Source organism: Sebastes umbrosus, chromosome 21, assembly GCF_015220745.1.
Source record: "Sebastes umbrosus isolate fSebUmb1 chromosome 21, fSebUmb1.pri, whole genome shotgun sequence".
Taxonomy (NCBI): Eukaryota; Metazoa; Chordata; class Actinopteri; order Perciformes; family Sebastidae; genus Sebastes; species Sebastes umbrosus.
In genome coordinates, this window is record NC_051289.1 from 22,950,335 (window position 1) to 23,072,230 (window position 121,896).

Sequence of the window (121,896 nt, forward strand, 5' to 3'; positions counted from 1 at the left end):
TAGAAACCGTAGAAAAAAAACAACTCCAGAACTTCCTTGAGAATCATTACATTTTTATGTTTTTTTTCTCCTATCAAAGTAATCCAGTGATAGTTGTCTATACGCCCATGGGTACACTGAAACAGTAACTGCTAATAACTAATTCGGCATACTTTTAATGGTGCTAATTTTCCTAAATTGTAAATAAATATAGGCTAAATACACGGGGCTCGAGTTGTAGCCAACAGCTAACTAGCTGAATCCATGGCAACATTATAATTCTTGTGTAGAGCCCCCAAGTTATGGGAGCATAATTATCCCCAAAAAGAATAACAACAATAGGAGCGACAAAATCCATTAATATGGATATAAATATAATAATAGGGGGGTTGCAGTTGTTTCGATTTTGTCTTAGAGGTGTCAGACTTTGAAAATGCAATAGTCATGCCAGGACTTGCACAATTCAGTTCACTTGACAATAAATAAATGCAACTAAATTGAATGATAAACTAACTGCATTTATAATATACATTCTGGTTTCTTAGGAAATGAGACAATACGTTGTAACAGTCTGAAGTTGCAGCACTGTTGCGTTAGTTTCTATACTGTTTTTCTCTCGCTTAGTCCAAGTTTTCAGGTTTCTCCCTCTTGACAAAACGGAGGAAAGCATTCCAGCACTTCTACCGTGCAGCTGTAGTCCAACATTAACAAAGCCTTCCGAAGCATATATCACCCTGCCATGGAATTCAATCTTTCCCAGAGGTTCAAAAAACAAACCGTGTTCCCCCAACCAAGGCTGGAAGTAGCATCTGTCAATAAAGTAGAAATGAAGGGCTTGATTATACAGCTGGCTGGCCGGGAGCCATCTCTCCGAAGACAGGAGAGGAGAAAGAGTGAAAGGAAAGAAGACCAAGAAGAAAAGTAAGAATTTGGTTGTTTTACTTCGGCCGGGCCCTTCCTCGCCCATATGCAGCAGCTGTAAACGCACCAGTCAAAACAAATCTGGGATGCCAAGGGCTATTCTGCTTTCTGCACACACCCCGGCTCCACCTATACACACAAACACAAACCTGGTGCGGTGTTTCTTTACTGACTTCTGCGCTCCTGTGTGTGCGCTTCGTGAGATATATCTCTCCATAATGGTCTTTCTCAGCGTTGCGAGGCCTGTGGCAGAGTCTAACCTTGCTGGCTCAGTGAGCGTTCATCCACTTGTGTGCGCTGCACATTGAACTTTCTCATGTGGATTCAAACACAAATAATCCGTTCGTGAAGAGTCATGTTTGGTTTAAGAGTCGATGGATACAGCAGAAGGCTCTGGAATTTGAACATAAGGAGGGGGGAGGTGGTGGTGGGCCTCCATTCAGATATATGTGCTCTGCGTTAAATAATGACCTGTCTTCTGTGTGTATTAGAGCCACTTCGGGTCAGTCGCACACTTCAGAGCTGCCTGATGATGAAGTTTGAGAGCAAAACCGCAACTAAAGATGATGCACAAAGCAGAGCCTGGCTGTAAAAAATATCTGAGTACATAAATACACATAAACAGCTTTAGAGGAGACAAGACAGGTATGGTTTTATGCTGAAATGGCTCTTTTTGTCTCTCATGGGTGCGACTTGAAGACAGGCCAAGCGGGCCGCTCAAAGGCTGTGTGTGTGTGTGTGTGTGTGTGTGTTTGTTTGTGTGCAGGATCCACAGCTCCTCACCCAGTGGAGCCAACTGCGCAAGCTGCATGGAGCGCTCCAATATCCCACCTAGCAAAATAAACCGGACGATTGAAAAACAACACACAGGCCCAGTTCCACTCAGGACCTACACCTAAACTTTTCCAGTGCTGCTTTTCACCCCCCCACCACCCTCCTTTTCCCCCTCCTCTTCCTCCTCCTCCTCCTCCTCTCCCCTCCTTTCTTCTTTTTCACATGCTTTTACAGTGAGGTACGCTGAAAGCTCTCTTTGTTGCCACGGTCTGTGGCGTTTGAATGGTACCAAACAAGCGCCCAAGTGCACCGAGCCCCCAAGACGGGCCACTGAATAGAATTCTTCCCCTGACTTCTCCCTGGCCGAGCGACAATGAGTGGGACCACTCCTTTCTAGTCAAGCCCGCACTAATGGCTAAGACAATATTTGCAGGAATGAGGGGGATTTAATTTGCATTCAGGCTGTCTCCATTTCTTTTCACAGGACTTGGGCCTGCTCAGTTCAACTGTGCCGCAGCCTCTGAAAGTACGCATTCTGCCGATTTCGCTTTGATTTTTTTTTTTTTGTGTACCCCCCTCCACTTTCACCACCACCACCACCAAACCCCCAACCCTGTCTTTTTTTATTTGGTCTTTCAAACACCATTTGCTGCCCTGTGCTTGGTTTCTCTAATTCAAAACGGAAAAAGAAGAGCGGAGGGGGTGCTAGGAAAGGACCAGGTGTGGGTCAGAAAAAGGAGAGGACTGTTAGGGATATTTTCTCAAAAATAATCTAACATTACGGCTACTGTTTTCTTCAATATTATCCTTGCTTTGTGCACAGTCACACTAATTGCATTGGTTTTTCAGATTATCCTCAGGTGCAATACACCCCATATCAGAGTCCTCGTGATCTCGAAGGGTCCACATGAAAGCACGACTCGAAATGTGTAGATATAACAGCCTCCAGGATTAACTATAAAAGCTTTTTATCTTAAACTGATATTCCAAAAGCTATTGTTACAGGTTCAAAATTAGCTCCAGGCTACGAAAATAATTCCTCGGCCGGTGCCCGATTAAATAAAGTAATTAGCAGAGTCGCTTTAAAAGGACGGTGCTTTAGATTACAAAAGAAAATACAACCGTCAAAAACAGCCCGTAATGCTGACTGACAGCAGAGAGAGCGGTGAGATGTCGTAAAACACCAAACTGTGTTTTTCCTCCAGGCTTTTTGAAGTCCTTTAAAGCAGGCTCCACACACACACACACACACATATGAAGCTACACACACAGTGCTAATTATCACGGCTGCGTTTTTACCCATTTGATGCTGGAAATGAAAATGTTCCTGAGGATTGTTACCATAGAAATCACCTCACTAAATGCCTGTCGCATCAATTGCCGCCGTATAGCTGACTTTTTTGTTTTCTTGGCCGGCGAGAGGCTCAGCGCGGCGCGGCAACAAAAGGACGGCGGAGCGCGACGTCAATTTGGGTATTAAAATGAGAAAAGCCTGGAATGCAGCCGTGAGCCGTCCATCTACCGACACAGGCGGATCGTTTGCATACTTAAAGATGACAGTGAAATCTATATTTGGGATGCCGGGCTATGAAGCAGTGATCTGCCGTGTGTTTACTTTGCTCACTAGGAGTGGGACCAACAAATAAGCCGGGCATCTGAGCCAAGAATACAGTCACTTATAAATCCCTTTTACCTGCATCCATGTATCTGCAGTATGTAGAACACCTTTAATCTGTTCACTGTCTTTAATTTGACCTTAAAGGAGTGATTTGACATTTTTGGGGAATGCTCTTAGCATTGTTGCTGAGAGTTAGATGAGAAGATCATTACCAGTCTCATACCTGTGTGTTAAATATGGAGCTTAGCATAGCATAAAGACTGGGAGCAGCTATCCTGGCTCTGTCCACATATTAAGAGGATGAAGAGAGGCTGTAGGCTACTGAACTACAGTGGTGCTTTGAGCTTAATGCTAACATGCACACAATGACAATGGGGGTTATGTGCGGGACTGTGCCCGGGCAAGTGTTAGTTACGCACATAAAGGTCTTTGCACACCAAGACCATATTTTTCGTCTGAAATTGTCACACATTCAAAAATAAATACGACCTCATGTTGTGTCAATCACGTTTACACACGGGCTCAAAAACTTTCGTCCATCATTAAAGTTTTCAGAAAAGGTTTGATTTTCTGTTTTTTTGCATCCCTCAAAGGGCAAAAGAGGGTTGTTTGACCACTCAGAGCCACCGTCCATGCAAACGTCAACATCCAAAATGGCATCTTATAAACCTTCACTTTGTCTCCCAGAACGAAGCACTTTACGATAAATAAATAATCAAATATAGAGATGCGGAATTAAAAGACAAATTGTGGCAGGTGATTTCAGAACAGCTTGGAATCGTGGCGCAAAAACAATGGATGTAGGAAAGATTAGACAGTAGTGATTGTGCGCTAGTTAGCTTAACGATAGCCTCTTGCTAGTGCCATTAATCATTAGCTCTGTATGGGACTAGCGCTATATATAGCACCCACGTAATGAATTCAGTTTTGTCTCATATTGCGAATTTTCGCAATAAATACAATAATAAAACGCATCAGACTAAGTGTGCAAGGTTTCTGTGCATAACGTTTTTTATTGGATTACAGAGTTTTTTAAAAAACGCAAAAATACGGACTTGGTAACTCTGCGCAAAACCCCAGCTTATGGTTTCTACACATTGTTTTTTGTACAAATTAAACCACATACTATAATATGTTAATTCATAAGCTTTAGAGGTGGTGGCAGGTGAATTTCTTTTATCTTTGGACAGAGCCAGCTCGCTGTTCCCCCTCTTGTTTCCAGTATTTATGCTAAGCCAAGCTAACAGTCTCCTGGCTGCATGTTCATATTCAACAGACAGACATGAGAGTAGTATCAATCTTCTCATCTAACTCTTGGCAAAAAAAAGGAAATAAATTTCCCAAAATGTCAAACTATTCCTTTAACATGAAATCTACAATCCCACAATGGGGAAATATAGAAACATGTAAAGCTAGACGCTGCCACCCTACTGTGTGATGTGGTGTTTTGTTTAGCAGAGAAACACATATGGAGTCTCTTCCAAGGCGATGTTACTTTGACTCTAATTTGTCCTCTGAGGTTGTAACACTGACATCGATCGTGCCTTTAAAGCTGAAACTGCAAAACGCTGTTGTTTTAAAGACGTCTTTCAGCAGGAAAAATAGACGTAGCCTCTGTCGAGAGGTTTGTGCCTCTGGGAACGTGAGATGGTAAACAGACGTTTGACAGGGCTGTTCACACACACCGCAATAAAGCAGTTTGTGTTCGCGTATTCTCTTTGAGATGTCTAAGCAGGGCCTGACGTGGGGAGCTTTTGCATACACACAGTTTTGCCGAAAATGTGTGTTTTAGTCATAAATATTCAGTTGATAAAATGAATAATAATAGGGGTGGATCCATGAAACAAGATGGGATTCTGTTTGACCCTGTGGATGACCTCTTCAAAATAAGGACTGATACTATTTAATTATTGACTATCAGTTATTGTTTTTTTTTTTATTCAGGTTTTGTTTTATTTAGCTTTTCAATTATTTCACCTATGAGTCACCTGCTCACTGGAATTCTCAAGCATTAGACGCTGATTGTGTTTTTTTCTTGCTTCACCGAGTAAAAAAGAGGTGTGTGTCTGCATAATGAGTGGTGGATGTTAAGCTGAAACACAAGGCGCTTCCTCTCTGACTCCGCAATTTACTCCCTAATCATTATTCCTCTCCAAATGGCCACGATTGAATTTTGATCAGCTCTCAAAAGAAAGACAAAGAGAGGCGGAGAATGTTGGGTGAACTTTGGGAGTCGAGGAGCAGCGAGGGTCCATAACAACCACCAAACTCCAGTAAATAAAAAAGGCACTTTTAGCCCGAATCCAACCCTTTCCACATTCTGGTCTGCAGGGTCAGCAGAGAGGGGAACAAGAGAGAGGCTGTCAAATCAAATCTGGTTGTCAGAATGTTGTACCACACACACACACACATACCATCACCTTCACATAATAATGAATGTACATCTTACAATAAAAACAAGGAAAGGTTGAGTGAGAGTTGGGTTTGGTGAAGTGGGATAGAGGAGCTGGTGGTGGGGGGGGTTGACACGGGTTGAGTGAGAGCAAGTTTTGAAATGTGCATTGGTGTGTATGGGGGGGGGGATGGAGGTGAGGACGAGCTCACTCATATTGAATGAGCGCCTCGCTAGCTGTTTGCTGCCCGAGCCAGGTCTCAGATTGAGGGGGACCAGCTCCACCACAATCTTTTCGCCCGCGGTCATATTGACTCCAGCCAGGCTGTTGGGTCTGATATGACTGCAGGCTATGTGTGGGCCTGGCTGCCTCGCTGCTTGGCTGGTTTCTCCGTGGACAGAAAGACGGGGGAGGGGGGGAGGGGTTAGAGAAACCCTGCGAGTGTGTTTAGTTTTCCACAGGGCAAATACTCGCGCTCCCATCTAGCAAATTAACGAGATGAAGTCCCGACGATAACGATTCTGACAGCTTGTCTGTCTGCTATCTGCCTTGCCGAAGTGAGAAGTCTGTACGGCAGGAATTCCAATGAGCCCGAGTCCGAGGACTGTTTGCATTGGTAATTGCATTCCCAGAAGCCATTTTAATGAATCTAAATTGCTAAAACCTCTATTCCTGTTCCACTAATCATGATAATTTGATGTGCTAGCTGGGCACTGGTTCATTTTACTCGTACATCCGTGAAACCCCAAAAAAAAAAAAAGTTTACCCATAAATCTGTTATAGTAAAAAAAAAAAACACTTTTCACATTCCTATCCACCCTTATATCATTGTGTAGGGGGCTTTGCCACAGGTGAAGTACTCCTGTGTTAGAGCTATACTTAGAGAATGACAGGTGTCCACCCTCAGTGTTGTAAAAATTCTGCAAGAACTCACTCCAACAGCTCTTTTGATTCATGGTTCTAGCTCCGAGAACGGCGCTTTACAGCTTCCCGTCAATTCAAATTCGGAGGTGAATTATGATGACAGTTTTTTAAACACAAAGATCCTGTGTCTTCTCTCACGTTTCCGTCTTTTCTCGACAAGACAGGTCTGTTTTAAAGGCCGCGTGTTCCTGATTTTTAACCGCAAGCTTTAGTTTAACTGATTTGACTCCACAGAAAACACACACACACACACACGTCTGGGTTGCAATGAGTAAATGTAAACCGAGATGTTTAGAATTGCAAATGGTGCGTTAGGTATTTCAAAGGGAGCTGGTGTTTACTTGCATCACGTTCCAAACCCAGCCAGTGGCCAATCAGATAGGGGAATACCCCCACTCATTTGCTTCTTGATCTCACACACCCATATACACACCGGATTCCCCTAAAGAGGGAACATTAGCTGGCTCAAATGAGCCGCTGCTGGTGTGTATTTCCCCGGGTACCACCTGACGCTATATTCTCATACAGAAGGCGGCTTTCATCTGCTTTTGTTCCTGCTATATATGGATCCGTGGAACCTCTCAGTGTGTCCTTATGATCTTAGTTGTTCCGGAGCGGATCATCAAAGTGAGGATATGTCAACAAATGGGAACGCTCCCCCATCTCTGCTAGGGTCGAAAGTGAAAGTAGTATTAGTAGTAGTAATATAATTAATTCAGTATGTGCATGCAGCCATCCTTTAAAGGAACTATGCCCATTTTCAAAATTCATACATGTTATTCCTATGTTTAAAAAACTATTAGTAAACATAAACAACTCTCTCCCGAATCCAAAAAGTAGAGTGCTAAAACTCAAACTTGTGATGTCATCGGGTATAAAGTGTGGAATGCTCCATAGACAATGTATTGGGAAAGATGTTCTAGATTACACTGAAAGCATCCAGGGGAATGATCTGAAAATAAGGGAACATTTTCTGTTTCACAATTGACAACACTACAATAGAATAAAGCTCATTCCGGTATAAAAAAAAGGAAACAAACATCTCCCATTCACTGTCTATGGAGCAGCTCCAGACTACAAATATACCCTATGACATCACAAGTTTTTGACTTACTTCTCTGTTTTTTCTTGAGAGAGAGTAGCTCATGTTCACGACCATTGATTGAACTTTCCGAGGCTATGGAAATAACATATTGGAATTCTTAATTTGGGTGGTGTTCCCCTTTAATTTCTTGTTTTGTATGTGTTCTATTTTGGTATTTTTTCAGGAATTAAGCCATCTTATTTGGTAGTGACAGTAGAGAGATGACAGGAAATGAAGGGAGAGTTAAGAAGCATGACATGTAACAAAGGTCATAGATTTTGCCCAGTTGTCATGGAATTTTATATAAATGTTCAAATTTCCAGGACTTATCGTCAGTGTTGGCTTAAAAATTAAGATAAAAAAAGATTCTGAGAAAGATTGTGTAATTGAAAGCTCTAGAGCAGCTACTAAATGGACCTTGTGTTGAGATTATTTTGTCAACTTTTAAGATGAATGTAAAGTCCATAAAGTGCTCAGTAAAAGGGAAATTTGAACATCTATGTACAATTCTTTGACAACTGGGCAAGCACAATCTTCTAAGAAATATCATGTGATATGATCGAAACCTTCCAGCTGGCTAATAAATGCACTTTGTGGTGAAATTGTTTTGATAAATATTTAATAAAAAAAACATCTTGCTCCATACCTACAACGAAGTATATCTTTATTCAACAAAATATCATACTCCTTAAGATAAAACGTCAATGATCTGAATGAAACAGATGAGTGAATTACCTTTGAAAACTGCTTCAGGGGATAAAATGAGTACACATTACACTAGAATACACACTCTACCTGAACTGTGCAAGAGTCAAGATATGTCACTTTTCATATGTCCAAATTTCAGGTGATGCACGAAATTCTTAAGACTGCATGTACGTCCTGAGATATGCCTGTGAAATGCAGTTATCACTCTGCCAAGCTCTGGAAGAATGACAGTTTACTCATGTCTACAACTGAAAGCATTTCTCCAGAGTCTCCATGTCGGTTGATTTAGCCAATAATGCCGGTCTGCTGATGGCCACTGAAGCCACTCCAGCATGCTTAGCTTTGGCTAAATAGTATAAAGTCTTAAAGCTAAAGTAGGCGAGATTGGAGCAAATATGATTAAAAAAAGTTATTTTTATAATATCGTGACAGTAGTACATGAAACAGGTAACATAACAAAAATGATCTGATCTGAGGTCCGCTGTCCAGCTGCCGTCTATGAGAGTCGGTTGTCAATCACTCGCGAACTCCGACCAAACGGTCAAACTAGGCAGCGCTGATCAAATATGAATCAACATTATGTTATGTTAATGCCTACTTCTCACCTTAAATGTTTTCAGAATCATCTTGTAGTGCACGGTTTAGCTGTAAAATGATAAAGTTTGTGAAGGAACGCCAAGTTCTGGTCACATGACCGGAGCACAGCCAATAGGAACGCTCTCGCAATGAAATGACCTGTGATTGGTCAAAGTCTCCAGTCAAGGGCTAGATTTTCTAATGCCTGAAAATAGAGCCATGATAAAGTCTAGTTATCTCTCAGAACACTTGAATTACAATATGCTGAAAGGTTATTATGGAATTTTTGTCCAATAATGCCAAAAATATACTGCCTATTGCCACTTTAAGAGATCATCCTTGCCTGATGATCAACCTTTTCTCAAGTATCTGTCAAAGATCTGTTGAAATCTGTGAACAGTGAAACAGACAGATGGAAGTGGAGTTCTTCCCCCTTCCAACAGGCACAAAGGCTATAAAGCTGTACAACGCACCGCTGTACAGTCCAACAGAAATAAATCACACGATGAAGATTAACGTCTTTGGCGTTTATTTAAACCATGTCAGAAGAGTTGATTTAACCGGGGTTTTCAGCTCATTTTACTTGAGTTTGAGAATGCCATTTTTTTAAAGCAGCACAGAGCTCCAAGAGCCGTATAACAGAAACACAATGTGTGTTTGTTCACCAGTCAAAACCAGACTTAACTCTTGGTATGGCTTAGATTATTAATTTGGGATTTTTCTTAATTTATACAATATCATAAGCAAGTTAACAAGCTGACACAGTTAACATGTGGGTCATTCAGAACAACAGTGTGTTGCTGCAGCATTGAACTGTTAGCAAGTGAGTTTTAAAGAGGACCTATTGTGCTTTTTATCTTTCCTTTAGAGTGATATTATAGTTTTTGTGTGCATGCAAAAAGTCTGCAAAGTTACAAAGCCCACAGTCCCCGCCAAAGGGAGTTACTCTACCCCACAGAAACACTGCACCTGAACTGCCTGAAAAGCCTCACTTGAAGTCCCGCCTTTTCTTCCATAACATGGTGATGTCACCAAGTAACACATTTGCATAACACCTGCCTAGCAGCTAGTTGGTCACGCCCTCAAACAAAGCTAGTTAGAGCGGAGCTGGAACGGAGTCCAAAGAGTTTGGTTCGGTTGACCAATCACAACAGAGTGGGCCTGCTGACCAATCAGAGCAAACTGAGCTTTTTGGGAGGGAGGACGGAGCTCAAACAGAGCGTTTCAGACAGAGGGTGAAAAGAAGTGCTGCATCAAAGCCGGGAAAAGTAAAGCGTTTTGTTTTTTTTACACTAAAGCATGTAAAGATGTTCTAGTAGAAACCCCAAATAAAAGTATGCACCTAAAAATAAGCATAATAGATCCTCTTTAAAAGTTCAAAGTGGTTCACACACTCGCAAAAAAAGTGTGCAGAGTACATAAAACGCACTAATAGACGAGCGCACATCATTATATTGCAGTAGGGGAGGCAAACTAGAAGAATGTTTGTCCAATTTGCATGTGAAGAGTATTATGGGGTATATGTTGATTGTGAAATGAAGCAGTTTGTACAAAGTAATCTTCTCACATCATGATGGATTCACAGAGCAGCTCTTGAAGAGACAGAAGAAACAGAAACTCTGAAGCTCCACTTACATTATTTTTAAGACATGTGTTTAACACTTTCTATTATGTGAATGTCTTTCTTTTACAGGTCATGTTTCTAAAGTGTCGACCAAGAGGCCACCAGTGTCCATTGTGTGTGAGTGAGTGAAGGTTTGCAGGGGTGGTCTCGGCCCTGAGACAACAGCTCTATACCCGGGACATTGTCGCGGTCTTTGTGAGAAGGCCTCGCTGAATTAGCCCCTGCCACCTCTCACAGCCCCCTCTGCTCCGCCGCATCACCATGAATAGATTTCCATTGTTGCGGCGTATAATGTAACAATTTCATTACTACGCGATTGCAGAAGTTTGACTCGCGACCCAGACCTCGGCGAGGCGGCAGCGGTGTTCACGCAGGGAGGAAGGAGGCGTCTAGGGGTGTGAGGATGCAGCGGTGGCCGGAGTCGGCGCAGGTTACCTCTGAAGGCTGTTCTATCAGCCTCCAATTAGACCTAATTGGATTGCTAGTCGCCCCTTAAATTAGCTCGGCTAATAGGGTTTCCTGCTGTCAGACGACTGTGTGCAAAATAATGAATAAATACTGTATTTGAGGTGTGAGGCTCTGTTGTTTCACACTCGGAAAAGCTCAACAAAAATACCAATTAAGCGGAAGCCTGGGCATCAGAGTCAACAGGAGAGAAAGAGAACAAGAGAGAAAGGAAGAAAAGAGGGAAGCAATAAGGCAAAGACACAACTAAAGGTAAAGGAATGTAATATTTGCCTTCCTGAGATTGAATATTTAACGAAGCGCATGGTTAAAAGGTAACACAATGCTCAGGCATTGACATTCCTATTAATTTTTAACCAGCTGCGCAGGGTATTCAGCGGTGTGTTCCCTGGAATCGGTTTTGCATATAGAATTAGGATGCAACATGAAAGCAAGGAATTTAAAAATTAATCACACATCCAAATGGACACCATTCAGCTAATGTGTGCTGCAGTTACATTACAGCGTTTATTAATGAGCACAGTCAGTTGTTGTTTTGTGGGATGTCAGCTCCTGGTGTATAGGCTATGTGTGTGACCCCAGCGACCGGTGAACCGGAACACATCCCAGTGACCTCCAGTGTGACACCGTCCCTCCCTTGGATACATGTTTTGTTTTTGCACAGGTTTGTGTTCTGACGTGGCGAAGGGAAATGCCTCAAGCAGATGCAATGAGATACCTCAGTATGCTGTCACGGGAAGCTGCAACTGACAAGCAGGTAACCCAGAGATGGTTCAAAATAGAAAGCTCCACAATGTTAGAGTTATTCCTTTTTAAAAAAATTCAATACACATTTAATTTTATAGGATATTTTTCAGGACACATCTGCGGCAATTGTATGAAACTTTCTCTCCACTTCCTCTCCGAATTCTATGCAGCAGTGATTCAGAGAAAGAGGAAATAGTCATGCATTTATCAGCTATTGTATGTGGACATGGGGGCTTAATGCATGAGGTGCAGGAGCCCCGGAGCCCGTCAGGACGGAGCATGCAGCACAGCCTTTTCAATCAAATCAAATCTCCACGCACCGTGGCAGGAAACTTTGGCCTTCGCCACCGAGGGAGAATGTCTTATCCTGATAATTACATTGGGATATAGAGATTGCGTTGCCTGCAGGGTTGAAACACTCCCATCGCTAAAACTTCTCAGCGCCGCAGCAGGCTCAATGAGCCGGGCTACAGTCAGACTGTGTTTGATCCTCGTAAAATGGGAGAAAATCAAGCACATCCATGAAGTGCTGAAATCCTATTCAAGCTTTCATCGCTTGAGAACATGTGAGCTCAGCTGGACGGAACATGTGGACATACCAATGCATAAGAAGACGCTGCTTTAATTTAGCTAAAGGCGTATGTAAAACTAGTGAGAATGAAGGAGATTGTTAGCTTCTGGAAATGTGAAGAAACTGCTGATCAACTGTTTTTTTTTAAAAAACATTTTAAAAAACTGCGAGGCTATAATAGCTGCAAATGATGTTTGTACTCTGGAATCAGGAGGTGTTGTGCAAAATGTCTCTACGTAGCTGACTAGTAATACAAATTGTGTACCCTGTGTTAATTGAGTGTTAGACAGTTCTCTGTGTGATCTGTTCATACTGGGCAGCAACATTAGCAAGACAATGTCTGCGGTGTCAAATGAAGCACTTCGTTAACACTCCAGCTAATCATTTGTTTGCACTGACAGTCAAACAATCAGCGAGGAATGATAAGGCAAAGGTGCTCCTCTCAGAGTAAAGACAATTATTGAAATCTACTTATCCTGATCTTGTTATTTAAAACAAAGAGGAAATCCACCCATTTTATGCATCACAGTCTGTTGCAGGTCTTACTACTGTATGCTATATGTGAAACGTTGCATAAAGCCTGTACTTTATGAGTGTAATGCTAAATCAGTGGAGTATTCTTTTAAAAAAGCATGCTCACCATCTTAGTTTAGCTTGTTAGCATCATATAAGTTGTGGATGTAGTCACCGTGACGTCACCCATTGGTTTGTGGACAGCCGTTTTGAAGCCAAGAGGTCAGCATTTTGGCCGTTGCCATCTTGGTTTTTGCAACCAGAAATGACACGAGAGGATGGAGCTAAGTACAAATAAGACATTTTTAGGGGCCCAAAATGTTAAAATCAACTTTGATGAACTGAAAACACACTGTGAAAGGGTTAAAGTTCTAAGACGATAACACGGAAAACTCCCAAACCGGACAACGCCGTGGTAGCAACCTGTCAATCACAAGGTAGCCACGCCCTAAAGCATCCCCTGCTGTATGGTCTATTTGACTCTAAATGGGGCCATAATTTACTAAATGAACATCATGCTGTATTGAAGAAGACTTGAAACTAGCAATTGAGACCATAAACTCATGTTTACAATGTTTACTGAGGTAATAAATCAAGTGAGGAGTAGGCTCATTTTCTCATAGACTTCTTCACAATCAGATTTCTTTTTGCAACCAGAGGAGTCGCCCCCTGCTGGCAACTAGAAACTAGAAAGAATGCAATTAAAGGTCCCATATCGTACACATTTTCAGGTTCATACTTGTATTTTGTGTGTGTACTAGAACATGTTTACATGCTGTAATGTTTAAAAAACATTACATTTTCCTCAAACTGTCTCCCTGAATATACCTGTATTTACCCTCTGTCTGAAACGCTCCGTTTTAGTGCATTTCAACGGAATTGCAACGGAATTGCGTTGCTAGTTAACAGTTTGGGTCCATGTTTACTTCCTGTCAGCTGATGTTATTTACATACACTGCAACAAGAAATGAACTGGGATACATTTATAATGTTTATGTTTAAAACCGTGTAATGATCTATATATTTTATATTTGTGACATCACAAATGGACAGAAATCCTAACGGCTTGTTTCAAACGCACAATTTCTGAACACGGCTGTGTGTATTTCTCCGTATATTGAGAGTTTTGATAGTTTAACAGTATTTATAAAGCACTTAAACCTGCTTTGTAATATAAAAGACATGAAAATCTCACTTTTTACAATATGGCTTTAAGGTACTTCCGCGTTGGCTTCACTTTTCATACATGGAGGATGCCCACTGGTTAGCATACTAACATTTGCTAATTAGCACTAAACACAACTACACAAGTTCAGCTGAGGCTGACAGGAATGTCATTAGTTTTAAAGGTATTTGGTCATCAACCCAAGTAATGGACAGAATACAAATTTGACCTGATTATAGTGCTAGATGGAAAACAAACCGATCATCAATTCATAATGGAGACAAGAATGTCCGAACCAAATTTCATGGCAATCAATCCAATATAGTTTTTGAGATATTTCAGTCAGGACCAAAGTGTTGGACCAACTGACCGACCAACATTGCCATCTCTTCAAATTAAAGTGTTAAAAAATTGAAGCTTGTTTCCTCATACTGTCCATTTTCGAGCATGTAAACCTTTAAACGTTTAATTTTAGGTTTTCCTGGTTTAATATTATCCACTATTTGACATAAATGGGATACTGAAAGCAATATATTATGATGTCCAGTTTGGTGTTTCATTAGGCCGCAGTGTAAACGCAGCATCTGTTTGCCACCCAGGCCAGTGTTCACCTGTGACGCGGCTGCCTAATGAGGCGCGGAGGCCAGGTTGTAGGTTATGGGAACCTGGGCCGTGGTCAGACCCTGGAACTGTGGACAAACAGGAGGACGTTTACACCAGGTGAGATCTGATACTGGCCCCATTCACTCTGAAAGAGAAGACACCACAGAGGCATGGAAACCTGACCATCTTTGACCCTGATGTCACTTCCTCCTTACTTAACAGTTCAAATTACCCTTACATCCTATGTAAACCCTGAGTATAGCTAAACTGCTGTGGAATGATCTAACCCAAACCATTACTTCCTACTGTGTATCTTTTGGTTTCCTGAGAGGGAGACTTGCTATTTCCCTTCCTGTCATGCCTCACTTTCCCCCGTATAAACACCCGAGAGGAGGGAAAGAAAATATTACAGCTTAAAAGCAGTTAATATCTCCATTCACTTAAGCAAAAACTACATCTTCTGTCAGTTTATACTCTCGGCTGCAGCTCTGCGTGCTCCGGATCCCTGCCTCGGTGTCAGATTAGAAGCGAGCTGTTCATGAATATACAGCTGGTTACCCTCATTTCGTAACATTAGTCCCTGTTTGGCTCGGAGCCAGTACAGTAGGGGTAAATAGAGTAAATACAGACAGGCCTTGCAGATGCTAATGTACTTAGCGTTAGCGGTAAACAAAATGAGATTACTGGGGAGGGAAGGCAAACTCTGAATTTGATTTACTCAGGCTTAGCGTAAACAGCTTGTCAAACTCCTGCTCTACCGCTATGAAAAGGCTGCAGAATGTGTATTTGACTAACAAGCACAGTAAGTGTTTCTCGCTATTCATAAAATTACCGAGGCAATTGTCACTGTAATTGGAAGTGGCTGTGAAAAGAGAGAAATGTAGGCGCATCTCCCCGAGATATTGTTTACTTTTTTTGCTCCTTCAAGTTGTTGTTTTTGAGTGATGGAGGATTACGAGTTAGGGATCAATCTGTTTGGTTATTATAATAATGGAATATGAATCTGCATAATGCTAAATGAAAAGAGATAAACAAGTTCAGCACATAGGGAGGTGCAGCGGGGAGAGATCACCTCAATGTTAGTTAGTGCGTCCACGTGTCTCTGCAACATTAGCATAATCCACAGCATAATCCAGAGGCGGCCTCTCCATAACGAAGCAGATAACGAGCGCGAGACACCACTTCCTTATGGGAATAGAACTCCGCTAAATGAGATGGAACCGGGCTTAGTGCTCTTATTATGTGATAAATAGGATTTTCCAAGTTCGAATTTTCTGGCATGTTTTTTTCCACTTTTTTTTTTTTTTTTTTAGTTCTGATGACTACAGCAGTCATATTATTTCTTTCCTCGCCGCAGGGAGAAAGTTTTCAGTGTCTCCCCACAAAAAAAAAAAAAAAAGCCAGGCTAATTGCATGTCAATAATTCAATGCTTAATTTTAATGACCAGGAGAGTTCATTTATTCTCCGTCTGGGCTGCCTGACGATGTGATTAATAGGGATGAAAGATAAAGCTCGCAGAGGGGAGAGAGGAGGAGAAGGAGGAGAAAAAAAAGGCAAGGGGATAGATAATGTTAGGATCTTCTATTCTCTTCCGTCCTCCAATCCTTCCCAGATGGCAGAAAGGTCTCGCAGACTCCTGAGTCGACAGTTTGGAGGGAGGCGTGCGGGCTGCTGGGGCACATACCGAGCAGGAGGAAGGAGGAGGAGGAGGAGGAGGAGGAAGTGGAGGTGGAGGAGTGACGGCGGGGGAGACGGTGGGTGCACTTGACGTGTCTGAGAGCAGCCAGTCAGGGTATTCTCAGAAAAAGGTGCATTTTAGCACTTTATCTGGCTCCTAACTGGCTACTTCTGATTTCGACACACCCATAAAGAGTCCAGAAGGCCCAACAAGGTGTGGGAAAAAAAATCAGTTAAAGTTGTGTTCAGCTACGGTCAGGAAATCTGTTGATCTTGCATAATCCTGAGCAGGATGCTACCTTTGTTTGTGCTAAAAGCTGAAGGTATTCCAGGCTTTATTATGAATTGAGTAGTAGAGGTTTAGAAGTGGAAGAACCCCCCCTCAGGTTTCTTCCCTACCCAGATTGGAAGAAGATGAAGGCATCACAGACCACTCCTTACAATGGAAGCACTTCCTCCAGGCCTAATGGCCTCTGAGCTGCAGCTTTTGTCCCCTGATTAGCCGGCCCATTCAGGGCTCAGCCCCCTAATTGCGTAGCCTGTTTAGCTACCCGGCATTACAGTAAGAATTAATGAGACACAATTACTGCACCCAGGAAATCTCCCGTCCCAGCGACCACTCCGATCCGCAGAAGGACCTCGCTGAATAAAACCTCCTTGAGTCTAGAATTCAACCTACTGTCAAAAAAAAAAAAAAAGTGGAGCAAGGTTTTTTTCCCCCTTGCAGGAGAAAAAATACATGTATTTATTCGAAGCTATCTCATAATTAGGCCCTAGAGTGAATGAGTGAGTGAGGGAGAGCAGGGGGAGGAAGAGAGGAGAGGGATGGGGGGGTGGGAGAGAAAGCGGCATTCAATAGCAAAAAGGCCCACAGATACAAAAGGCAGAAGAATGACAGGCACAAGAGTGAAACCTGCTCGGAGAAATGAGGAGGAGGAGGGAGGCGGAAAAGATGGATGAGGGGGGGAGGGGAGAGAGGGAGAGAGTCAGATTCAAACCTACAGTTTAGCTACAGATAACATTTCATCACTGTGGATTTGTGGGAAGGCTGAAGCAGCCCGGGGTGAGCAGCAGCCCGGTCTATGTTAATGGTCCATGGTGACACTTTAAAGAACCTTTGAGACGGGACAGTGCGGGCTCTGGAGTCCCGTCCACGTGGGAGCCAAGTGGTATTGCTCGGAGCAGAAACGGGATGTGCAAGGAAGAGAACTTTCTAGAGTCCTCTCACATTTTATACACTTCTGACACACACATGCACACACTGCAGCAATTCTGAAGCAGTCAAAGTATTTGCTTTTGCTATTTTAGTTTAACTGGATGGGTTAGGGAGTGGAAATAATCTGAATGAGTGTCACCACTAAAAAGTTTTCTCAAAACTGAAGCTGACTACTAGGAGTTTTCAGTCCTAGTAGTTTACTAGTCATTGGAGAAACACCTTGGACATGCTGCCAGTCCATCACATGGCTAACACAAACAGACAGATGCACATTTACACTCACGTTCAGTGGCAATTTAAAGAGTTTCTGATGATCTACTTGAGTATGAGAGAAAATAGAAGAAATTGGTTTTCCCAGCATAAAAGAGGACAAGAGGCCAAACAGGTAACATTCTGACATCTAAAGTGAAGGAGTGGAAGTTGGAGTTGTTGGGGATTTACATTCAGTTTAACTTAGCATAAAGACTGGAAACCAGGGGAAACAGTTTGCCTGGCTCTGTCCAAAGGTAACAAAAATAACCTAATAGGCACTATGTGTCCAGAGCAAGTAATCTGCATTTAGGAGTTTATGATGCCTCAGATAATGTTGAAGATATCGTACCGCCTTGTACAATCTTGCCAAAGGTTAAAAAAAGCTACACTTTTTGAACACAGGGAAATGTGTACACGGCATCTGACCCATCCTAACTACCAGCCCATTCTCATTCCCAGGGCGTCAAATACCGGCGCTTTGTCATGTCAGCGGTCGATACTGACGCAGTGTCAGTATGAGACTCACCGGGCTTTCCATTAACTACAATGTAAACCTAGTAAATGCTCAGGGAAAGTGCTGTGGTGACGTATTATAAAGAGTGAAAGAGACACACAGGGCGGGCAGGAGGGGAGGTGGATGGGTCCAACAAACACAACCGTCTTTCAACCAGGAGACTGCTATTTGCGTCCCATGCATTCAGTGTCACTTTCCCTTCACAATCAGCTGTTTGTTCGTGTCCCTTGTTCACAACGTTCAATGTCATTTTTACTGTACAAAGTTAGGTTTAGGAAAGAACCACATGGTTGGGCTTAAAACTAACTAAACTAAACCAGCTATAGCGGTTTTGTTGCCGAATCCTAAACAAGTGTTTTTGTTTAATTCACAACATTAAGCACGTGTTTAGTGCGACCGAAAAGTGACACCAAGAGGTCTGACAAAGCATCAGTAGATGATGACGAGTTGGGATGGGAATGCACTGTAACTACTTAAGAGGAACGGACCAACTCAAGTTCTGAGGTCTTTAATCAAGAGCACTGGCCAGTAGGGCTATCCTCAACCAAAGACATTGTTAGTTGACTAACACTCACGATTTTGTCGACTAATCGATTAGTTGAATTAATCGACAGATCTGTAAATCTGAGTTTCTCCACAAAATATACAAAAGCACCACTTTAAATCTTGTGTTTACCAGAGATGTGCTCATAATTTCTTAGAAATAAGCATGAAAAGGTGTTCAAGGCACGAGCAGCTGGGAGGAGGCCACGGGGAAGACCCAGGACTAGGTGGAGAGATTAATCTCCACATTGGCCTGGGAACGCCTCGGGATCCCCCAGTCAGAGCTGGTTAATGTGGCCCGGGAAAGGGAAGTTTGGGGTCCCTTGCTGGAGCTGTTGCCCCCGCGACCCGACACCGGATAAGCGGTTGAGGATGAGTGAGTGAGTGAACATGAAAAAAGTATGAAAAATGACTAATTGACTCAAGAAATCTTTAACTGCGACCAAAACGACAGATTAGTCGGCCAATTAACTAAGAGGGGGCAGCCCTACTGGCAGGAGTTTTCCCATTACCTGACATTCATGTCTTTTGGGATGGGAGGGAACCAGAAATACCAGTAAAAAGCACACAAATACAGGGAGAATATGCTAACGGAAGACCAAAAGGCCTCAGTTGTGAGACAGCAGTGCTAACCACTGTCATCAGCTCTGTAAATATGACTCTATCTGCTGTAGCTATTTAGTCCCTGAACAAGAGTGGACCAGTTAGGTAGATGAGATAAGGTTGAGAGGTTGAAATTTTCCTGCTGCAATTAACGTGGACGTCTCAGTCACTCATCAACATTCCGGCGTCTGCAGCACTTTGCTGAAGAGGTGCTAATCAAACACAAAGCATATTGATTCCTCGCAGAGAGCCGTGTGGTCCGCAAATGCAGTTTGGAGTGAGCGAGTGTGCCGAGAGCTTTTCAAGTCCTCTTATGTGGTTTGTAAGTTCTGAATTTGCCCAAGATTAGCCTCCATAAAGAGGATTACCACTTTTCTATGGAATATTTTCAACACTGCCGTAGTCATTTCAGGAATGTTCAGCGGGGCTTTCAGAGCATTGTGTTTACTCACCTGTCAGTCTGTTTTCTCTTTTCTTTCACTGATTGAAACAACCCACACATCTCACCCACCCTGAGCACTCACTGCGGCTGAGTGTGGTGGCGTTGACTGTGCAAACGCGAGTACATTAGCCTCAGTGTTATCTGCACTGGGAGCCTGTCTGTCTCAGGCCTGCTCAGAGCGCTTTACCTGAATGGCCTTTGTTTCCCGGTGACCCCCCTTAGAGCAGGTCGCAGCCCGAAGCCATTCCACCCTGGATCTGGCCCTCCTCGGGTTTCCCCGCTCTCAGAGAAATAGAAAAAAAAGAAGAGAAGGAGGGAGGAGAAGAGTGACAGAGAGATGTAAAAAGAGAGGTCAGAGGCTCAGGTGAGCTTAGCGTGTAGCCTGTCAATCAGACATCATACGGCATAGCTCAGGGGAGAATCTCCCTTCCACTGCACTGCCCCCTCTCCTCAACCTCTGCTGCTCCGCTCACCTTTAGACGTCTTTCACGGCACATTAAAAAGTACTCAAGATTCATCCAGAGATCCACTTTCTTACATTTTCCTTTTTGCAATTTGCAGATCATTTTGACAGAGGGAATCTATTACAGTTTTCATGCAGCTGTTATTTTGACTCCAGGGTTATGCTACGTGGCCTCAAACTACCCTTAAAGCTGCACTGGGTAGAAATGGAGCAAATATAATTGAAAAAAGTTATACGTTTTATAAAACGGTCACTATATACTGACAGTAGTGCATGAGACCGGTAATCTGAAAAAAAATCATGCGCCTCTCTGTCCTCCGCTGTCCTCCAGTGCTCCTAACGACATCTGCAAGATTTCAAAGACCGGAGGAAAACAACCAATCAGAGCCGCGCTGGAGTCTGCCGTCCAGCTTCCGTCTATGAGAGCCGTCTGTCAATCACTCACAAACTCTGATCAAACGGTCAAACTAGGCAGCGCTGATCAAATATCAATCAATATTCTGTTACTGTAATGCCTATTTCTCACCTCAAATGTTCTCAGAAACATCTTATAGTGTACTGTTTAGCTGTAAAATGAGAACGTTTGTGACCCGTCAGCCACGTTGAGAACTCTTGAGGAAATACCAGGCATCGCACATCAGCTGGAGCACAGCCAATAGTAACGCTCTCTCTCTAAAATGACCTGTGATTGGTCAAAGTCTCCCATCACGGGTTAGATTTTTAAAGCCTGAAAACAGAGCCATGAGGAGGTATAGAAGTCTAGTTCTCTCAGAACACTTGAATTACAATATGCTGAAAGGTTATTATGGCATTTTTTTCCCAATGATGCCAAAACATTGTTGCCTACTGAAGCTTTAAAACACATCTGAAGTGTTATACCAGACTTTCAGTATATATTTTTAGTCCTATGACAATATCAGAGCGTGCTGTGTTGATTTTGACACTGGTTGTATGTCAAATATAAGACTCTACAAAATGACAGATTAAACAAAACTCATTAGCAAAAACAGCAGGAAATGCTAACAAGCAGGTCACACAGACCAAGCTGTGAGGCAATGCTATTACAAGTGTAAAAGCTCAACAAGAATGCAGTCACAACCCTCATGTTTATCCTCCCTGATTGCACAATTAGTTTAGCAGCCTACTAAGCACACTTGCATTGTCTGGAGATGCCAATCTTAATGGTGTCATTGGGTGATAAAGACGCCCTCCTCAGTCTACACGAGGGGAGATAACATCAGCAGCATTATTACGCCGTGCTCTACCTGCCTGATGCAATCAGGGAAAATAAAACAAAGTGCCCTCAAAGGAGCTCAGTCAAGCCCGCTAACCTCATTCCAGCAACAAGGTGATTTCAATTGATCCAATTACTGTTTGCTGGAGTGGAGGCCGCATGATGTTAGAGGTGGAAGAGAGTGTCACAAGTGTGCTTTTATCTTGCCGTGTTGTTGCACATTGCACACTTAGATTGGGAGCGCATGGAAAGGTACGGCTGTTAAATCAGGTAGAAACAACACAGCATTAATTGTGTGGATGCGTTTCCTGTGGTGAGAGGTAATCAAAATGCCATTTCTTCTTTCTGAGGTACAGAAGGAAATGGACACAGAGAACGAAGGTTAGCATACTGTGGGATCGATACAAGTTTACATCACAAATGACTCTATATTCAACGTATCTCGTATGATTTCTTACGAAAAGTTATTACTCATATTTTGTGCGTTTTCCTATAAATATACAGCAACACATGACGCACGTGTCAATTTCCACTCCAGGCTTTTCAAAATAAAACTACTTAGGTTTAGGAAAATATTAACTTGGTTAGGTTTAGGCCACAAAACTACTTAGTTAGGTTTAGGAAAAGGTCACGGTTTGGGTTGAAATAATTCCGAAAGTGGCGTAACTTAAGTACGGAAGTTACGTGACAAATAAATCAACGTTGACTTCTGGTTTCACACGGGACACCAACACCGGATTCCTGGGCAGAGGTCTTGTGTTTTTTGACCCCATCCTGACCTCCTCCCTGCGTGGCAATTGTCGCTCTTTATACTTCCTGGTTCAGAATTACATGGATTACATACAAATTGATTTTGAGGGATATACTGTATACGAATTACAGTGCATTACTATTTGTAGGTAAAGCTACAAACGGCGTAAAAAAAACCCTGCTATATTGCACAATTGACCATCTGTGATGGTATACAGTAGAGCAGCCTTTTAGACGGAGTACCACAGGAGTCCGGTGGCTCCAATCTACAAATAACCTAACCATCAATGCAGACATGCAGGTGTCCACATTCATTATATTTTCCTTGCTACATTTCTTCACATGGAACATAAGAAAAAGCCCAGGCACCCCCACTATTTTCTTTCCTGCCTCCAATATTCAGTGTACAGATGACATAAGGCAATGTATGAGCACATCATATGTCGGTAACGATGATGTTCATTATCCATTCCTATTAATTATTTAGCTAGAAACGACATGGCTGTAGGTGTTTCCATGAAGGGGATGAGTAAAGCTTGACGAGATATGGAGGCGTTCCAGTCCGTGGAGAGATGTGGGGGGGGAGGGTAGAAAGCATGTAGCAGATAAGGTCATCAGTGTCCCACTATCTGGCCTTGGGGAGCCTCAGTTTTCCCTGTTACACACAAATTTACACAAACATCCCCCCACCCACGAGTCTTCTTATGCACCCACCTCATCGCAGATGTTTGCCAAAGAGGTTCAAATAATAACCTGTAGTCCTGGAACTGCTCCCCAAGACAAGTCTGTCATTGTAAAGAAGAATTCGTTCTTAATGACTTGCCTGGTTAAATAAAGGTTGAATAAAATATAAATAAGAATGTAAACAGTGTGAAGGCTAGATTAATACTGCAAATAATGCTTGTGTTTACATGAATAAACACGTCTTAATGGGACCGCTAATGAGCAGTATAGGATGCCCAGGGTAGCTCACTAGGGGCGTCGCTCAGCCTCTGATGTGCACAGTGAGAGCGATCAGGGGTTTGATCGGAGTCCGCCAAGAAACGAGACGCAAACTCCACGAAGGTCGTTCGTGTTTTACACATCTGCTACCTCTCCGCTTCTCTGTCTCTCGCCCTCTGGATATGGTTTCCCACTTCCCTTCCATGTCGTTTTCTGCCTCTCGCTCTCTCCCTCCTTCTGTCTGGCGGTCATCCTTGCCCTCGCCATCTGTTTCACAGTACGCCACACACAGAGATGGTGGGAGGTAAGGAGGGAGACGGCGCTAAAGAGAGGATAAGTGAAGAAGGAAAACATGAAGGATATACAGTAGCTACATGATTCCATTGACATTTCCGAAAATCTCCGGGGTCATGTTCTAGGGCTGCTTACAGAAATATCTATCACTTCTGATAGACATCGAAGTTCGTCTGTAGCACAAAGATGTGTAACTCTTGACCATTTTAGACTATTTTTGGACTAATTCGCTATTCATTCTGGACAAATTAAGGGAATAGTGTGACATTTTGGAAAATGTACTTTTTCTCTGTCTTGCAGAGAGTTGGATGACGAGATCAATGCTGCTCTCATATCTGTTGCTGGATTTACCATGGAAACAGGAAGGCTATGAAGCAAATTTTACATAGTGGCCAAACAGTGGATATTTTTTTGTGAGGTAAATCAACCTCTGACCTTATTTAAATCATTAGGTCCTAAAAGTTGTAAAATGCACTAACAGCCAAATCCAGAGTTATTTCCCTTTCTCCGTTAATGTGAATGAGACCCAGACCGAGGCTGGAGCGAGGGCTGGAAGGCGGAGTTAAAGGAAACGCTACTGTGCCTGCTCTATGGGCCCAATGACTGCGGAAGATCCCCGGCAGATCCGGGTAGTTTTATAATCGGAAGTCAAACTTTTTTTGCCTCATGTGCTGCTGCACAACTTTCATAGGAAATAACGTGGCCCCGCCTCCAATGCTGTATCCAGTTCTCTTTATACAGTCATTGGTTTTACGCGGTAGGTACATCTTATGTCTCATTTGTTTAATCCATAAAAAAATAATGTAAAAATGACCATTTGTGGTTTTATTCATCTGTTATGTGCCCTATGTAACTGCTGGATTTTTTTTTACCTTTGGACATAGGTGCAGTTAGAACTTTAAGATTGGGGGTTCACCAAAAAGATCTAGAGGGAATGTAACGTTAACGCTATAGGCCAGTGATGGCAAAAATGGGAATAATTCATTTTCACTGTAATTCCATCCATAAGTAACACAATGACTATTTTGGTGGTGGGTTTAATACACTCTCTGTAAAAGAAAATCTTATCAGATGGGGAACCCTGGGACAAAATCTTATCAGATGGGGGTCCGTGGTTTAATTTGTGTCACTTTAGGGGTCCTTGACATGAAAAAGTTTGAGAACCACTGCTATAGACTAGTCTTACACATACAGTCTTACCTGTTGACCGCATCTCAAGATTAGCTATTCCAGCTGACTGCAAAGGGATCTACCTCCAGGGTAACATTCTGGCTAACAATACTAGCTGTTTGTTCATCTGTACACGCCGGTTTTGGAGGGTTTGCTTCCTCTTCCCTCCCTGTAGTAATGACTGCAGAGACCTTGTGACCCCTCTGCAGGCTGGTCAGAACCAGCACCAAAGCAACCAGGCCGACCCCCTCCGCAATATCCCACCGCTGTGTGCTGCTACAATAACGACAGGCAGCAGAGCAAGAAAATGAAAGTACCACCTTCAGGATCCAAAGACAAGTGTTCCACCCCATGTGTTGGAACCAGATGGCAAGTCTACCTGCTTAAGCGCCGTCCATGTGTCGTTCCAGGCACGCAGGCCTCATCTCCGGTTACACGGAGGGGTTAAAAAAATCAGCTCCCGCTATTATATGGGCCAGTGTGTCTGTGTGTGTGTGTGTGTGTGTGTGTGTGTGTGTGCGTGTGTGTGTGTGTGTGTGTGTGTTTCCTGAGTAGGAGAAATCTCTGTGGGCTCGCTTACCTTTCTGGACGGAGAGAACAAGTCGCATGCTGTTTTACAAGAGGGGAGATAAATCTGACGGGAGTGTCAAGTAGCAGGCGTCATAGCAGCCAAAAGCAGACCTCTGCTGGCTGGCCAGATTCTTGTGGCATCGGATGGCTGAAAACTCCAAACAATCACACGATAACACGCACACACACTTTACTCGGCTCAGGGATGGCAGCCAACAACAGTCAGTTCTTTGGCTGCAGGAGAGCGGTACAGATTCTCCTCATGGAGGCAATGTTGTTTTTTAATTAGTTCTGTGAGCGAAAAGTGAGTGGATCTGCTTTTCTCAAGATTTTAGGTGTACTAACCCATCTTACAGATGTTGGTGTCATGTAACAGGTTTGCATTGCTGCTTAGTAACTTATATTCAGTTTCACTGTTTGTATGAAAATACATTTAAACTGAATATATTCTCACAGGATTAAAACTGCACTAAGCATGGATCTTACATAAACAATGCAGTGTTTAATCAGCACTAAATTACAAAATGTCCTCACTCACGGTTACTTATCTAGGCATGCAGATAGTTTGGATTTGTAGTAACAATTAGTGGGATCTATTGGCAGAAATGGAATACTATATTAATAATTAAGTATGTTTTCTTTAGTGTACAATCACCTGATAATAAGAATCATGTTTTCTTGACCTTAGAATGAGCCGTTTATATCTACATAGGGAGCGGGTCCTCTTCAAGGAGTCCGCCATGTTGCACCACCATGTTTCTACAGTAGCCCAGAATGGACAAACCAAACGCTGTTAACTTTTCCTGCTTGGGCCGGTGTCAATTACACTCCTGTCGCCACCGCTCTCTCTCTCTTGCTTCTCCACTCACTTCCCACGTACGCACACAATACGCACTCTACTCTTACAACAAATGGCTCTAGAGAGGGCCGTTCGCATTTTCACGTCGGCCACCGTAGCTCTCCAACACGCTTTGCACACGGGAGAGGCTTCAGTTGGTTGCAATCTCCTCACCTCAGCGCTAGATACCACCAGATCCTACACACTGGACCTGTTTTAGATTAGCCTGCCCATTTACCTATATATACCTAATGAGAATAGACTGGTGTGAACGTGATTCATCCAGCTATTAATTGTCTTCTTCTTAAAGCCTTCATCACTGCCTTCTCACCAGCACCTTTAGTAGCTTGAGCTTAAAGATACTATGTGAAATTACTTCAGTTAACAACAGCTCCCTTCTATAATAGCAACAGTTGTTATAGTTTCTGTAAACTATTTAAGCTGCAAGTATAATTTTGCTGCTATGGAAATGTCACTTTTAGAGTCTGGACCAACAACATGTTCTTGTCACATACTAAAGCCTAAACTATGTCACAGAATACAGAGAAACTGGGGCAGCAGTAAATCAGTCCGTAGGGATTTGGCTTGGGAACCGGAGGGTCGCAGGTTCAAGTACCCGCTTGGACCAAGTACTGAGTGTGAACTGGTTGCTGGTGAGATGCCAGTTTGCCTCTTGGGCACTGCCGAGGTGCCCTTGAGCAAGGCACCAAACCCCCAACTGCTCGGGGCGCCTGTCGGGCCCTCGCTCTGACATCTCTCCATTAATGCATGTTTATAGGACCTGTTTATTCATGTGTGTGTGTATTTCGGCCCTGTGTGTACTATGTACTGTGTAGAATAACAGAATGCAAATATACAATTTCCCCTCGGGGATCAATAAAAGTGCCTTTCTTCTTCTGTAAAGGACCAGTGTGTAGGATTTAGTAGCATCTAGTGGTGAGGTTTATCCCTATTTGATTTATGGTAATATTGTTTGGGCAAATACATACCCCTCCAATCTTCATAAACTTTATTTGTTGCAAAAACGATTTGTAAGATTGGCAACTTTGTCAAACTCTAAGGAGGCTTCTGCTCCACTGTTCAGGAAACTGGACATTCTTTCAGTTTATGACATAAATATTCATCAGATATGTGTGTTTATATATATAAATATATGTTCTTGCCTTCTTCTTTACCATCATCGTTTAGCAACTTCTTTAAATCTAATTCTCAAATTCATTCACATAATACTAGACAGGTTAATCATCTTCACCTGCCTTTTTACAAAACAAAACATGGCCAGTACTCACTCAGATATCGTGGTGTACAAATATGGAACACCAAAATACATGTCATCAAGAGCTCGTTATCCTTAGAACATTTTAAAAGGAAATTATCATCACATTTAATTAATGATGTCTAATTATCTTTTGATATGTTTAGATATATTTTATTTTATTTTGTACTGTTTTTTGTATTTATTTCATTGTTTTTATTGGATTGTTTTCCACTGTTTGGTTAGGTTTTCTGCACATTTTGTGTACTTCTTGTTGCTGTTTAACTTTTGTTGTATTTTTTAAATTATGTTAATTTAGATCTTTCTTCCTTTTTTGTTATTGTTTTTTTTTTTTCTCCGGGAGGTTCTTTATATAAGCCTGTTGGCTTCTTGACCTCTCCTGACACATTTCTTGTTTGTTTTTTTCATTGACTGGATTTTGTGCAGTTTTATATATGTGCAATGTGGGTTACTTTAGTTTAGTTCTGGATAACCTTACAGCGATTAAACAGTAATATTATCAATCCAATGTTATAAATGCAATCAATACAGAATTTTTCAGACAATCTCAATTCTATCCCTGTCCTGTTTTCACTATTTATGTTCTGCTCACAACCTCCCTGGGTTCTGAAAAATAAAGGCTGGAAGAAAGAATGCAAAGAGTCCAAAAATCTCCAAAAATAGGCAACAGCATCTCTCAGAGGATTGAGAGCCAACATTCGCTGAACCCCAATCTCATTCTGTGCCAGCTGTTTCAAGCCAGAGGAGAAGGGCTCCTCAAGGCAGCGAGGCTTCGGGGTCGAGAGAGTTGTGTTGTCTTCACATGGAAAAACTCAATCTTCAGTCGGAGCGACGCAGTGTCCCTAGGCGACTGCTTACTTCTCTAAAGTCTTGGGTTTTATATATTTTTGACTATTCTTGTATGGACATCGTCCGTTAGATGGTGATTTAACGGATCATCATCTAACGGCTGCAGATGATCATGCCATCTGTAGCTCCTTCCGGTCGGCCTCATGCTTACTCACCAGTAGGCATGAGGCCGACCGGAAGGAGCTACAGATGGCATGATCATCTTTGCCCAAAATTGCTGCGTTGACAAAAAAGCCCATTCTTCTTAAGGTCTATGTTTTAGGTCATACCAGGTGAACCTCATTGAACCCATGTTTTGCTGATTTGTTAATCAAACCGTCTTTTGTAATTCAGATCCTTCCCATTTCCTCGGCCACCCACATCCGCTCGGCCTCCTCTGTACTTTCATTTCCCTATACATTCAATACGTACACTCTTTCATAAGGTCAGAGTGATTATTAGGCATTATAATTGTTCTTAGTTAGCCATTATAATCAGTTAATTCTTATCCTTGATTATTTCTTCATAAAAATCATTAATAGTTCAACTTTATCAAACTTGGTTCTACACATTCAATTTGTTATCGTGATACAATCACAGGATACAGAACAGGATACAGAACAGCCATGTTTTCAGCTTTGGGACAATGCATTTTTCAGATGATCCAATGGGTTTTTTAATGGTTTATCAATGCCTAGTTCATACTACAAGACTTTAGCCTTGGTTTCCCACTCGCCGACAGTTTTTGGAGCTCCCCGACAAAAGCCTTATTTCAGAGGCAAAGTGACACTGGCTCGGCGCTCGAAAATCAGCGCCAACTGTTCAAAGACGTGATCCGCGAGGCTCACCGATGCATCGCAGACATATTGCAGATAATTATCTGTTGGGGGAGTCTGTTGGGTAGCTACAGCCAACGATAGTGTGAAACACGGGTTGAGGGGAAACCTGGCGGAGGGGTCGCCTAGCTGTAACAATAGGAACTCTACTGTATGTGTTGCATTTGTAACACGGACCAAAGTTGCACATACAATGTTGGATTTTTGCATTAATAAACACAACACATAACAAAGTGACTGATCTATCAGGGGGAAATAGTAAAAGACGTGTGGAAACTATTATGTGAAGATGTGTAACAACGACAACATCAACAAGCATGACTACGCCTGTGTCACTTCTTGCGTGTGGTTTCGTGAGAAAAGGTAGTTTGGACACCTGACGTACTCTTTGGGGATTCCTCCCAGAGAAAGATGTTGACCCCCTGTCACCGGTCAGTCATGTAGTGTGAAAACCACTTTAAGATAGCAAGTTGTGTAGTGTGAACAGTACAGCGAACTGATTACTTTGAAATCTTTGCTTTAGCTAAAGAAGAAAGGGAATCGTCTGTTCACTTAATCCTTCAGTTATTTTGTTTTTGTTTATTCAAAATCGTCAATATTTGGAGGTGCCAAAATGTTGTCAATCTATTAGTAAATGCTCATGAGTTTCTCGCTTTCTAATAAGCGATCTAGTCTGCAGTTATGATAACATGTCATCAATCGTGCAGTTGTACATGTTAATACTGTACATGGAGTGGTGAAACTGTCCAATCACTCACAGGAATTAACAACCTGGCAACCCAAATGTTATTATTAATGGCTTAAAAACAGTAAAACCGTACCAAATTTAGTTTGGCTTTCACAGCACTCAAGATTTTTATGTTTTTAAAAAGCCACAACATGTCTCATCCCTTTTGTCTCCTTGAGTATGAAGCATCAGAGACTGGTCGGGTGTGTAAACATGAGTGCAATGTGTGCAGGTTGCTGATGCTGAGTCCTATGATCTCTGGGTAGTGAAGTGAATTTAACTCTTGCTATCATTAAAGCTGCCTTGAGCTGCTGCTTCAAGACTTGATTGTCTCACTCGGGTTTATAGTTCTTTCTCTACATGCAAACACACACACACGAGTCCTCCCTGGCCTCACGGAGAGGGACGGTGGCTGTAAGGAAGGATTTACAGGGGCCGCCTGTCCTCCCAGCAGTAGGCTGATTGGAGGGGCTGGCTGTATTTGTTAAGGTAATGGGCCCTAGGTGAGCTAATTCACAGGGTACACGCTCCACGCTCTGTCACCTCAGGAGTACCACACAGTGGAGAAGGAGGTTGCTGGCGGGGGCTGGGGATATAGAGGGGGGGGGAAGGTTTCCAGCTCTCCCCAAAATCCCCTCAGCCTTACTCCGTCTCCTCCAGCTCCACCTGAAAGTGATTACCAGGCCAGCCGTGAGCAAACAAGCCCCATATGGAGTGTCTATAGTGGGGCTGAGGCTGGAGCCCGGGGAGCCCTCCTCCACCTCTTTGGAGAGAAGAGGCCTGAGCAAACACAGCTAATGAAGTCTTAACAAGCAGCCCCGGGTTAGCGCGAGCCCGCTAAATGCCACCGAGGCTCTTGGAATTGTGTCCAGCAGATTGGCTAAATCTCCTCGAAGCTTTCCTTTACAAGATAAAGTTGCATTAGCATATCTCCGTCTCGCCATCTCTGAGGTAAGTCCAGGATCTGGCACGCAGTCACACTTGATGGGGCTTCCTTTTTCTTTAGCTGGGAGCACTCGATTCTGACGGACAGAATGGGGCTTTAAATTGAACACATTGACTCGGAGATCTGGATGTGATTCTGGATTTTATTCATTGGTCACAGAGTGTTTCTGTAAGGCTTTTGGTTCTGGGGAGATATTTTCTCACAGCTCTGCGTTGCAAACAGGAGATGAGTGGATTTCCTCAGAGTAAATCATTATCTCAGCACAGACTCGACGGCCTCTCTTGCCCTCGTCTTACCCTCCCTTCATCACTCTCCCACACCGTGACCACCACCTTACCCTCACTCCTTACTTATTACGCGTCCTCTTTCAGGGTTTATTATTAAGAAAATGTCACGCCATCCATCGTGTGCACAAACATACACTCCGTCAACTCTGTGGCAGTGGCTAGCCGAACTCTTGTTTCTCTAATCAAAAGCAAACAGCCATTAACAGAGCTCCTTCCTTGTTATCTCACGCCGGCGAGTCACTTAATCAATCTGGGTTTCTCCTGATGCTCTGCGGGGTTAGTTCATTCGTTCTCTGGGTCGAGGCTGTAAAAAAAAATAGGGCTGCCTCACATGATAAAGAACCTGGCTCCACTCCAAACACAATATCACTAAAGTTAAAACTCCAAACTCCAGCACACAATGTTGCATTATGCTTGGATGGGAAACTGGGAGGAAGATGCTTTTTATAACACTCTGCTCGCACTGTGAAGACCACACACTGGCCTCCTAGCACCCAAACTATGTGTGTGTGTGTGTGTGCGTGCAAAGGGTGAGCACGGACAAAATGCCTGTTCAAAAAAACACATCCCTCTTGTTGCTGAAATGAATATCGAGTTTCGAGCAGATGTGCCGATCACATGGTCGGCGTCTCGTGCCTCGCTTTAGCAGAAGCTGCGTGATTTTGCGTCCTTGAACAGTCCGTGAGAATGACAATGCTGATTCTCACGACAATAAGATATCAATTATACATCCTTTGTGAGTTTATTGGGTGTTTTTAGGTCTGTAAAAACAACTGTAAGTTCACCCTCTAAATAATGAGCATTATTATTATTATTATTATGTGCAATATTTCAAGCAGTCCAATAGGTGTAAGTTCTGCTCATGTATGAAAGCACTTTAGTACTTGTGGAACATGTGTTAGAGGGACATTAGATACATATTCAGTGATGGAAGAAGTATTCAGATCATTATACCGTAGTCGGGGGTATATAGCGCTCAGCATGTCCGTCTGTCCATCCGTCCTTCTGTCCACGTGTCACACTTTTGTTTCCAGCGTAGAACTCAAAAACTATTTCACTTAGGAACTTCAAATTTGGAACGATGGTTGACAGTGTGGTCTAGTTGTGCCTTTTGGGGGATAGAAGTCCAGGGTGCCCAAAATTTTGGCCAAAAACTGTTTTTTTTCGACTTCAATTTCGTTTCCGGAGCAGAACTCGGGAACGAAATTGAAACGAAAGAAACAAAAGTTCAACACACTTTTGTGTGAATAACCAGTAGTATGTATCTTTTCAGACGCACTGAGCAGTAATTTACGTTGTCACTTTCTGAGAGCCTCCTTGCCGGTTGGAGACGTGTAACCATGGTAACCGTTGCCAACCTCAAACGACGGTTTGTGAGAATCAAAGTCTGAATTAATTTAAAATATATATTACGCCTAGCAAAGTGAAATCTTACACTTACAGTTAAACTGAGCTGTCCGTCAACGTCTGTTATGAACGTTGTCGTTACTACGGCATTGCATTGTGGGATATTTATGCCGCTGTAGTGTCCAGTGTTACATACTGTAATATTTCACCGGAAATAGTATGCAATTCACGTGCTATTTGTTTCATACCTTTAGGACGTACTAATATTTCTCAGTTTTGGCGTACTAAATAGCATGTTAGTGTGGAACACATTTAGAATGTTTACGTTTAGACCTACATATTGTAGATTTGTGACATCACAAAATTACAGAAATCCTGACAGCTTGCTTCAAAGGCGCAGTTTCTGAACACGGGCTTTGTGTATCTCTAAATGGACTTAGCGTTTTTATATAACACAAGACATGAAAACCTCACTTTTTACAATATGGGACCTTTAAAGTTTCAAAAGTAAAAGTGCTCGTTATGCATTATATTCTCATGTATTATTACATTTTTTTACTGATTCATTGATATGGAAGAAGTATTTTAATTTTGTAGCTGGTTGAGGTAAATTTAAGTTTAACTACCTGGAATTTTGGGCACTTTAATGTGTAGCAATGCATCATTTTTTGTTTTGTGACATTTAATCTGTAGCTGTTGGATAAAGTTAGAGGAGAAAACAGCACAATATGTCCTTCTGAAATATAATGGAAGTATAAAGTACCAGAAATTTGAAAAGTAAAGTACCTCACAATTGCACTTAAGTAGTACTTGAGTAAATGTACTTATTTATTTTCTGCCACTGCAAAAGTATACACACATCCATAACTTATATATACTTATCATTACATCATCACATAAGATCAGTACAAGAGATAAGAATGCCATCAAGTGAAAGACACCGTCTTCATCCGGAGACCTTATAGAACAATATGAGACATGAGAAACTACAATGAGATGACTGTCTGTAATAAGTGGTGAGATCCCCAGACACCCAGTCTAAGCATGTTAACAGTGATATGAGCCAGTGCGCCTCTGTCTCCCAAAGTGCTGCGCTGCGCTGCTCTTCGCCTCGCGCAATTACGCCTCCCGCGGAGCTCTGTGCGAGCGTTAAACGAAACATTAGCACCTCATTTAAAAAATAAAACAGCTTTTCACAAGGACAGACAGCTCCCTGGGTAGTCTTATCATGCGCAAATTAGCCAATTTACCAAACCCTTCTCTCTCTCACACACACACACACACACACACACACACACAGACACACAGAGTAACAACAATGGAAACATGCAGGCAGAGCGAGCATGTGTGTCTATAGCTCCAGATGATTGAGTGTTAAAGGAAGTTACAAGAAAAGTTCAGTCACCGAGCACGATTATGAAAATAGTAGGTTATTATTCCCAAACAGCGCGTCTGGAGCACTTCTTTATAATTACTTTATATTAGTATGATTATAATGTTTAAAATGATAGTTCTGCTATTTGAAATTTAGGTTTGGGGGGGGAATTCATTACAGGGCTATTATAGATGATTTTAGACCAGCTCATGGCTCTGGGCTTGACATATTTCCATAAACACATCGCCTATAATAATAATCTGCGCTTTTTACGCACAAAAATGCGTAAAAGTACTTATTCTGTACACTGGCACACTGGCAGAACTAGTTATAATAATAATAATAATACATTTATTTATATAGCACTTCTCAAAACAGATGTTACAAAGTGCTTCACAAGACAATAAAAGTAGATAAATAACGTAAAAGATATGGAAACTGTTAAAACAGAACATCACAGAACATATCAATAATAATAGAAGTGGTTTAAAAATGATAGGACAAGTTGATAAAACAAATATACAGTGTATATACTGTATATACATAAATGTGTATAAATGTAAACATGCGTCCAGAAACGGATGTATACATACATATATTTATACCCAGTCTTCTACTTATAGGAATGCTATCCTAAAAAAAAAAATTGTTTTCAAAAGTTTTTTTTAAAAAGTGGATACAGAGATAGATGATCGTATCTCTATAGATTCAAGATTCAAGATGTTTATTGTCACGCAGGTTATACAGGTACAAACGTGTGAAAATAATAAGTTATATTACATTTACATTACAATTATAAAAGGAAATACTTTGTACAAGGACATATTAAGAACATATACAAGCATATTAAGAACATTTACAGTATAAGATATATTTTTATGTGAGAAGGTGTATGAATTATGAATTTAAAAGCCTGGGGGAAAAAATATATAGGAAGTGCAGTCCAGAGTTTGGGAGCCCTGACAGCAAAAGCCTGATCGCCTCTTGTCAGAAAATTGCACCTGCGAACAACAAGAAGTATAGCTGATCAGATGATCTCAGACTAGTGTGATCATACACACTTTAACAAAATATCTGGAGGTGAAAACAAATTGATTGACAGCCTTGAAAGCCCCGCCTTTGTCGCTCTGTGATTGGAGGAGCCGCTCTAGTGGGCGTATCCAGCCAACCCTCTGGTATATAATGGCACCGCTTCGTCTCGTAAGCCGTTGATTTGTATGGGAACCAGGACTAAGGTGGGACTAGCCGACTGAATGTAGCCTGCTGTGTGTGTTTTGAAGAAAGAAACCCACATTTTATCCGTTTTTTACAGCGATCGGACAGCAGCTACTTGGTGTTTTTTTTTTATTTTTTATTCTAAGGATACTGAGGAGCGCTCTCCAGGAGAAGGTGGATTCTCCTCTCAGCCATCTTGACTGCTGCTCGAAGGCTGCTTTCCTCTCCTCCTCCTCCTCCTCCTCCTCCTCCTCCTCCTCCTCTTCAGCTGAAAGTAAACACGGATTGCACATTTTGCTTGCAACTCCGTGCAAGATCCAGAGAGAGAAGCGAGATGGGCGCGCTGCTGATCGACATCTAACCGGACCGAGAGAGAGAGAGGATCTGTCGCCACAAGAGGTCTGATGGACATGGACCTGTTCGGGATCTACCTGCTCCTCTCACTCGCCCTCCTCCTGCCCAGATCCAGCTGCACCACCGCCAAGGAGATCACCTGCCAGGAGATCGCCGTGCCTCTGTGCAAAGGCATCGGCTACAACTACACCTACATGCCCAACCAGTTCAACCACGACACGCAGGACGAAGCCGGACTGGAGGTGCACCAGTTCTGGCCCTTAGTCGAGATCCAGTGTTCCCCGGACCTCAAGTTCTTCCTGTGCAGCATGTACACCCCGATCTGTCTGGAGGACTACAAGAAACCCTTACCTCCGTGCCGGAGCGTGTGTGAGAGAGCCCGGGCCGGCTGCGCGCCTCTCATGCGGCAGTACGGCTTCCCGTGGCCGGATCGGATGAAGTGCGACCTGCTGCCGGTGCAGGGCAACCCGGAGACCTTATGCATGGACTACAACAGAACAGACTCCACTACGGTGTCGCCAATCCTCTCCAAACCCACCAACCACCCCTCCTCTAAGGGTTACAACCCGCCGCCGAGAAAGAAGCCCGTCGCGCCGCCTGGGAGACACCATCCGCCCGCTGGAGGAGCAGCTCCTCCTCCGTGTGAGCCGGGCTGCCGGTGTCTGGAGCCGATGGTGCCGCTGAACACGGACCGACACCCGCTCTACAACCGGGTGAAAACAGGTCAGATCCTGAACTGCGCCATGCCGTGCCACAACCCGTACTTTACGCACGACGAGAGAGCGTTCACCGCGTTTTGGATCGGCCTCTGGTCCGTGTTGTGCTTCGTGTCCACTTTCGCCACCGTGGCCACTTTCCTCATCGACATGGAGAGATTCAAGTACCCGGAGAGACCCATCATCTTCCTCTCAGCCTGCTACATGTTCGTGTCAGTGGGATACATTGTTAGATTAATCGCTGGACACGAGAAAGTGGCGTGTAACCGGGAGTTTGACGTGGAGCACATCCACTACGAGACCACCGGTCCTGCGCTGTGCACCGTGGTGTTCCTCCTCGTCTACTTCTTCGGCATGGCCAGCTCCATCTGGTGGGTGATTCTGTCGCTCACCTGGTTCCTCGCAGCCGGGATGAAGTGGGGTAACGAGGCGATCGCCGGTTACTCGCAGTACTTCCACCTGGCCGCCTGGCTCGTCCCCAGCATCAAGTCCATCGCGGTGCTGGCTCTCAGCTCCGTGGATGGAGACTCCGTGGCTGGGATCTGCTATGTGGGCAACCAGAACCTGGACAACCTGCGAGGCTTCGTCCTGGCTCCTTTAGTGATCTATTTATTCATCGGGACTATGTTCCTCCTGGCCGGATTCGTGTCTTTATTCAGAATCCGGAGCGTCATCAAGCAAGGTGGCACCAAAACGGACAAACTGGAGAAGCTGATGATCCGGATCGGAGTCTTCACGGTGCTCTACACGGTACCGGCCACGGTTATAGTGGCGTGTTACTTCTACGAGCAGCACAACAGGCAGAGCTGGGAGATCACGCACAACTGCTCCAGCTGTTTGCTGGAGAGAGACCGCAGGAGTCCGGACTACGCGGTGTTTATGTTGAAGTACTTTATGTGCCTTCTGGTGGGCATCACGTCGGGAGTTTGGATCTGGTCTGGGAAGACTTTGGACTCGTGGAGGACTTTTTGCACCAGGTGCTGCTGGGGGAGCAAAGGCACCAGTGGATCCATGTACAGTGATGTGAGCACCGGACTGACGTGGAGGTCTGGCACGGCCAGCTCCGTGTCTTGTCCCAAGCAGATGCCATTGTCCCAGGTTTGAATGAGACAAAAAAAAGAAAGAAAAAGCAGCTTAAATGAGGACTGCTAATTGTTTGGGAGATAACCCATCAACTCCCTTGTCTTAAAGCAATTTGCATAGTAATGAACTGCTGCTGAGGTGTTCCTCCTCTTCCTCAAACATCCACACACCTCTGTGAGTGAAACAATGTATCTGGCATTCACACAGGTTAATTCCTCCCTGTTTATATGTGTTAGAGGTACAGATTGAGGCTATTTAAGCAGCCCTGGGCATTACTTGTTGTAGGCAGAGAGACAGGTTTTGTTCCTAACTAGCTTCATACAAAGAGGTTTTTTATTATTGCCATTTTATTATCTACACAGTGCCAGACTACATTCAATCACATCAAAGATGGTTTAAATTAAGCCTTAATAGTGCCCATTTTTTTACGGGTTCATTTTTGTTATTTCAAATGTATTTATATAAAAAGTATGTAAAAAAAACAACTTGTACATTTGTGTATAAAAAGATTTCTTTATAAGCTTATATTGTAAATTTGTACAAAGTGTAGATGTCTCTTTTTGTGAGAAAAAAAAGAAGCAAAACCTTTATTTTGACAATAAAACATTTGATAAATCTTCAAAAACTTCCTGTGTTTAAACTTTTCCCAGCATGCAAAAGGAAGGAAGTGTTTTTTTTTGTCAGAGCCAGCCTGTGCAGCAGGCATATTTTGTGGTTCCTCCAGTGGTCACCCTGTGTTCGAGGACGGCAGCGAGCAATAGCAGCTTTTTTGGAGAGAAGGAAGCCCTTTTAACCATCAGAGACCGGTAATTAGAGGCAGGGGTTGAGTTGGAGCATCTCCATAATTGTTGAAGTCCTCTTCACATGCCTGCCGAAGCCCGCTTTCTTAATTTAGCAAAAGAGGGAGTGGGTGAATGGGTGGTGGGGGTATAAATGCAGGGAACGGGGCCCTTTTCATCTGCAGAAACTTTGATCTTTCTTTTTTAACAGCCTTAGAATAAAGGTGGTGTGTATTAGGAGTGTCTGTCTGATGTGCCAAGGTTCCCCCTAAATGTCCCCATTTGGACTCTTTGATGGACGTCCTACAATTGAAAGAGCATTTTGGAACCCAACCCCCTCTTCTCCTTTCTGGGTTTGTCAGAGCTGAAACCTGCCAGAGCCCCTGCGTCTTGTGTTTGGATTTTTTTTCACGAGAGCCTGAATTGAAACATCTTCTTCCCTCGGCTCAAGCTGTGTCAGCGAGTGCAGGGGCCTTGACATGAATGATATTGAAATAGCAATGAAAGCCCCACAGGTGGTCTGTTCACATGATCTCACATCTTAGGGCCCCCTAATCGAGGCATTTTTCTGCTACAAATGTATCTGGTTTGGTCCCAATTAACCCGATGTGCTGGCATAAGATGATACACTGTAACCCAGCGTAGAAATGCCTTTGATTTTGCTGGTCAATGGTGACAGTGGGCTTTGTAGTGACTGCTTTATTCCTGCTTTATTCCTTCACACTCACACTGGAGATGTGAACCCCCAAAAAAGCTTCTTTTCACTGTAGTGCAGACATGCATCTGTTGGGGAGTGTATATAAATCTTGCATCAGTGCTGTCAGCGGAGACAGCAGGCAGTAAAGATGGAAGTCATAACAAAGATTTCTGAAGATCAAAAGAGCGGCTTCTTTATTGCGTTTTGCTTTCACGTTAGTCAGTGAAGTTATAGCTCCCAAGTTAGTAAAGTTAACTCAAGTTTGGGAGTTTAAATCTTCATAAAAAAGATGTAAACATTGCAGCTCTCTCTGTTTGGTGAAGATCTAGCACACAAGTTCATGTCGCTGAATCATTTGCGGTTATATTTCCATCAAATAAGTCACGGTTGCTTTCACTGTCCAAGCTTGTTTTTTCTGGTGTTTACCTCAAAAACCTCAGTGAGTGTGCAGCTCCAGCTCTCACTGGCCAGCCTCTCTGCAGGGACGTTAATGTGCAGCCCCACCAAGTGGTAGAAGCAGAGCTGCACACCTCCAACACACCTCACTTTCTGGAGAATGATGTCATTTTGCTCTTAATCTCAGAGAGGTTAATGTTTGGAACTTATTCTTAATTGTTAGTGTTTAGTCTCGGTCTCAGCTCCCAAATTATGCAAGCAGAGGCAGCAGCTACACACTTTCTATAGATGGCTGGCTGCCATGTTGGATTTTAACCTCATAAAACACAGCAACTGCCGGCACGACTGAGGTCAGAGGTCAACAGTCTGCTCACAAACAAGACATTGAGTTCTGAAATCACCAATTATCCCCCCAAACAAAATTTTTCAGTTTTTTAAAGCCCCAAAACTACAAGAATTCTGCCTGTATCATGATAAATTGAAGTTCCAGTACTCATATAACATGGAAAAGTGCATGACATGATGGATTCCGCCTGAAAACAATCAAAAGTCACTTGTTGGTGCGATTCTTCCTAATGCTCACATTAAATACACTCATATGAAGCTGAGCTGTGAAATGCAACAATTTTCATGAGTTAGGAAGAAAGACATGTAACAACCAAACATAGAAATAGCCCATCTAATAGTCAGAATATTTTAATGATTAATTGTTTCAGCTATTTGTCAAGCAAAAATGGTGAAAAAAATGACATATTCCCTGGTTTCAGCGTCTCAGATGTGAGCACTTGTTTGTTTTATTGTAGTAAACAGAATATTTTGGGGGGTTTTAGAATTTTGGTCGGACAAAACCAGACATTTGAAAACGCCGACTGGAGTTGTGGGAAGTTGTGACACGCATTGTTTCACTATTTTTTATCAATTAGTCGTGAACTTTTAAATTAATCGCTAACTATTTTGATAATCGATTAATCGGGTTGAGTGATTTTTAAGAAAAAAAAGTCTAAATCCTCTGATTCCAGCTTCTTAAATGTGATTATTTTTTGGTTTCTTTACTCCTCTATGACAGTAAACTGAATATCTTTGAGTCGTGGACAAAACAAGACATCTGAGGACGTCATTGGGCTTTGGGAAACACTGATATGATCACTGATCTGATCACTGATTTCTGACATTTTTAGACCAAAAAACTAATGGATTGATCAAGAAAATAATCAGCAGATTAATCAACAATGAAAATTATCATTAGTTGCAGCCCTGCTATTTTTGACATTTCATAGACAAAACAATTAATCTGATAAATAACCAGAAGATTAAAAACAGAATCAATTAAACTTGTATTTGATTCGCATAAGATAAATAATTATAGGGCTTCCAGAGATGAGTAGAACTTCAAATCACAAATCTACGAATAATATCCCAAATTACAGTAAGGGGAATATATTATCTAAACTGCTGGCTGATTCAGTGCTTTTTGAGTAGACATACCTATAGTCATTATTTCCCACATAAACCTCACTAAAAGTTACTATTAGCTTCCTGACAAAGAGCTGCTCAAAGCGTCCTACATTTAATGACAATTTTATGACACATAATTCAAAGTTTAGGACCACTCCTAAAACAATTTATGAGACATTTTAAAATGGTCATTCCCTGCTAAACGCATCACCCTGACCCATCCCCAACTACCTGACTCCACAAACCACCTGTCCAGCCACTTAGAGCAGCATGTCCTGGCGGGCCGTTATGCACACATTGTAATTAACAGGTAACGGCCCGTTTCCTCCACAGAGGTCACCGACCCAACTCGGTGCACTTTGCAGGAGAAAGTCTGAGAGTGCCATTAAGAGAGCCTTCACACAGACGGGGCCGGGCTCTCACAATGGCCGGGTATTAACTGGTAATAGTCTAGGTCAACTCGGACTTTATGGACTCGCCACTTATCAGATCTTGTCAGGGCTTGTTGTCGACTGTTGACTGATGCAGAGGTGTAACCGTGGTAAACAAATCTGGTGACAAATAAATCCATCAACCAGGAGAAGATCTCCCACCCGGCTGATTGAATTGTCTTCTCTTGTCTGTATACAGATGTTAAAGCCTCATTTGTGGGGTCAGGAGGAACGCTCTGACATGGATGCCCATCAAATATTAATGGCGGCGTTTGATGGGAGGCAGACACAGAGGGGAGGATGATAGGCAGGTCATGCCTTTTAATATTGATCCTTATGATACATCTGGGAGAAGGTTTCTATCTCTTAATGCAGCTGTGGACAGCATCCTGCTATCTGCATTTTTCTATTAAAGATTACGACAGACATTTATTACTTACTATTTTTAATGTGGGTGACAACATCATTTACAAAAACATGATTTAATAATGATATTAAGAATAAAATGTGCTAAAAAAGTCAAATTATTTGCTGCTTTTACAGTTTTTTTTATAGATTTGGACTCCCACCAATACGTCAGAAGCACCTACACATTAGGTTTCCTATATATGCTATCATTTCTCTTTATTCCAGATTACATCAGTGGAAGATGATGGACAATAGCACTATAGTTTTCATGAGGGTATTCTTCCATGCATAAAGCATAGCAGCGACCTCGGGTTTCTGTGACCTGTTTCGGTTCAAGTTGAAGCTCCTGACCTCCGGCTCGGCCACATTATTCCCAGCTGGCCATTTGAGACGGCAGATGTTGGAAAATAGAGGGGCTCGCCGCTCAGGCTCCACGGTTATAGTCTCTAAGGGACGTGGACGTCATCGAAGCTGTTGCAGTTTGGTTAAAAAATAAAATGTATGTCGTGTCAGTGATGCAGTTTTTTAACCAATAAATGGTTTACTATAGCACTATGACTGCAGCCTCACAAAGATATCAGCACAAGTGGCTGGCGGCTCCCCGTTGGCACGGTAACAATGCCCCTGTGGTTTAGTAGTCCTTACAGTGCACCCCTGCTGCCTCTCCCAATCCAAGGACCCCCCACCTCCACACACACACACACACACACACACACAGCGGCAGAACACAGTGTTCCTTCAGTCCTCCTCTGACTGACTGACATGAACACAAAAGGAAAACTTCTTTCATCTGAAGCGCTGAGTGTTTTGCCAGATTCACTCTGGGGTCTGAGTCGAACAAACGGGGGCCGCATTCATCATCGAAAATGGGTGTGATGTCACGGTTCTGATAAAGAAGCAGCAGTTGAACAATCAGACGTTGAGCAGTCAATGAGAGTGATGGTGCTGTTTATAATATAAAAAGGTGTGATCCTACTTCTACTACTACTCCATATGTTACTATTTATCAAGTGAAATGAAATTCACACAGAATTTAACCAAACCTTTTTGCATTTTAAATATTACTTATTGAAAACAAGCATATAAATCGTCAGGTAGTTTCTTGCAGTCTCAATAGGTCACATCTCTTCTCAAAAATACTGCAGTTTTACATTATTCACAAAGATTCTTTTGAAACGTATGGTGAAAGTCACATGTAATATGGTTCTTAACCTTTTTTTGTGTCAAGGACCCTTAAATTGATACACATTAGGTAATTTGATATGATTTCTCTTCAGGGACCTCCATCTGAAAATATTGTTGGTTGTTAGATATGATTAAGACCAGAATTCTATGGTTGTCAACTACAGTTGAGGAAGTGAAACCTATGATCAGAGTATGACTCTCATCCACATTAGGCTCACTTATAGTGAATTAAATTATAAAAATAAACTATTCACCATGTTTCTGGGGACCCCCTAGAACTCCCTCAAGGTCCCCTGGGGGTCCCTGGAACCCTGGTTGAGAACCACTGTTTTAGAGGACAAACCTTTTATTGTTATTATGCTGTAAAATGAGTGTCAAGCTCAGCCACAGACCAAGTTCAATTAGCTCCATCCACCAAAGGCCAAAGGCCTTAAGAGTGCATTAAACCATTTCCGAATGCTTTAAAGGTCCCATATTGTAAAAAGTGACATTTTCATGGCTTTTATATTATAAAGCAGGTTTAAGTTATATATAAATACTGTGGAAGTATCGAAACGCTTAGTCCACAGAGAAATACACACAGCCCGTATTCAGAAACTGAGCTTTTGAAACAAGCCGTTAGGATTTCTGTACATTTGTGATGTCACAAATCCACAATATTTAGACCATTACACAGTTTTAAACGTAAACATTCTAAATGTGTCCCAGTTTATTTCCTGTTGCAGTGTATGTGAGTGTCATCAGCTGACAGGAAGTAAACATGGACCCAAGCTGTTGCCTAGCAACGCAATTCTGTTGCAATTCCATGGAAATGTGCTAAAACAGAGCGTTTCAGACAGAGGGTGAATACAGGTATATTTAGGCAGATAGTATGAGGAAAATAATGTTTTTTTTAAACATTAAAGCATGTAAACATGGTCAAGTAGAAACCCAAAATACAAGTATGAACATGAAAATGAGCACGATATGTCCCCTTTAACAATCAAAATTAGTTTAAAATTTACATTTCATCTACTGTATATACTCCATATTGCATACGTCCATCCAATCAGTTTGATAAAACAAAGTGGCCGACTATACCAAACTTAACTAAGACAGTTATATTTTTTTCCATTAAGCAGCCTGTGCCATACTGCTCATGTTCAGAAATAAAACTTTATTAAATGTAATACCCAATTCTGTCCACTTGAGGGAGCCATTAACTAGTCTTTTCTCTCACAGCTCTAAATGGACAATATCATGTCATTCATTTCTCTCTCTGTCTCTATAAAGGTGAATTAAAGAAAATGTACTTTTCTATTTCTTTCACTGTATTTTTTGTCTCGTTGGGAGTTACTGGCCACTTGAGTCCATTTGAATCAGTCTTCATCGTTTCTCCTGTGTGACAGGAGATGGTCTACTGCGTGGTCCTGAGCTGGACCTTCATGCGGTAAGGTTTAGGAGACAGAGTGACCCCGTAGACGGGGGTGTAGTCTGGCTCTCCTGCATCCTCGGGCCAGATGAACTTGAACTTCCTCAGCAGAGTCACCGTGATGAGGAAGAGCTCCATACGAGCCAGACCCTCTCCGAGACACATACGAGGACCTGAGACATCACACATTTCAGTAAGTTATAAATTAGAATATAATAATAAATTATAATAAAGATGACAGACGGTCTCTCTTACCTGCAGAGAAAGGCATGAAGGCCTCTGGCTTAACAAACTCTCCCTGATCATTCAGGAAGTTTTCCGGGTTGAATTCATGAGGGAATTTCCACTGGTCCTCCTCGTTTAGCACCGAGTTCAGGTTTTGAATGATCAATGTACCCTGAGGAGAAAAATAGCTGTTTTATGTAATATGTTGTTTTATGTACTTCCTTCCTGGATGAGCTTTTGATATATCAGATTCTTTACCAAAGGAACAATACATTTCTGTCATGAAAGTGATCCATTACCATACTGAATTTCCAACTGGCTTCACAGTTCTTTTCTTCACTTTCCTTTAATGTATTTTGTTTTCTTCTTTTCTTTAATTATTTGTTTAAATTCTCTTCTTTTCTTTCCTTTATATTCAATTATTTTAAATGTTCTTGTCTTTCTAGTAAAAGCACAATTATTTTCTTCATTAACTGTCTGAAACAAACATCAAAAACAAACATCGAAATGACAGAATTTCCCAGAGCCAAAAAGTGGCATCTTGTGTCTCCTTATTACGGCAAGCAGTCCAAAACCCAAACATATTCAGTTTATATGAAACAGAGAAAAAGCAGCAAATCCTCACATTGGACAATGGAACCAGAGGACGGCTGGTGTTTTTGCTTGAAAATGAATTTAAATAATTAATCAATCTGCTTTCAGTCCACTTTTGTTTGCAACATTGCATATCAGCAATCAAATGATCCAAAGAAGCCACCAGTAGTCTTACCCTGGGTAGGAAATATTCCATGAGCTTTGTGTCATTAGTTGTGTAGTGGTAGACACTGAGAGGGAGGGTGTTGGCTACCCTTTGGACTTCATGGATCACAGCCTGGAGTAAAAGAAATTTGACAACATATTGTTATGCTTTATCATGAAACATCAAAACAAAACTATGAAGATAAATCCGTCTGATAATGTACCTGCATGTAAGGCATGTTGTGTCTGTCGTCGTAACTGGCGTGATCCTTCTGTTCCAAGACTTGGTCTATCTCCTGCTGGCATCGCTCTGGTGGACAGACAATAATAAAACCATTAATTCAAATGAAAGAATAGATGTCAGAATGATAGAATCACAGGTTGAAAGTAACTGTGTTTACCTTGTATATGTGGGTAAGTCGTGAGGTAGAGGAAGCCAGTGAGCAGGGTGTTGGACGTGGTGTCAGTCCCAGCAAAGTGAAGATCCAGGACAAACATGGTGAGTCGATCCTCACAGAGAGAGGAGCCGTTATCGCCACTCTGGAAAGAGGAGAGAGATGGTTTGTATTTTATTTAATCTCTCATTTAAATACACTTTATTTTCATAAGACGCGCACCTTATCCAGTTCATCCAGATAGCAGTCCAGAAAGTCTCGAGGTTGCCCGGGAACCTTGGTCTCTTTGTGCTCGGCAATATGACGAGTTGCAAATTTCTTACAAGTCTGAGAATGAGAGGGAAGACTTTGGTGACTTCCAAAAAAGACAGTGTAGCATGTTAATAAAAGGAAAATGAATAAAGGGAATAATGAGGCCTGATGAATATACCTAAGCCTACCTCAATGTTCTTAAATGCCTTCATGAAGGGCAGCGGCAGGTTTCGAATCATGGGAAAAGAGTCATAAAGCTGTAAAGAAAGATACATTTTTTGTGAAGGTGCATTCAGTTTAACAGTGGAAAGGAAAGGTGGAGGTGACACGTTTAAACATTTGCTGCAGATAACTTCAGTGCACAACAAAAAGGTGATATCATCATCATCATCTTCAACCGCTTATCCGGGGTCGGGTTGCGGGGGCAACAGCTCCAGCAGGGGACCCCAAACTTCCCTTTCCCGGGCCACATTAACCAGCTCTGATTGGGGGATCCCGAGGCGTTCCCAGGCCAGTGTGGAGATATAATCTCTCCACCTAGTCCTGGGTCTTCCCAGTGGCCTCCTCCCAGCTGGTCGTGCCTGGAACACCTCCCTAGGGATGCGCCCAGGGGGGCATCCTTACCAGATGCCCGAACCACCTCAGCTGGCTCCTTTCAACGCAAAGGAGAAGCGGCTCTGCTCCGAGTCCCTCACGGATGACTGAGCTTCTCACCCCATCTCTAAAGGAGACGCCAGCCACCCTCCTGAGAAAACCCATTTCTTTGCCTTCCAGCTCAGCTCTCTTTTTGTCACAATGGTGATATTGCGAGCTAAATCTAGGACTCCTAGGCCTGTGTACATAAAGGTCGACTCCATCTGCATTCTTTTCCGGCGGTTTTCAAATGGAAACGCCCACTCTGCCGTTAGCAAAAAGCAGTGACCTAGGTTGCCACAGTTAGCTAATCAATAAGGTTATGAATAACTTGAACGCTAGCACTAGCTGAGTCAACGTTAGCTGTTCTAAGTTTGGAAATAACTGAAAGGGTTAGTTTGGATTTTTTTGAAGTGGGGTTATATGTTCACTCCCGTGTTCTGCGAGGTAAAATGACTGTTTTTGTCAATGGAGTCTGGTGGCTTTGAAGAGAGCGATACAACAGCTTTAGTTTCCCATTGGAAAGGACTGTCTGACGGCGAGGTAAAGCGGCTGTGGACGGGAGCAGCAGAAAAACATATTTTAGTCACCTAGAAAAAAACCAATTTGAGTATACACTATATTTAGAATTTCCACTGCTTTACCACTGGGAAGCTACAGAATGATGTAAAAAAAACAACAATGGAAACCCAACACAGCGTTCATTTTAATTAACATTTTAAAAACTTAATTACCTCCAATTCCAAAGAAAAAAGATTCTAGATTTGATGGATCACTGTATGAATACAGGACAGAGCTGGTATATGACACAGAAGCTTGATAGTCTTTCAAGCTCTGTGTTTTTGCATAGTTTTTTCATTAACATCCATTTCTGTTTTTTAATTTCATTCCATCATCAGTATCAGAGCTTTATGCACGGTATCAGTTTAGATCTCAACCTTACAAACATGTTGTGACTCACCATAGCCCAGGGTCCATTAGCTATCTTGGAGTTTTCTTTAAAGCACTGAACAACCACTTTGATAAAGTTGTCGTCGTAGTCGTAACGCGTACCAAACAGGACCTGGCAGATGATGTTGGAGGCCGCGTTATGAAACATAACTTGAGGACTCATCGTTGTACCTGTGACAGATGTTAACAATGACAACGAAGCAGTACATCAGTACATCTGGAACAGAACATTACATAATAGAGTGGTAACATGGTATAAAAGGTCACAGTGAGTGCACCCACAGACGGCATACCAATGCTCCCTTCCAGTGTTTCCATTGTGTACTGTATCTCTCCCAGAATCCTCTGCTCCATGGACTGCTTCCCCAGACCGAAATTCCTCAAGGTCATCAGAGCGAAGCGACGATGCTCCTTCCAGCTAGGGCCATAGTCTGCCAGAACCAGTCCTATAAAACAGGCATGGATATGGGCACATGGTGCTTCAACACAGTATCTTCATGTTTTTTTTCCCTCTTTTTATATTTTGCTGAATAGAAGCCAGCATAGAAGTCTATGAGAAAATGAGCCTACTTCTCACTTGATTTATTACCTCAGTAAACGTTGTAAACATGAGTTTATGGTCTCAGTCGCTAGTTTCAAGTCTTCTTCAATACAGCATGATGTTCATTTAGTAAATTATGGTCCCATTTAGAGTCAAACACACCATAAAGCAGGGGATGCTTTAGGGCGTGGCTACCTCGTGATTGACAGGTCGCTACCACGGCGTTGTCCGGTCTGGGAGTTGTCTGTGTTTTCATCCTAGAACTTTAACCCTTTCACAGTGTGTTTTCAGTTCATGAAAGTTAATTGTAATATTTTGGGCGCCTTAAAAATGTCTTCATTCAGCATTCGGCTGGACATAGCTCCATCCTCTCATGTCACTTCTGATTGCAAAAAAACAAGAAGGCGACGGCCAAATACCAAGATGGCGAAGGTCAAAATGCCAACGTCAAGGCTTCAAAAGTCCACAAACCAGCGGGGTGACGTCACGGTGACTACGTCCACTTCTCATAAACAGTATGCATTAGCTGTCATGAGCTACTGGTCATACCAGACAAAGTAAGGCTGTAGCAGCGAAACCGTTTACTGAGTTAAACAATGCTGTGTTTTATTGCTCATGAATTCAACTTTTCATTTGTAAGAGGAAGATGTCTCATTTCTACTTTCAAAAGTAACATATAATGTCATTGAAACAGGGTACATAGTCTCACTTTAAGTGATAGGCTGTTACAAAATCTGTTTTACCATTCTGGGTGAGGTCGGTGACAAAAATGTCTTGGGGTCGCCCAGCAAAATCCACAGCTTTGGTCATCATAGCCTCCTTCATGGCCTGCACCCCATTGATGACTACGGCCGGTTTGGGCCCAAGGAAGAGACTGTAGACGTTTCCATAGCGCTTCCTCAGCTGGGGAAGAGCACAGTAAGAAGCTCTTAAAATGCAACACGATCTGCTTTTAATCTCCACCCATGAGGGATTTACATTTAAAAATCAGCTACTAAGAATCTTGACATGTCTAACCTATTTCAATCCTCAGAGTAAACGGCCAAATTTAGTTTACAGCCAGTCAGCTGTACAAACAGCAGTAAAGAGTCGCATGGAAACATTGAGCAAACTTAGAAAGAAAATATTTTCACAACATAGTTTTCGTGTTTTTGTCTAACCTCCTATACATTCAATAGCCTGCAAACATTCTTTGTTGAAATAATAATTAGCATTTATAGTCAGTCAGTGTCGCTTGTAGCCTTGAGGCAACAGACTGCCTCAGCAACTCATAATAGATGCAGTTTAATTACAGAACGCTACGCACTGCTTACACACACTTAATACTCCGTGTGTACAGCTCCTAGGTATGAATGTGTGAGACTGATGTGTGAGTAGCATAACAATCGAAGGCAATGTGTTGTTCTTACCCTCTCAAAGTCCTTGATAGGGTTGTCCAGGCTGAGGTTCAATAGGTTCCCCAGTATCGGTAACGGACGAGGCCCTGGAGGAAAGTTCTTTGGTCTCTGACTTTTGACACAGAGAATGAAGAAGAAAACGCAGATCCACAGTAGGATGAAAGAAACAAACATAGTGGAACGGATTAAGCTGATGTGAGGAGGTTAGCTGTATGACTGGCTTTAAAAGTGTTGCTCAAATCTCAGCCCTGCCTCTTCCTCCTGGCTGTTTGAATGTAAATAAGCGTGCAGCCTATTCTACACAGTTAAGACACGTTGAAAGACACGTCAGAGCAAGTTGTGACAGGCTTCAGCTTGTATATATTGTATATGAGTCTTGGGAGAGCCCCTATATGCTTTACTCAGCCTCCTTGCTGTTGTTTTGTTTTCTGCCAGGCAGCATTATCAACATCATAGGACACACCTGTGACAGCAGGCATGCTATGTTTCTATGCATTCCATTTTACATGCAGCAGCCTGCACACGGCCTGAAAAACGCCATGTGCATTTTCACTGTTATTATGATTGCTAAGGCTGACTTTGACCACTGCAAGAGTGCTGCAAACCAAATGGAGCATTAAAGGTGCAGTGTGTAGGATTTTGCGGCATCTAGCTGTGAGGTTGCAGATTGCAACCAACTGAAACTTCTCCTGTGTGCCAAGCCTGTAGGAGAACAGTGGTTGATGCGAAAATGTGAAAACGCGAATGGCCCTATCTAGAGCCAGTGTTTGGTTTGGCAGCAAGCTCTGTGAAGAGGACCCGCTCCATATGTAGATATAAATGACTCATTCCAATGAAACGAAAATGCAACGATTTGTATTTTCAGGCAATTATACACTAAAGAAAACTTACTTATTAATATGACATTCCATTCCTGCCATTATATGCCCCTAAATGCTACACACTGATCCTTTAAGGTTAACTAATAATCCACATTCTTGCCCGACTTGCCAGAAAATAACTCAAATAAGTCTTAAATGGTGCTTATTCTTAGAAAAATGTCTTAGAAATTAGCGTTTAAGGACTCAAGGACTTAGGTAAGATTATAGGCAAAGATTGGACTTTAATATTGAAAAGGTTAACAGGGACTCTAAACACAAGACAGGACACCGAGGGGGAGCTTAGTTGGGGCCTACAGCTACTTTTTGCCCAGGGCCTTTTAGCAGGTTAACCCGGCCCAGCCTGCCATTCTGCATTTTGAAAACCAGTTTTCAGCACCCCGGAACCTCTAATTGATATCCTGCATGCTGTGCCTTATCTGTCACTTTACTTCATCTGAGTGTCTTGGCTCTCAAAGCCTTACAATCTATGAACTTAAATGAACAAAAGGAAAGAACTGCTGCTTAATAGAGCAAATTAAGTGACATTGTACTCCTTCTTGTCAGTAGGGGCCACTTCAATAATGTTTAGAAAAACTACAGCACAGGAAATTCAGGGGAACAAAAATGTTTAAAAATGTGTCTTTACAAGATTTGTTTTTCTCTACCTGATTTATTGAAGGAAAGTGTCACAGCCAAAATGTTTTATGACATCACAATGCCAGAGGGAATCAGATTTCTAGTGTTGGATTCAATATATATGGCAGCATTTCACATTTTGCGTCACTGGAGGGCAGCATGATATCAAACTACAGTACTGGTGAAGCGACTGCGGCACAATGGACTGAACCAAACAAGAACAGTTACAGTAAAGTGCTTTGAAAAGTTACACCATCTTCAATGTCATAGTCAAAAAGAAACATAACAGATCAAACAAATTATCAAAGAAGTTTCACTTTATAAAGAAACATATTTTACATATAAAAGCATATGAAACTGGATATAAATTAATTTGATATTGTATTGGATAACAACTACAAAATGTTATTGGAATATGACTTGTATTAAGAATTAGGCACTGATGGTTTTTAATCAAATAAATGACAATATAAAAGGAATTCAATAGTAAGTGAGCATATAACATTGATTATTCAATATTTGTATGTATTACAACAAAAACAGCGTATCAAATATATCATTTAGGAAGTCACTTCCTTATAACAATGACAATAACAGTCTACCCACACACCTTACAGTACAGAATACCAGTAAACACAAGTGTATCTGAGTCCACTGGGTGCATGAAGGAGGTGCAGCACCATTAGACCTGCGTGAAAACCCCCTGTGGTCACTCTCATGCCAGTCAGAGTGCAGCCTCCAGTAGATAGGTGAGATATGAGGTCGGGGAGCTTTTGTTGTCACCTTCAAAGAGACCACAAGAGGAGGAAGATCAAGAGCTATCCGTTTACACAGAGACCGGCCCCTCAGCTATAGAGCGGCAGGTGCAACTGTGATGATTTACTGTGGGAGTCTCCTCAAAAATCAACTGTAGAAAGTAGTCCAGAGATGTCAAGAAAATAGATTGACAGGCTGCTAAATACCTGGAAGTATCTCAGAAAAGGAAATTAAATGTTACAGCAGCCCCGCTATATATACTGTCTATGATTGACATGTGTCACAGTGAGAGCTCTCTGTCTGACCCACATCAATCTGAGCTTTGATCAAGGTGAAACCAAGACCACGGTAAGCAGAGAGTAGATATCCTGAAGGGCAACAGGCAACGCTGCTCCTTTGCAGCACTCCGCTGTGCTCTATTTCTAGTGACAGTGTATGTTAAGGCTTGTATTCCTCCTAAGCTCCGCGAGGCCCTGAAATAGAGTGACAAGCCGTCTCCATAAATACAGAGCCCCTATGGGGTGAGCGTAATTGCTTTGTGAGCCTATGTCGGCTTTAGGGGTCCTTCATAGTGTCCTTCACTTCTAACGGAGGAATCCTATTCCATTCTATGAGTTCGATAACACCTTAGCCAGATTATTGGGCCTCTTATTCCAAAAGGTCAGCCAAGCACAGGACCTGGAGGCTAAACCATGTCCTTTGACCCCAGTGACCCAAACACAAAAGAGATGGTGGTATCATGTAGAGTGGAGGGGGTGGGGTTGTATATGTGGGACAGGTCAAGGCCTGTCTTTGTTTATGGACGGTGTATCCGGGGAGGGTAAAAGCCAACAAGGGCAGAAACAGGTGGGCTGCTCTCTTTTTAGATTTTCTCAAGGTTGAGATTTGTTCAAGGCTAGAGGCTCCTGTCATTCTTGACTTGTTTTGTTAAGAGAGTTCCTATTCAGGACTCGAATTCTTGTCGCTTTGCATCACCCAGCCAGCGCTCCTCGAATAACGTGATCAGACGGCGTGATGCAATCACAGCAAATGTGATTATGCCTCGTGAGTCTGAGGTGTCTGGTGAATGCATTGCCGTGTTGGATTCTCCTCAAGCGGCAGTGCAGTCTGCATTTTAAAAATGGAGGTAGAGAGCATGGCAGGATGTCAGCTCCAACAGTTGTTGTGACTGTCTAAGCCGTGGGTTGTCTCTCTCATATTGCCCCCACACCTATTTGTCCCATCCTTGTGTTCCAAAATAACCTGGAAGTAAAAGCAATCAACCCCTCACACCCACTCGGATCTTTTCTCTTGCCCGTCGTCGTTGGTCTCTGCACCGCTACCCAGCTCGACCAGCGTATACTGACCCACCCTCCTGGTACAAACGTCCCCGAAGGGCCCTGCTGGCTCCCCGTGAGATGTCCCGAGGTCTCGTCTGGGCGGAGGTGGCGGTTTGAGTCGACCGCGTTTGCTAACACGGATGGATCTGGGCGTCCCCATTGGCTCTGGGGGGCAGAGGGCCACCTCGCTGCCGTTCCTCTCCGGAGCTTCCTCTTGGGAAACAGAGTAGACGTTGTTGCCGTTGGTGTTGCCGCCTGGAGAGCGTGGAAGAGAGGAGCGCTCCAGGGAAGGTGGTTCCGGTACTAAAGCAAGCACTCCCCCTGCAAAAGAGCCCTTGCTGCCTCGCCTCTTCCGGAAACTCCCTGCGCGACCGCCCTCCGCCTCAAGATCCTGTTGAGCCGGGGAGGCGTTCGGTTCTATCCCTCTGGAGGCTCCTCTGCCTGAAAGGAAACCCTGCTCTTCCGCATAAATCTTCTCCACCATCATCTTCCTCTTGCTCTTCTGCATCACCGACCGCTTGATGGCACAAAAGAAATCCAACACGTTCAGGAAAAGGGACAGAGCGGCCGCGCCGAGCATGAAGTTGAGCATCACGGTCTTCTCAGTGGGCCTGGAGATGTAGCAGTCCACCTGGGTAGTGCACGGTGGCTGCTGGCACAGGAACCTCCTGGGGATGTAGAACCCAAACAAGTAGTAGTGAGCTGCCCCGAACCCGGCCTCCAGCAACGTCCTGAACAACAGATGGAGGATGTAGGCTCCCGTGAAGCACCGAGCCCACCCTCGCTGCTCAACCATCTTGTTCACAGATGCCTTACTGAGCGGCTCCTGGTGGATCTTGAACAACGGCGAGGCTTTGGTGATACCCGAGGTGTTCAGGTCCACCGTGAGGCCATTGGAAACCTTGTGGACCACGTAGATGATAAAGATGATGTAGGGGAGACACACGGTGATGAGCTGCACCAGCCAGAAGCGGAAGAGAGAGACGGGAGAAAACAGATCATAGCACACGTTGGCGCAGCCGGGCTGGATGGTGTTGCACACAAATCGCTCCTGCTCATCCTGGTAGAGAGGATAACCAGCAAAGAGGAGGACCAGGACACGGAGGAAGATCATCACTATGAGCCACACCTTCCCTGAAAAAATAAGCACATTGGGATTAAAAATGTGCTGATTTGACAATCATGAATTAAGGCAAATCTTACAAAGGCTGCAAAAATTAGCAAAAATTGCCTGGTTGAGATTTGAGGTTTATAGATCTGTATAAAAGCCACAACATTTCACTGCTCAAACATAATACAGAAACCAGTTAATGTGTCAACTCACCCATCAAAGTGATGTTGTGATTGACAGAGATGAAGATGACCTCAGAGGCACTTGATACCGCCATGCTTGCCGTGCTCAAGGCCTTCCAAAATCTTCAAGTCTTCTAGTTCCAGGCCTCAAAGTAAACCCTTGAGCCAGCACCTCACTCCCTTATCCAGCCTCTTCTCCCCTACCCTTTCTACCAAGGGGCACAGTGGCTTCCCGTCGCACAATAACCTCAAGGTTGACGGACACAAACTTCCCTCAGCAGTCTGACTCTCTCTCTTTCTCCCAGAGGGAATATGTGCCAGGTTCCGGTAAGGAAAATCCAATGTGATCCATTTGAGTCACCCAAGTCTCTGACAGACCCATGTAAATTACCTCTTCTCCTGTCCCCTGTAGACAACTGTCTGTCCTCAGACAACAGAAGACGGGAGCGAGCCCCATTGTGGGTCTATTCTTAAACCCACTTCCAAAGGCACGTCGCCGTCCTGGCATTGCAGAGATATTTTGGTGCCCACTGGTCGTCCTTACAGGAGAGTAACAAGCCTCCGGACTTACTCACTCTAAATTGCTGTATTAAGTTCTCAAGCACAATGGTAAGCATGTTCAAACTGGCTGCTCCATAAAAATACAAGCAGTTACTGCTGCATCTTCCAGTGATGAATCAAGGTAGCATGCGGCTCTGCAGATCATGAAATGTTAGTAGGTTGTAAACTGTGTGTTCCCACAGCTGATGCCAGTGTATGACTGATAAGAGCCTACTGTATGTAGTCATTTTAAAGGGGACATATCATGCTCATTTCCAGGTTCATACTTGTATTTTGAGTTTCTTCTAGAACATGTTTACATGCTTTAATGTTAAAAAAAACACTTTATTTTTCTCATCCTGTCCGTCTGAATATACCTGTATTCACACTCTGTCTGAAACGCTCCGTTTTAGCGCCTGTTTCTTTAAGCCCGCCCCCCTCCCAAAAAAGCCCAGTCTGCTCTGATTGGCTTGAGATTGAGATTGGCTTTGCACCTTTGCAAAGGTAGTTCTCAAGCTGTGGGCGGTATATTCTAATGAGCCTGCATGTGACATAGGAAGGGAAGCCACATCTGAATGATTTTGTTGTTGTTGTTGTTTTTTATATACTTTCTTTATTGTACACATGTTCATATATCGAGGTACAAACAGATACATAGACAATAAATAAAAAGACAAAACAAAAATAATTACATTTACATTTTATAATGCCAGAGTTTGTGTTATATGCTTCACATTATATTCATTTAATAACTTAAAAGGTCTTAATGGCTTTTTTTAACATTAGGTAAGATGGTGCTATGTCGTTTGAATTCATTAATAAAGTGCAGGAAAGTTGGCTCGGTTCTTGAGGATTTTTCTTATGAATATAGAATTTTACAAAAATAATAAATAATAATAATAATAATATTCTTATGATATACAGCATGTTTTTTTTTTATTTTATCTTGACTAAAAAGTAGCATTAGAGCAAACATATATACGGTATTTCACCATTCCTCTTAAGTTTCTTTTGTAGATATGACAACATCAACCAAGAACATTCTTGTATATACAGTATACAGTGAAAAAATGAATAGTAAATACTAAACACAAGTTTTACCGGGTAAATTCTATGTAATATATTGAAATACACTTCCTTAAGTTTGTGAGTCACATGTTTTCTAGGCAGCCCACAAAAAACTGACTGTCTTATTTCACAGTTTGTGGGTTGGTAGACACTCCATGTTATGTACACAAGCACTGAAAGTGAGTTTTTCATGATATGTCCCTTTTAATATGGGTATGAAGTAAAACTATTTTTAACTATCTGAAGTACAACAGAAGTTCATATATGATCAAGGAACCAGATTAAGAGTTATTTATTTTTATACAATTAGATTAATTCTTATCTTAAAATATAAGCTTCAACAAATGATCATCATACTGCAGATCTCCCTCCTAAAATGGTTTTATACCAGAATCCAGTTTCTTTCACACATCCACCCTCGCTCATGGACACGGTCTCTGGTAGGACACATGGCTAAAGACAGTTGGCTTGGCTCATAATCACTACAGATCAATGGTCATTAGCACCTCCATACTGGCTCACAGCTTGAATCCCACACGACTCATTTTGAATGGATGGCAAAGCTAAGATTGGGGTATATGTAATGGATTCTGTTGGAAACAAATAGTGTGTGAAATTGAACTTTTGGCTTGATAAGACATAAATAGAAAAATCATTTGCACCTGCAATTCATTTACACGGGCACTATAGTGCTGACATTGCATATAATGGGTGGTGTTGTATAGCATTGGGGAAAGTTTGAAAGGGGTGATGAGCAAGAGAGGGCCGAACTTTATTAACTAAAACTAATGATGGGCTAAAGGTTAATAAATGAAAAACAAGAAAATCTAGCAAAAGCAAAATAAATCCCCAGAGCAAACTGCCACCCTCACTCCCACTACAAAGGAGTGACTGGCACTCCTATCTGCTGAGCCTCTTTTAACCTGGAACATACCATCTGCTCAAGTGAGCGCAGGGTGAGCTAAACATGTGCAACCATTCCAAAAATACCCAATAACAAATAAATGACTGATTTATGATACTTAGCTACAGTAATGTCAACATGTAAAGTTGGCTATTAGCACACACAATATCACACATAAGCACATCAACTTTAAAACATAGTGTCATCAATATTTTTACCCCTTCCCTCAACTACTTGAAAGAGCCCAGTTACTGCTCACAGGAATGCAATAGCACTGATTGAGCAGATCACCTGCAGCAACATACAGAAACAGTTTATATTCCCCCAGTATTTTATGAACCCCATGTATATCAAACATATCACCTGCTTTTATACAATTAAAAAAAATATTGAAAGGGTGGGTTCATTATTTTATTCTTTTTTAATTATTCTTTTTTTATTTTATTTTATTTAGTTTTTATATCCTTCTGTAGCTTCCCATTGGTGTTCCTTATGTATTCAAATCTGAACATTCAAATTGTGTTCAAAGTACGTATGTTTTAGCATCAAATGCTATTTTCCTATACTTGACTCAGCTGGCGTTCATATTATTCATAACCTTATTGATTAGCTTCATGATTAGCTTATTTTGGTAACCTAAATCATTGCTTTTTGCTAACGGCATGTGGGTGGGTGTGGGAGTGGGCGTTTCCATTTGAAAAAGAAAATGGAAAAAAATGCAGATAGACCCGCCCTTTAATATATTTGATGCTTGTTATATTTTTTTGCTTACATTATTGGCTCCCCTTCAGTATAGTTGCTGACATTTTTGTGAAGCTATCATGTTTATGATGATGTAGATAGATATTCTTATATACTGAACTCAGTGTTTAGAAATCAGCTCTTTATCATCACGTTTGTATACGTTTGTTTCCTGATGTAATATTAGAAGCACTTGTTTGTCCTCAGCCAACAATAGAAGTGAACATGTGCCTCCTGTTGTGATAAGCTTTAGGTATATTTGATTGCTACACTCTAAAAAAAAACTCCAGATTTTATTTGCGATAATAACCACAGGGACTGATCTGTACTCATTGGTACACAAAGCAAGAAGGCAAGAACTCTTTGTCCTTACTTTCTGTGTCATCTGCTTTGACGCTGTTTTTTTTTTTATCACAGATGTAAGCTGCATGAAAGTCAAAAGAAATGCAATAATAGTTTCCTCAAAGCCTGTGAGCCTTAGTTTATTTTCAGGGAGAAATAGCTGCCTTTCAGCTCATGGATTACTGTGTCTTACTAGAGTGTGAATGCCCTTCATGGCTGTTTTTTTGAGGCCATATTGGCAATATTAGAACTCCAACAATTAGTGCCACTTCCATGCATACTAACTACCCTTTCATTTCAGTCCCTGCCATCCCCCACCTGCCCAGCAGCTGCTTCTTAGGAGCTTTCCCGCCTCAGTCATCATGATTATCCACCTGAGCCCGCAGCTGTTCCCCATGTCCCTATTAGCAGTGTGTTGGGCCTAAAAAGCCTCTATCCCTTATCAATGCACAGGTGTGGCACAAACATCCCAACAGAATTTCAGAAGGCTTTTATAAGCCACCATACTGCACCACAGCACATTGAGACAGTGATTTGGTTAAACATTATGATGCAGAATAAGAAACTGATGTTCCCTTTCACAATTGTCTTTGTTTTCTTTCTTTTGTTACACTGTTCATGATCTAATTCATCCACAAAGGACCGCAGAAAACTCTTTGAGACTTAACAAAAGAAATAAGATGTTGGTGATGGATTTCTTTTTTTTCTTCGGCACCCATGGAACATTGTAATGCTGCAGTCTTGAGGGATAAAACATGGTTTCACCACTTTAAAGGTCCCATATTATAAAAAAGTGAGATTTTCATGTTTTTTTATTATAAAGCAGGCATAAGTCCTATATAAATACTGTGAAAGTATCGAACACTCAATCCACAGGGAAATACACACAGCCCATATTCAGAAACTCTGCATTTGAAACAAGCTGTCAGGATTTCTGCCCATTCATGATGTCACAAATATACATTATTTAGACCCAACACAATTTTAAACGTAAACATTCTAAATGTGTCCCAGTTTATTCCTGGTTGCAGTGGATGTGAATATCATCAGCTGACAGGAAGTACACATGGACCCAAACTGTTGCCTAGCAACGCAATTCCGTCAAAATGCGCTAAAATGGAGCGTTTCAGACAGAGGGTAAATACAGGCATATTCAGGCTGACAGTATGAGGAAAATAACGTTTTTTTTAAATACTACAGCATGTAAACATGTTCTAGTAGAAACACAAAATACAAGCATGAACCTGAAAATAAGCACAATATGGGACCTTTAAAGCTGGATTAAACAATATTTTTATATGAACAATGCATCAAATGAAAATAGAGAGAGTCCTTCACCTTCAGGTCGACCCCATGGGAACTTATTTTGGAAAAAAATATGTACGGTAGTTAACGTCGAGAGACAAATCATTTTTTTATCCTGTTTGAATTAATGAATCACACATATGATGTTTGTCCATTTCATTTTGCAATTTAAGAAAGTCGCAGTTTGTTTTAAAACTAAAATGAAAGCTACGATGCCTATCATCATATGTGTAATTCATGCCACTATTCAAAAATATTGGTCTCTCACCGTTGACTACCGTACATATTTTTTCCAAAATAAGGTCCCAGAAGGGGCGGGACTTCTCCTCTCTATGTGTATATGATAGGAGGCGTTCGGAATGATGAACCCACACTAAATACTGCAGTTCCCATCAACTCAGTGGAGCACTTTAGCGTCTTTAAGCTAATTGTTTTGGTTTCCTGGCTTGCAACTTTACCGTTTTGTTTGAGTCTCACCGCTCTCATTAACCTCACTACCTGCCAAACAGGAGACAAAGTTAGCAGTTAGCTGGTAAACACTGTGGAGCATTTTTTGGTAGAGAGCTAAAGGGAGAGTGAATATTGGACCTTGCCAAGTGGTCAGAAACACAACTCCAAATGAATGCTAATGTTGCATTATGTCTGTTGGGTCTGTGAATTGGCAACAGTGCACTAAAATCAATGTGACTCGCTACAAAATATTTTCAATAATCCTAGCATGCTGCATATTTAGCATCTATAAAGAACTGAATTTGGCAACAATGTCGGAACCCATCGGCTATTGGTCTGACGACGGATAAGCCTGTGGGGGGCAAGGGTCTATATTTCTAGGGTTTCGGTGAAGCCAGCGGATATCCGGACCAAGACTTCCTTTTCTGTGCGCAGCTCATTGTTTACAGTCTGATTAACAACTTGTGATGGAAGACTGGAGTTCTAGTTGAGAGACGACGTCTTTGTTGTTGTGGATTGTTTCACAAATAGTCAGTTTACAAGCTAATTTTCGTCAGCCGCTGGGTTCCGAGATTGCATTTCGGCTAATGCTTTTGCTCTCCACATGTTGACTGTTTACCTGCATTCAACCAAAGCCTGCTCGAGCGTGATTGGTCAATACTACTCAGACTACAAAACAGAAATCAGATCGCTTCCGATGCCAAAATCTTGTCCCGTTGAAGATATTATGAATCCTACTATAGTGAAGGCATTACTCTGCCTCTGATTGGCTTACCATGATATTCTTACCCTAACAAATCTAACTCCTCATGCCTAAACCTAACCAATCCAACCAACCAGCAGCGAGTACTCAACCTTGCACAGCAGCTGGATTCTCATGATGTCATGAGATCAATCAGCAACCTGTGAGGCGTGTGTTCGTTCTACACAACAATGGCGGCTCCTGAAGAGGTTAGCGTAGATGCTGCAATAGCATCAGTCCTATCCGAACTGGAGAGTATTTCTTCATTGAAAGAAGAGCAAAGAACGGCACTGAAGGCTAAGAGGCAAAGATGTTTTCGCTCTTCTCCTGACTGACTTCGACAAGAGTTTGATTGACAGATGGTTCATCCAATCACCTGCCAAGTATTTTTTCTAAAAGTTCCTGCCCTTTACCAAACAATTTCCGATAACGGCTTCTCAGATGGTTCTGTGTAACAAACCCTATGGCAGGTAAGGTTAGCAAGCACTAGCCAATCATAGTCAGATTAGGGTGGGTCATACCTTCGCTATGGCAGGATTTGTCATTTAGCACATATGTATGCAGAATCTTGTTATAGTGATTAGCTTAACAACAAAACATCACTTTAATTATTTAGTATATTGAGGTATAGCAGTCTACAGATGCCTACCAAAGCTCTTTAGTCAGTGCTTTCTGGACCATATTGCATAGAGAATGAAGCTGGACTTCCTTCAGCCAAATAAAATAAGAGAGATTGTAAGCTGTGTGTTCATTAACCTGAGAGATGGGGTTTCAAAGGTGACTTTGTGTGTACAGTATTTCAAATGTTCATGTTTGATGTGTTTTATAAGAGATGGTTGGCAACTGCTCTCTCTAAAAGCTCACAGCACCTCTCCGTCTCATTGAATTGACTTGTATAGCAATTACCAGAGCAGCGATTGAAATGCAAATCGAGGCTAACACGGAGGATTAAATGTGTCCCTCAGTGACAATATGGCAGAGTGTAATCTCTGTATTACCACTCGCTCTAAACCATTTAAATGGTTCTTTCTGACAGAAGAAACCCTGCTGTGTCACATCAGTTGTTCAATACAGTACATCTCGAAATATTGTGATAGCGGCGTGGAAGCAACCGTGAGTTTGAGCTCTCAGAGTAAAAGTGTGTGTGTATTGGGTGATTCTTTAAACAAAGAGGCACACACAGGGTTTATTGCAAGGTCTGAAAGTTTAATTCTTGCACAGGTTTTTCTAAACATTGCTTCAGAAGAGAAGAATCGGGAGCAGTTCTTTAAATCATAGTTGAAAACGTACAGAGAAAAAGAGAGAACAGAGAGTTTGGCAAACTGAGAACGGGAACAGAATGACTCACTGAAAAGAAAATAATACGCTGACAATAACAAGAATAACAACAGAATACAGCACGACATGTTGAAAATATCAATCGATGAAAAAAACAAGAAAAACATGTCACGGCTACAGCAGTTGACTGATGTTAGCACGGGAAATCGTCATGATCGAAGCTGAATGTGTGAAAATTGTCGTCGAAGAGAGGAAGAAAAATGAAGAGAAAAGGTAAAACTCTATGCAGAGGTAGAGTTCAGTGCACAAGGCTATGACACACACACCTAGTAACCAGCCGACAGGACGCCACGGCCCGTGGTCTTTGCTGTCGGGAGTACATTTTCCACCTCAGGACTCATAGTTGCTTATACTTCTGGGTCTAGGAAAACACCAGACTGGGCTGTATGCACACACATACAATAAATAGGATATACAATCTTTGAATACCTCTAACAGTTTGAACTCACAACAGCAACTCCAGTAACGTTACTTTCCTAAAGACACATTTTCCACTCATTCAAAGCACCATGCAAAGACAACAGTTCTCTTTCTCAAGACCCAACACCTAGTTTTTTATATATACTTCATGTGCAAGTGTGGGCTGGGTCAGAGCAACACATCCAACAGGATCGTCCTTCATTTTCTCCACCACTTTGGTTCGGTTCTGTCCCGTCTCACACCCGCTGCTCAGGGTTGGAAATCTCACGGACCGGACTGACTGACTGATTCTCTAGTAGCTCGACAAACAACTGAACTTAAATCACAGACGTGGAGTGCACAAAATAAGGAAGAGGCTTGAAGGAGGGCATGCTGATGTCACGTGTAAAAATTGGACCTTCAACTGACCTTTTGTGTTATGATGAAAAATGCTTTTTTTGTGCCCTTTTCAGACATTTTTCAGGTTATGTCATGATATTTATAAGCAAACCGTTTACTGTCTATTCAATGATGTAGTGGAGGAAAATGTGAGTCCAGTTGATCATAAGGCAAACAACCACTATTATAAAGTTTATATATATATTAGAAAAGCATTATTTCACACTTTTATCAGTCCACTCAAGTGTCAATAATTAAACCAATGATTTTATAGGTTCACCCTCTACTACATCCCTGTACATTTTCCTATTTCTGATTTAAGAAATGTCAAGAAAGGAGCAAATCAGGAAGTGATTTGTTCATGAGAAAACCGTTTATGACAGTTTCAATTATTTCCAGTAAATACAAGAAACCGTGGAGCCCCGAAACTGACAAAACATTGGAAAAGGTTATCAGAAAAGTCAAAGATATATCACAAAACATCAATAAATAATATGGTTTGTTAAATAAAAAATAAATATAAAGCTTTAGATTGTCCTCGAACCTCCAATCAGTTGATAAAATAACCCCCAAACTTGATTTATTTTTCTTTCACCGACTCATTTTTATTTTTCAACTCCTTCATTTTCCAATTGTTTGGTCTTGGGCACACATTTAATCATTTATCTCCTCCCTATTTTCCCCACACAACAGTTCCCATTTACCTCGCCGTATTTCCATTTTCATAATGCAGAAAATGAGATTGGTGTATCCATGTATGTCCAGGGCCTGTTCTATACTAGTGTTCCAGTGACAGTGAGCCAGCATGCACAATATCAGGAAACCTGAAATCAAAGCAGCTAAATGGAATTCAGACATCATTAATTTCCTTATTTACACCAGTGTTTTTCCTGCTGTGACAAGTCAAAATGTCTTCTGTGAAAAAGACCTATCGAAACAACTCGCAGTGTCTCTTTGTCTGCAACAGAAACAGAAACCTCTCCCCCCCGTTACCCAAAAAGCATTTTTTTGTCCAATAGTCCTCCATCATAAAAGAGACGTCTATAAAACTGGCAAATTAAAAATGTGGTGAGGACAAGGAAATGTTGCTTAGGGGAAATAGGAAATGATTTAATGTGTGCCAAGACCAAAACAAATGTAATGAACTAGTGAAAGATAAAGAGAAAAATAAATTAAGTTCCACTGATTGAGGAAAAAAACATAAAAGTTTTTTTTTTTTTTAACCAACGGATTGGAGGATGAAGGAAAACTAGAAAGCTCTTTTTACTCTATTCAAATTATTTAATTAACAATACTATTTAATGGTGTATTCAGTTATACTGCACATGCCTGTTAACCTTTTACGAAATTGTGTAATTTATGGAAAGAAATAAGAACATGAATCTAGCAATGCTTCAACAGAGTGGGGTTAAAAACAAAATCTGAAAAATGACAACAAATATCAAAATAAGCCTGAATTGCCTCGTATTATCTATATACCATATACAGTATGTAACACAAAAAAAAACTTGGCATTTTCTGCAGTGTGAAAACAGCGTAACAAGAAAACAGACAAAACATATTAAGTGGCGTCTCCCATTTAAATCGTAACACTTTGTTTTAACTTGATTTGTCATAGGAATCCAACATATTTACCATCCTGCATCGTGTACAGTAAAAACTGATCCAATATAAATATTCTAACATTATTCTGTTGTTGTTTTTTTGTTTTTTTTTACAGTACAACCTCAGTCTACAGATTTTGCACACCGGCGCTGTATTTACACTGTACAGAGACAATTTAGCAAAACGTATACAATCTATCTTTTTAGTAGCAGTGTTTGAGTCGTCACTAATGATGCTTTTTTTTCTCCACTCATTTGGGTTCTCTCCAGAACTACACAAAACAACCCTGAAAAAAATCATGCGTTTAGTGGCTCTTAAATGTCAATAATCCGTTATTTGTGCTGTTTCTTTGTAAGCTGGAAGAACCATACAAAATGTTAAAGAAAAAAAAAATACTTCAGTTATTTGTTCTATTTCCTCCGGTAGAAAGGGGAGAGTTAAAGTAGCTTATTACAGGCACCACAGGTCAGGACAATGGCAGTGAATTAACATAAGCTCTACAGTATGTCTCACGTCTGACTGAGAGTAGTGGACCACTGTCTTCCAGTCGGTCTCCTCCCGAGTATGCATGCGTCATCGTATTTAACCACAACAACAAAGCAATGCATGAGTATTGCTTTAAGTGAACAGCTGTATCTGGATGTTACTGTAAGAGCAACTGGAACTGTATAATGGTACACGTTGAATCCCCCGGTCCTGTCAGAGCGCCCCCTGCACTTGCTTTTTCAATAGTTAGCTCTCCGAATGAGAACCTCGATTAAATGGCTATAGCGTGAATGAATACGATGATATGTAGTCCAGTCAACTGGATGAACTGTACACTCAAGGTAACGGTGGAATGTCTCTCCTTTTGTGTGATCTGCTCGCAGATGTTTCTGCTGGATGGGAATGCAAAAGAACAGATCAACACCAGCAAAAACAATGAAACAAATTGAGGAATTGAGGAATTGAGCATTTCAATTTTTTAAAATGTGCCTGTCAAAAAAAAAAAAAATCATGCTTCAGCTCAGAAAGTGAGTGAAACAGAAGATTCAAATGAAAGGAATGTACACGGCCTCCCTCCATCAGCCGAAAAAGCGAGTGGAGCCTCAGAGGGAATCATGGAACGCTGTTGTCGCCTGTTGTCTTTCGCATTAATCGCTTTTTCCTATTTTCTTTTTCTTCACACAGTCTCTCATATATATAGATATATATACATATATCTATATATAGATATATATTGCCAGCTGTATTTCTGTTTGGCCTCTTCTTCTGCGGTCGAGGTCTTCATTCCAACAACGTTCACTCACACACTTGAGTTTGGTTCAGCTCAGCTCTGTTTGGTTCAGTGCAGGCAGCCAGTTGAACTTCTCTTATGTACAACAACCAGAGAGGGTGCACACTCACACTTGTAAAAGTGCCAGATTGTGTGTGTGTGAGTTTGTGTGTGTGTGTGTGTGTGTGTTGATCCACAGGACTGCTGCCCCCCCACCCCCTCTGGTTTGCCTGCTTACCAGGCAGATATACAGTACAGTATGTCGGACAGGTCTGTCTCCGTGCTGCAGGCGGTGTTAGGAAATGATGGCTGGACACCACCGCACCACCGTCAGGTTGTCTGCACTCACTGACCGCTTCTTCGCGTGTTTCCTCAAGTCTTTGTATATGTCATCGCACAACCGCGAGATGGCCTGAAAGATGAAGCATAACAGAAATGAGACGGAGATGGCGAGGCGTATACTGTCATCTGGAAGTAAGATAATCAAGATTTAAAATCCTCATTTATTTTGGTTTTGTGCTGTCTTGTGTGATTAATGGCTTAAAGTATTCAGTATTTAGTTTTCATGGGTATTTAAAAAGAGATTCAACCAGATTTGTTGGCAGTCTGTTATTCTGAGACAACAAAGGGGTTTTTCATACAGCCATCAACAGGCATTAATGTGGGGCACGCTCACAGCCTCAAATGTTCTACTCCTAGACTGAAAATCATTACATTCTGTAGATGTTTCAAAGGGTTAAACAAATGTTATGGAGATTTTGGGACCTATTTTGAGAAATCTGCGTCAATCTATTTATCTTCGATCATCCATTTATTTAATCTATTTCAGATAAGGCAGTTCACTCCCTCCCTTTTTAATATGTTTATATATTTTGTTTTGTCTTTAATTGTGTATATGTTCTTTTTCTTTTACTGTTACTCTATTGTGACTTTCCTGTCAAAACTGAAAACAAAATATTGAAAAAATAGCAAAATCTCAGTGTTAACATGACCTGAGTTTGAAGTGATAATCAGCTACTGAGCAGTAGGAATCTAAACAAACTGAATTCACATATTTTTTTTTTTTTTAAAGTATCAAAACTAAACAAACTGTGATTGCACCCAAAAATGTTTTAATTAAAAAAAAAATGTTAAAGGTTCTCTAAATTCAGATCATTAATATAGCATCAAACAACTATTTGCTATGTAAAGATATAGTGGAGTAATGTCTACCTGAGCAGAGAATGAAGTCTCTCTCCCTTTGTTGTAATCAGTGCTTCTCCTTGCTTTGTTGATATAGCCGGGCCGGCTGCACCTGCCTTTTAGTACATGTTTGTGCATGTGAGCGCGTGTACAAACTGGGCCTGTGTGCATCTCCCTCACTCTCTAGTGAGTTTTGTTGCACCTGTAACTGTGTGGGACATCTTAGCCCGTTATCATTTTCATTGGTCCATAGAGTTTCGTGACATTACATACTATATATCTAGGCACATACAATATATCACCTAGCTTTCACCTGACTAAAGGCCTTTAAACCCTGGGGGCGTGATGAATAACCAACACAAATATTATATCTCTAGGGCTTTTATTGTGAAAAGTAAGAACAGAAGGAGTGGATCTGGTCTGCACTGCCTTTGTGAAAGTTGAAAGGAGTAATAAAGTTTGCCACGTTGGTTAGGACTACGGAGCCTCAGTGTTGTTGTTTCATAAATATAGGCACAACTCCACCCGTTCCGCAAAACGTGATTGGTTGATGCATTAAGTATGTTGCATTTTCGCCACGTAATATTTGTATTCTGCATGAAAGTTCTCATTACAAAAACAACTTTTAATCGCACGAAAAAAACGCTGCCTGTGTTTAAAGGCCTTAAGGGTCTAATCGGCCAGAACAACTGAAAACAGCTGTAAAGGAGTGCAGGGCCTTTAAATCAGGCACTGTGGTACTTCTTTAGTATATTACTCCAATAACACAAGCATGAAGCAAATACATACACCTTATTCACAGCAGACATTTTGACTTGGCATAGCAGGAAAAGCAGCAGTGAACTAATGACATCAACAAATAGCTCTGATCCACTAAGTAGCAGCGCAGCACCAGGGCCCTGCAACAGGCCAGACTAAATGGAATGCAGTCATTATTAATGTTGCTAATTACACCGGTGCTTTTCCTGCTAAGATGTCAAAATGTCTGCTGTGAAAAGTCAATTTCTCTTTATTTTTATAAGATCTACTTTGGTCGAACAGAGAAAAAAAGCAGCCGACGGTGCATCCGCCAGCATCAACATCATCACTGCTGTTTGAAACGCTTCCTGCAGTCAGGCAGAGGGAGAGGGAGGGAGGGACATATGTTTGAGGCAGTGAAGCTAATTGCACAGCAACACGGGCCTACATCCTGTCCTTCACCCAGCAGACGATCTGCCGTTTGTGTTTTTTGCGTGCACGTGTGTTGAGCTGAAGCACTTCTAAATACTAATTAGCCGGATGGCCTCCGTTCATTGTATCCACATCCTCAGGCCACAATAAATTGGATTCAGAAGACCTGAACTCCAAAAATCAAAATGTGTTTCCAGTTTTTTTCTCTGTCTACTACCCACCTCTAGTTTCTGAGCCTTCTCCCTGCTGAGGGGCTCCAGTGGGAAGCTGAGGTTGTTGGCCTCGGCCAGGGAGCGCAGGTCGAAGTAATACTTGGCGTAGACGCTGGACGGCACGTTGATGTTGAACTGCAGCAGCTCCAGAAACTGACGCTCCAGCTCATTCCTTTTGGCAGAGAGAGAGAAAGAGAGAGAGAAAGAGAGAGAGAAAGAGAGAGAGAGAGAGAGAGAGAGAAAGAGAGAGAGAGAGGATGTGTGAGTTGACAAGCTTAAAATAATAATAAAGTTAGTAAGATCTTTGAAATTGAATTGTCTGTCTACAAATACATTCTGTATAGAGAGACTGAAGAGGAGACAAAGAGAGTAGAGAGGGGGTGTTAGTGCTGGCAGATCCGTCACCTCACACAGACGGTGGGTGTTATTTTCACATGTGCGGTACCAATACACATTCACCGAGTAAATCCCCAAACATAAGCCTTTTCCTCATACTGAAAAGGAGTGATATCGAAGCAAAAGGCTCTGAGCGTTATGTGTAAGAAAGAATATTAATCCCACATCCCTGAAAATGCTATTGTCATGCATCGCCTCACGCCGCACAGCTCTGTGATCCCTCCTGCGGCGCGCTGACAGCCGCTTTCATCCGTTCGTCTTCAGTCGTGGCCCGTTCCTTTTGCATTGTAACCTGCATAAGAAGCACTATGCATCTCTTCTCCCTAGCCTTTTGTTCCCCGCCCACGCACATTCGCAGGCATGCAGCAACAGACGGGCTAAATTTAGACGCCACTGTAGCCAAACTCTGCCTAATAACGCTGCTTCTTTTTTATCTCTTGCCGTGGCACTCATTCAGCTATTCTCATCCCCATTTCTTTTTGTGGTTCTCCGCTCCTCACAGTCCTTTCCCAGACTCCCCTGCAGTTATTTCACAGTCAAGCTTGTGCCGGTTAGGGGGCGGAAAGGGGGAATTCAGCAGGCTATGTTCCTGAGCATGGATTCAAAAAGACTTAAATTGATCTTCCGAGGAAATCTCCGGTCAAGCACTGAGTCACCGTCCGGAAAATTGCCATATGGGAGCACGGCAGAACTACATGCTGGGCTCCTCTCACTGAGGAGAGTCCCAAACAGGTGGATTACAGTCACTGCTCTGTAAAATCTGAGCCCAAGGACGAGAATATACAGCCACTGATGAATGCAGCAGAGGTTAGAGGTCGCAGCAGTGGCAACACGTCTACAGCATTGTGTTTCCCCTCAGAATAATCCAGATTCCTGTGACGGATGTGCTGTACAGGGACAGAGTGGCGGGTCCTCATGCCCCAGATGCTTCTTCCCTGTCGCACACACAGCAATGTCATTTGTAATAGATGATGATATCTGGTAAGAGCCATGTATCTCTTGTTGTCAGCTTGTTAGGAACTAATAAACCAGGCGTATTTCAAGCTTGTTGACATGATAACGTGATTTATAATCGGTGCATGGTTTTTAGAGGCCAACATGCATAAATCTTGCTCTAACAAAAGGGTAGACAACATCTTACAGGCCGTGACACTAAACAGAATGGGACCATGATTTATTTGATCAATTACACCCTGCAATGACATGCTGTGCCTATTATGTGATAATACTTTATCATAAGGCTGAGTTGTATTTAACTGAGCCAATCTACAGTATCGCTACTTTTCTGGGACCAATCCAAGAGCCACAACAAGATAAGATAAACTGGGCAGGGTGTCAGATAAAGTCGCCCTAGGCATGTCCAGCATACATGTGACTCTGAGCACCTCTTGAGTCCAGGCTGACCCCACAAACACAGACTATTCTCAGCATAGAATGAGCCTGAAGACAGGTACAGTAGTTAAGAATGATGGTAAATAACAATACAAACAGCACGTTTTAAGGAAATCAATTAGCCGATCAACAGTAAATGTATTGTTTACAGCATTTTCAAGCGAAAATTCCAATAATTCACTGGTTGCATTTTTTCAAATGTTTTTTTTTCTAGTTTTCAATGATAGTGAACTACTTATCTTTGAGTTTGGGGCCTAACCTGAAAGCTATAAATTAAATGTATCAGCTGCAGCCAATTTCAAGCCATTGGCTTGCTCTTAATAGATTATAAAATGAAAAGTTGGCTATAAAGGCTACAGTATGTGTTATTAATTGTGAGTAACATTACATTTTGAATGCAGAAATAATAAAACACATCTCCTGCCACCTTCATAACAAAGAAAGAGAGTTATCTTTAATACATTTCATGCCTAAAAACTATTGTTATGCAAGAAGAAATGGAACTGGTTAAAAATAAGACACTTCAGAAACAAAATATTGTCACCGGCAGCAGCTGATAATATTTAGAGTAACTGACCTCAGTCTATAGGCCTTTCAGTTGTGTGTGTGCATTGCATTTCTGTGCACTTTTGACTACCTTCATATCGATAAAATGCAACATTTTAGGTAGGGATGTCACAAGAAGCGATACTTCGGTACCAAGTCGATGTCAAAATCCTGAAATCGTGGAATTTCACTGGTATTGGTATCGACTGCTACATTTCTGATATCGGGACATCCCTAGCTTTGGGTGTGTCTGCAGCAACTCACATGTCCTCCACAGTGATATCCTTGAGAATTTGGCAGTAGTCCACGTTCCAGACCGCCTGGTCGTCCCACACCTTCGATGCCAGGAGGATCGCTCCTAGCACGATCCGCTTCCAGTTGAGCGGGCAAATGTCGATCTCAGCGTAGGTCAAGAGCCTCTCCAAATACACCTTGAATAAAGAGATGTGTCACACGTAAATATCTCAGAAAATACTGATCTTTTCCACTTCTTTGAACATACTAAATTATACACATAATTTATTTTCTTCAACACTGTAACAGATGCTTTTAATGTATTATCCATTACCTATGTAATTAGCACATTCTCACATTTCTCTGTTTAATTATCCCCTGCTCTCCTTGAGAGTCTACATAGTTAGTTTGCTGCTGTACTGTTTTGCAGTCTCCTGCCGCCTCCTCCTCCTCCTCCTCCTCCTCCTCCTCCTCCTCCTGGTAAAAACCACAACAACAACATGTCAGACACTGATGAAATCCAGCTCCCCTGGAGCCTGCTCATTAAAATATCCTTGTGGATCGAAACACTCCATCTCTCTGCCTCTCTCCCCGTTTCCATTTCTCTCTCTTTTTTTGGGTAGCCAGAATTCCCACAGTCTACAGATCAGAAAGCACAACGAGCCCGCAGGCACCTGTTTCTTACAAGTTGGAGTACTTGTACAGAAGCTGATTCTTCTGATTCCACTGATCATCATTTTGTTAGAAAGTCGTTGTCGAGTACAGAAGCTGATTCTTCTGATTCCACTGATCATCATTTTGTTAGAAAGTCGTTGTCGAGCATGAAAGCTTCAGTGATCCACTGCACGGTAACAACTAAATGTCTAGCCTGGTAATGGAAGCTACAGCATACCTCGTCAGTTACCATTCCCTCACTTTCTCATTCACTCCAAAATAACAACCTCTCTATGAAATGTGTCTTAACATACACTTGTCATCTTTTTTGTACCGTTTTTCTTTTTTTATTTACATTTGTATTACTAGTACTTTTAGTTTTCAGTATGGATTTGGTACATTTATTTAGTATTCTTAAAGAGGACCTAGTATGCTCATGTTCAGGTATATACTTGTATTTGGGGTTTCTACTAGAACATGTTTACAGAACAGTCTGCTCTGATTGGTCAACCCAACCAAACTCTTTGGACTCCGCTCTAACTAAGTTTGTTTGAGGGAGTGCCAAACTATCAGCTAGGCAGGTATTATGCAAATGTATTACTTGGTGACATCACCACGTTACAGAAGAAAAGGTGGGACTTCAAGCGAGGCATTTCAGACAGTTCAGGAGCAGTGTTTCTGTGGGGGAGAGTAACTCCCTTTGGCGTGGACTTCGGGCTTTGTAACTTCAGAGACCTTTTATATGCACCAAAAACTATACACCGATCAGCCATAACATCCCCACACCCTGACCGGTCTGCAGCTACGCAGCCCCATACGCAACAAACTGCGATGCACTGTGTGTTCTGACACCTTTCTATCGGAACCAGCATTAACTTTTTCAGCAATTTGAGCAACAGTAGCTCTTCTATTGGATCGGACAACACAGGCCAGCCTTCGCTGACCCAGTCGTCTAGCCATCACAATTTGGCCTTTGTCAAAGTCGCTCACATTCAAAAATGGCTGGCCCATTTTTCTGCTTCCAACACAAAGTTCAAAGTTCAAAGTGTTCACTTGCTGCTTAATATATCCCCCCCACTGCCAGGTGCCATTGTAACGAGATAGTCAATGTTATTCACTTCACCTGTCAGTGGTCTTAATGTTATGGCTGATCGGTGTATAAAGCATAATAGGTCTTTTTTAATAAATATTTAACTTCAGTATACTACAGTCTATTTCATTTTTTGTATTTTTGGTATTTGTATTGCTTATGGCCGACTTTCTGAACATGTCATTTGCTAAAGTTTGCAACAGATATGATCCAATACAAACATTCATGTAACAGCAACTTTTTCCCCAGCTGACTGGGAACTACATTTTTTATTTTCCATAAATAAAATGTGCTGCAGGCTCAACTGAATTCAGACCAGTTACAGCTTTGAAATCTGTCATCTCAGATGACAAGTCTGACTAAAAGAAAAAATCGGGTCTGCAGAGATGCTGTATTTTTTATGGTGGAGTGGAATATACTGTGGAACAACCTATTATAATTCTGTGTGAATGTGCACTGTGGCAGAACTGTCAGTATTATGTGACTTAAAAACCTAAACAGACTCCGAGAAGACTGTCAGAGAGTCGTTAGATGAAGATTATTCCCGTCTAATTACTGGGCATAAAATAGTACCTTGTGGCATGGACAAATAGAGAGGCAAAGAGAAGGGAGATGTTGTATACTTTCATTCTGTTTTGCAGTCTGGTTTGACTTGCCCACTAGCACGGCTCAGGTGGCTAATTGGACAAGTCAAGCTGGGCTGGGCTTCGTGCCTGCAGGCAGTGCTAACCTATCTCTGTTGTGGCCCAGAGCCTGCCAACAGACACCACATATACACTCATCTGGCAGCGGGCTGCACACATTGAAGAAAGCCCCAATGAAATGAGAGCCAGGCCACATGCTGAGCGATATGAATGCAACAGCACAGAGAGGAAGCTATACAAACAAGCACAACAAAGAATCCAGCGGCAGTGTGGTTGGCAAACAGCAGCCACATGCCGCCTCATTAAACAAAAATGATTAAACTTTGTGATTCCTGGGCCCGATGTCACAGATGAGGTTTGGCACAAGACAGAGAAGCTGGTCTCCAAGGAGCTCAAAGGTTAAACTAAGCTCAGGAACAGGCTAATTTCTGAAACAGAGGGATGTTAACTGGTCTGAATGTAGTAAAAACATACTATTTTCATATTTACTTCGATGGTTTTCTGTCCACTCGTGTTTGAAAAGTAATCCTGCAGTGTCACACTACATCTATTATCCATAAAATTTGCAAGCCAAAGCATGAAGCACTTGATTTAAAGTTTATGATTCATTATGTAAAATAGAGGAATTCATTTGAACACATTCCTGACTGGTGGTTGCTTTAACTACTATATATATATATATATCATTAAGTTTATACTCCAAACCATCAACATGTTGTGTTCTGCATTTAAAGGAACAGTGTGTAGCATTTTGGGGGATATTGGCAGAAATGGAATAAAATATTCATAACTATGTTTTCATTAATGTGTAATCACTCGAAACTAAAAAATCATTGTGTTTTCGTTAGCTTAGAATGAGCCCTTCAGCGGCTCACGTTACCGCAGTATTGAAAAGGGAGGAGTGAGGTGTACTCAGTTGGTTGCAATCTGCAACCACACCACTAGATGCCGCCAAATCCTACAAACTATACCTTTAAAACAACTAAACATTAAAAGACATTCTGTGGGGATAATAAACAGAGCCAGTGTTAATGGTATAAAGGTCTCTTCCTACTCTTCATGTATTATCTATTGCTACTACCAGTGCAGGCTATCCAGTACAGTAGGTAAGGTAGGTAGATTAAAATGCAGCAGTAGTTAAACACATCAGTCTAATATATTCTAAATGTTTCTAAACTAATATAAACTAATAGTTTCCCGTATGACACCAATGCATGACCTTTGCCCCCTGGAAATTGCTATGGATGGTAATGGTAGCGTTTGAGCTTTGATCAACAATGATTTGCCAAAGAAGACTGATTATCTGGGTGTCTGCCGTCTCCATCCCAGAGTTAAGTCTTCCCTTTCCTATCTGTCCTATGATGGGACAAATGGGAAGGAAAGGAAGACTCCCCTGTCTAAAGTTAGCTGCGTCAGCTAAGCTAACCTCATAACCACCAGCTAACAGCCTGATACAATTACTGATGGGCATGCCAGACTTTACTCTGGGGGACTGAAAGAGACAGGTTATGTGCCAGACTGTGTGTGTGTGTGCGTACGTGACTTAGTTAAGTCTGACACATCTTTGTTGGAGTACACCTGTACATGGATTAAAGACACAGACACAGAAACACTAGATACTGTGCGTCAGTGTCTTTGCTTTCCCATCACTGTCTGGAGTAGTGGACATAGGTGCTCACCCATGCATGCAGTTCACACATTGGTGCATCTGTCAGTGAAGCAGAGCAACTCAATACAAGGCCACACGGCCAGACATATTAACCCCTGCACTCCACATTCTCTGGGGACACACGTGTCGGCCAGAGCGACAAAGTGTGGACAGAGATGTTTCTGGGCAAATGAGTGGGGAGGGAGAGAGAGAGAACATGTTCAACTGAATGTGGCTGGTAAAAGTTGGGTAAGAAACATTTTCAAAGTACGGCCATTCCTATCCCATAAAGATTCTGAAAAACGTATTCATTGCTTTTATATCAAATAGATTATTGAAATGCTCTTTTTTACTGCTCTTCAACTGAAACATTTCAACTTATTCAGAACTGTGCTGCCACACTTTTAACCAAAACAAGTGAAGAGAGAGCATATTGCCCCGGTTTAGATACACTCCATTGGCTCCCATTATCATTTAGAATAGATTTTACGGTTCTTTTTACTTGTTTTTAAAGCTCTTAATGGTTTGGGAACGGCCTACATTGCAGACTCTCTGTCATTTTATAATCCTTCACAAGCTCTCACATCTTCTACTGCTGGGTTTTTAAATACACACAATAATCCAAATGATGGAATATCCTACCAAGAGCTATGAGAGACGCAGGCTCTGTGAACATTTATTAAATGACAGTTGAAAACCTATTTAATTTGGCTTGTAATTAATGTCATTCTTCTCATTATTATTTTTTACTAATTCTCAAATTTTTATTAATTTCACTTATATATTTTTATCATCTGCTGTCTTTTTTATTGTCTAATTTTAGTGTGTATTTTCCCTTGTTTGAATTTGATATATTTATTTTTTATGGTAAAGTACTTTGAGCTACATCTCTCGAATTGAAAGGGCTCTTTAAATAAAGTTGATTATTATTAATTTAGTTATTATTACTATACATAAGTTGTATAGGAAAAACAGCACAAGTGAATTAGCCTTATTCTGTATTAATTTAAGAGCGGATATGCATTCTTTCTTTAAATACTTGTATAATAAAATAACACATAAATAACCTGGTTAAAGAACATAAAGACTTCTTATCACTATACTACTGTAAAACTATTGTAATGTGTGATGATGGTAAGAGAAAGCACACAAAACAAATGCTAAAGACTCACAGGGGTCAGGGGAGGAGAGAAAGAGAAAGAAATGAGATACAAGGGGGAGTAAAGCTGTCCTTGATCTCACGTTTTTAATAGAGGTGAGCAGCGCCGGATGTCATAAGTCTTTAGGAGATAACCTGCTGCACAGTAAAGCACCAATTATATCCTTGCTTCAGGCGCAGACATACTAGTTCACACCAAAGTCATTCTGAAAGGAAATTGCACAGATCAAATTGATCTTGTCACATTTCTTGTGTCACCTTCCAATTTTCTGGTCTCTCCTGTGAGAATTAGTTAACTTTTCAACATTTTTGGGGAAACAGTCTCTGGGAGGAGGGGGGCGTATTTAGCATTTGATAGGATTCAGGAGGAAGAAATAAGGTACAAAAATAAATGAGAGAACAGAGTGTAAAGAAGGCAATAGAAAGAAGACGGCACATGAGACTAGGGAAGGCAAAAAAGAGAGAATCAGGAAGCAACACTCCCTCCTGGTGTCAGCACTGAAATACACACACATACACACACTTACCAAGGTGACAATGGCACACTCAGCGGTGAGCTGTGCGGCGCTGAACAGCGTCCTGACAAAGCGGTAGATCTGCTTCTGCTCAGGGTCGTGTTTCTCATAATCAGGAGGAAGTTCAGACTTCTAGAACAGAAGATAACAAACAAAATGAGAATGAAAGATTTAATGTGACTGTTTACCAAAAATGGAAACACAAGCTGCAAGTTGAGACTTTTGCTCACAAACGAGTATTCATTTTGAATAGAGTGTGTTGTAGATTTTGGATAAGGAGCATCAGTTATGTAGTCATTACGTACATTTTTGGACTGAGAAGGTATGATTTAAATTTTGTTTCATATTCATTCTCATTATTATCTACCAAAGATCATCCTCGCCATCAGTGTTAAAATAAAAAAAATAAAAAGTTCAATGGCATTTTAATTAAAAGAGGTCATAATGAAACACCAAAGAAAGGTTTACATTTTGTACTACCTTGTCATTTGCAAGTGCCTTCATTTCAAGTGTTAATTGTGAAAAGAACTGTAAAAAAAAGGAACTGAAAATACATTTGAATGATCCAGATGGTCCCCGAAATTACAGATTTGATCCATGTGGGTATTTGCTGTTCATCAGCTTGTGTGGTTTGTCTCGCTGATGAGCCCTGACAGCTCTACAGCGTTCACATAATGGAAACGTATCTACAGATACGGCCTTACCGTGAGCGGGTGCAGTTTCTCATCGAAAATGTCTATCAACATTCTTCCGTCGACATCCCTGGAATGACAAACAGGTAGGAGGGACATCAGGGTATGATAGAAATGTAAAACAGATGGCATGAGACTCATTTAATTTAAAACATGATGACTTCATCCTCTGGGATGTCAGGTTGCCTGTTCAATAAGCCATTAATGGGCATTTATCTGCACCTCAAGCAACTGCACTACATGGGATTCCTACCAGTTACTGAGAATAGAGACAAAGAAAAGGACGTCTCTACACCCTTCTACGAGACCACATTTTATTGCAGAAGGATGCCCAGTTTGTCAGGCTTCATGTGGAGGAAGCCATCGGACAGAATGTCACAATACCTAAAGAGTTTGACATTTCAATATAGGCTTTAGGGGGCATTTTTTTCTGCCAAGCAGTGGGCAACCTCCAGTTCTGAGTGAAGCAATGAGAAGTGCTTTAAAATCTTTCTAATGGCCAGCAGGGCCTCTGGTCGCAAAAATAAGTCCTTTTGTATAGAAGTCTATGAGAAAATGAGCCTACTTCTCACTTGATTTATTACCTCAGTAAACATTGTAAACATGAGTTTATGGTCTCAGTCGCTAGTTTCAAGTCTTCTTCACGTCCACATCTTATATACAGTCTGTGATGACAAGTTTTATCTGTGTCTGCTAACGCCTGATGCTGATATTTGAGGCAGGATTGTGAAATGGACAACAGACGGAGAGAAACGAATGCAAGAACTCATAAATGAATGAAAGCCCTTATCATACCTGTTCTTTATGTGGTAGTATATTGCGAGGGCTACGCTGTTAAGAGAAAAAAAAAAAACACATGACAATTAATTTCAAACAATGAACCCAAAACATTTCTCCTCATTGCGGAGATTGAACATTACATTAAGAGTTCATAAACAGTTATGTAGTTACCATTTGATGGTGTATTTGAGGTTGGGCTGACTGACGGTGCTGTCATCGAGGAATATGGTGGAACATGAGCTGTACTTCCGTCTCACCGGGCCTTGATGATGCTGGAGTTCACACACACACACACACACACACACACATACATACATACAGACAGGCAGACAGGCAGACAGACAGACAGAGACACATGCACGTCAATCTCTATTTCAGTCATACTCTGACCAGCCAAGAGGCCTGCTAACAGCCATGGAAAGTGGGGCACCTGCAAGCCCACAAACTAAATCTATCTGTCCTCTGTCAACTTCTGACATGGTTGCATGCGGGGATGGCATTGACTGTATGGTGGAGTGCAACTTCAGCTCCAAACTTCCATTTAGTAATGAATAGGGATGTCACGATACCAGAAATTTAGTAGTCGATACTAATACCAGTGAAATTCCACGATTCCAATTCGATGGCACCTGCTGTGTCGACATCAGCAGGACGAGAGCTAGTTAATGTTAGCTGTTAGCAGCTGGTAAGCAGCACAGTCCTGCATGGAGCTAACAGCTAACGTTAACTAGCTCTCATCCTGCCGATTTCAACATGGATTTGTTGTTCATAATGTAGCATTATCGGGGAAAAAATAGGATGCGTCCCCAGAATACGTCAATAGTTTTTTAGAGTTTACTGCATCACAAACACATTTTCTATTGTGCCCAGGACGATGGGACGATGTTAATCTCAAGCCTTGATGGTACTTATGGTACCTGCGGTACTGTAGAAAACTGAGTACCGTCATGTTTTCAGAATTTTGGCATCAACTTGGTACCAAAGTATCGGTTCTCGTGACATCCCTTGTGATGACTTTTCTTTTAACTGGCTCATTTTCTCCTGGCACATACTGAACCAGAGCTTTATCATGTCAATATGGTTATTCCTTTTTTTATTTGCTCACAATCAAAAGAATGTTTATTCTTTTCAAGATAAAAACTTCACTGATTCATCTGTAAAAATAACATATTCTACCAATTGCTGCTCTTGCGGCTGAAGGAGTGATGGACAAAGATGAACTACATCATAACGGGATGAAATTGTTGCTACTACATCTAAATAATGACATTTAACTACATCTTCTGCACACATGACTATGACTATAAGAAGACAATGATAAAGGGGTTGGAGTATTTTGAGGGTCATTTTGAGGACTTTACCTTGTTCTCCGAAATGTGTGTGAACTTGCAAAAAAGATACAACACAATACAATCACCATTTGCACCATTATAATATTCACAATTGTATCAAACTACCAAATAACTAAATGACAGTTGAATGATAAAATCCACTTCATGCTCTTAAGTAGGGTTGCAACTAACAATTATTTTCATTTTCGATTAATTTGACAGTTATTTTCTCGATTAATTGATTAGTTGTTTGGTCTATAAAATGTCAGAAAATGGTGAAAAATGTCGATCAGTGTTTCCCAAAGCTCAAGATGACGTCCTGAAATGCCTTTTTTTTGTCCACAACTCAAATATATTCAGTTTACTGTAATAGAGGAGTAAAGAAACCCAAAAATATTCAGATTTAAGAAGCTGGAATCAGGATTTGACTTTTTTTTCTTAAACAATTACTCAAACTAATCATCAAAATAATAGGTGTTTAATTGAATAGGTGACAACTAATGGATCAATCGATTAATCGTTACAGCTCTAGTCAAACATCTTCAAAATTAACAGGAATTACAATTCAAATGTAAACCTTTTTAATGCAGCAACTGGTCAAAATGTAAACAGGAAATAAAATTCCAGTATATAATGTGTATAGTATACAAACATAAAAATGTAATTTAATAGATCGGCCCCCATTGTCACCGAAATCCAATCCAGCAATCTGAGTCAGTATCGGCCTGATAATCCGATCCAGTATCTGTATCGGTGCATCCCAAACACTACTGTCCTCTTTAACGTATCACACACAATGTCCTTTAGCGTACTTACATGGTTGATGTAAAGGCTCTTTCGTTTTTCTCGAACTGCAAAGGAAGATGAGAGAACAGGTGTCAGCGGTCAAGCTCAGTAGGAGTGCAGTACACAACCCTCACAGACAGGGAGCAGCATTTATCCAGGGTTTATACGTTTTTTCTCTAATTATTCTACACTGCATTAAACAACACATGGCAGTTTTAGCAAAAAGCATTTTTAATATGAAAAAAGAACATTTCAAAGCCTGTAAAATGGCTTTTCTCTCCCGCTACATTAGAAATTGTGTTTTAATGTGGGGGAATGAGTGTGAGCTAATTATCTAATCCATTCATCATTTTGGCCCACATGAGTCCAAATTAAATGACGCATGTTTCATTCAAGAGGAGATTTGTCATTTGAGCTTTCTTTCTGTTCATACAAATGCTAATTCTGCTTAATGGCCGAGGTGAGTTGTTAGTTTTATAGAGCTCACTTCATGAGTGCATGGCGTAACACACACACACACACACACACACACACACGGCTGTGTGTAATGCGGTTGTGTCCGTTTGTGCATCCGTGTGTGTCTGTATGTGTGTGTGTTCACTCTGATGTAGGAGAGCACACGAGGGGGAAAAAAGATCGCCGGCAAAGCAAACTGGAGCAGATGCAGAGCGCAGCATCACACATCAAGTGACGTAGTGAGCTGTCTGGCACCTCTCACCCTGCCGCCCTGTCTGTCTCTCACCTCTCCGACACACACGCACATGCACGCACACGCACACGCACACGCACACGCACACACACTCTAATGCACATGTTTTTTTCTTTCCCTAGGGGCAGTCGTGACTGTATGCTCTGCTTTCTAGCAAAAAGCAGCAGGCTCTTCTTACGTCATAATCAGTGAAAAAAAAAAAAAAACCCTGACGGCGGTGATTTCTGAAATAATAAGGAAGAAAAATCACATAATTTTTTTCTACAAATCAACACTGACACATTTAATATTCTTCTGAACAGTAGTGTTGAATCTTAACATTTGTTACATTCACACCTCCTCTGTTGAAAAGATTTCATAAGCGCTGCTGCTGGTGTGGAAAATAAACGGTCATGCACATGGGCACAAACACACACACACATATATATATAGAATGATATCAGCAGCTCAGCAGTGAAGGCACGTCACCCGCTAACAAAGAACGATACGGATCAAGTACAAGAATACAATAAAGCTTGAGACCACATGAAAAGTCCAGCGCAGAAACACACAGTAAGCATAGTGCTGCTACCCGTCCACAGAGACCAGACACATATACATGCTTACCTCTCTTGTTGGGCACAGCAACTGAAAAAACACAAAGCCCAAGTTGTTCTCTGTGTGTCCTGTATTGGTATTTATTTGTGTGCAATATGTTGAGAAAACAGGCCAGCAGACATTCACACAAGAGCTTGATAAAAAAGGCTAATAAAAGATCAGATCAATATATCAGCCTTCAGGCTACAAACCCTTCAGATGAACCAGCAAATGGAACAATATCAAGCCTCTTATCATCAAAGTAAAAAAGACTGAGGCTAAACTGAATCCCAGAAACCAACTTCATCACATTTCAGTTGATTAAAATGCATTAGTGTCACTGTGAAGGGTCCAGACGGCTACCGGATCAGTCTCACTGCTTGATAAGAGACGATCAAAACAGCCCAGTGTGCCTCAAATAATCTGACGCAAAGGCAGCTGCTGTAACATTTCCACAGGAGCCTGCCTGGAGCTTCTATGGTGGATAAAAGGATGTTGATCAACTGGACTTTTACATAGCTCCCCATCTGAAATCCCTGTATCAATCAAACAGCTTGCATTCCCACAAAGGGGGCGGCACATGCCATCGTTTGAAACTTAAAAATACTATTTTTTGCAGGCTGCGTTCTCGCTTGATGTGCAATCTGCCACATATAGTGGCAACGCTGCTCTTTGAATGACCTCTCTCAACGGGGGTTTTTGAGGATCAATGTCGATTGATAAAAACCTACAGTCAACATGAATGAGGCCCTGAGGGAGTAGGGGGAGGAGAGGCGATGTAAAGTGGTGAGAAAACGTAATCAAAAAATACACTAGAGATCTGTGATGAGACTACCTGAAATGTGAGTGTTTAATGCATTCTAGAGATGTTTACATTACTGTAGGTTTCATGACTTACACTTGAAAGCTGTGTGGAATTGTACACAGGGGTTTATGATGTGCTTACTTATTTTGCACGACAAATTCTTCAAACTACAGTCTTCAGACGGAATGCATATAGTCACCCGATTTGACTGTTATCAGGCCATTGAAAGTGTGTTTTTGCTCTTATAACCATCATAGATGTGGGTCAGTAGGGGCCTGCTATGCCTACTACGTTGTAAAACTGAAAGCAAAACTTAAAACAAACACGTTCTAACACGTTGTAAAACTGCATGAAACATTGAACACAAACAAAACAATTTGTTTAGGTTTAGGCAACAGAACCACTTAGCTAAAGGAACAGTGTGTAGTATTTAGGGGGATCTATTGGCAGAAATTAATATAATATTAATAAGTATGTTTTCTTTAGTGTATAATCACTTGAAAATAAGAATTATTGTGTTACTGTTACCTTAGAATGAGCCGTTTATATCTACATAGGGAGCGGGTCCTCTTCACTCTTCATGGAGCCGGCCACTATGTTTCTACAGTAGCCCAGAATGGACAAACCAAACGCATGCTCTAGATAGGGTCATTTGCGGTTTCGTGTCGGCCACCATAGTTCTCTTACACGCTTGGCACATGGGAGAAGTGTCAGTTAATTGCAATCTGCAACTTCACTGCTAGATGCCGCCAAATCCTACACACTGCACCTTTAAGTTTAGGGGAAAACACTGTGTTTTGGCTTAAAATAACTATGTTCCAAAAAAGAAAGTAAAATTTAACGCTTATGAACGCAAAGACAATTATATCTTGTTGGTTTCACATGGGATGCGAACCCCGGTCTCCTGGGTGAAAGTACTGTGTTTTGTGTACCATCCATCGCCCCCTAACTCCACCCCATATGGAGTTTCATATTGTCTATACTACAACGCCTCACTTCTGCCACTGCTTCCATCATAATTACTACGGTCGCTAGGTCACTGTCGTCTTCTTTTATACCTTCTTTCAGTGATCGACCACGTGTATAGATGACAAAACATACTAGCGGGTGTAGCAGGGCCCTACTGACCCACATCTATGAGGCTTATAACCACTGATAACGCACATTTAGGCTAAGAATTTAATCAACCAAGAGCAAAGGCCATCAGAAACTCTTTCCAAACAGCTGTGGATGACACTACTAGAAAGAATTACCCATTAAGTTAGTGCTTGGTACACACTTGCAGTAATACTCGCAGAGTAAGAAAAGCCATCACAATAATGCATAACACAACTTCACCTTGCCTCACACTCCGTCACCTTCATCTATGCAGGTCCAGACATATTTAACATGGCTCTTGCAGACACCTTCCAAGTTTTCAACGCACTCACCAACAATCCCTATACAATTTGTCAGCGCTACTTTACTGTCAAAGTTTCAAAAGTAGGTTTGGGAGAAAAGCGAGGTGCTCACAATGCTCACCGTCAGTCTGGGACTTGCTGAGGAAGATGGTGCTGGCCCGGGGATGATCTGACGGATTATACTCCATGGGCAGATCTGGAAAAAAATGAGGAAACAAAACATTAGTCTTACAGGCAGCATTTGATGTAAAGAGTTTAATTCTAAACTGATTAGTATACCATTTGAAAAACTTCAACAACTAAGATACACATCTGGTAAAAAAAAAAGCAACTTCCCTTTGAGTCTGCATACTGTACATTTTCTTTTGACAAAATTATATTCAACAGAATATAAAGTAATCATCAGTATGTTGGGAATAGCAGGCAAGGCTATGATCGTTTTACCAAAATAACTCACACACAGTGTGGACTGAAACCTTTCAGTCTGAGGTTAAATGTGTGGGTTTGGCTTTAGGGGTTAACCACCTCTCCTGCAATGGACTGAACCGAATGGAAAAACAATCTGTCGGCTGTGTAAACGGCGGTTTGTGAATCGATGTGCTAAGCAAACACACCAAAAAGGTATAGATTTGTTTTAGATCATCATCTGTACACACAAACCACCTAGAATCAGCCACCAGATTAGACAGTAGCTGGCAATAGGAGCCGCAATAAATCACAAGAAAGAGATCTTTGAGTATTCGATGAGCTGTTGAACTCTGACAGCAGGTTTGTACAACATCTATCCTCTGAGTCAGACACTGACTGCTGCAGGTACAACTATCTGCCACCAGGTGATCTATGTCACAAGGTGTCTGCAAGGTTTTTCCTCACATATGAAAGCAAGTACAAATGAATAGAAGACTAATATCCAAATAACAGTGTTAAACATGAAAATGTGTATGTAAAATATGACCTTTACTACCACATTTAAGACTGAAATTCTGTATTAGCTTGCATTTGATACTAATTTAAACACACATTTTTAATTTAAGACACAACTTCCTTTATTATGGAGAGGTAATAAATAAGAAGGGCTGTCAAAGTTAATACACTAATAACACATTGAGGAAAATTAGTTTTTTACGCCACTAATTTCTTTAACACATTAAATACAACTTTTAGGTTGTAGCGGGCTCAGTCTTAAAGCTAGAGTGAAGACACTGGTATCGTATGAAACTACAAAACCTAAGGAATTTGTACCAACCATGACAGCTTGTCGGGAAAGAGGCTAAAGAACGTTCCAAACATATGCTTAATTTTGGCTAGCAAAATCTGGCATGGCCATTTCCAAAGGGGTCCCTTGACCTCTGACCTCAAGATATGTGAATGAAAATGGGTTCTATGAGTCTCCCCTTTACAGACATGCTCACTTTATGATAATCACATGCAGTTTGGGGCAAGTCATAGTCAAGTCAGCACACTGACACACTGACAGCTGTTGTTGCCTGTTGGGCTGCAGTTTGCCATGTTATGATTTGAGCATATTTCTTATGCTAAATGCAGTACCTGTGAGGGTTTCTGGACAATATTTGTCATTGTTTTGTGTTGGTAATTGATTTCCAATAATAAATATATACATACATTTGCATAAAGCAAGCATATTTGCCCACTCCCATGTTGATAAGAGTATTAAATACTTGACAAATTATCCTTTAAGGTACATTTTGAACAGATCAGATTAAAAGTGACTAAACACCATAGAATAATTCATGATTTTCAAGTCTTGTAAAAGCTTTCCATTATTTTTATCAGATTGTTCAGATGTTAGATACCTGGGTGACTAATCATCCCCATTACCTTATCTATTTCATTCTGGTTTACTTCATGAAATGTCATTTTTTTTATATTCACTTTTAATTTTAACACATGTCCCGAGTTAAACCTCTGATGGCAGTGTGACTCAGCCTCTGGCTGACTGGTGTTTAACAAAGTCAAAGTAAAAGTGTGTTTTAGTTCTGCACAAATTTGTTATTTTCATTATAGATTAATTCCATTGGTTATTTTTTTTTAATTAGTTGATTAATTGTTTAGCCTATAAAATGTCAGAAAATAGTGAAAAATGCCCATCCCCGGTCCATAAAGCCAAAAAATATATATCTTTTATCTTTTTGCTGTTAGACATGTGTGTGCCAAGTCAGAAGCTACAGCCACTGTTGCCTGGTGGATGACTGCTATGTAAAACCACTGAATATATCAGCATCAATTGAGTGTCCTAGTTCCTTGCCCCCATTAAATCCCACAGGCCAAAACATGAGTTTTATTCTTAAATTATAAACAAAAAATGTACAAAGAAGTTATGCACTGTGTTCTAAGCCTGCAGCCCTCGAGTTCATAGCTGTGGCTGCTAGTGAAACAGAGAACCACTGTTGTTTGAACAGCTGATTGGTAGTTTATCCCTACCGCTGTTTGAATTTTATGGTGGCCCGGTGAAGGGATTTAATATCCTGAACAACCTAAGCTCAAACATTTGTTGACATTTGGTTAAGATCATTATCATATTCCCGTATGGGTTAATTATTAGCTACAACTGTATTACTAACTCTTAAAAACTCAACAGAGGCAAGGAAACTAAGCTAAAACTTAACACACATAAAAACAGTGTGAGGTGGTGACCCCATCAGCAGCTTCCTGGTTTCTTGGATGATGTCAGTGAAACAGGAAAGGGTCAGAAGGAACCAACACCCACAAAGACCAGTAGAGAGAAAAAGAAACAGATGCCAAGAAACAGGAACAGGTACAGAAGAACAGTGACAAGCTGATAATAAGAGACAAAAGGGCAAAAAGTATGGAGGACGGAACCAAAATTTAAAAAAGAATAATAAATAAATGACTTGATAAATAAATAAATATTTCATTAAATGAAACAAAAACAAAATTAAAAACAAATGTAAGCATTAATGAATTGATAAAATGTGACACAAATTTGTATTTCTGTTTTAATTTGCTTCTTTATTTATTTACATTTGTATTAATTCCCTTATTTATTTACTCTTCTGTTTAATTTCCCCTTTTATTTATTTATGTATTTATTTGTATTATTCATTTGTATTTATTTATTTATTTTGCATTAACAGAAGAGTAAATAAATAAGGAAATGAATACAAAGATAGATAAATAAAGAAGCAGAAACATCAATTTACGTCATATTTTATCAATTAGTTAATGGCTACATTTATTTTTAATATTATTTTTGCTACATTTAATGACATATTTATTTATTGAGTCATTTATTTATTTATTCATTCATTTTTCATTTTGGCAGGTCCCGTCTTCCATAGAAAAGACAAGAGAGCTGAACATAAAGTGGTGAGAGTGACAGATGTGAAACATGATTGACAGGGAGAGAGAAGACGCAAAGAGAAAAGAGAGAAAATGAAAGAAAATATAGATGGGAGGGGAATAGTCGAGATGGATATGAAAAAGGAAAATAGGAAATTGAGAGAGAGGAGAGCAAAGTTGAGGAGAAATTTGGGAGAAGAAGAAGTGAAGAAGAGAAGGTTAGTTTGCAACAAAACCTTGTGGAAATGAGCATGGTTGATGTAAAACTTTACTTTAGATCCACCATTAAAATACACTATGTAATGATGACTACAGAGCATACCTCAGATCACACAGCCTCTCTCAGTCAGTACCCTGCAGGTTACACATGCGAGCCACTGCTATTGTGTCCAAACTCTTTTGAACTACTGCCTTTTTGTGTTTGAGGGCCACTTGAAGAGCCTCAAAGGACACTAAAACACACACACAGCCATGATGTAGGAGGAAGTGACACACGGTGCTGAATAAAAGATGGGTGTGTGGGAAGAAGCAAAGAGCGCTGAAGGAGAACTGAAGGTGGATTAATGATGCTGCTCGAATGTTAGTGAGTACACGCATAGCACACTCGCACACTGTATACATCAGCAACACGTAAGTCATTAATAACACGAAAGCTGTCATTTTGTTTAGTGTGATAATACGTTTCTACTTTAAAATTACACATGAATCATTTCGAAAGTAACGCTTTTTTTCTGGTGATGTCACTGTCATTTTTAACACAGGAAGCTGACTGGCCTCAGACCCAGGGAGTGTCCCTCTGGCTGGTGTCAGTGACCTCTGGTGTGGTTCCACCCTCCCCAGTTTTCTCCAACCTGGGGGTAGACGAAAGCACCCAACTTCCTGCGTTTCAGGAAGCAGAGAGGAAATGAAGTAGGGGGTGACGGTTACACATTGTTAGGGAGGTAGGCTGAACAAAGAGTGGAGGGAATAGGTCAGTGTGTGGATTTAGGCCTGATGTGTTTTAAGCTCCATTATTTATTCTCCTACAGAAAACACACATGAACACACCTTCAGAAAGATGGAAGACAAAGCCAAAAGAAGATGGACACTAAAGCAGCACTTCTCCCCATAGTTCTCCTCTGATAAATGAATGCACTTCTGCGTGTTTCCCCCCATTCCAGTGTTCTATTCAAAGCAAAGGAGATCCATCACCTGGCCATTGTCTTGTCATGTAAGACTGCACAATCATACAATAATAAATAGAGGGTAGGGTTGGGGCGATATATGATGATATATATACCATGAGACAAATTTAGATTTGTGGACCATATCTCTGGTCGTATTAGGCTATTTTAGAATTTGTTGCAAATCAATGAGCAGGATTGATTTCCATATTTATATGATTTTGGCATCAATGTGATGAAGTATTTTGATTTGTTGGGTATGCAATCTGCTGGATTAACAAAACACAACACATTCCCGTCTAGTGATTTCATCCATAAACAGTGTCTTGGTTAATTTTCCAGAACATTGACATCACAATATATCGATATCGCAAAATAAAGTGACATGTAGCACGAGGCTTTTATCCATATTGCCCATTCCTCATAGAGGAGAACCTTCATTTTCCATACCCATTTATTAAGTTGGGAATCTTCATGAATTTTACAAGTTGATTGATTTTGCAATTTTGTCAGTGCAACATTTTTAAAATAATAATAAGATTTTTTTTAAATATTTGTATGAAAAAAATGTCATCATTCTTCTCAGGGCATATGACTCAGATTGCTGCACAAGATTGCAACTAATAAAAAAAATTGATTCACTTTTAAAAAAAAAAAAATTCTGATAAAAAAAAAAAACTGTAAATTGATTTAAATGTTTTGCTCAACTTTGGTCAAGATCAGATGTCACCTCAACTGTCAACTACATTTTATATTGCATATGAATAAAACCAGTAAATGGATGTTTGAATTTTCTTCTTATTCAAAAAACAATCCAGGTTCAGTGGATCACAGTTGCCACCTATGCCTTATTTTGAAAAAGATACAAGCTCCTCAACCCGCAGCAACCACCTGCAGGACGAGAGGAAACTGATGCCCTCATACTGCCGTTAGTTACACTGTGAACAGGAATATATCTGTATTATTGTGGTTAGCTATTGGCACTCCGCCTGCCTGCTCCGGGAGCCTGCCATGAGGGTAGCTTCGGGTTGCAACATCAGCCCAGACAGGAAGGCCCTCTGCTGGTTTTGGGCTGCTCTGCTGAGGTGCCAGCCGGAGGGGATCCAGATGGCACAGCACGGCACCGCCCGGCTGTCAACAGCAGGCTATCAAACAATACTCCCACGTGGTTGAGATAAGAGAAGCACACAGCACATCTTGTAATGGAGTGTTTGAGAAAAGAGCACAAGATGTAGCTGCTGTTTTGGAAACGTGTTAACAGGAACACCGTGCTGCATGGCTGTAGTTAGTGTGACACTCAATACTATTTTTGTAACTTCATCTCAAACTGTTCTGTTGCTGATTGAAATGATGCCGTCTGGTTCAACCACTGATGTGTGATGATTTGGCATCTTAAAAACCTTAACTTAAACAATCTCGGGCTCAACCCTTCTTGGGGTTCAGTATTTTACTGAATGTTTGTGAAGTAAATGGGGCAAAGTCAAGCTGTCCTTCAAAAAGCAGCATAGAAAATAGGATATATTGAAGTAGATTCAAACACAACAACATGTTGCTTCTAAAGTTTGACTGTGAAAATAATAGGGGTGTAAGAAAATATCGATGCACGCGAGTATCGTGATATCATGTGTTGTGATACTGTATCGATTCTCCAAAACACTGTATCGATTTTCAATTAACCACTTAAAAATCCGATGCTATTTGATCTTTCGGAGGTTGTAGCGGGCTCAGTTTTTAAACTAGAAACTATCTTATACTTGCATGTCGCAAAGGAGGCTAAATGTTGCTCCAAAGTTACGTTAAATCTTGGCGAGCAAAAACTGACATGGCCATCTTCAAAGGAGTCCCTTGACCTCTGACCTCAAGACATGTGAACGAAAATGGCTCATTATGGGTACCCACGAGTCTCCTCTTTACAGAAATGCCACCTTTATGATAATTCCATGCAATTTTGGGCAAAAACCTTGCCATTTTTTTTAAATGTAGTATAAATGTGTTATTTTCACCTATTCTAAAATGGTGTATTTGAATATTTCTGCATACTGGGGTCCCTAAACAGTCTTGGAATTACATAAATTGGATATCACTGTAAAGCTGAAACTCGTGTGGATCCAATGAGTCAAATTGTATGCATGTGTAATGATGTTAGTCCCGATAGTGGCCATTTCACATAATCACTCTGATTTTACATATGTTGGTGTGTCTTACTATGACCGTTTTACTCAAATTTGATAAGAAAAAAAATTGCAATCGCCTTACTTACAGTATCGCAATATATTGTTATATATTGAATCGTAACCGCTGTATCATGATACGTATCGTATCACCAGATTTTTGCCAATATACCGCCCTAGAAAACAATTGTTGAACAGATTTAACTCTCTCAAATTTAAGCTCTTTCCCGCCTGTGCCCCAATGTCAGTTGGGATCGTCTCCAGCCCCTCTGCGACCCTGAATATGATAAGCGGTCACAGAAAATGGATGGATGGATGGAATTTAAGCTCTTGCTCCATTGACTTCTGTGTCATTCTCTCTGGCTCTTTCTCCCGTCTCACCTTGAATCTCATCCCTCTGCTTTCTGGTATAAAACAGCCTCTAGAGTGCAGTTTGGAGCAGCATATCCCACAGTTTTCATCTACTACTTATCACAGCGCAAACTTTATGACTGCTGCAGTTGGCCCTGATAACACTACTGTGTAAGTGTGTGTCTTGTAATGTGAGAAAGAAGCAAAGTGAGACATGAAAAAGAGAGGACACAGAGGTTAACTAAACATGCTCAGTGGGCATTGTTAGTGAATAAGGTATACAGGCTGTGAATGTGCGACAGAGGGCAGATGTCGACAGATAAGTGGCTCTCACCTTGGATAACAAAACACTTTGCAGAGAGCACAGAGGAGGTGTGGACTCCCTGCACCTCTGTGAAAGTATGTTATCTGTGTTATGGCATTAATGACACAGCCGCTGTGTTTTCATTTGAGTAGTGTGTGCGATAAGAAGGAGCAGGCCAGGGTTAAAGCTGCACCGATACGATTTATATGTAGAGAAACACCTTAATAGCGTTAATACCCCATCTGCTCACATTCCAGTCAGGGAAATCTTTTCTGTAAGGAGGAAACCAATTAAACTACCTTTTCTACCACCTCAATCCTCGCGACACTCGTTTAATTTGCTGGATTCATTTCTGGACTCTCAATTGGCAAAATTTAAGTATCTAAAATTCAGAGAGGCAGGGTTAAAGGTTGCTAGAGAGACCAAATGAATGGGAAACCAAGTGAATGAAAGACTAATGCTTAATGACTCACCCTCCTTTTAGCTCACTGTCCACACACAGACACATAACAATGGAACAAACCCCCGGCAGCAGTAGCAGCAGCATCACAGCGCTTCCTAACAGCTTAAACCGCCCCTGAGCTCGTATCATTGATCGACAACATCTGCCAAACTCAGCGCAGTGTTGCGGACTCATCAGAGGAAAAGAGCTGAGCTTTTATCAAAGAAACGCCAACAGGGACAAGAGAGGACGGAGGGGAATGAGTTGGGGAAATTTCACCTGAACTACACAGAAAACATACTCACTTTCTGATGAGCTCAGCAGAACTCAATCACAGAAGTGTGCTTCATATGTAAGTGTTCATAAGTAGGCATGGGACGATATGAAAATGTCACGATTATCCTGGCAAATAAGATTGCGATTCACGATATTATCCTGATAATCATCAAAATATGATTTGACCCAATAATGGAAATTCATCACGATCAACTTATAGTGAGTGTTTTTTATTGTGATCCGTGATAAAATCCTATATTGTCCCTCACAAGCCTCTGATTTTGAGCATCACACCAAAAAAACGTTGTCATAACATCAGAGTTTCAGTCAATTCACTTGGTACAACATAGATGTCGTATCATTTTGTTTCCATCACCTCAATATGTCTTAAGATGAGGCATATGTGTACAAGATTACGAGCAGCAGTCGATAGTAAGTCAAAGCCACGGCATTCTGTCAACAAGTGTAGGAAGTGTTGCTGTGCCACTCGAGTGAAACGCTTGGTGGAAAATAAATTCTGAAAGGCTTTTTTATTTCACCGTGTTTCTGCTTTACTTTGATGATGTGAAGAATAGGCAGTCAAAAGGCAGTGGAAATCACCGGTGAGCAGACATTTCATGGCAATCCATCCAAAAACAAAAATGTCCATGCTACCGGAAAAGTAAGAAGAATTATTATTTATCAGTATATTATCGTTAATATAAAAACAAAAGTAAGAGTAAGTAACCATTTCAGACATCCATACCCTCTCCCTCTGCTCCATACATACATGCACACAAATACGTCCATGAAAGGTCAAAGTTCTATAGCAAACACACACACCACACCTCCTGTCTGTCTACAGCCATGTCCTGTTCTGAGAGGGGAAGACATCCTGGACTCACATGACGAATGACCTTTTGAGGACTACATTAGAGCATCCAGCCAGCCAAAAATTCCTACAATCCATCATGGTTATTTGTTACAGCGATATTCCCTGGCAGTGTACCTGCCTATGTATACTGATGTGTCGGATGTGGAGCAGCACTGCTGTTGATTACTTTTACACCTGACGGATGTCTGTAATTAGGTGAAGCTGAAATGAAACAGAAAAGAGGAGTACAGAGTTTTCCCAAAGAGAGACAAAAGCACCATAAATGATGTAGAGCATATACAACAAAGTGCAAAAAAAAAAAAATGTTTTCAGTAGAAACCTACATGCTAGAAAGTTAGTGCACCAAGGGTACAAAGGAGGCGGCAGTAGGGATGTTAATAATTAACCGTTTAAGCGTTAACCGATGTTAAGAACTTTAATCGATTAACGCTATCGGTTAAACGGTTTAAAAAACCCATTAATAATTCATTAAAAAGCTGACCAAACTCAAGAGGAGCGGCGTGTCACTTAAAGGGGAGAAGCTGGTCCACCTTAAGAGAGTCTGAGCGGAGCGGAGCGGAGGAGTTGTAGCCTTGTAGCATGTATCCTCGACAATTAAACTGTACACACACTGCTACGCCTACGTTCACAGCTATAACTCCACCAAGAACCCCACACTCACCACCGCTGCCACACACACACACACACACACACACACACACACACACACACACACGAGTGTCTGTCGGACACTTGCTAAAGTTACGCCGCGCTAACAGACCTTATGTGTGTGACAATGGCGAGCACGAAGCCACAGCTAGAGCTTCTAATGTAGCACAAACACACACGGGTTGTCGGACACTCGCTATCGTTACAGAGTATCGTTACAGAGTATCGTTACAGAGTATCGTTACGCCGGGCAGACACACAGCTGACAACCTGCTAAACTAAACTAAATGTGCGGTGAAGAGTTACTGGGAAAGTGGCTGCATGTCCGCGTCACTACACGTAGCACCGTGGCTGCTACAGTAACTCTCCCGGACGATGAACTGGGGACTCAGCAGACAAACACTGCAGCTGGTGCACCGCTGCATGCGAGGCACTAATCTTGTCGGTTAACGGTTAAATTTTTTTTCCAAAATTAGCATCCCTGGGCGGCAGTGAGTGATGCTGCAAGGACAGAAAGATGGAGATGTTGCGAAGGCAATGAGAGAGAAGCTTCACTCACATATTGTTATCGACATTTCATTTAGCGAGGCCGGTTTCCAGGCACTAAAGTCTACCAGTCTAGTTTAATGTAAAGGCATTGCAACATCAGCTATTATACTTCCATCTGCTTGTTGAGGCTATGTATAAACCTTGATGACAGTGAGTGTTAAAGTTGCCCAACTTTAATGTTGATTCTGCTGTTTTCTCCTCTGAATCTATAGTGAGTCAGTCTACGCTCAGGTCGTGTAAGCCTTTACATTCGCTGTTCGGAACATCCAGAGTGTGGTGTTTTCTAGGAAAAATAATCCTGTTAGTTTTCTTCAACAGAAACGACAGTTTGTTTGGGATACAGAACAAGAAATGGCCGAGTTAGCGTGAGCAGAGACGAGCACAACGGGTGAAGAAGAGACAAATGAAACGAGAGCCACAGATAGAAACTTCATCATCAGAACTGCCGAGGGAAAAGACACCACAGTGGTGGAAACGCTGTTTAATTAACAAGTCATTTCTGTGAAGTGCAGAGAGGTAACATTACCCCACTTTCACTTTTTTCAAGATGCATAGTCATGAAGGTGCAAATCACATGTCGCTCTGATGAAATCTGATTTATTTTCAATGTTGTATGTCAGCTGATGAGAGCTGGGATTAGGGCTACAACTAAAGACTATTTTCATTATTGATTCATCTTCTGATTATAAAATGTATAATTCCCAGAGTCCAAAATGACATCTTCAGATGTCTTGTTCTGTCAGACCAACAGTCCAATATGACAAATAAAAGCCCTCATGTTTGAGAAGCTATTCACAGCAAATGTTCAACATTTTTGCTTAAAAAATGACTAGACCAAGTCCCAACCAATTATTCAATTATCTATAAATATTTGCCACTTAATGTTCTGACAATCTACTAATCCATTAATTGACTAATTGTTGGAGCTCTAGCTGTAATTGTTGCAAAATTGCCACATTGTTATATCACATATAAAATATAGATTTACCAACAATAGTTCCATCAAAACATCAGGTTCATATTTGTGAAGACGGCTTGTCATTTAACCATCCTAGAAGATATTGTGACAGATATTAATAAGATACTACGTGTGTGTGTGTGTGTGTGTGTGTGTGTGTGTGTGTGTGTGTGTGTGTGTGTGTGTGTGTGTGTGTGTGTGTGTGTGTGTGTGTGTGTGTGTGTGTGTGTGTGTGTGTGTGTGTGTGTGTGTGTGTGAGAGAGAGAGAGAGAGAGAGAGAGAGAGAGAGTGAGAATGAAAGAGAGAGAGCAAGAGTGAGACATAGAAGCGAGTGAAGGATGTTCAGGGTTGAAGAGTCCATGGGCAGGGAGAGGACTCATTTACTCTGCACCCTGCTGAGAGCCATAAACCCACCGTACCTCTCCCTTTCCCTCTCCCCTCCCATGCCTGCATCCTCTGCTCGCTGTAACTAGGCAACGCCGGCTTGAAACGATTCAGATGGTAGAGGCAGGCCCATCAAAGGCAAAGACAGACAGACAGCCGGGCTCGTTGTCTTCTTCTTCCTCTCTATTGCTCTCTCTCTCTCTGTCTGCCTCTCCCACCTGCTCGTTCACTACACTGGACTAATTGCTGCTAGTAGTAGTACTAGTAGGCTATTGTACTGTCTAGGCTAGGCTACTTGTCCAACTAGCAGAGACAGGAAGTCATCCTTTCCAATGGAGGGTAAATGACAGTGGTGACAAACAGAGCTGGGTGATTAATCAAATTTTATTTTCAATTACGATTTTCTTCCAACGATTACGAACACAAGATATATTCGAGATAAACGATTATTGTGCCGCATTCCGTTTTGCAGTGATGCTCTCGTTTTGTCTTGTGTTATAAATCCAGCGCACCCCTTTCCTTTACAGCAGTGTGCTTCTGCCCAGCTCGGTGGGTTAGGGACGGATGCTCCCCGGCACTGGCTGGTCCTCACCGGGCACATTTCCTCCGTGGTGGTGCGCCGCGCGGCTCTTCTGTGAGCTTTACAGCACCCCCTGCCCAGACCTCGCCGCTTCCCGGGGCTGTGCCCTCTCTCCCTGCGGGGAGGGACGAGGCCCCCTGCTCCCGGCACGACTGTCATTCGGGGCGGACTGACCGTAGTCTGTGGCCAAGTTCAGCAACCCACACGATCCGTCTCGAAACACGAACCCTCGTGGCTGCTTTGTGGGTGTGACTTCTTTGCCATGTCATCACCATTAATATCAATACAACCAATGTCTTTATGATTACATTGTTTACTGGAGCACTAAGTTCTTCATAGATCTAGCCTCTTAATTTTGTTCTCGAAGTGCACCAGATTGATGCATTTAACTTTGAAATGTACAAAATGTTCTTTCTAAATGCACAATGTTTCCAAAGTCAATGTGTAATTGTGTTAAATAATTGTGATTATGATTTTTGCCATAATCGAGCAGCCCTAGTGACAAACCAGACAACTGAAAGGTGTTTGCAGAAGGGAAATACAGTACATTGCTTTTCTCATATTTTGCACAGACCATCGAAAAAGCCAAAGAAGAGCTGAAAGAGCTCTGCTGCACTGCTCTGGGGTCAGGTACTGTGTTGACAATAACTATTTGGTGAAGCAGCATAAAAGGAATGTGTGCACACAGAGCTGGCAGTAAAGAAAATGACCCAGGGGTGGGGAGATGAAGAAAAAACAAGCAAGCCTTGCTGTCCAATATGTTGAGGAATGTCACAACTATAAAACATTTAATGTGTCTTTATGAACAGACACCTGTAGCCCGATAAACATGCCCACTCTCACAGCCATGAACCCACAAACACAGCAGCAGAGGTGTGACTGTGGTGAAGCACTGCCATGACATCCATCAGTATACACACTGGCTGACAGCAATTATGGTACAAAGGGGCAGCTGGGTGGGTGGGTCAGGCACTAGGGTCCTACGGGTGATGACACATGGGAAAGAGATGGCCAATTAGGGGCGACAACAACATTCCAATAATCATTAGCAGGAAAGAACACTGACGTTCATTTAACTTTGGTCTTTAAAATAACATGTGTATGTTACACATTTACATGGCTGCTTCACACAATTTCCTGGAGGTTATTAGCATATATTAATGCTCCCTTTCTGGGGTCAGAGGAAATGTGAAGGTAAAGAGGATGCATGTTTCAATTAGGGCTGTCAAAGTTAACACGATAATAACGCGGTAAAGCAAATTTGTTTTAATGCCACTAATTTCTTTAACGCATTAATGCAACTTGCGATTTTTAGGTTGTGGCGGGTTCAGGGCACAAAGCTAGAGTGAAGATACTGGCATGAAACTAGCAAACCTCAGGAATCCATTGGTACCAACCATGTCATACTAGCCTGTTGGGAAGGAGGCTAAATAACGCACCAAACTTGCGCTAAGTTTTGGCGGGGAAAAACTGGCATTGTTCCTTGACCTCTGACCTCAAGATATATGTGAAAATGGGTTCTATGGGTACCCACGAGTCTCCCCTTTACAGGCATGCCCACTTTATGATAATCACATGCAGTTTGGGGAAAGTCATAGTCAAGTCAGCACACTGACAGCTGTTGTTGCCTGTTGGGCTGCAGTTTGCTATGTTATGATTTGAGCATATTTTTTATTCTAAATGCAGTAATGAATCGTGGTTTAATATTTTAATTGATTGACAGCCCTAGTTTCAATATAACGTTGTTATATATAATGTTTCAAAAAGCAATATGACCTCCCCAAGTTCTTCTCCTGCCATTAACCATCTGTCCCTGCAGAACATGATCTATGCACCACTAGCAGGGATCTGCATCAGTTACGTACACCTGGGAGAAAAGTCTGCAGATCTCGCTGTGTCTGCAAGCAGCAAAGTGAACACGCATATGCTGTATGGGTTCAATGATACTTCAGGGTAATGTACATACTTAGCTGGGTTTCCATGCAAGTAGGCCATTTCAATGCAAATTGCAATGCAAAGGAATTGAAGCAGGAAAAATTGCCACTACCCAGCAGCTAGTACACAACAGCCAATCACACTACACATCTTACTGTGTATGCTCTCACTCCCTTGCATCCGAACACTGTAGCTATTCTGAATCTTAAAAGTGTGGTTTTGGCCCTAAAGGTTAAAACTGTGTTTGCTGCTGGGCCAATGAAAGCTGTTCAGCTGTGATGCATTAGCCTGCCGCCACCCTGTGCTCCTCTCACAGCTCCTTGTTTAATCCAAACCACTGTCTCTCCCTCCCTCTCTCTGTGAGGTTCATCCGGTGTCAAGCTGTGGAGAGAGCCGAGGATGACAGGAAGGCCATCTGTGCCAAGCTCTGTCATACTCTTGTCTGTGTTGACATTTCCACACAACACATGCGTGCGCGCAAATGCCCCCATACAGGCATGAGCACACATGCATAAATCAACACAAACACAAGCAAACATACCAGAATCACAATGGATTTATCAGTGTTGCACTGCACACACACATATACTGTAGATATTTGGATAGCTGACAGATTGGCAACATTCGCATAATATGTGCTGGGATAGGCTCTTACCAAGGGCTCTGAATTTGACAAGAATCTGAACTAGTATTTGATTGAAACTGGGATTGATTAGCAGGATTGAAATCAGCCTTTCAGTTCAGTCAGTTTTGTGACAAAGAAAGTCACTGCATCATAATCACACTGAAGCTATCTCCGCTTGTCAGATGTCGTTGTGGCATGCTGGTAGACCAGGTCAACTTCCAACAGCCAATCAGCAGCAGGTAATTACCTCCACACCTGCTCACCAGCAACTCTAGTGGTCCCATCGGATGGCTGTATGCCTCAATTGTCTGTCTAAATTAGCCCTGACTGACTCCACTAGTATCTGCACAAACACTCACTCACTACGTCACCCCACTATATCAGATTAAAAGAGTTTTTTTTTCTATAGGAGAGAGCATCATGTGATTGTACATTCCCTCACAGGAAAGTCACATGAAAGCTCACATGTGAATTCAAAGGACATGCTGGTATAAATATGTCAATGTGTGCAATTTTAAGCAAAACACTAACATAAATAAATTGTTGCCAGTATGGATTAGAGACATCAGACAGATGAAAACTGCACTCTGATAGTAGGAATTTTATGCCCGTTTCTAAATTTGAGTTTCGTCTGTGTAATGATAGAATATTCCAATAAATACATGTTCAGTTACTATGTCTACAGTTTCTTTGAAGCTGAAGTAGGCGAGATCGGAGCAAATATGATTAAAAAGGGATATTTTTATAAAACGGTCGCTATATCGTGACAGTAGTACATGAAACAGGTAACCTGAAAGAAATCACGTGCCTCTGTGTCCTCCGGTGTCCTAAGGTGCTCCTAACCGCATCTGCAAGATTTCACAGACCGGAGGAAAACAAGCAGTAAGACCTGATCTGAGGTCTGCTGTCCAGCTGCTGTCTATGACAGCTGGCTGTCAATCACTCGCGAACTCCGACCAAATGGTCAAACTAGGCAGCGCTGATCAAATATGAATCAATATTATGTTACGTTAAAGGGACTGTTTGTAACTTCTTACACGTTACAGAAACTTTATCGTCTCCGACCTGGTGCCGGTGTCTCCCTCCGATCGCGGTCGGGAGGCTGAAGCAGGAAAAGCCAACACTAGGATCTGCAGTGATTCATGAAGAGACCTTCGTCTGGTCAGCTAACATTACTGCCAAGCAGGTGAAATATAGAGTGATATGGTGGTTTTAGTTAACGTGTGTCGCCTCACTGTTTTGAGCGATGCTCGTTCATGTCTATTTAGAGCGAGCAAGCGCTAGCCCGACGCTGACTTTCATTGACTTAACGGCCACAGGTTCCGATCACATGACCGGAGCACCCCCAATGGGAACACTCTCTCAATGAAAAGACCTGTGATTGGTCAAAGTCTCTTTTTTAAAGCCTGAAAACAGAGCCATGAGGAGGTGCGGAAGTCTAGTTATCTCTCAGAACACTTGAATTACAATATGCTGAAAGGTTATTATGGAATTTTTGCCTAATGCTGCCAAAAATATACTGCCTACTGCCACTTGAAGTTCTCACTTGGTTCAAAAATATTAGGATTTAATGTGAGATTAAAATAAAATAGGTTGTACAGTGTTGCCCTGCAGAGGGACTCCACTGCTAATCAATTTACCCAGTGAATTACAATTTCCTGGTGAAGCAAGGCGGTAATATTTCTAGGGAATAATGTATGCGGCTTCGTCTACACATTGCAGCTGTAGGGCTGATGTAATGTCATGAGAATGCATGTAAAGATTTGTGCAGCACGGCACTGTAGATCTGGAGTAAGTACAGCAAAGAAGTTTCTTTTTCTTGAGTGAGGTTTCAACACCTCATTTCATTTGGAATTTCTTTAGACACATGCAAGTTATTTTGATATATTAATCGCAAATTAGTCACATATTTTGTATCTGTTCAAAATGTATCTTAAAAGGGAGATTTGTCAAGTATTTAATACTCTTATCAACATGGGAGTGGGCAAATACTGTATGCTTGCTTTATGCAAATGTATGTATATATTAATTATTATTCAAGCAAGTGTGTCAGTGTGCTGACTTGACTATGACTTGCCCCAAACTGCATGTGGTTATCATAAAGTGGGCATGTCTGTAAAGGGGAGATTCGTGGGTACCCATAGAACCCATTTTCATTCACATATCTTGAGGTCAGAGGTCAAGGGACCCCTTTGAAAATGGCCATGTCAGTTTTTCCTCGCCAACATTCAGCGCATGTTTGAAGCGTTATTTAGACTCCTTCACGACGAGCTAGTGTGACATGGTTGGTAGATTCATTAGGGTTCTAGTTTTATATGATGTCAGGGTCTTCACTCTAGCTTCAAAACTGAGCCTGGTACAACCTCCTGAAGATTGATTGCGTTAATGCGTTAAAAAAAAATGAGTGGCATTAAAACAAATTTGCGTTAATGCATTATTATCTCGTTAACTTTGACAGCCCTGGTTTTTACTAATTAAAGAGTAGAGGAAGTCATAGGATTGGTTGTGCTGTGCTCATTGTCCTCAGACTTGTACTTCTGTATACCACTGGTCTCATAATACTAAGCCCAATACAACCACTGTCTTATCTTTACACCGCGGTTTGGTTCCACTGGAGCACTTACAGGGTTAATTGCCTTGCTCAAGGTGTTTTCCATATTTGGTAATGAGGCAGGTAAAAACACTAATTATTCATCTGTCTGGTTCAGGCACAAAAGGGTCAGCTTTGACTCTTTGACTCATTCAGAACAGAGTGTGAGGTAATGCATGTAAATCTCTACTTTCAATCCTTTTGTGAAGAGCTCAGCAAGGTCAAACACGGTGACCCTGTATACTTGATCGGTCTGCAGTGAATGTAGCTGTCTCTGTCCTCTCTGCTCAAAGCAAGACAAGCAGCCTCTCCCATTCTGCGGCACAAATTTGCCAGTAATGCAAGTAGCCTGCTGACAGCTGTGCCCAAATGATCTCTGGAGCTCCCAAACACCACATCTAATTGCCATCAAGTTCCCAAACGTGCATGTAGTTGAAAGCGCCACTTCGGCAAGCAAACACACAGATTGCATTACGCAGGCTGATTTCCATTCAAGAGCACTGATGGGAATCTACTTAGACACTCAACCATTCACAGATTTGTGTTCTTCCAGCTTACAAGAGGCACACGCCCTTGACAGGTTGGATTTGGGGAACACACAATCAAAACAATTAGACTTGAATCACAAAGGCTATTGGCATTCCCATGAATCACTCGACAGCTGTCTTGCAAAACCTGAACACTTTGACTGCACAAAACTAAAACAAACAGAGGTTAAGCAATTTAATTGAACAGATCCTTTAGCTTTTTTTTCTATCTCTCAAGCAGTATCAACCTGCTCTGACCATCAGAGGGGGAACTAAAAATTCAGAGCAGGCATGAGGGGAAACCCTTTTCAAGCTCCCTTTAGTTTCCGGGGAGCATCAGGGTTGCCTTCAAACACACCTATTAATAGCTCTGTGTGGACTGGTCTTCTGCCCATAAGCCCTTAGAAATGTTGACATTCCACATCTAGCATATGCTTCGATCATATTTGATCTTTGTATTAGCTAAGGACGCCTTTTTTAGCCCCTTGAGGTTTCTTTTATTGACCTTCACAACTCATATACCACATATAAACCACATATAATCTACGATACACTGTCAAAATGTCAGCTTTGTCAATTTGAGGGGAAAAAAATCTTGTTTCATGTTGATAAAAGTGCATTTGTGGAATTTTGCAAAGACTTTTTGCTATTCTTTTTCCTATTCCTAGTATAACCATAGGGTTGGGTGAAAATATTGGCTATCGGCGATTGGCTAAGTACATCGCCGGATGTTTTTTTAGATGATTTTTTGGTGAGATGTTTGTCTTTTTTTGTTGCTAATTTAATAGTCTGCCTCCAAAGAACGAGAGCCACTCAAACAGCGTGTAAAGCCAGCATATTTTCACATCTAACACTGTGAAATAAGGGTTTATTTAGACAAAATCAGAGTTGGTGATTGTTGGAAAGACTACCAAACATGGTTTTGATGAGTTTTATTTAGTTTCTGTCGAGTTTGATTGAAGTGCATTTCACAATGCACCGCCATTAGAACCGCTCGATCTGATCTCCCAGCTGAAACTCTGGCAGCGGGGTGGGGGGGTGTGCGCCGGGCCAGGCACACACACCTACACGAATATATTGTTAATCGACAGTTGTTGGGCTGACGATGGCCGCTTGGAAAATTTTAAGATATTGCCCAACCCTGATAAGCACAATGCAAAACCAAGTGGTAACCAAATGGTAGCATTATTCTGCAAATATAAACTGTCCACTTTTGAACTTAACTGTGAATAATGAACTCCAGTGCCAACTAAACCCCACTTTACCCGCTACACGTACACTACCAACCCCATGATCTCAGGATCTCAGAGGATTCCATACCACAGATAGTGTGATAGGTGTAACAACTCTGAATTTGAAAATGAATGAATTTCTGTCACACAGAGACACTTTCTCTCATTTTAATGAATGTTCCTGATCAGTGACCCAGAGACTGTCTCCTTTCTCTTTATCAGAACAGGCAGAAGACCATTACATTGTCTATTTCTTATGAGGCAGCAGCACTATGAGTGAACACGCGAGCAGGTAATTTACGGAGAACAGATGCATCTTCCCACGCGAAGGCCGAGTCAAGCCAAACGAGACGCCAGAATGAGACTGTCACAGGCAATTGCTTTTTCATTAACACTCTGCGAATCAGTTAATTTGTTTTTGAAGTGGAAACCATTCCCTGTGAAATGATTTGTTATTTCTTTCGGGGAATTGCTGGCTTTTGTGAGCAAAAATAAAAGGTAGTCAAGTAGATGAATTGTTTTTACGAGGAAATGATTGTGATTCAGAATCTCACAACCACTCTTGCTACTTGCTATTTAATGCAGCTACAATGCTTTGAGTACAAGTCAGGCCTGGTTGAGAAGCGAGGCTGGCCATTTGGGTTCTACCCACTGTCCCAGGATAAACAAAGTTTCATACACCTGCGTTGATAAGATAGCTCAATGAATGTGGTGTAGCTACACTGACTGTAATGCTTAATTTCTTACCATTCCACCCCCCTTTTTTAGAGGGGTAATGGTGGGGGACAGGAAATGTTGAGGGGGAGATAAAAAGTCAACAGTAGATGTCACATAGAAGTGGTGTACATCATCTGAAAGATGGGATCCATTAATCATGTTTTACCACTTGAGAATTCATAACAATGGTAAATAATCCCTCTTAAATACCACATTCAGATACCAAGACTTTGAGGAACACCGTAGAAAAAGCCATGCTGTGATTTGGTTTCAAAAACTTTTGTCATTTTGAGATTTCTGCAAGAACTGCATTTTTCGGCAATTGGATGCCGAGCACTTCTGTTCTGGAAACTGCTCGGAAACCCCCTTATTGTCAATCTAGCTAGGAAAGACACCCATCCTCTGAATGCCATAGATCTCTAGTTTGTGGTTGTAAAGTTGCATGAGGCTGTGATTATCCTAGAGGTCATCACAGGTAACTTTTTACAGTGAGGTCAAATTTAAAAAAATGATCTCACTATATGAAATGGCTACTATGGGGAATAACATCATCACACCTGAATACAATTGGGCTCATTGGATCCCCAAGAGTCTCAGCTTTACAGTGATACACAATTTATGCAATTCCAAGACTGTTTATGGACCCCATTATAAATACACCTTTTTTGAATGGACAAAAATAACACATTTGTACTGCATGCACAAAAAATGCATGTGATTAACATAGAGTGTCTTTACATGTCTGTAAAGGGGAGACTCCTGGGTACCCATAAAACCCATTTTCATTCACATATCTTAAGGTCAGAGGTCAAGGGACCATGCCAGTTATTCCTCGCCAAAATTTAGCCTTATTTAGACTCCTTCTCGAGCTAGCGTGGCCAATGGATTCCTTAGGTTTTCTAGTTTCATATGATACCAGTACCTTCAATCTAGCTTTAAAACTGAGCCCACTATAACCTCTGAAAGACCAAATATAGGCCGAAATATAAGAGGTTAATGCTTTCTATTAATTATAATCCACGATTAGACTAAATACAAGATTACTTCACCCTAAAACTATTACATCTTGTCAGTTAATTGAGAAAATAATCAAGAGATTAATTGATAAAGAAAACAATCATCAGTTGCCCTAGCTTACATTGTTGCTGAAAGGTCCAATAAACAGGAAAGAGAGCCAAAATAGTTTAGACAAGAACCCATTTTTTCGTTGATGATCCCATTTTTTAACACAAGTTATGTATTTATCACTTATTTGGTAAAAAATGTGTTGTTAGCTTATGGTTCTCACATGCAGTTTTTACAAATAGTACAAATACAAATAGTTTTTTGTGATTATGTCAATCTTAGAAATTGATGGTATGCATTTACTGCACTGGCTATGAGTCATATGGGAAACGGGAACATTGTCAGTTAAATGTAAATCTGTGTGCATATATTTACATGGGACAGAGGAAACACAGACACAAAAAGGGCCATTTTTCACCTCAGCAACAATCAAAACCAAATCGGATCATACACCGTACATCTAGGTCAACTCGTCTGGAATTCATGGATAGGAGACTCCCTAGGCTCATCAACCAGGCATGAATAATCCATGTCCAGATTTCAATTAGCCTGCAAGCAAGACTCATCAATATGTGTGTGTATGTGTGTGTGTGCTCCAGAAATAACTAACTTTAACACTGATGAGACCGGGACAAATGTTGGGCCTGGAGCCATTGCTCATTTACAGATGTCTATGGTAAGTAAAACCCAAACAGGGTGAGAGATCCATCTGTTTCATTTTTTTCCATCTAGCTTTACTTTTTCCTATTAATTCTCAGACATCATAAGTGGCCTCGGTTTACCTTCACTTCGAGCTGCTGTGCAGAAATACAGCATTACAACACTCTCTGATCAAATTAGGCTAAAAATAGCTCAGCTGTTGGTTTGAAGGGTCTGGAAATCGCAAAGAAGGTCCCTCTCTCATTTTAGCGCTGCAATTAGGGCTGGGCGATATGACGATATATATTATCAAAAAGATATAAAAATGGTATAGTATGTATTTTTCTTTATAGTTTCAATTGTCATTTAGGCTAGGCCTGTATATATTTATTTTTTTCTCTTGTAACTTCACTTAAAACGGTTATGTTCATTTTGCAATCAAGTTCTTAAAACTAGAAAATACTCTTCTACTTTAGTATTTAATTCACATGAGAGTATACAAAAATAGGCTTTACCATGTGGTTATTTCATATACACTATTTATTTATTGAATTACCAGACAGCATGCTATATTGTGATAGCAGATTTTGGCCATATTGCCCAGCCCTAGCTGCAATGATGGTGAACCTAGTTATGTTGAGCATTTACATGTGCTACATGTAGATGGCAATCTGTAATCTTAATCTCTGATCATCCTGTCCTCCATATTCCTCTCCTATTCTTCTTCAAGGGGAAATCTTCCTCTTATGCATACTGAAAAAAATATAAATCTTAGCAAGTTGTTTGATTTTCAGTTCTTATTTTCTCTCATAAGGAGCTAAGAAAAAGCTGTCTCTGATACACTTTCACTTGTTTCAAATATTTGATTAAAAAAGGCTACATATAGCAAACCACTCAAGTGAAATGATCAAGAAATTGAGAAAGTATTATTCCCATTTCTTTCTATTTACATTCCAAATGAATTCAATAACAGTATCACTCCCTATTGCTAGATTGTTATTGTTTTAAAAAAAGGTTCAGATAAAAGTGTTAAGAGATATTTCATGCTGTGTGAAGCCTAGGACTGTCCCGAATACCATTTTTTGGGCTTCAGAAATATTCGGAGATATTCGAAGCTTCGCGCAACTGCACGCCACAGCACAGCGCAGCACAGCGCGCCGCAGCAGGCTGACATGTTCTTCTGTATATCTGTCTCCATCTCCCTTGTTTCAGTGCCTGGACAGCGCCGCTGCCGCACTATTGTACACACACGCACCTCTACACACAACATACAGCAATATCCATCTTAGAAAAACTAATAATAATTAATGTTTAATATGAATAATGAAAAATGTTGTGGGATTATTCCTTGTTTCATGGCCTATTTTGAGATGTACACATTATTATTACATAAAACTAAGCATTCAAATACTGATTCGGAGGTCGATTACCATGGCAACGGTCAAAGCTTCGAAGCTTCAACGCATTCGGGTCAGCTTTAGTTAAGCCTTGCTTATAACACCTTTATACCCACATCACTGCTGCCAGCCAACAACACTCAATTTCCAGAAAGCCATTTAGAGACTTTAGAAAACACATCTTTACATTTTTCATATTAAATGCATTTATACTGGAAAGTATAGTAAAAGAGTGAAATCTTGACTGTGGAGTCGGCTTGTGACCACACAAGCCACCAGTCAAGCAACAGTAGCTGGAGAGCTGAGGTATTTCACAAGTGATTTCCTCCGCTTGGGAATCAATTACTTAACCTTTGTGTTGATGGCAACCATAAAACTTAACCACCCTTTAGGTCTGTATATCTGGTAGTCAACATGTCTTTATCACAGTCATAGACGAGTGATGGGCTTGACCCTGAGAGACCTGTGCCGTGGTACAGCATCTATGTCCTATAGGAGCAGATATACTGTACGTGCTGTATATCACGACAGACTGAACACAAAAGGACATAAATAGAGATAACTAAGTTGTCAGGTGAAGCATGAATCTCCAGCCTCTTTATCTCTGACTGGTGTATAAGCTACCATGAGAACACACAGGGTCATTATAGAGAGCGAGCAATTGCTCAGGCAAATCAGATTACACTGCGTAATTGTGAAAGGCGGCCACCTGAAAGACCCTCTCATACTTGTTAGGAGGCCTTTTCAATGAGCACTGTGTGTGTTTTGTTCGCGCACATGCAAGCGTGTGAGCGTGTGTCGTCACCGCTGTCAGCAGTTCTCATGGCTGATTTTTTTTGTAATCACATGCTCGACACAGACGGGGTCACACACACAAACAGAAGCAGATGAAGGCGTGCTCTCTGTGCAAACAAAATAAGTACAACAAAAAATCCAATACATCAATGATTACCATCAAACTGATCTCCTTTATGAGAGATGATCAACCAAGAGAAACACTTGAGGAACTATTTCCTCACTGATATCAAATCTCCCTGCAGCACATGGTCTCCTTGCATATTTCCTAAATTTCACTGTTCACAAAGTCCTCAAGATTATACCAGCTCTTTAGCCAGGCTTGGGCATGATGACCTACAGTATAAGTGACTTTCCCGTGTATTCATTTGCTAGAATCAAGCAGTGTTCATCCACGGGGCAGGTAGTCTCCTGGCTGTGGAATGCTATTAGAGGTCCACTGACACGGTCAAAAGGTCAAGACTTGTGTAAACAGCTAAACAGGACAAACACTAAAACCAGCCTGAAGCCAGTTCTTGCTCTCCCCTTCCTTCCATCATCACACTCTAAGAGGCACAATTCCAAGCATTGTGTTTTGTTTTGTTGGTAATTTCGTCCTCATGTCCAGCTGTTTAAAACACAACAGAAATGATTTGGATGAGACCTGCCTCGTGGTATACGTAGCTTCTAACCAATCTATGGTTGCAACTAACAATTCTTTTCATTCATCATCGATTCATTCATTCGGATTATTAGTCTATGAAATGTAAAAAGAAAAATAGAGAAAAGCATCTATCACAACTCACCAGAGCCCAAAGTGTAATCACATTAGAGCTGCAATAATTAGTCGATTAAGTCTATTGTCAGCAAATTAACTATTCTATCAACTGTTCTTCTTCTTGGCCTGATCGTTTTTGTCATTTTTCAAGCACAAATGTAAAATCCATTCTGGTTCCAACTTTTCAAATGTAAGTATTTACTGCTTTTCTCTGTTTTATATGATCGTAAGCTGAATATCTAGTGTTTTGGACTGTTGTTTGGAACAGGACATCACAAGACATTTGTACTTGTACTATTCAAACGGGCATTTGTCATAATTTTCTGAATGTATAGAGCAAATGATTAATCGAGAAAATAACTGGCAAAGTATTTCACTTACAATATGGCAAAGGAGATGCAGCAAATCATCACGGTTGAGAAGCTGAAACCAGTAAATGTTCAGCATCTTTGCTTGAGAAAATGCCTGAAACGATTCGCTGATTATCAAAACAGTTGTTGATTCATTTTCTTTTGAGAAAATCATCAATTAATCAACTAGTGATTGCAGCTCTAAACCATTCTAGAAATTCCTTTATCAAGAGGTCAAGGTGAGATATTCATTGTAGTGTCTCGTGGTGGTCTAAATGCTGGCTTTACCATACTAATTCTGTGATTTTTCTGGCATAAAAGGGGTCAAAATTGTACATAAATACTACTGGCCCTGTTCCAACTTTGGATGATGTTTGAAAGAATGAGATAGCTGATACAAGCGCAAACAATCTTGATTTTCCTTGGTAAGGTGTCTGGGCTCATCCAAACAAGCTCAGACCAGAGCTGCAGCTTTTTCACATGGAAAGATGTTGGTTAAGGTGGTTCAGACATCTGATTAAGATGCCCCCTGGATGCCTCCCTGTGAAGGTATTCCAGGCACGTCCAACTAAGAGGACACCCCTGGGTTGACCTAGAACATGCTGGGAGGGATTACGGAGTGGGAATGCCTTGGATCCCCAAGAGGAAGTAGGGCGTCTGAGCTGCCTTGCCCACAATACCGCAACGAGGACCCAGAAAAGCAGCAGAGAATGAATGGATGGATGGATGGAATTTTGGTGTAAAATATCTATTTATCTGCAGCTGTAGTCCAAAAACATGCTATAAATATCTCTATTTGGCTTAAAAAAAAAATACTGATCAAATCCCATTTGACCCGTTCCATGCCTGCTCCATCATTTACAAAGATGCTGAGGGCACAGATCAGAGCTTGAGGCTGATTACTCATTCCAGGGAGCACACTACTCACAGGGATGCGTACAGTGAGGATCTGCCTTTTTACAGCACACCATTCAGACTGAGCAATATAGCTTTGGGAAGAAACCTGCCATGCCAGAGAAACTGAGATATACACAATGCCAAGTGGCATTTTGACCTGTTTTGTGTGTGTCAATGATACACAATTGGACACACTTTAGACCTCATTAGAAATAAAATTGTGGTTCGAGAAAACCGTCTCCGAGCTAAAGTTTATCGATTTGTCTTGGTAAATAACAGATCAAGACATATTTTGCCTCGAACAACTGTGTGATTTCCCGATAAAACCAAAAGCAGTTTCACTACACTATTCCTCATTTTGCATGGGGAAACCCCTCAAACCTCCTGATGGGCCCTGCAGGCATTACATCTAAAATGTACAGTAGAGTGTGACTGTGCTGCTCTTAATGAGCGTTGAAATGTGGGGCTGCGTCTGCGTCATTTCCCATTCAGCTCCCCGTAGGAAGTGAATAGACACCCCGCCATAAACACTGTCCATCATAATCACATCACCTCCCACTGGAGCCCAATTCACACTCGCCCTTCAAACACACTGTCCCAACCTTGCACACCCTTTCAAACACAGACACATGGTGGAGATGATGCAAGCTCAGGGTCAGCAGACCACCAAATAACCAGGCAGCACCAGCCTGATTGAAATCTGTGTATAATAAATAGGGATGTATCGGTGCATCCCTAATAATAAGGATGGAAGATAATAGTGACTGTGAAACTAATAAGTACACTAATTCCCCAGCAAAAGTAGGGATGCACCGATACCGATACTGGATCGGATATTGGGCCGATACTGACTCAAATAGCCGGATTGGGTATCGTCGACAATTGGGCCGATCTATTAAATTAATTTCTATACTATATACATTACATACTGGGATTTTAATTTCTGGTTAAGTTTTGACAAAGTTTTTTCAAGTTTTCAACCATTTTTTGGTGTACGATTTCTTATTCTAACAATAAATAACCATTCAATACATTTATATCTATACTTATTTGTTACATTTTGTTTTACAAAGTTAGGAAAGCAATATTGAAGTCGAGTCTGATGTTTCTATACACATTAAAGAATGATCCCAGCGACTTCCGCACAGTGAGGTATACAGATTGTTAATTAAACACTGGTATCAGATCGGTGCACGGTATCGGCCGATACCCAAAGCCCAGATATCAGTATCAGTATTGGGACTGAAAAAGCTGGATCGGTGCATCCTTAATTTAAGTACTTTGGTACATTTGCATACCAGTTTGGATTGGAAAACCACTGCCATATGGCTGATTTCCAATCTGCTGAAGTCCAATGAAAAGGAAGCCTACACAGTATTGTTGTTATTGGTGTCAGGGGTGGGTGGGTCCTTTGCACAGATGTTGCAAGCTCTCATTATCTGTCCAAATCTTTAGCAATAAATCACTGTCCCCAGCTACAACACTAAATAATAATAATAATAATAATAATAATAAGTGGTGTGTGTCGTTTCTTATATTATTTAAATGTTATTTAGACCCGACAGTGAAAAGATGGTGACTGCCTCTGCATCTCACCGTCTAGATTCTCTCTGTCGCTGATGTGCTGGAGGTTGCATCCCTAATTTAAGTACCCTGGTACTCTTGCATTCCAGTTTGGATTGGAAAACCACTGCCATATGGCTGATTTCCAATCTGCTGAAGTCCAATGAAAAGGAAGCCTACAGTATTGTTGTTATTGGTGTCAGGGGTGGGTGGGTCCTTTGCACAGATGTTGCAAGCTCTCATTATCTGTCCAAATCTTTAGCAATCAATCACGGTCCCCAGCTACAACCCTAATGATTACAGATTATTAATTAAACACTGGTATCAGATCGGTACTCGGTATCGGCCGATACCCAAAGCCCAGGTATCAGTATCGGTATTGGGACTGAAAAAGTTGGATCGGTGAATCCCTAATTTAAGTACACCTCGGTACGTTTTCATACCAGTTTGGATTGGAAACCACAACTCCAATCTGCTGAAGTCCATTGAAAAGGAAGCCTACACAGTATTGTTGTTATTGGTGTCAGGGGTGGGTGGGTCCTTTGCACAGATGTTGCAAGCTCTCATTATCTGTCCAAATCTTCAATAATACACTAAACAATAAATCACTGTCCCCAGCTAAAACATTAAATAATAACAATAATAATAATAATGATAATAATGACAATAATGGTAATAATGGTAATAATAACAATAATGATAATGATAATGATAATAATAATAATAATTATTATAATAATTGGTGTGTGTTGTTTCTTATATTATTTAAATGTTATTTAGACAGTGTAAACGGGGTAATATAAGTGCCTCTGCCTCTCACCGTCCAGGTTCTCTCTGTCGCTGATGTGCTGCAGGTTGCAGCCCGTGTCCTCTCGGCTCAGCTCCGGTTCCGGCCGGTAGGGCTCCAGCCTGGAGTGGTTGTTCCTCCGGTGTTTGGGGCTGGAGGACACGCAGCAGGAGGTCGTATTCCCCATGGTTGTGGTGGTGGTGTGAGCAGGTTCTGCTTATACAGTCCAAACTGTGTCTTCTTCAGCCTTCCTCTCCTGGCTGAGCTGTTAACGTTGCTGCGCGAGAGAGAAAAAACGGGGCGGTAACGCGGAGAGCCAGACAACTACAAGCCCCGGTATCCGTTAACGTTACACGCCCTTCCCCCGAGTCGACAGCAGGCTAACCGGACAAGTGCAGTCATTTAAACCGCTGATAACACGCCAAAGCCGGCTAATAAATGTGACTAGTCGCCCTCCGTCTCCTTCCACCCGTCCAGGCAGATGTAGAGCCTCTCCGCTCTGCAGGCTGCGGCTTCACACTCGACTCCTCCGCCTCGTAATGTCCGTCCGAGCGTCCGGTTATCTGCACAAACACATTTTGATACACTGTAACTTTTTTACGACCTGAATACATATGAGGACATGCTTCTTTAGCTCGTCGGGAGGAGATATTGTCGCTCTCGGAGCTACATGGTTGCCGATGTAGTTAGTATGTTACTGTAGACTGCTGCTGCTGCTGCTACATCCGCTGCCTGGAGGCTTTCAGGGGCTCCTTGTAAAGTCGGATTTTAGACAATAAGGTTAAGAAAATGGCTTCGCACTTTTAAATGCACTGTGGTGTTTTTAACCCACGAAAGCCATAATAATAAAAAAATAATAATGATAACAATATAAAGCTAGGAAACTAACCACAACGTTTGAGGTTGAATCGTGTGGCATTGTTTGTTCTTTGCATGTTTAACTTTGAAAACAATTTGCGAAGAACAACGTAGGTCTGCAGTAGCATTGTTAATATATTTTTTTACCTTCAGTTACTCACTGTATTCCTGCTGTTCCGTTTTTGTATTTCCCGACCAAATTGTGGGAGATGGGTCGTGGGCTACATGTGTGTATTTAGAAATTCCAATATTTCTTGCAGCACGTAAACATACCTTAAAAACCCCATAGCACTGTGGCTGTGATGGAAAAGGTTCCGGTTCAAGTGGGTGGTTACCATGTAATAAATGGATGCCAGTCTCTTGGAGATACAATAAAGTAAGAAAAATGTGTAAAAAATAAAAATACATAGAAAAGAAAAAAGAAAAATACAGAATAAATAAATATAGACTAGAATGGAAAATAACAAGTGGGTTCCTGAAGTCTGTCAACGATTGTTTCCGTTCTACCAATATTTATCTACAGACAGTAGCCTATAAAAAGAATTAACTAAGAATACATTGCAATGTGTTCTTACTTTAGCAGGTTGGGAATGCTAATTGTTGTATATCCCTGGGTTATGTCTTTGTGACATGTTATGGACCCAAACATGGACATGTGTCATTTCCTTCTCACCCTTATTAGTGAGTGCTAGTTAATTATTTGATCTTGACTCATGACTGACAAATCCATGAGGGCTTTGCTTTGTCTGTGACAGAGTGAGATGGTTGCTCATACTAAACCTCTCTGCAGGATTAAATGAGATTAGTGGAGGTTAATGTAAACAAAGTGAGGTCGTCGGCTGTAGCCTGATCCTTTGAGATGTTTTCCATGGCATGGCAAGACAAATATGTGCACGTTGATGCCTCAGACTATCACTGGTGATGCTGGGGACTGAAGAATGTATGAATTGATGAGGCTTTTTTGCAGGATTACATTGGTTGACACGATCAGGCATGGTGCTGTAGTGCAGCCTGCTGGCACTGCAGCTGCATTGCATTTAATGAGAGAATAATACTCCCACATTACAGCCTGATCTGAAAGATGTTTTTGCACCTAACATGTGAGAGCTCTTTTCTATAATCCTCGAGTTTAATCTTGAAACATTTAAGAAGATACACGGGCAACTGTTTCAAATTCTACAAACCAAGATCACAGATTAAAGCTGAGGTAGGCGAGATTGGAGCAAATATGATTTTTAAAAAAAAGTTATTTTTATAAAACAGTATATCGTGACAGTAGTACATGAAACAGGTAACCTGAAAAAAATCATGTGCCTCTGTTTCCTCCGGTGTCCTCCGGTGTTCCTAACGGCATCTGCGAAATTTCACAGACCGGAGAAAAACAAGCAGTAAGAGCTGATCTGAGGTCTGCTGTCCAGCTGCCGTCTATGAGAGCCGGCTGTCAATCACTCGCAAACTCCAACCAAACGGTCAAACTAGGCAGCGCTGATCAAATATGAATCAATATTATGTCATGTTAATGCCTATTTCTCTCCTCAAATGTTTTCAGAATCAACTTGTAGTGCACTGTTTAGCTGTAAAATGAGAAAGTTTGTAATGCAGCCGCCATTGTAAAATCTGTTGAAGGAACGCCAAGTTCCGGTGACATGACCGGAGCACAGCGAATAGGAACGCTCTCTCAATGAAATGACCTGTGATTGGTCAAAGTCTCCCGTCACGGAGATTTTTTAAAGTCTGAAAACAGAGCCATGAGGAGGTGCAGAAGTCTAGTTATCTCTCAGAACACTTGAATTACAATATGCTGAAAGGTTATTATGGAATTTTTGCCCAATGATGCCAAAAACATACTGTCTACTGCCACTTTAAAGAGTGTGCTGCAGCTGAATGAGTGCCCAGCATTTGGAAGCATTTTACATATTCCAGGCAAGCCGATCTCTGTAATGATCAGTGACTTCACCAGATACAATGACATGTTTTAATTGCTGTTACATCTGCTCTCATTGATGCAGTAATGTTTAAAAGGTGGGTGTAGTCTAAGGCTACACTCGGACAGTATTTCCTTTTCCCCACCGGTGCATTCCACAGTGCGGTTTTGTGACTGTGTTTTGTTATATACTGGACAGGAATAAGGTTTCACAATAGGCCCAGGTGCAGTGCAAGTCTCAGCGGTATTGGACTCTTCCCTCAGTTGTTTTGTTTCCATGATGCCTCACCCAAAGCAGTGACGATGTAGCACAAAAAAATAATAAAAAATAATAAGCCAGACATTTTGCATATCTTTAATTGAATTGTTCCACTTAAAGAAAACCCAAATTCCATTCCCATTACAACTATTAATCAGTTTGTCGATATTTGCTTGGAGAAGCTATACATTTTTTCTTTTCCTGCAACAAATTCTGGAGTATTTGAGAAGTTGATTGTATCCACTAAGTCAGAGAAGAATGCCGTCACTGAAAACAGGGCCTGTCTTTCCTTGCCTTTAGCACATCCACATTCCTCTGGATGTGATTTATGGAAAAATGTGTTTAAATACCCATCCTACTTCCTCTTCTTCCAGCATATACTGTGCAAAAACAGTGTGGCTTTTTCACAGCATGTGTATCATCTACGAAAGATGCAAAAGAGGAGAAATTGTTTTGCTCTGTCAGCGGAGTCAACATTGAAAGGACAGCACAGCACGTTCTGAGCAGAAACCCAAGGTTGAGATTCACATGGCGTTAAAAGCTTAACTAAAAGCTCATAATAGTACTATGAAACGTGTCCTATGTATTTTTCATATTTACTGTGTGGAAAAAAACAGAGAGACACTAAACAAGAACTTTATTAAAGCAAATACATTAAACATGTCTGGTGTGATCAACAGCTAAGGTGATAAAGAGGAGAAATAAAGCACCAACGAAGAAGACTGTAAAAAGAAGTTGGATTTCTGCATCAAATTAATTAACCACATTCAAATTGATGGTTACATAAATAACTTCTAAATTCTGCCATGTATACTGAGATGAAGCAAAAAAGAGTAGAGTTAAAACACGAAGTTAACAATTCCAAACAAATGTGTGTATTTGTTAACTAAATATACACTCATTCATATTACCATAAATACTTTTTCTTTTCTTTTTTTTTACAAACTATGCACCAAAATTATATATAAAAAAAGAAACACAGGGTAAAACTGCCCAAATAAATATTAATGCCACAGCATATAGATGCAGAACTGATCCTGGTAGGTGTTTACATTAAATACAAAGGAAGATGGGTGATAAATACAGTGGGTATTAATTCCATAAGGATTTTCTGAAGTGGAATAACATAAAACACAAACATTTCCACGAGAAGCCCTGACGATCTGATGACCTGATTCCCTTTGAACATTGAGCATTTCCTGAACAAACCTCCATATCAAAACAGACCATCACAAAAACTATCAATTGATAGTATTTTAATAGAGCCAAATATTTAAAAAAACTAAAAAAACAACTGTCCATAAAGGAATGTAAAATCCAGTAGGTGGTAACTGCAGAGGCCTTGGTGCCAGACATTGGCACCGTGTTTGGATGTTCAGTTCCTTTCAGCGCTGCAGTTCAGCCTTCAGCATCTTATTCTCTGCCTCCAGTAAGGTGTTGTGATTCTCCAGTTTCTTCATATATTCCTTCTTTCTCCTGTTGAATTTTCTGTTCAAAGGGACATAAGCTCCTCGTAAAACTCACTGATAATAAACCTGAAACAAGTTCTTGTTTTTGCTGGTGGAGGCGCATCGGATAATTCAGAGCCAGAAACATTGACATCATCGTGTAAACAAGTTTTACAGCAAGGACAAGGAGTGATCTGTGTGAGTGTGTGTGAGTGTGTGTGCACGTGTGTCTGTCCAAGCAAAGCCAGAGTCCTCGAGACACCCCACAGAAGCATCGCAGTCCACACAAAGGAATCACTCGTTTTTATGCCGGTAGATGTCTTTTAAGGCTCTAAGCTCCTCAATCAGAGTCTTGTTTTGATTCTCGAGCACGGCCACGCGATTTTCAAGGCATTTGACATATTCCTTCTTCTTTCGTCGACACTCCCGGGCGGCTTCCCTGGAAGCAACAACAACAGTTACAGTGAAAAAAGAAGCCTCGGCATCTTGGCTTCTCTCCCAGATACAACAGAGAATGAACCATGAATCAGGTTGCACCAAGGGGAACAAGAAAGCTCACATTACAAAATATTTCCTCATGTGGGCACAGAATGCTTAGATGACGATGATGATGTCTGTGATACATGCGGGATAGCAGGATGAGAGAATGTCATCAACCCCCCCCCACCCTCCCCCAACAAAAAAAAAAGCATCCAAGAAGATTTACTGATCACTGATGGTAGTAAAATCATCATGTGGGAGGACGGGGAACATGCAAACAAGACAAGTGTGAGTCAGTGCCGGTGGTGACACCAGGCTGTTTACAGCAAACACACAGTACACGCTCTACACACAGCATGTTAAAAACAGGAGCAAATCGATTTTGCTCACCAGCAAACCAGATTTATTCACATACGACTGACCTCCTGACAGACACGAGTTCTAAGAGTTGGTCAGACAACTCACTCTTGTGTTACAGAGCAGATAATGAGGAGTCAGACAACCTAAGAATTAGTAGCTTAACATCGTGGATGCAGGTGAATCATGCGGTGGAATGATGATAGGCTTGTGGATCTTATCATTACATGCAGTTATTGTCATACACTGTTATTTGGTATTGTGCGTATTACACAGTAAGCTCAGCAGAAAAGGGCATTGGGTTGGAGGAGAACCTCCAAGGTTCGATACAGTGAATGGGTCCAATAGAGCCAGACTGATGTGTTTGAGGCCGATACCGATATTATCATTTGAGGTTCAAGTAACAATATATATTGGGTAATATTTGTTTTTTAACATAAACATAGAACATTTGTGGTGAGGATATGACATTTTACAGTAGAAAAATGAACTTGTCGGTGCTCTCTGTTTGAAAAACTTTGTAACAGTAACATTGTTTTTAAAGGAGTAGTGTGCAGCATCTAGCGGCAAGGTTGCAGATTGCAACCAATTGAAACTTCACCCGTGTGCCAAGCGTGTAAGAGAACTATGGTGGCCAACACAAAAACGTGAAATCGCAAATGGCCCTATCTAGAGCCAGTGTTTGGTTTGTCCATTCTGGGCTATTGTAGAAACATGGTGGCCGGCTCCGTGAAGAGGACCCGCTCAATATGTAGATATGAAGGGCTCATTCTAAGCTAACGAAAACACAATTATTCGTATTTTCAGGTGATTATACACTGAAGAAAACATACTTATTAATATCATATTCCATTTCTGCCAATAGATCCCCCTAAATGTTACACACTGTTCCTTTAAAGAAGTGCTGGTAGCCTAGTACGGTATGTGTATCCTCCCTGTTTCCAGTATTTATGCTAAGCTAAGCTAATGGGCTGCTGGCTGTAGCTTCACATTTAGCGTACAAACATGAGAGTGGTATCAATCTTCTCATCTAACTTTGGTAAATAAGAGTATTTCCCAAAATCTTGAACTATTGCTTTAAGATACCTCTATATCTTTGACATTATATACTACAATTGCATGTTATTCATGAGCCACCATAGTTATTTTTTATTTCTTTTTATAATATATGTAATTTAGCTAATATCGGTATGGCTGATTTCATGGCCAAGCTGCTGTGTGTGAATGGTCCTCTCTACCTGTTCTTCATCAAGCGGAGCTCCCTCTTTTGTACCGTGTCTTTGGTTTTCATGAAGCTATGAGCGCTGGCCCCTGCCATCTCCTGAGGGAGGCTGGAGTTGGTGTTACGCAGCTGGCAGGCCGTCAAGTCACTTGAGTTGCCTGGGGAGACACAAAACAACATGTCAGTCAATGGGATGGGGTTGCCCCAGCTATTTGTAAATCCACTACGAAGCTTGTGTGTAAAAGTCGCATCACAAGCTGTAACATAACTGCAAAAACAAACAGTGTAACAATGTATTAAATGTATTGCTTTGTTTTGTTTATGCATAGGCTATATGCAGAAATATGAGTTAATAGTATTCATGTAGTTTAGAAATATCTGATAAAAGTAGCTAACCCGCGCTATTTGGTCATTTAGTCTAAGTTACAAACACTTACATTATAACTAGTTTAAAGGTCACATATTGTAAAAAGTGAGATTTTCATGTCTTTTACATTATAAAGCAGATTTATAAATGCTTTATAAATACTGTGAAAGTATCGAAGCGCTCAATATACAGAGAAATACACAGAGCCCATATTCAGAAATTGTGCATTTGAAACAAGCTGTTTGGATTTCTGTCCATTTGTGATGTCACAAATCTACAATATTTAAACCATTACACGGTTTTAAACGTAAACATTCTAAATGTGTCCCAGTTTATTTCCTGTTACAGTGTATGTGAATAACATCAGCTGACAGGAAGTAAACATGGACACACACCGTTGCCTAGCGAAGCAATTCCATTGCAATTCCGTTGAAATGCACTAAAACGCAGCGTTTCAGACAGAGGGTGAATACAGGCATATTCAGGCTGACAGTATGAGGAAAATAGAGTGTTTTTTGAACATTACAGCATGTAAACATGTTCTAGTAGAAACATAAAATACAAGTATGAACCTGAAAATGAGCAGGATATGGGTCCTTTAAGACCTGGTCCAACATATCAGTCAACGTGTTTAGTATTTTCAATTTAGTGACAGATAAAACTATGACACACAGCCTACATAATCCTGTAACTCTTAAAGACGACCTACCGGTATTATGTTTATTTTGAGGTGCATATTTGTATTTTGGATTTCTACTAGAACATGTTTACATGCTTTAATGTTCAAAGAACGCTTTATTTTTCTTATACCGGCTGTGCTGCAGCACCTATGTTCACCCTCTGTCTGAAACGCCCTGTTTGAGCTCCTGCACCTCCGAAAAGCTCAGTCTGCTCCGATTGGTCAACCGAACCAAACTCTTTGGACTCCACTCCCGCTCTGCTCTAACTAGCTTTGTTTGAGGCCGTGCCAAACTAGCCACTAGGCAGGTGTTATGCAAATGTGTTACTTGGCGACATCACCACGTTACGGGAGAGTAACTCCCTTTTGCGTGGACTTTGTAACTTTGCAGACCTTTTACATGCACAAAAAAACTATATAACTCACTAAAAGAAAGGGAAAAAGCATCAACGGTCCTCTTTAACATTTTCACAAGACTTTTGTTCTTGTAAACCAGAAGCTCTTATTCTCAGAGGCAGACTGTTTCAGAGAGTGAAACCAAAAATACTGTAAATTCACTTTAGTTGAAATAGATTTTCAAGATTGCAAAGGTTCTATTTGTCATGTGATCATTAAATGTGTGCTGTGAAATGCAGGATCGCACACAAGGTTGTGCTACATAAATAATAAATAGACAGATTTAGAGAGCATAAGTGACTCAATTCCACATTTCATTCTCTCCTCTTCATGACACTGAGAAAGAAAAGAAATATGCACATTGAGAAATACTGCCATTCTTATCTGCTTCTTCTGTTCATTGTTTGCTCGGTGCCAGTAAAACTCACTGGCCCTCATATCATATTATACGCTGATGATTAATTCTGTGATATGTTGGAATCATAAAAGGAACTGCATCTAATCACAGCGTTGCTGTCGGCTGACGTCAATGCGCATCTCATTCGTTGGTTCGCATTTACATGTCGCGGCTGGGGGCCTGTTCCAGGAAAAGCAGTGACGTCAGCTACTGCTGCTATGTGCGCTGAGTGGGCAGAGGACTGAAGCATTTCACAGAGAGAGAGAGAGAGAGAGAGAGAGAGAGAGAGAAAAACAGACTGAGGAGACATGCAAACCCTGTGAAAATGTTTCTTATCGACTGAAAATTAAACTAATATTTCCACGGTTCCTTTTTAAGAGATGTTATTTGAGGGAATTATTACGCTTTCTAATAATGGTTTGGGCAAAAGTCACTGAAAAACATAAACAAATGTGTAATATCTGAAAAGCCCATCACAATAATCCAGGTTTCTTTCAATTCCAATACTGACAAATGAACTCTGAATTTTGCCACACTGACATTAATAATCACTGACTGTATTTTGAGAAATTCCTAAATATTTATAAATATTATATGAATATTTCAACTGAACAACAAGGTAGAAAAGCTTTTTTTGTTTTTGTTTTCAGATCAGTCAGTAAAAGAGATGAACCTACCTGTGTCTGTGTCTGTCTCGTCCCCAGTAACAGCCATACTGTATCAATTCCCAGCTTTTCCAAAAGAGACTGTCCCCTTCTGAGTCTTCTCTCTGACTGAAATGTTACCACAGCCAACAGCGAGGCTGTGTGTGCAATTTACAATTAGAGGCATTGACATCACCATGACATCACTGGCCTCCTGATGTCAACAGTATGGTTTGCTCTCTGCCCGACACAGAGCTATGAGTCAGGGGCTCTGCTGTTTGTCTTTGGGAAGGAATTTGCTTCAGCTAGACCGGAGCTCACTGAACGCTGAAGAGGGCAGCTGGGTTGAAGGTGGACAGTCAGTAGAGGCATGACAGATTTGGACTTCAATCACTCAAAAAAAAATGTTATGGTTAGAAGTTCATTGTGTAAACCAGAAATAACATTTTGTGTATTTGCATTGCTAGAATGTAGATGAAAGTCATTACAAAAAAGGTTTTTACTATAAAGCCAGGTTGCTGATATATATAGCCACATTATTAGGTGCTCGTACACTTATATGTAGCCACTGTCACAGCAAAACATTATCTCTCAAGTGATTCAATTCAAAGCTAAAGGAGCTGGCTCCCTCTGCAGGCGTTAGAGGTAAATAGAGGACCTGAGTTCAGTTAAGGAAATGTGACAACGTCCTTTGTTTTGTTTGGACATTCCAAGATCATTTGTCAACCACCTGAGCAGAAAGTGAAACAGTGATGGAGGAAGTATTCAGATACTTTACTTCCTTTAGTAAAAGCAGCAATATCACACTGTAAAATACTCTGTTACAAGAAAAAGTCCCGCATTGACAAGTAAAAGTATGTAAGTGTTGATAGCAAAATGCATTTAAAGTATTAAAAGTAAAAGTGCTCAAATGGCCCCTTTGAGTGTTATACTATTATATTCTGCTGTATATCATTATATTATTACTGATGCATCAATAAGTGGTGTACATAAGCAGCCTTTTACTACTGTAATTGGTTGAAGGGGAGCTAATTTTAACTGCATTACAGTATATACTGTTAGTAGTTTAAATTATAAAATGCTTTATAAACTCATCATTTGTTCCATATGTCAAACAATATGTTACTATGGCTGTCATATAGCTGTACTTGTAGAGGAATAAACAGTACAATATTTACCCCTAAATTGTAGTGGAGTACAAGTATAGAGTTGCATGTAGTGGAAATACTCAAGTAAAGTACAAATACCTCACATTTGTACTTACATACATTCCACCACTGCAGTGAGATCAAACGAAATCCTACTGAATAAAGAGGTATTTGTCCTTGTTAATCCAAACGCATATAGGTTTTGACCAACTGAACCTGTTGGTTTAACATTTAGGCCCAGTGCACTTACAAAATATTTAACTTGGTTCTCTCTTTTATGTGATTTGTTTTATCTTGTTCCTTCTCTTTTGTAAGATACGCTATGTATGTACAGTAGGTTGCTGGCCTGCAACAAAAAGCATTAAGATATTTCCATCCATAACTGACAAACCTAGTTAATAAATGTCACCCTGCCTAATATTTCATATAGATATAATACATTTTATTGGTCATAAAATATATTATGAGCATCCCTATCAGGGGTTCCGCTGGAAATTTGTTAGAGGAGGTTGTAAACCGCAAAGCGAACATACGATGTGATCACTAAATCAATTCTGATGTGTCTAATAGATGGCCTTGCTCATCAAATATGTGGCCCTTTCTGTGTGATTTACTGCCCTGTTTGTTTTTTATCTGAAGGCTAATTTAGTTTCATTAATGTACAATAATTTCCTTATTAACAGAGAGGTGATGCAGGAAACCCTGAGCAACTGTCACTGTTTTCTTGTTTTCTACAGTTATTTACTACCCATCCTAATTATTTAGTAATTATTTTAGTATTTAGTGGTCTGGAAATCATACCTGGCAATGTTGGCTTGCCATTCTTCTGTGGGCCATCCAACGTCCTTTGGTTGAGCTCAAGGGTCCTTGGTGGAGGCTGTGGTGTTTG

At 41.3% G+C, this 121,896-nt stretch overlaps 5 protein-coding genes across 17 annotated transcripts; 1 reads left to right on the top strand and 4 right to left on the bottom strand.

Annotated features, from left to right (window-relative positions):
- Nucleotides 1-34,989: 34,989 nt before the first annotated feature.
- fzd8a (frizzled class receptor 8a) lies at nt 34,990-37,805 on the top strand. Its single transcript, XM_037757350.1, has one exon. The coding sequence runs from the start codon at nt 35,416-35,418 to the stop codon at nt 37,183-37,185; it is 1,770 nt and encodes a 589-aa protein (XP_037613278.1). The 5' UTR covers nt 34,990-35,415; the 3' UTR covers nt 37,186-37,805.
- A 5,641-nt stretch (nt 37,806-43,446) lies between these two features.
- Nucleotides 43,447-49,383, bottom strand: LOC119480214 (cytochrome P450 2F2-like). Its single transcript, XM_037756264.1, has 11 exons — nt 49,071-49,383; nt 48,405-48,564; nt 47,414-47,566; nt 47,131-47,291; nt 45,725-45,793; nt 45,507-45,611; nt 45,291-45,429; nt 45,114-45,199; nt 44,921-45,022; nt 44,182-44,323; nt 43,447-44,099 (listed from the first exon to the last, which is right to left on the bottom strand). The coding sequence occupies exons 1-11, from the start codon at nt 49,230-49,232 to the stop codon at nt 43,912-43,914; spliced, it is 1,467 nt and encodes a 488-aa protein (XP_037612192.1). The 5' UTR covers nt 49,233-49,383; the 3' UTR covers nt 43,447-43,911.
- Nucleotides 49,384-52,504: 3,121 nt separating this feature from the next.
- Nucleotides 52,505-54,305, bottom strand: LOC119480215 (gap junction delta-4 protein). Its single transcript, XM_037756265.1, has 2 exons — nt 53,954-54,305; nt 52,505-53,763 (listed from the first exon to the last, which is right to left on the bottom strand). The coding sequence occupies exons 1-2, from the start codon at nt 54,015-54,017 to the stop codon at nt 52,577-52,579; spliced, it is 1,251 nt and encodes a 416-aa protein (XP_037612193.1). The 5' UTR covers nt 54,018-54,305; the 3' UTR covers nt 52,505-52,576.
- Nucleotides 54,306-61,199: 6,894 nt separating this feature from the next.
- Nucleotides 61,200-111,940, bottom strand: ccny (cyclin Y). Of its 13 annotated transcripts, XM_037756872.1 has the most exons (13): nt 111,834-111,940; nt 110,862-111,391; nt 83,044-83,127; nt 80,757-80,777; nt 79,472-79,506; nt 78,686-78,709; nt 77,496-77,596; nt 77,340-77,375; nt 76,557-76,614; nt 75,865-75,984; nt 70,173-70,339; nt 67,584-67,746; nt 61,200-65,422 (listed from the first exon to the last, which is right to left on the bottom strand). In XM_037756872.1, the coding sequence occupies exons 2-13, from the start codon at nt 111,013-111,015 to the stop codon at nt 65,306-65,308; spliced, it is 1,080 nt and encodes a 359-aa protein (XP_037612800.1). In that variant the 5' UTR covers nt 111,016-111,391; nt 111,834-111,940; the 3' UTR covers nt 61,200-65,305. The 13 variants fall into 13 exon arrangements, with proteins under 13 accessions (XP_037612800.1, XP_037612802.1, XP_037612799.1 ...); XM_037756874.1 differs by lacking the exon at nt 111,834-111,940 and having other exon boundaries at nt 83,053-83,127; nt 110,862-111,566; XM_037756871.1 differs by lacking the exon at nt 111,834-111,940 and having other exon boundaries at nt 110,862-111,566.
- Nucleotides 111,941-113,949: 2,009 nt separating this feature from the next.
- LOC119480163 (cyclic AMP-dependent transcription factor ATF-1-like) lies at nt 113,950-120,117 on the bottom strand. The gene is made up of 3 exons (XM_037756186.1): nt 119,893-120,117; nt 117,393-117,534; nt 113,950-115,756 (listed from the first exon to the last, which is right to left on the bottom strand). Exons 1-3 carry the CDS (start codon nt 119,927-119,929, stop codon nt 115,612-115,614), a joined length of 324 nt encoding a protein of 107 aa, XP_037612114.1. The 5' UTR covers nt 119,930-120,117; the 3' UTR covers nt 113,950-115,611.
- Nucleotides 120,118-121,896: the final 1,779 nt, after the last annotated feature.

Coding starts and splice junctions, on each gene's coding strand:
- fzd8a (XM_037757350.1), top strand. CDS start 35,416: ATGGACATGGACCTGTTCGGGATCTACCTGCTCCTCTCACTCGCCCTC.
- LOC119480214 (XM_037756264.1), bottom strand. CDS start 49,232: ATGTTTGTTTCTTTCATCCTACTGTGGATCTGCGTTTTCTTCTTCATT. Junction 48,565..49,070: donor CTATCAAGGACTTTGAGAGG/GTAAGAACAACA, acceptor GCTCTTCCCCAG/CTGAGGAAGCGCTATGGAAA. Junction 47,292..47,413: donor AACACTGGAAGGGAGCATTG/GTATGCCGTCTG, acceptor CATCTGTCACAG/GTACAACGATGAGTCCTCAA.
- LOC119480215 (XM_037756265.1), bottom strand. CDS start 54,017: ATGGCGGTATCAAGTGCCTCTGAGGTCATCTTCATCTCTGTCAATCAC. Junction 53,764..53,953: donor TCACAACATCACTTTGATGG/GTGAGTTGACAC, acceptor TTATTTTTTCAG/GGAAGGTGTGGCTCATAGTG.
- ccny (XM_037756872.1), bottom strand. CDS start 111,015: ATGGGGAATACGACCTCCTGCTGCGTGTCCTCCAGCCCCAAACACCGG. Junction 75,985..76,556: donor AGAAACTGCACCCGCTCACG/GTAAGGCCGTAT, acceptor CTTCTGTTCTAG/AAGTCTGAACTTCCTCCTGA. Junction 70,340..75,864: donor AGTGTGCCATTGTCACCTTG/GTAAGTGTGTGT, acceptor TCTTTATTCAAG/GTGTATTTGGAGAGGCTCTT.
- LOC119480163 (XM_037756186.1), bottom strand. CDS start 119,929: ATGGCTGTTACTGGGGACGAGACAGACACAGACACAG. Junction 117,535..119,892: donor CGAGACAGACACAGACACAG/GTAGGTTCATCT, acceptor GTGTCTCCCCAG/GCAACTCAAGTGACTTGACG. Junction 115,757..117,392: donor CTCCGCTTGATGAAGAACAG/GTAGAGAGGACC, acceptor TGTTGCTTCCAG/GGAAGCCGCCCGGGAGTGTC.